General features: G+C 36.5%; 1 long non-coding RNA gene across 1 annotated transcript; it reads left to right on the top strand.

The window, feature by feature from the left end:
• The first annotated feature begins 66,018 nt into the window (after positions 1-66,018).
• On the top strand, positions 66,019-143,774 carry LOC138703258 (uncharacterized). Its single transcript, XR_011333015.1, has 3 exons — positions 66,019-67,000; positions 137,270-137,455; positions 142,922-143,774. It is a non-coding gene; the product is annotated as an uncharacterized lncRNA (long non-coding RNA).
• Positions 143,775-144,179: the final 405 nt, after the last annotated feature.

The following is a 144,179-nucleotide window of genomic DNA, read 5'->3' as shown; positions in this document are numbered from 1 at the left end:
CCCGGCCGCCAACCATATTATGTACAATTTTATTTTGTGATTCTTTAAGTTTGGTCTTTATGCAGAATAACAAAAATTGCATCACGTTGCCCCGTGTTATTTCCTCGACCAATGTGTAGTCTCACATGTTTACTTAATGATCTCGAAAGGTAAAACTGTCCATACTTGCCCCTTTTGATAAGATTTAGATAAATATATTTAATGGCGTATTTCAAATTAATCGTCTAAAATACGAATATTCTCAGTATTAGTTAATTTCTTCTCTAAAGCAAAACTATGTTCAATTTGGCTAGCAAATAGTTAGAAAAGTTAAAATTAACAAATTTTTCGTCATTTATTTTGGTTTCAGAATGGAGTACCGTTGCAAAAGAAAGGAATTGTTAGATGATTTATAGAAGGAAAAAAGCAGTAGTGAAAAACAGAAAGACGTAGTATTGCAGTTTCTTATTACAAAAATCGGTATAGAAAACTCCTACATTTTTCCCGTTTTTTCAGTAATTTGTTTTGCAGACTCGATAAATCGAACAGGATGAGTGATAGATTTTTTAAAAACAATGAGCAGTGGTTAGATTAAGAGTTTGTTTGTGGTTTAAATGTTGTGAAACCTACTCTACAGAAAAGAAGAAGACCACAGGCAGAGTTTGGAGGGAACAGTAGTAGGTCTAAGCGTAGAAAAATTGAAAATGTAAGAAAATCAGCAGAAAGTGCGGAAAGTTTAACATTGGCTGCAAAAATGAAGTATTGCGAGTCTGGCAGTGAAGACCATGCTAGGCTTTAAGAGGAGATGAATAAAACATCTACTAGAACTTTCAAAATTAGAAAAAGCTGGACGTTGGCATCAACTAGCAGCTCTGTTACAAGATACTATGATGAAGAAGAAGCGTGGGCGCTTTTCCTGGAGGCAGATTTTACAACACACCAGTACAATATGATGAGATGAGGTGCCAAAGATCGAAATGCAGATCTATATATATATCCATCGTATAAAAGGATTTTAAATGTAAAGAAAAGTTACCCTGAATCTGTAATGGTCACAGAATTCCTTACAGAAGTAAAACTTCAAGATCTATTGAATCATACTGCTAGCCGAATTCTGAGGTCACAAGAACCAGTAATTGAGAATACGAAAGACGAAAAACTATCATTATTTTCAAAGTGGGGCTGTGATGGCAGTAGGGGACATCCGCTCTACAAACAAAAGGCGGAGGGATTTTCTGACTCTGATATTTTCTTCACGTCTATGGTTCCATTGCAGCTTTATTCTTCAAACGAAAATGGAGAAAAAATGATTATTGATTGGCAAAATCGTCGACCGTCTTCTACATTGTACTGTCGCCACATATGGGTACAATTTCTAAAAAAGACTGCCAAACTTTCTAAGGAAGAAGTAGCTTACATTGAAGAACAGATATGTGCTCTCAGTTCCACTCACATTAATTTATTTGGAAAACAGCTAGAAATTAACCATGAAATTGTACTAACCATGATAGATGGCAAAATTTATAACGCTGTGATGTCAACTTTATCAATCCAAAGGTGTTACATCTGCAGGGCAACACCGAGAGAAATGAACCAGTTAAATGGCATAGGCAAGAAGACACATCTACTTTTAAATTTGGCTTGTCAACTTTGCATGGCTGGCATCTTTCCTACTGTTTAGCATTTCAAGTTTGGCAAATGAGAGGCAAGAAGCTGAAAGAAGGTGTGGCCACTTGCAAGAAAGAAATCCAAAGTAAATTCCGTTCTGAATTAGGGCTCTTGGTAGACCAACCCAAGACAGGAGGAAGCTGAAACATAAACGATGGCAACACTGCCAGACGATTTTTTGATAATGAAGGAGTAAGTGCACAAATAACTGGCATTGACATTGACGATGGCAACACTGCCAGACGATTTTTTGATAATGAAGGAGTAAGTGCACAAATAACTGGCATTGACAGGAATCTCATCCACAGATGTGTAATTATACTTAAAACTATATCCTGTGGATTTGAAATAAACACAAATGAATTTTAAAATATGCAAGGGAGACTGCCAGATTATTTGTCTCACTGTACTCTTGGTATGTCCCATGCCATGGCGTCGTGGTCTAAGGCATCCTGCCTAGGACCCAAATTATGGAATGCGCGCTGGTTCGAGTCCTCATGGGGGAAGAAATTTTCTCATGAAATTTCGGCCAGTGTATGGGACTAGTGCCCACCCAGCATCGTGATGTACGATAGGTAGCGAAATCCAGTTGCAAAAGCCAGCTATAACGGCTGGGGGGATCATCGTGCTAACCATCGTGCTAGGCCCTTCATGGGCTGTAGCACCACAGATTATTATTATTATTATTATTATAATTATTATTATTATTATTATAATTATTATTATTATTATTATTATTATTATTATTATTATTATTATTATTATTATTATTATGTACTTTTGGTATCCCATGCCTGTCACTGTACATAAAATACTCATTCATGGTTCTGTTATTATTTCCGAGGCATTACTTCCAATTGGACAAATGTCGGAAGAAGCCCAAGAAACAAGCAATAAACATCTTAAGCAATTTCGTGAACATCATGCCAGAAATATTTCAAGAGAGGCCACTAATCGGGATGTATTCAATCGACTCCTTGCCACCTCTGATCCTTTTATAACATCCCTCCACCAACAGTACCGAACAAAAGACAAAAAAAGGATCCTACCTGTGGAAGTCATAAACCTATTGAGTTCTGAAACAAACAAGGGATGCCTCATAAATAGGCCTACTACAAGCACAGTAACAAATTTCGGAGAGGAGGACAATACCAATACTAGTGACAGTGATCAATGAACATTCTTTATCCTATTAAAGTATTTCTAAAACTGCATTGTGTGCGTGCTCGCTTAGATTTCTTATTTATTAAGTGTCCATAATAAATATAATAAACAGTGAAGTTACTTTAATATGTGACAACCACTAAAAAGTTACAATTAAACAGTCATGGACATAATCATACAATGTTTCTAACACATAAGGCACATATTAACTCAATGAACACTAATAATTAGGGATCGGAAGTTTAGGAAAATGCCTATTTTGTTAATGTACGTTTTTTAAGGCTGTTAATTTACGCATACGAATCACGAAAAATTAAATCTTGTGGTGAAGTTTTATATTGCCTATATTTGCCTTTTTTTTTTTACAGTTTGTGCCTTTTTTGTTTTTATTTTTGTTCTTTTTTTTCCTTTTTCTGTATAGGGATATATAGTTAACAGCACTCATTATTAATTTTTTTCCATGAAACTGAAAAAACTGATAGTTCTTATAGTATACAAAGATTTGTAATGGAATTCTTAAGACCCTCTACCTAACTAGCCCCATCATTCATACCGACAGTCACTGTCTTGAGTTCAGATAACGGTTTACTTTATTATCTACCCTTCTCCTGCATAACATAGACGACGTATCTGCTTGAAGCACACAGTCTAGGATTATCTTTGTATTTAGAGAGAAGTTATCTGACACTCCCCTGCCCCCTGAGTCTATTGTTACGAAGTGAGGGACATGGTTGAGAGCAGTAAAATACTATGCTAATAACTTTGAACAAATAGCACTAATTGTTAAGGAATTTTCAGAGAATGATTCTCTGTCAATCAAAGAAGCTCAATGTGTGTTTCAAGAAAAAGGACTTAAAGAAGACTTAGCATATATCGATGCACATTTCACTTTTGTAGCAGATACCATTCAACAACTGTCATTTTGTGAATCCACGTCTCTGTTAGTGAATGCAAAGAAAGATTATGTGTAGCTCCTGGCAAGTATGCTGCTCAAATATATGAGAAGCTAAAAAGTTTTTTTTCAAGAAATCCTGGATATGAAACCATTAATTCTGTGTATAAAGTTCTAAGTTGGACCAGTGGTGAGCTTCCTGAGGGGTTTAATGTAGCCAGGATGGTACTGTATAAGCAAGTTCCAGTCACTTCAGTGCATGTTGAGAGATCCTTTTCGGCATATAAACAGATTTTGTCCAACAGACGTCACAAGAGCAAGTGTTTTAATCTTGAGAAGTTGTTTGTTGTGTACTGTCATTCAAATTATGAACATGAAGACGAATAAGTCCATACTAAATTAAACATTCTGTAGGACAAATACCACTTATCTAATTCTTTTAAGTGCTCATGCAGTGTTATGTTAATTTGCTGTGCATATCTACATGAAGAACGAAAAAGCGAATACTGCATTTAATTAAAACATCGAGTAAGGAAATAGACCAAATTAATTATTATGTGTGGAACAAATTTTTCAGTGGTTAATTTTCCCTAAATTTTTACTTTTAGTGCCTTTTAGGTGTCTGGAATACAATTTTTAGTGCCTTTTTAGAAGCCTAAAATACCATTTTCAGTGCTTTTTTAGGAACCTAAAACACCAATTTTTAGTGTCTTAACTTCCGATCCCTACTAATAATATATAAAGTGTTAAATTAAGCGCCTTTATTATGGACGAAGAAAACTAGGCCTACCACTTCACTGTTCAAGTATAGGCTACCCAGGGGGACGCGAGCCATCAGTTGAGAAACGCTGTCCCAAGGTAAGCAAGTTATATTGTTAATATGATATTATCTTTCACTGTGCACTGGGTGGAAACAAGGGACGGAGCATGAGATTCAGACATATTTTAGCACATAAAGAAAAAGGCCGCCAAACAAAAGGAAAGTTTTAATAGTTGGTAACATTAAGGACTGCACATAATGTAAAATTACTCTAACAGAATTGCTTAACTATGAACAAATGGTGAGGGAAACATAGGTAGGAACACGCAGAGCGCGATCTATCTGAAATGGCTCTTTAAGACATAAAATTGGTAACTACTTACGCCTAAAAAGACGACGACTCCCACGAAATACATTTCTTAAAGAGGGCCAGCGCCAACCCATCATTCTTCTTTCCCCATCTTCTTCATCTGCTGGTAGATGGGCTGGCACGGGGGCTGGCATTAGAGCAGGCATGGCAGCTCGTACGGCAGCTAGGATGGGGCCCGGCATGGGAGCTGGCATGAGAGCAGGCATGGGAGTTGGCACGGGAGCTGGCACGAGGGCTGGTGTGGGACCAGGCAGGGGGGCTGGCATTGGAGCGGGCATGGGGGCTGGCATAGGTGCTGGCGTGGTAGCTGGCATGGGGGTTAGGATCGAGGTTGGCATGTTAACTAGAACGGCAGCTGGTATGTCAACTGGCATGGCATCCAGCATTGCTGGTGTTATGTTTTCTGGCATGGGAGCTGACATAGGAGCTTGAATGGGGGCTGGCATGTCAGCTGGAATGGGAGCTGACATGGGACCTAGCATGACATCTAAGGCACCAATACAGGCACGTATCCTGGTACGAAGCAATGCAAATTGAATGGCCACTGGCAGGGTGGCTGGCATGGGACCTAGCAGGTGGGTTGGCATGGGATCTGGCAGAGGTGCTGCCATGGAGGCTGACATGGGAGCTGGAAGGGGTGCTCTCAAGGGAACTAGCATGACATCTAAGGCATTTATACAGGCACTTATCCTGGCACGAAGCATGGCAATTTGAATATCAACTGGCAAGGGGGTTGGCATGGGATCTGGCAATTGGGCTAGCATGGGAGCTGGCACTGGAGGTGCCATGTGTGCTGGCATGGGAGCTGGCATGACGGCTGGCATCGGAGCTGGCACGGCATCTAGGATCGAGGCTGGCATGTTAACTAGAACGGCAGCTGGTATATCAGCTGGCATGGCATCCAGCATTGCTGGGTGTGTGTTATCTGGCATGGGAGCTGACATAGGAGCTGGAATGGGAGTTGGCATGGTGGCTGGAATGTCAGCTGGAATGGGAGCTGACATGGTACCTAGCATGACATGTAAGGCACTTATACAGGCACTTATCCTGGCACGAAGCATGGCAATTAGAATGTCAAGTGGCAGGGGGGCTGGCATGGGATCTGACAATTGGGCTAGCATGGGAGCTGGAACTGGAGCTGCCATGGGTGCTGGCATGGGAGCTGGCATGACGGCTGGCATGGCATGTAGAATCGAGGCTGGCATGTTAACTAGAACGGCAGCTGGTATGTCAGCTGGCATGGCATCCAGCATTACTGGTGGTATGTCATCTGGCATGGGAGCTGACATAGTAGCTGGCATTGGGGCTGGCATGGAAGCTGGCATAAGGGCTGGCATGTGACCAAGCATGTCAGCTGGAATGCGAGCTGGCATGGGACCTAGCCTGACATCTAAGGCACCTATGGATTCACTTATCCTGGCACGAAGCATGGCAATTTGAATGTCAAGTGGTAGAATGGCTGGCATGGGACGTGACAGGGGGGCTGGCATGAGGAATGGCATGGGAACTGGCATGGGGGCTGGCGTGAGAGATGGCATGAGGGCTGGCATTGGGTCAGGCATGGGGGCTGGTGAGAGACCTGTCAGGGGGACTGGCATGGGAGCTGGCGTGGAAGCTGGCACGGCAGATAGGATCGAGGCGGGCATGTTCACTAGAACGGCAGCTGGTATGTCAGCTGGCATGGCATCCAGCATTGATGGTGGTATGTTATCTGGCATGGGAGCTGACATAGGAGCTGGAATGGGGGCTGGCATGGGACCTAGCATGACATCTAAGGCACCTACACATGTACGTATCCTGGCACGAAGCATGGCAAATTGAATGTCAAGTGACAGATTGGCTGGCATAGGACATGGCGGGGAAGCTGGCATGGGGGCTGGCGTGGGACTCGGCACGGGGGTTGCTATGGGAGCTGACATCTGGGCTGGCATTGGAGCTGGCATTGCAGGTGGTATGTCATCTGGCATGGGTGCTGATATAGTAGCTGGCAAGGGGGCTGGCATAAGGGCTGGCATGTGAGCTGGCATGTCAGCTTCAATGGGAGCTGACATGGTACCTAGCATAACATCTAAGGCTCTTATACAGGCACTTATCCTGGCACGAAGCATGGCAATTTGAATGTCAACTGGCAGGGGGGCTGGCATGGGATCTGGCAATTGGGCTAGCATGGGAGCTGGCACTGGAGGTGCCATGTGTGCTGGCATGGGAGCTGGCATGACGGCTGGCATCGGAGCTGGCACGGCATCTAGGATCGAGGCTGGCATGTTAACTAGAACGGCAGCTGGTATATCAGCTGGCATGGCATCCAGCATTGCTGGGTGTATGTTATCTGGCATGGGAGCTGACATAGGAGCTGGAATGGGAGTTGGCATGGTGGCTGGAATGTCAGCTGGAATGGGAGCTGACATGGGACCTAGCATGACATGTAAGGCACCTATACATGCACGTATCCTGGCACGAAGCATGGCCAAATGAATGTCAAATGGCAGGGTGGCTGGCATGAGACCTGGCAGGGGGGATGCCATGGGAGCTGGCTGGGGGACTGGCAGGGGACCTGGCATAAGGGCAGGCGTGGGAGCTGGCAAGGGGGCTGGTGTGGGACTTGACAGGGGGGCTGGCATGGGGGCTGGTGTGGGATCTGGCAGGGGGGCTGGCGTGGGAGCTGACATGGGGGCTAACTTGGGAGCTGGCACGGCAGCTAGGACAGAGGCTGGCATGTTAACTAGAACGGCAGCAGGTATGTCAGCTGGCATGGCACCCAGCATGGCTTGTGGTATGTTACCTAGCATGAGAGCTGGAATGGGAACTGACATGGGACCTAGCATTACATCTAAGGCACCTATACAGGGATTTATCCTGGCGTATAGCATGACAATTTGAATGTCAACTTGCAGTGGGGCTGGTATGGAAACTTGCATGGGATCTGGCATGGGGGCTGGAATGGGAGATGGCATTGGAGCTCGCATAGGGGTTGGAATGGGAGATGGCGTGAGGCCTGGCATGTCAGTTGGAATGCGACCTTGCATAGGACCTAGCCTGACATCTAAGGCACCTATGGATTCACTTATCCTGGCACCAAGCATGGCAATTTGAATATGAAGTGGCAGAATTGCTGGCATGGGACGTGACAGGAGGTCTGGCATGGGGGATGGTATTTGAGCTGGCATGGGGGCAGGCATGGGAACAGACGTGGGGGCTGGCATGGGGTCTGGAGTTTGACCTGGCATGGGGGCAGCCATGGGGTCTGGCATGGGGGCTGGTGTGGGACTTGTCAGGGGGGCTGGCGTGGAAGCTGGCACGGCAGCTAGGATCGAGGCGGGCATGTTAACTAGAACGGCAGCTGGTATGTCAGCTGACATGGCATCCAGCATTGCTGGTGTTATGTTATCCGGCATGGGTGCTGGAATGGGGGCTGGCATGGAAGCTGGCAATGGGTCTGGCACGTCAGCTGGAATGGGAGCTGACATGGGACCTAGCATGACATCTAAGGCACGTATACAGGCACGTATCCTGGCACGAAGCATGGCCAATGGAATGTCAAGTGGCAGATTGGCTGGCATGGGACGTGGCAGGAGGGCTGCTATGGGAGCTGGCATGTCAATTGGAATGAGAGCTGACATGGGACCTCGAATGACATCTAATGCACCTATACACGCACTTATCCTGGCACGAAGCATGGCAATTTGACTGCCAACTGGCAGAGGGGCTGGCATGGGATCTGGCAGGGAGGTTGGCATGGGAGCTGGAATTTGAGCTAGAATGTCAGCTCGAATGGGAGCTGGCATGGGACCTATCTGTGAGGCTGGCATGGGAGCTGGCATGGGGGCTGGTATGGGAGGTGGCAAGGCACATAGCATGTTAGCTGGAGTGGGGGCTGATATAGTAGCTGGCATGGGGGCTGGCATGGGAGCTGGTAGGGGGGCTGCCATGGGAGTTGGCATGGGGGCTGGTGTGGGAGCTGGCATGGGTGTTGGCAATGGGTCCGGCATGGGGTCTGGCGTGCGAGAAGGAATGGGAACTGGTATGGGGGCTGGTGTGAGACCTGGCAGGGGGGCTGGCATGAAAGCTGGCTTGGAAGCTCCCAAGGCAGCTAGGACCGAGGCAGGCATGTTAACTAGAACGGCAGCTGGTATGTCAGCTGGCATGGCATCCAGCATTGCTAGTGGTATGTTATCTGGTATGGGAGCAGACATAGGAGCTCGAATGGGGGCTGGCATGGAAGCTGGCATTGGGGCTGGAATGTCAGCTGGAATGGGAGCTGACATGGAACCTAGAATGACATCTGAGGCACCTACACAGGTACGCATCCTGGCACGAAGCATGGCAAATTGAATATCAACTGGCAGGGTGGCTGACATGGGACCTAGCAGGTGGGCTGGCATGGGACCTGGCAGGGGTGCTGCCATGGGGGCTGGCATGGGGACGGGCATGGGACCTGGCAGGGAGGCTGGCATGGGAGCTGGAAGGAGGGCTGGCATGGGACCTCGCATGACATCTAATGCACTAATACAGACACTTATCCTGGCACGAAGCATGGCAAATGGCAGATTGGCTGGAATTGGACGTGGCAGGGGGGCTGGCATAGGGGCTGGCGTGGGAGCTGGCATGGGTGCTAGCATGGGGGCAACCATGGCAGCTAGGATCGAGGCAAGTATGTTAACTAGAACGGCAGCTAGTATGTCAGCTGGCATGGCATCCAGCATGGCTGGTGGTATGTTATCTAGCATGATACCTAGTATGGCATGTGGCATGTCAGCTGGAATAGGAGATGGCATGGGACCTAGGATTACATCTAAGGCAGCTATACAGGGACTTATCATGGCATATAGCATGACAATTTGAATGTCAACTTGCAGTGGGGCTGGTATGGAAACTTGCATGGGATCTGGCATGGGGGCTGGAATGGGAGATGGCATTGGAGCTCGCATAGGGGTTGGAATGGGAGATGGCGTGAGGCCTGGCATATCAGTTGGAATGCGACCTTGCATGGGACCTAGCCTGACATCTAAGGCACCTATGGAGGCACTTATACTGGCACGAAGCATGGCAATATCAATGTCAACCCTCAGGCGGGTTGGCAAGGGACCTGGCATGGGGTCTGACATGAGGTGTAGTATGGTAGCTGACATGGAATCGCTGGCATGAGAGCTAGCCTGAGACCTTGCAAGGGATCTGGCATGGGTCCTCGCAATATATCTGGCATGGGAGCTGGTAATGGGACGTGGCATGAAATCAGGCATGGGAACTGCCATGGGATCACTGGCATGGGATAAGGCATGGGAACTGGCGAAGGGAGCTGGTATGGGATCTGACGTGGTAGCTGATAAGGGATCTACCTTGGGATCACTGGGAAGAGATCCGGAAATAAGTGCTTGCACGGGATCTTGCATTGTAGATTGCAAGGAATCTGACATGGGAGCTGGCACGGGTGTGCTGGCATGGCATCTGGCAAGGGATTTCGCGAAGGTAATTCGTGGGAGTGGTGTGACAGCTGGCATGGGTGGTATGGGAGCTGGCAAAGGTGGAATGGGAGCTGGCCTGGCTTCCGAGAGCTCTGCAACATAAAAACAAACTTGATCGTTAAGCATGTGTCATTGCATTCACTGGCTTTCAGTGATAACATTAATAGGGCCACGATTCGTATGCAATTGCATAGTTTTACTGTCCATTTGGAAGTCATACAAAGCCATTTTATACACATTTTGAACTACTGTAATGACGAATATTCCAAATTAATTGTGCATATTTTTGAATATTTCAGGCGTTCTTGTAGTTTCCCTGGAAAAGGATGAGACGATTGAATATTCCTAAGTCTCAGATGTAAGACACTGCGCATGATCGGAGACCAGAGCACCGATACACAAGATAACGAATATTGAGTTACTTAAATTCAGGCTATTAGGTTTGTTACTAGCATCCTTCCGGAATTCACTTCAAAAACTGCAAAAAATATGATAATATTACGTAAATAAAAAATAAATAAATACGTAAATCGTGTAGTTAAATCGACAATGGACCTTCATGACTAGATCGACACTCCGCACAGAAAGGAACGCTTTCAAGTCGTTTCAATAGCTCAGACGGTAAGACTTCTGCGTGTTGTGTAGAAGAGTGCGACTTCGATTCTTAGTCTACACAACGATTTTTTTTGTCTAAATAACGTTGAAATAGCTAAGTAACGTTGAAATAGAGATTTACAAAGTCCTGAGATTAAGTGTTAATGATCACAAACAATACAAAATTACAAGTTATAATATTATAAACGTTAATCTAATGAATGCATTTATACACACATATACAATGTAAATGCATATATATTAAAAACTAACAATTAAAATGAAATTAAAAAATATATGTATTAATAGACAAACTTTTACAAAGGTTTAGAGTCCTTAGGCTAATTCATTTGTTGAGTAATTATTACGATATTTTATTAATAGCTTTCCCATATGTGTAAGAAATGCACTCGCACAAAACAATTCTTGTTAAAAGTATGGCTTTGGATTATTTCATTCTCACCCCTTCAGTTGATTTTAACTATTTCATCTACGTGTTTGCAATAGTGTTTCATTTAATGTGCATTCAATTTTATTCATATTATGATTGAATGAAAAAGCACTGTTGCAGTTATTGACTAATTACATATATTAATACTAATTATTAAATGCATCTGTTAAGTAACCTATTGCAGTATCTTTTGCAAAATCTTGAATGTTTAAGTTGTCAATAATATTTCTGTACTATATACTATAATACGTTAAAAGAATTTGCAATAGATTTGGTTCCTCTACTTTATAATCATTGGTTTTAATGAAAAAATATTTTATTTCTTAGGATATCTACAAGTTTAAATTTAATAATATTCCGAATAGGTTTAATTGTATTATCTGAATTTTGTACTTTTGTATTCAAATATATTCTATGTCCCTCTTTCATAATTTTTGATAAATTACACTGTACTTTTTGCAGTATTTAAGAACATGAGGATCATTACATTGCAACAAATTACATATAGATTCTTCTTTTTAATACATGGGATTTTGAAGTCCCTGCGTTATCTACATGTTTTTACTTTTGAATTTTTTCACAACTTTGAGTGGAGAACATCCATTGAAGTGATTATGAAATTAAATGAAAAATTGAATACATTTACTCTTAATATCAGTAGTACCAGTAACATATACGTTTTTCCAAGATTCATTTTGTAGACATAAATGTGAATAATCACTAGATACAGCATTTACGATCCTTTCTTAGTTTTTAAATTAATATTTTGAAATTGTTCAGTAACATTGGAAACACTTAGGATTTGTTTATCATGATCAGACAAACCATTGATTATAGGTTCTGTCGAATAGGAATTCAGTCTAATTCTGTGTACAAAACATTTATCAATGGCTGTGCTACTTCAGCTTGTATGCTGTGGGAAAATGACTCTGCGACTAAGGTTTCCAGTTTCAAGGAGTGAATTGAATTTACTTTTACGGAAAAGTTCCGAGAGATAATCTATGTATATGTCACTACAGATCACAAATTCCATATGAGATTTCTAAAGTCTTTTCTTTACAAATTCAATGTTGGCTATAAATATTAATAAATAATCTAAGAAATATGAATGATTGTAGTTAGAAGTCTGATTTACATTATAAAAAGCAAGAAGTTACTTTCCTCGGCAAGATTCGAACTTTCGATGATGGTTTTGTCGTCCAACGCACAACTACGGACCTATTCAATGCTTATGTTAATAACCTACAATTTAGCTGTAGCAATGTGGTGTCATAACTTGGGGTTTGTTTCCCTAATGTAATTAGATTTAATTTCATTAGTTTCGCAACAATTGGACTTCCTGTTATATCCTGTTATTTAGATATTTAATTTAGGGTTGATTTATTAACTCTTACTATGCTTGATGCCTCTTATTTCAATAATTCTATATCACGTTAAATAGTCATTGTCTACACTAAAGTATTATCGTCATCCCTCATTTCTCATCGTAATGGCGAACCGACGTGACATGAGACAGTGCGAGTTATAGCTCTAGTTGAGGCTGGATATGGGGTTAGATCTGCTGGGCGTTTGGTCGGTGTTCCTGGAAATACAGCCGCGAGGTGGGTTCATCGTTACCAAAATTTAGGGGAGGTCGAAAATCGCCCTATTCCTGGGCGTTCGCAGATTTCTTCATTGGAAGAGGATGCTCTCTTATTCGAGACAGTTCGACAGGACCCCTTTCTGACTGCTAACGAAATAACAGCAGCATCTAACTTTCCCGGCTCTTCACAGACTGTGATCAGCAGGTTGAGGAACCGCGGTATTAGGAGCCGGAGGGCTGCGCAAATGGAAATATTGGGGGAAGTACAAGCTGTCGACCATCTTGCATTCGCTACCAATCGAGTGGATTTCGATTGGAGAAATTTAATTTTCTCCGACGAAACAACCATCTTGAGTGATTACGAAGGTCCTGTCCGTGTCTATCGTGAGGATGGTTTCTGATATGACCAGCGCTATGTGCACCGACGTGAAAGATCGGGGCGCTTTAGCATATCATGTTAGGGGTGGATGTCTTACGATGGACCTGGCGTTATAGAACGCATCGATGGCCGGTTTAATGCGGGAACTTACGAGCACATTCTGGAAAATATATTCCTTCCCTCCGCCCGAGAACGTTTGCTCGATGGAACATTGCTGTTCCAGCAGGATAACCATCCCGTGCACTATGCTGCAAGCATTCAAAGATGGTTTCAAAGGAGGCCCGAGATCGAAATTATTAATTGTCCTCCGAAGTCACCTGATTTGAATGTCATCGAAAATTTATGGGCAGAATTGCAAAAGAGAAGGATAGCCACCTATGCCCACCGACGCCCTCGAAATCGAGACGAATTGTGGGATCAAGTTGTTGACACCTGGGACGATCTCGCCGGGGATCAGAACTTATTCCACAATCTCGTGACATCCATGCCGGATCGACTTGGAGCTGTAATAGAAGCTGATGGCATGTGGACAAGATTTTAAGTTAACAGGTCTCTTTTTGTTTCTTATGATTTTTGTTTGAGGCAGAATACTTTTAACTTCCAAGTAAGATTTTTTTTGACGAGGTTCAGCCCACTTGTAAGTCCCAGAAATTTGGCATAAATTATTCCATATTTTTCGACAAATTAGACAGGCGAGGAACTCTGAACAAATTAATTACACCTCAATAAAAAAAGTTTTACCCGGGATCGAACACGAGACGTTTCGGTTATACAGTGGAACCGACACGCTACTATATGAGCTAACGAGACAAGACAGTGACAGCAGCAGTCCAGAATGTAGATCCCTTAGCAGGCATTTGCCATTCTGTACAGTGAAGCAATGATTTTTGTGACTCGAACTATGTTGTGAAATCCTGGCCTTAAATGGCAGTCTTCTTCGTGATCCTTATTCTGGTCCTTGTCCTTGTTGTGGTCCTTGTAACAATTCTTGTACTATTTGTCATGTTATGTATCGTTACATCGATATCGAGTGAACCGCACTGTAGAACTTTAACTTCCAATGACCAAGAATCGTCTCATTCTTTTTCAGGGTAACTGTACATAATAGACTAATGAGCAAGCAATAATTTTAGTATTTTGTGGCACAAAGCCCCAAATTCGCATATTTTGTAAAAAAGAATATTCTAAATTGTTTATCACATAATATTTTTATCTTAACTGTACTCGGTGGTGGGAAATTCCTTGAATATGCAATGTGGGTGTGGAAAAATCCAAACAACCACACTATGCTTTTGTTACTGCAGAACAAGAAGCATTCCCAAACACTACCTACCTGAATTAATCATCATCATCGTCATCAGCAGCTATACAAATAGCCTATTAGGCCATGTGTCCTATTACGATCTCACAATAAAGATGAATTCCCCCCCCCCTCTTTTTGGGTCGTCCCAGAGATCTCTTCCCATAGACTTGTAGTGAAGTATAGCTTTCGGGATTCTGTGGGATCTCATATGTCGCAAATGGCTCTTCCAATTGTTTTGATATTTCTGTATGAAATGGAATACTGATTCCAGATCAAGCTCTTTCATACTTCGTCGTTGTGTTTGTGGTTCCATTTTGTACAGCAAGCTGTTCTTCGCATAAATCTAATTTCGTTATGTTATTCTGCTTTCATCCACCCGCCTTACTGTTCATGCCTCACTACCATAACAGTGTACAAGGTTTATTAAAGGCGTGTTATAGGGACTTTCGTAAAATGGAAGGTAGCATTATCCTGTTGATTATTCCCATAATTTTTTAGTATTTTACAATTTTTCTCATATTCAAATCAAATATTAATTTCTAGTCAGGATATGTAAAATCATAAAGTCTTTCCAAAATTTTGCCTTCTAAACATTTTACGAGAGATTTGGTGCGACGAAAGTGTGAAAAAAATAAGAACAGAAGAAAGAACCTCCCTTTCCTGTTGCTTAGCAATAAAACTATGATTAATTCACAATATACAGCTCCAAATATTTCTAAGCATGATGTACTTGTTCGGAAACGAGAGAATTAAATGAAAATTACAAGCACATATGCTTAATTGTCGCCACATTGAGTGAAACGAAGGGACCGAGTGTGAGATTCAGATATATTTTTAGCACATAAAGAAAAAGAGCACCAAACAAAATGAAAGTTTTAATTGTTGGTAACTTTAAGGAGTGCACATAATGTAAGTACTATTACTGTAACAGAAACAAAGACGCCGAGGGCGATCAATCTGAAAATGGCTCTGAGACATAAAATTTATATTTACTTACGCCTAAAAGGACGACGTCTACGAAATACATTTCTTAAAAAGGACCAGCAGCCAATCTTCGTTATTCCTTCCTCAGCTTCTTCTTCTTCTTTTGCTAGTAGGTGTTCCAATGATGGTGCTGGCATGCGAGCTGCCATGACATTTGGCATGGATGGTATGGCCTTCAGGATGGGGATATTTCGATAGTCATCCGTAGCTTCCTTCACCTCTGCAAAAAGCAAAATAAACTTGATCGTTAAGCATGTGTCAATGTATTCACTGGCTTTCAGTGAATGGCTTATTAATAGGACGAGAATTCGTATGCAACTGCATATTTTTGCTGTTCATTTGGAAGTAATACAAAATCAATTTATACACATTTTGAACGATTGTAATGATGAATATTCCAAATTAATTGTACATATTTTTGCATATTTCAGGCGATCTTGTATATAATACACTAATGAGCATGCAATGTAAGTATTTTTAGATTTTTGTGGCATGAAGCCCCAAATTAGAATATTTTGTGAAAACAACAATATTCTAAATTATTTGTAATCACATAATATTTTTTCTCTTAACTGTACCCGATGGCGGGAAATTCCTTGCATATGCAATGTGGTTGTGGAAAAACCAAAACAACCACACTATGCTTTTGTTCCATTTAGTTACTGTACAACAAGAAACATTCCCACACACCACTACCTACCTGACTTCATCATCATATTCATCCAAACATTTAGCCTGTTAGGCCATGTGGCCTATTACGATCTCATAATAAAAAGGAATTTCCTCTTCAACTCTTTGGGACGTCTCAGAGATCTCTTCCCATGGGACTGATAGTGAAGTATAGTTTTTCGCATTCTGTGGATCTCATTCATCGCAAATGGCTCAACCAGCTCTGATATTTCTGTATGAAATGGAATACTGATTCCAGACCGAGTTATTCCATACTTCGTCGTTGCGTTTATGGTTCCATTTTGTATATCAGGCTGTTCTTCGCATAAGCCTCATTTAGTTACTGTTATTCTTTCAGCCACCCGCCTTAATACCCATGCCTCACTGCTATATCAGAGCACAAGGTTCATTAAAGGCGTATTCTCTTTATCAGTAGCTCGTGGATTTTTGTTCTGTGTCTGTTTTTATTGTCGTGGGTTATAGATGGCTTATGTTCATGTAACTGATTTACATATTGTTTTAATGTTTATAATATTAGTGATTAAGGAGATCATGAATCATGGCAGGCCTATGTAAATTTCCAATCTGGCATGTGCCTTCGTGACGGAGGGAAACCATGAAAAACGATTGACTGAGCACGGGATTTGAACCCGGGGCCTTCCGAATACTAGTTTCAAACACTACCGTTTGAGCCAAGTCGCTCAGTTTTCTTTATTTCTTATCCATTTCTTGTAATTTTATTGTTTGTTAGTTGCAATTATAACAATAAACGTTACACTAAAGTAGACTACTAAGACATGCTGTGTTGTGCAGTGTTGTTCAGTTGTGCAATTAAAAAAGTTCTTCGGAGAAAATTTTGTCACTATAACTCTTATAACTCTTTCATCCAATATTCACACGATGCATAACATGCGAAAATTTCGGGGCATTGTACTGGAATGTGACGCTTTTTAGATTTTAATAATGATGAGGGATATCTTGCTCCAAAACATGACGGCCTTTCTTCCAGAAATTGGTAAATTCCCATCTTCTCCTCAAGTCTTAGGCACGTGGCAGAAATGAAATATGACAATAACTTCAAGAATTGGCAACTGAGCTAAGTGTTTATCCCTTGCTCGTTCCTTAGGGCCCTTACACACGAGCGACTTTTAGCCGCCAAGGTCGACTGCAAAAAGCAGTCGGTTTGCCGCCGACATGAGCGGTTCTTTGACGGCAGATGCAGTTGACATAAGCAACTCTACAGTCGCTACGGGCGTTGTGTGTCGTCGGTTCCGGCAGCAGTCGAACTGCAAAAGGTGTGTCATTTTCACTCGCATTATAATAATGCACGTCGAGGAAGAACTACTTTTATTATTTCTTCTCCGTCCTAGAAAAATACGTGTTGAACATAGAAAATATCGGATACATCGGATTCTCGTTCAATGAGGCAGTATGGCCAATTTCACTGTATTGTTCACGAGCTTCGTGCCTATGGAGATAATTTTCTTCACTATTTCAGAATGTCAGGGTTATCATTCGATCATCTGTTGGAAAAAGTGACAGACGGTGCAGACCTAGGAAACCTTTTTCTGAAGCTTCTGAAAGGTCTGAGAGAAGGAAAGCTAGGAACATATTGCAGGCCACCGGCGTCAGTCGACTGAGGTGCTTGCCTGTTGATCTGGAGTTGCACTTGGGGCGTGGGTTCGAATTCCGCTTGGACTGATTACCTGGTTGGATTTTTTCCGAGATTTTTCAACCGTAAGGCGAATGTCAGGTAATCTATGGCGAATCTTCGGTCTCATCTCGTCAAATAACATCTCGCTACCACCAATCCCATCGACGCTAAATTACTTAGCATTTGATACAACGTCGTTAAATTACCACACACACTGCAGTCACAAAAAAGGAGTAACTTCTCTTTCTTACACAGATAAGCTTGCCAGATCAGGGAAAGAGAGATACTGCTAATTTTGTCAAGGAAATTACAATTACCACACCGAAACGTGCCACAAAATAAAAAAAGCGTACATGTCAGCTGCCATGAAGCCTATTCCACTAACTTTTGCCTCTTGTTACAAAATAAATATTTTACCTCTAACTACTGTACAAAGTTTGATCATAATCTGATAGAAGGAAACTTATTAAATTTATCTAATTTCACCCCTATAATGGGGTAGTTTGCTTTACACAAAACAAATGTGTTACCCTTAACTAACGTACAATTCGACGGTACCATCGAATAACATTGTAACTGACATTTTGAAGAATTTGAGTTTTAAGCGTAGACCTGAACTTCTTATAACAGACTATCTGTGGTAAAATTATGATTAAAATCGGTTGGATTGTTGGGCAGTAATCGCAATATTAAAATACTGTAACCAACAATTATATATTTTATACGTAGAGTAATATTGTATGTCACGAATTTTTCAAGTGTGTATTTTCGCAATAATGTTCTGTTAAAACTATTGTAAGTCCCATACCATAGTCTTCATTGTAGGAAATGAATGAACAGTTAAAGCAGTATATACAGTTTTAAAGCATTGTATCTGCATTCTACAACAACATGTAGTTGTGTTATTTTATTCTAAGTAAGTCAGCCTTGTTTAAACGAGAAATAACGATGGAAGAAACTGCAATGGAGCGAAGTAAGCGGATGTTACTTCTTGCGAAGGAGATGTATAAAGATGCAGATGAAAATTTTCCTGGTGAGTTTCATTTGCTATATTTTATTGTTACTTACTATATAATGTGTTCTTGAAAACTTTAGCTTAAGAATGAAATATCCATAATAACTATCATGTGGCCAGTGTAGGTTAATGAGGTTATGTACTTGTGCGTTCTGAAGTGGGGTGCCGCTATTTTCCTGTCAAGCATTATTACAGGCTTACCAGCATACAAACCTTTAAATCTTCATAATCATATTCATGGCTATACTCAAGACACTACATCATATCTTAGCTTTCAAGTTGCATTGTAAAATATGATTTAATTTAAGCCAGCATAGTAATGGGTAAGGAATTGAAGGTCGCAAATAGTTCTGACTCATATTATGATATGACTAGGAACACCTGTTTTCGCGAATGATTCTTTTCACGCATTTCTTCTAATTGATTCAAGAGCGTTAAAATTGTTATAGGTATGAAATGTCTTTGAATCAGCAGAAATTCGTGGAAAAAAATCATTCACAAAAATCAGGTGTCCATTAAATTTCATAAATAGCTCCATTCATAAATAAAAATTGAGAAATTTCCCTTGCACCAATACAGGGGGATATTTCAGTATATGGTTCTTGTGGCCCCGGTTTTTTTGTAATATTACAGCACAGTTAATATACACCTACCTAACTGTATTCTATAGTAGTTGTTCCTAATTCCAAGCTTGCACCTCAGTCTTGACATTTACGTTGAAGATCAGTTAGTTCAGTAATAGTTTTAAATTTTAATTAAATAAACTTTTAGAAATGTGTTATACATTTAAAATTTTTTTAGATGAAAAAAATGAGTCTTTAACATCCTCTCCAGCGGCTGAAATTTCCAGAGAATTACTAAACATTTGGCGAGACTTGGATCTAAGTGAGGGCGAAGATTCTGATTCAGATGATTCGTTGAGAGATCCAACGTTTACTCTCTCAAAAGAAACCGACAAAAGCTCATCTGATACAAATAGCGACACTATGGTAATTTAATTTAACCATCCCTATAACCTACATACTTCAGTTATAAAATGTAACATATTATGTTGACTTATAATTCAGAAAAAACAACTTGATTTTATATTACATTTCATATTTAAAAACCATGTAGCTTAGGAGGAAGAGATAATGTTGTATGTAACTCTTATCCTTTCTATTACAGGTTGGACCTAAAAAATTAAAAAAGACAAAAAATATACCATACACAAATCACGTACAATCAGATGTTGTTGATGTAGAAGATCGTCGTACTACCACATATGAAAGTCCAATTAAGGAAATTATTTTGCCAAAAATCACTAACCAAAGCTTCCCAAGAGACAATATTGCGGTATGTTATAATTATATTGCAAAGAATCCTACTAATAGACAAGCCTTAACTATATATGTCTATCTATTTTAATATTACTTCTACTGACATATTCATGATTCGCTTTTTCGATGTTACTAATTTCTTAAGAAAAAAATTATATACAATAATGGAATACAATATTTTATTTTGGATCCCAGGTTGATCTCCAACAAATGGAAATGGTACAAGAGCAAGATGCTTCTGATGATAACAGTAAACTACGTGTACAACACATTGTATTTGACAATTCTACTTATAATATGCCCGTTCAGGATTTGAGTGAAGTTGACACAAGCGCAGAACAGACATCGTTCGAAGACTCTGCGAATGCTGAAATTTCAAGCAAAATAAAAAGAAACACGCAGGAAAGAAAACTAGTCCTGGTAGAAAGTGTAAAAAAAAAATGAAAGTAATTGGACGATCAATATTAAAAAAAGGAAAAGGCATGAAGGATCAGAATACAGTTCATCTACAGGAAAAATAATACAAGCAAGACAAATGGGACCAGGTTGCGCCTTAACATGTAGATATGGTTGCAAAAACAAGGTCATTCGTGAAGACAGAGGAAAAGTTTTCAGTAGATTTTGGAGTCTTTCAGAAAACACTAGAAAATGGGATTACATTACAAACAACGTAAGAAGAATTGAAAGGAAAAGAACAACAACTGCTTCGCCTAAAGTCTCTAAAAGACAGTCCACTTTTATTTACACTTTACCTGTTGGCAATGAAGAAAATAGTGTGCAGGTCTGCAAAACGATGTTCCTGCATTCCCTCGGCATAAATGACATGTGGGTAATGACAGCTATGCAGAAACTTGATAAAGGAACAGGAATAGTTTCCCCAGATAAACGAGGAAAACACAGAAACCGTGGAAATGCTGTGTCGGAGAGTGTGAAGGATTCCACACGACAACATATTTGTTCTTTTCCAGCTGTAGACTCCCACTATATCAGAAAAGATTCTACACGAAAATTTTTGGATGGTGATTTATCCTTAGCAAAAATATATAGACTATACAAAGAAAGGATAAACGAAAATGGTGGAGTATGTGCCACAGAGAGACAATACAGAGAAGTGTTTGTTAAGGAATTCATCATAGCCTTCTTTTTACCAAAGAAAGACCAATGTGAAGAGTGTAATACTTACAGTATTGCAAGTGCAAATGTGAAGCTCAGTTTAGAAGATTCTCACGTTGGACATATAAAAAACAAAGATGTACGTGAAATGAAAGAACGTGATAAATTGAAAGCTCAGAATGGCAAAAGTGTATGTGCGGCAGTTTTTGATTTGCAAAAAGTTCTTCAAACCCCTCATTCCGATGTTAGCATCTTCTATTACTTAAGAAAATACACTACCTACAATTTTACAATCTATGATTTGGGAGAAAATAAAGGGTAATGCTTCATGTGGCATGAGTCCATTGCCAAAAGGGGCTGCAATGAAATTGGTAGTTGCCTACTGAAGTGGATAGAAAGAAAGAAGAAATAAAATGAAAATATAAAGGAATTCATATTTTTCTCAGGTAACTGTTCAGGACAGAACAGAAACAGGTATATTTTTGCTCTTTATTTATTTATAAGCGAGAAGTTCAATGTTAAAATTACACATATATTTCTGGAAAAAGGACACACACAAAATGAAGCAGATTCAATACATGCTTTAATTGAAAGAAGGAAAAAGGGACGAACAATATTTACACCTGAACAATGGATAATGCTAGTAAAAATGGCTAAAACAAGTGGAAACCCATATGACAAAACTGAAATGGCACAAAGTGATTTTAAAAACTTGAAGTCTTTAATCACTAACGAAAAGGGAAACTGGAATTTCACAAAAGAAAAAGAAAAAGTTGTCTGGTTGAAAGTTAAGTTAGAATTGTTCCAGAATTAGGAAAGAAGATATTCTTAAAATACAATCATTTTGATGAGCATGAACATAGTATTGACATACAGCACAAAATCAGAGGAAGACGCAAATCTTGGAAGGATATCAATCTCAAATGTGCTTACACTGCTCCACTTCTCATCTCCCAAGGTAAACTGAATGATCTGCTATTACTGTGTGATGAAAAACATCCCCACATTCCTGGCATTTATCATGGATTCTACAAGGGACTTAAAACCAGCGAAATTGCTGAAAATTGTGACAGTGATGAATAACTTTAAAATCAGTGGTATTGTGAAACATATTATTATATTTTTGTAAATGTTTATGTACATTTATGTTTATAGCAATGTAGTTACAAATTTTTTTTAATTGTAAACGGTGAAATTATTGTGCCTTCTTCCGCAAGCAACACTATTGTATGTCACATACAATATTCTTACAGGGAATTCGTGTTAAACTTTCAGTATTGTAAGTAACAATACGCATATAAGGAATGATGTCAGAGAAATGCTATCATTACAATAGAGTAGGACGTCCATTTCAATAACGAAAATGTAAACAAATGAGACCCAATTAAAAATCCTGATTTTTCACAACAATCCAAAGTTGTTTTTAATCCTACTGAAAAAGTTCATTTTGTCAGTTACTATGTTATTCGATGGTACCGTCGAATTTTGATGAAAATCTGTTTCGTATGAGAAAAGGTACTAATTTTATCTAAATTCACCCCTACAATGAGACAGTTTCTTTTACATAAGTATAGTTAGAGTTTGTATATAAAACAAATATACTGCCTATAACTACTGTGTAAATTTTAACGAAAATCTGTTAGATAGAAGAAAAGTTATTAATTTCCTCTAAATGCGCCCCTTATAAGGGGTAGTTTCCCTCAAACGTAAGAAGAGTTGCTGTACAAAACAAATATACTACCTGTAACTACTGTACAAAGTTTCATGAAAATCTGTTAAATTGGAGAAAAATTAATAATACGAGTAGTTGTTAACTTTTCTATAAATTCAGCCCCTATAAAGGGTAGTTTCCTTTATACAAGCGTAATCGGAGTTTGTATACAAAACCAATATACAACCTATAACTACTGTACAACTTTTCATGAAAATCTGTTAGATAGAAGAAAAGTTATTAATTTTTCTCTAAATACACCCCCTTCTATTAAAAAATGAAATTGATTCGATTCTGGAATGTAGACTATGATTAGATCGTAAAAAAGTCCGTTAAAAAGAAGAAAATGGCACTAATGCAACAAAAAGTATAATATTTCCTAAATATGGCCAGTAAACAAAAGACCAAATAATACAAATAAACGCAAGTAAAAGTAGAGTATATTGGTTTATGTTGACATGAAACGAGTTTATATTGTATCCTGTATTGTTTGTGATGTCTAAGAAAAAATATGATATTTCATAACTCCGAGGCTTATTCATCACTCATCAACTCACCACTATTTTCCCACCTCACTTCTGATATTCCCATCACATCCATTCTGATTCCTCTCACTGTTTCCAACTTACCTGATACAGGCGGAGTCTTCGGTCTTCTTGTCAATCTTCTTGTCCATCTTGTCAATCTTCTTGTCCATCTTCTTGTCCATCTTCTTTTCTTCTCTCCATTGGATTTCGTCGTGACATGTCCTTCCCCAGTATCCCCCACCCGGACATCCGATTGGGGGGATAGTTTACGTCCGGAATTTTTTACCAGGGAAAGACTCATCATGGCATTTATAACATATCATCTTCTTGGGATATATATAAATGCGGTAGCCTCCCATTGCTATCCGCACACCACTCTCTCTTTCGCATCTTAAAAGATCCCAGGGGGCCCCAGCGTGAAGGTGAGGAGAGTGGATTTGACTAATTAGGCCCTCCGGACTTCACCGAAATTTACCACAAGGGTTAAATATCAGTTCCATCAGGGTTTTTGACCCGATCAGAGACCAGGAAATCCCAATTAGCCTTTGCCCCCCATATTGAGTTTAAAGCGTTATAAAGGTCATCCATGCGAAAGAATAACTAAGATACTTATCGAACATAACACCAAGAAAGTTAGTCTTCCAGGATTTAAGATTAAAGTTACGTCATTGAAATACTAGATATGTAAAATTAACATTATTACAAGAATTAAGTATTAAATCTCAAATCTCTCCACAGTGCATATGAAGAGAAGGCATATGTCACTGTTGTTAGGGATTCCTCTGTTGGATAGGGGCGTTAAGCTTGACGGCCCCCTTAGTGCTATTCGACAGGAGTAGGCTACGTGCCGGCACCGGGGTTCTCCTTCTCTCTTTCTCATCTTCATCATCATCACTCATTCCATATACTATACTTACACATACACTCACCCTAGTACAAGACATAACTCTCCACAGATACACATCATGTACAGTGTGACCCGCCGAAGTGGTGTGCAACTAGAAAATGGGGCACAGTTCTGCCATCTATCCACAATATGCGAAACCCGAATCAAGTAAAGTGAAGTGGGTAGACATTAAATACATACATACTAAGAAATAAACGTGAAGTTCTGTCTACATTAATAAATAAGATTACTATAACGGTCGACCTGTGTGGCGCAGGCGGTATAGCGCTGGCCTTCTGTGCCCGAGGTTGCGGGTTCGATCCTGGCCCAGGTCGATGGCATTTAAGTGTGCTTAAATGCTACAGGCTCATGTCAGTAAATTTACTGGCATGTAAAAGAACTCCTGCGGGGCATAATTCCGGCACACCGGCGACGCTGATATAACCTCTGCAGGTGCGAGCGTCGTTAAATAAAACATAATTTATTTGTTATTAGAACGACACCATCTTTAAGTTCACAAATACTATTAATTAATTTTTAGTTTGCTCATTACCTAGATGCGAAGCACAAACAAGATGAAATCAAATGTCTATCAAGATTAAGCAAACTAACACTTCAATATTATTCATTTATGCAGTGATAAGAGAAGTTGTGAAACAAATGCAAAGGAAAAATCGTGAACTGAATACAGTTTATTAAATTAATAACTATAGGATTGATATAATTCTGAAAAAAAAAAAGTTTTAATTTTAATTTTTATATTCGTGTGGAGTGGGGGACACACAGGTATGCATGAGATAATTTTGATTATGCTACTAAAACCCCTTGAGTCTTGGTGTTGCCTAAACCCCAAAAGACCCCGCTATAAGGAAGAACATACTGTTTTATCGTTGTTGAAATCGACATGTTTTCACACGTTTGAACATAGAAGCTATCAAAAAATCTCTACAAACTAATTTCAAGAATTAAGAAGAATTACCCGTTCAATACGTTATGAACATGCAATAATTTAACGTGTATATTTCTCAAAGCAAAAGCCTTATATTTCTAGAGGTAAATAATCTTAAGCTACTGCTATTGCTACTGCAATGCGGACCAGGAATATTTCTTGAGTAATAGTTCATGCTAATTCAATTATTTGACGTAATAAAGAAGATGAAAGTCGCAAGGCCTTACCTTGTTGGCAAAACGTTTAGTCCACCATCATTAATTCCATTGTCTGTTATCCTGATGTTCGACAGGGTTAGTTAAAGGGTCCCACTCCATGAGCTGCATGTCACTGTCGGCGTCGATGCCTTCCCACTGCATGGGCTCCTGTTGTTCCTAGAAAATTTCAGAAATGTGGAATAATAAATGTTAAAATTTTAATCGACGATGGTGAAGTTTTAAAGACTATAAACGGCGTAATTTGTCTCACTTTAGAACAAAAGTAAAGTGATGTGTCCCATGATTTAGACTGATGCAATTACATTAGACTAGTCTTACCTAAATGAGAGGATTCTATGGAAGATTTAGAGTTCACTTTGTCTGAAAATGTTCTGTCGCAAGCAGATCTCTCTGTAAACCTACAATACTGCAAGTAACTTCGATAATAATCGAATCAGTGAATTACTTGAAAATTCCTGGAATTGTTTCGAAAGTTCTGAAAGACTTGTAAAAGCCGCCTAAAATTTTTAATTTAATTTAATACAGCTAGTGACAATCGGCATAGATGGACTAGGGAAAGAGACTCGTGTGTGCTGGGATGTGAGTTTGATTACAATCCGGCTGATTGATTATAATTATGTGCATAACCTATATTTTATTTCCACGCTCTCGGAGGCAGTGCCGAAAATGAAGTACAGACAGTGCAACTTTCTACATTCGAACGTGGAAAGATAAAATGTATCCACTTTTTTTTCTTTCCGGCAGCTTGTAAGTCTGTTATTTAACGAGGTCACTCAGCGTCAACTGAATTGGTGGAATGGAGGTGATATTAAGGCAAAATGAATCCATGGTGAGCTACGGGATTATGTGACCCAAACAATTGATCAGACCAAGTGGGCTGGAAGTAGTTATGAGATTCAATATATTTCAATTTCTGTCAATGTTGAGACCGCTTCGATAATAAAAGCACCAAAAAGGAAAGATGAGTTCGTGTCAATTTAGCCGTTATTAATTGAGGGGTCTATGATTAGTTCGTGGCCACCTGTAAGACCTCTGATATTGTGAGTTCGTAACGTTGGTTAAAAATTATAGATATTTCGAAGCAATTGTTCATTCGTACAATATATTTCTATTAAATTAGAGTCAGATGAAGATTTTCGTAACAGTTACTTGAATTTGAATTAGATTTAATAACAACTACGAGTATGAACATATTGTAATACATTATGCCAGTCTTTCTCAAACTTTTTTCCATTTCGGATCACTTTTAACGTAGTGTACAAACTTGGAATTCTTGTAGTCCATTTTTATTATTATTATTATTATTATTATTATTATTCATTTAATGAGGTGGGTGTAACTGTAGAATTGAAACTATGTTAATAATGCACATATACTCTCAAAAATTTGCATTTTCAATTCGGTTTAAAGTGCACATTCGCTATAATCAGTAGGCCTACTATGAACTTGTATAAGATTTTTGAAAGAGTAAAAAAATAATAACATAATAAAAAATTCCAGCACATTGTGGAGTCATGGGGAATGAAACCGCAGACACACTTGCCAAGAAAGGCACAACAATAAAACAAAAGTCTAAATTTAATTTCTCATATTCCTCAATAAAACGCTTGATCACTACAAAATTTTCTCATTCATACCTACAAGAAATAGAATCAAATGCTAAAGACAAAAAATGGATTACACTACTTTCCAACCCGGATATAACACCCCAGAGACCAAGGAAAACAGCAGTTGCAGCCTTCAGACTATTGACAAATCATGACTGTCTAGCAAGTCATCTCTACAGAATAGGTATCTCAGCTTCACCCATATTTGTCCTGTGTAACGATCCAGCAGAAATGAATGAAGACCACTTGAAGACCTGTGAAGCATTAAGATCAGAAGAAACTACAGTTCAAAAGTATTGGAAAGCACGACTGCTAATGGCTTCATTGCCAAATGCAAGGCACTAGACAACAACAACAACATAAAAAATAATCCTTAGTATACAAATGTTAATATATTTTAATAGTATTTAACAATAATTCACACACGTAATTATATAAAATCTAGTACTTAATTATTGTTCTGTTGAGTGGGATGAATATGTTACTTTTTAAAGGCATAATTATCTGGTTTTAGGGCGGAAAGCTGTAGACTATTTCTGTGATTTGTTTTCATGGATAAATACACAGAGAATCCAGATATGAAGTGATAAATATTATATTTCTTTTTAGATATTCAATAGTAATAATTATGAAATATAATACTGATTAATATTTTGGGGTCGGGTGCAGAAATTTGTTATCATTATTTTACACTAAACATTGTTTTTAAATTAAGACTAGTACACTGTCTGACATCATGTTTTTATTGATTCGTATTTTCGTGACTTCATATACGGTACCTACATTTTGCAGTAATCCCCAAATTTGAAATACATAAAATAAAGTGGGAAAATACTTCAATCCTACAAACTGAGCGTTCTCTGACTCAGAGGAAATACAAGGAGGAAATACATATGAGTTTTTCGGACAGTGCCATTAGTCAACCTAGTCTAATTCTTCCGGATATTTGGTTACCCATAGTTGAACAAGACATCAGAAATATTCAATACAAGAGGAAGAATGCTGTCACCTACACCACGTAGACCACCTCGGGTGGCAGTAGTAGTTTTTTATCTTGTCCTTTGTTACAAGTATCTTCCTTTTTATCTTTATATTATTTTATATCGCGGTATCATAACACTTGTTCATTTTTTCAGTTCCCCACCCCCTCCTTTTGTGTGTCTTTCATCAATTTTTTAGCCACTTCACGCCCATCTTCTTTATTCCGTTTGGTTTTAGTGCCAACATACTGCTAATGACTTCGGGTCTTTAATTATAATCTCCATTGAAGCCAGATATCGACGATCAGTCATACAGAATAGCTGTACGTAACGATCCCAACAATAGGTTTTATTCTCTTTCCACCTGAAGACGAAGGGAGAACCACCCTTCGAAACGTTGTGTCTTAATTTTTTGATTGTGACAACCAGCAATGGAAAAAGTCCAAACCCCTCTCCTAAACATTAACAATCAACAATTGCTTTCCAACCCCTCATTTAGATCAACATTGTCGTTTTCATCTTTTATATTTAAAACGATTATTTTGAAGTTTTTTTTTAAGAAATTGGTATAACGTACATTTTATGATGCAGTTATATTATTCCTGTTAGTTGATTTTTATCAGTATAAAAACCATGCATTATATTCCGAGAATATTAATTTCAAACCTCTTTTTCTTTGTGATCTTTTCCTCTTCTTTTATTAATTTTGTAGCTGAAACTTTATACTATGTAGGCTGTGTTTTCATAATAGTTAGGAGATGAACCTTCTCCTCGGACCCTGCGTAATCTATTGGTTACACAGGTTTCCAATTTTATATCTGGAGTACTATGAAATGTAGCTAGTTGCAAGTAGTTCCACGGCATTCTCAAGAGAGTGCACTAGCGGATGGTGCTTTGAATTTACAGTTTTGTGATCATCTTTGGTCACAGCTAGTTATTACAAAATGGCTGACAAGGACAAGAAGAAAGCTAAGCGCGGCAAAGAAAGTAAGTAGAGTTTTTAATAATAATATGAGTTCTTAATATTCTGAAAAAAATTACAATGAATCTCAAAGTATGTCACAACATTTATAACTAATTAGAATTTCTCAATCTTCATGACATGATGATTTATGGATCCCTCTTCTGTGATGTAACCTATTGGTTACAATGGATCTTGATTCAAATGATACTTTTTCATGTAATTTTTTGCCTGTTTTAGGAGTGGACATGAAAAATATTGAAAGTCTCATTTTTGGAGATGATTCTGATATATCAGACCTTTCTGACGAAGTTGAGCCAGAGAGAATTCTGATTCCCATGGTTTCTGTTCCAAGAGATTATGATGCAACTACTGAGGAGGCTGCAGCTACTGAAGAGGCTAATGATGAAGGCGAAAGAGAAAACACTGATGAATCTATACAGTATGAGGGTAACTGGAAGAGATCCGATATTTTTTAACCTCTCCCTCCGGCACCTACACCTGATTCAGCACAAGAAATAGAAATGCTTCCTTATGTTTAGAGATTCTATAGATATGTTGGAAATGATATATTTTCTACAATGGTGGAATTTACAAGTCGCAGATATCTACGTAACAGTGGTACTCCTCTGATGGTGACTGAAGAAGAAATGAAAATATTTTTTGCTGCCACAATAATTATGTCCAATCTCAGATATCCACGCATACGAATGTATTGGGCGAGAAAAACTCGTGTCCCACAGATTGCTGACAAAATATCTAGAAACAGATATTTCAAAATTCGAAACAATTTGAAACTAGTGGACGACACGGTGGTGACTGCAGAAGAGAAATCAAATGACAAATATTGGAAACTGAAACCTCTAATCAAAAATATACGTCAAGCATGTCTTGATAATCCAAGATGTGCAAAATTGTCAATAGACGAGCAAATAGTACCATTTTGGGGAAAGGTCGCTATGCGCCAATACATCAGGGGGAAACCAAATCCTTGTGGACTCAAAATTTTTGTATGTGCTGCTCCAGATAGCTTACCTGTGGACTTCTTCTTGTATGAAGGTAAGGGGCATTCAATTTTGGATGATGCTGCATTTCAATGCTTGGGTACTGGGGGGAAAAGTGGTTATTCGATTATCTAGAAACCTACCAGCTGGATCAATAGTGTACATGGATAGATATTTCACTTCTGTGCTGCTACTAGATCTTCTACATTCTGAATGTGAAATCCAAGGCACAGGAACACTGCAAGTAAGTAGAATTCCAACGGACGAGTTACGATCTGATTCAGAAATGAAGAAAGGAAGAAGAGGTGACCATGATATGGTGGTGAGAGATGATGGCCAACTTTGCATTGTAAAGTGGTACGACAACAAACCTGTTGTTTTAGCTTCGTCTGTCGAAGGTGCAGGACCTGTGGGACAGTGTAATCGCTGGTGCAAGAAAAGGAAGGAATATATTTTAGTTGATCGCCCTCATGTAGTTGAAGCCTACAATGAGAATATGGGTGGCGTGGACTTTTTGGACAGAGTTATTTCAATGTACCGCATTTCTGCTCGCACTAAAAAGTGGACAGTGCGACTGATTTTCCATCTGATAGATTTTGTCCTGGCTGCTTCATGGATAGAGCAAAGAAGAGCTGAAAAGGCAGATGCAACACCCAGCAGAGAAAAATAGGATTTCCGAATAGAGGTAGCACATTCGCTTCTGAACTCAGTGATTCTACCTGAATATGAAGATGCTGAAGATGATGAAGAGGATATAACCTCATTTGGGAAGCTGCCTCTCAAGAGAAAAGCCATTACTCCTCTGCCACATGATACTTTTTGTAAAAGAAAATCAGATCATATGCCTGAAATTCCAGTGAATGTGAAACCTTCTCGTTGTCGACTACCAAGTTGTGATAGTCCCAAATGTAGAATCATATGTTCCACTTGCAAGGTGTTCTTGTGCTTGAATGCTAACAGAAACTGTTTCAAAATATTCCATGATTTATAATTTGTGTAGAATCATGTGTTCAACTTGCAAGATGTTTTTCTGTTTCAATTGTAACAACTTTTTTATGATTTATAATTTGTACTGCCTCATTTTGATTATCACCTATAAAATTTATTTGAACGTATATGTATTGTGTGCATGTGTGTGTGTTTGGGTGATAAAAAATGATAATGACAAACTTGAACATATCTCCAAACTTTTCTGCATTTCAATTTTAATTTTCTTTATGTAATTAGTCCAATGTTCTTTTCATTAAAATCTAAGACCCGATGTAACCTATAAGTTACATACTTTTTTTATACAATAAATGTGAGTTAACCGAATGTGAAATTTTTTTTTATGAATCTTGTATTTTTTTGTTCCTAGAAAACCAAAAATTGGTTAAAAAGTCTATCATTCCCATCCTTGGGTCCGAGGAGGTTAATGTTACGACTGTGCATTTAAGAAAATATAGTTCTTCTCATGTGTTAATTTGTGTATTTGGTTTTTAAAAATTACATTTCTTCCATTTTCTCTGGAACAAGTGAAAGCAGACAGTTGAAATTTTACTGTTTTTTTATAATAGTCTACTACATTATGTTAATCATGTGGTAATTAAAGTACTAATTGAAAATGTAGACTAGAAACTTCTGCAGGAATCAAAACTTTTTCAAGTAATAATAATACAATAGAAATAGGTTAATTCGACATTGGATAATTAGAAAAAAAGTCTATTTCCCTAGCAATTACTTTTAAAACTAATGTTGATAATTAATATTGCATTCCAATTTTCGAAGCTTACTTTTAGAAAATTTGTTAATTTAAACGAAAATAGTGTCCATTCTGGAATCCTACAGGATGTTGATGAAATGCCATTATTTTTTTCTTCTATCTAGAAGACGTTCTAGTTTATTACAGTAATTCATTTCATTTTATAATGAAACAAAATAATGTAATTTTTATGTTATGGTAACTAAAAGCATCCAACTTTGCTCGAATTATCCGTTCTGCCTCTATTTTTTATTAAACTGGTTGTTAGACTTTTCAGAAATCTCGGAAACTCGACTATAGACAACCAAAACGAATTTTTTTACTAAGTTTTTCTCGTCCATAAAGATGAATCTTTACATAGCGTCATTTAGGTACATTAACTAATAAGCTTCTTAGCCAAATGTCTCCCAGGATTAACTCAATTTAAAACAGTTGTAGATCATGCACCGAAAAGAAAACATTTCATTGTGTTCCTTACGTTCATTTCTTACCTACTTACCTATCTATTTACTACATTGACAACATGATTACAGAGATAGAATTCCGCAATAACACATTTTTAGGCATGAACAACAATATTTTGAGAGACATACATTTTAGAATTAATGCAGTGTTATTTTCAGTGGCATACGTATGTTCACATACTACATTAGAAGCATGACAAAAGTATCATTGAATTGCTTTTCGATGTTCGTTAAATTCTTTGTTTTCCCCTCTATTGTATAAATATATAAATATAAAAGTTCACTCGAAAGCAATTACTAAATTGGTCTTTTTGAGAAACCCCTTAAGTTACGAAATACAAGCAAGGTTTATTTTTAACAAAATAATCTGTCCTCAATGAAGGTGACCATAAAGATCCAGAATAAATGCATTACAGAATTATTAAAAAGACAAATACAGGATTTGTTAAGTAAAAAAAAAAAAAAAAACCAGAGAAATGCAAAACCAATAGAACCATTAATGGCCAAAATATAAGTGGTAATGTAATATTTGAACTGAATCCTTAAGAATATTCAATAAAACATTTGTAAAAGCTGATAAGGGTAATTGCACTGTAATAATGAATGCTCAAGACATGAATGACAAAATAAACACATTTTTTCACGAAAATAACATCACAGAAATAAAAACAGATCCAACAACAAAATATCAAACAATAGTCAAAATACAATAAATCAAAACACACACATCATACCTAACAACAAAAAACAACAATTGAAACAAATTAAACCTCACGCACCTAAATTAAATGCATTACCAAAAATTCACAAACAAAATATACTAACCAGGCCTCTTATTAACTACAAGAATGCACCAGCATACAAATTAGCGAAATATATAGACAACATTATAAGAAATAGTATACAATTTGAAAACCCAACAACAATAATCAACACCATAGACCTAGTTAACAAAATAAAACACAAACACATTCCACACAACACAACATTAGCATCATTTTACATCGAAAATCTATATACAAACATACCAGTAACAGAAACACTTGAAATACTTCGAAAAATGCTTATCAAAAATAACATACCACAGACTCACATTCACGAAATTATACACATTACAGAGATTATTACTAAACAAAATTATTTCACATATCGTCGGTGAAGAAACAATACAGCGTAACTGACTTTTTGACGATTTTTTGTTTTTTGGTGGGTTGGCATCCCTGACACTGCGAGCACCATTTGATAGCGCGGGAAAGTGTAATTTCACCATGTAAATGTGAGAAAAAGGAGTTGAAACAATACCGCATATCTGAATTCCTGAAAATATTACTGAAATTCCGCGTAACTACACTACATGCAATACCGCCTAACTGCATTCAGGGTACATTTGTTGGAAATACCGCGTAACTGAATAAGAAACATTTCAACACGGAAGAATAAAATAATGCTGTAGGCTATTTTATGGACAAAGTGTGCGAGCTGTGTATCTCCAATTAGATATTTTCTTACAGTAATGCGTACGGCGGAAATTAGTTTAATATAACCAAATTGAATTAAAGGAGTTTTACATTTCTTTCAGTAACAAATTGAAATGTAATACATGCTCATTTAATATGGATGAGTTGATATGGGTCATCGAAGGAAAAGACTGAATTTAATATTTCTCAACAATACTACGGAAACACGCACGTCAATCTGTGTGCCGAAAAGCATCGTTTTTCCCGCCAATTCGAGCTGTATGCACTTATCTGACACATCAATACTTCTGTACCTATTAGTTACTGAGATTCGTTGTAATAAGTGTACACAATATTCTGTGAAAACTGCAAGAAAGGGAGAGCCTACGTTGGGTATAAAAGGCTGAAAACTGGAAAAGCAACACATGACACACATAGGGACGCAAGGAAACTAGGGGCATCATGTAATTCCAGAATGTTTCAAAAATCAAAATTCAGACAATGCAATGTAATTGGGAATGCTGAAAGACAAGAGATTTTTTATATATCTTGGAATAAAATGACCTGGGATCAGAGAAAACAATACATGAATGGTCTTGTGGATGTAATCCCGACAAAACGTCCTGGAAAGAGTACTAGTGAGTCAAGAAGAAAAGGTACTTTGTTGTATCATTTCCGTGTGGGCAAGAAACTGTTCTTGAATACTCTTGCAATAAATGATTGGAGTATCAGGTATTGGTTAGAAAATTCAAAGCATGGAATGTCTTCTTGTTCTACTATTTTCCACGCTCATGCCAAAAAGGAAGAAGGTACACAATTTCTCTGGACATTTTTTGACAGTCTCCCTAAACTACCTTCCCATTAATGTCGACAGTCATCAAGCAAACTTTATTTAGAGCCTACAGTTCATTCCAAAATTCAGTACATGATTTGTATAAACAGAGATGTGCACATGAAAATACTGACCCTCTGAGCAGAGATATTTCAACCTGCTTTTCCAGGAAAGTAAGATCAGCATTTATAGCCCGAAGAAAGATCAATGTGACATCTGTTGTAGTTACAAAATCGGAAAAAAAAAAAAGTGAAACTGTATGGCTGCAACATGATGGAAAGAAGAAGGAACCTCGAAAAGAAAAAGAAAAGGATAAAGAGGATGCTGAAATGGAACTGGGCAATGTATTCACCATGGATCTCCAGGCAGTCAAAATAGTTCTATACATACAGGCTAGTTCTGTGTATTATAAGACTAAGTTATGTGTGCATAACTTTACAATTTACAACTTGAAAAATCATGATGTCGTATGTTACTGGTTCGACGAAACGCAGGCAGAACTGGTGGCATTGGTTTTCGCCAGTTGTGTCACAGATGCATTGACTGACTGCATAAAAGAAAATCCTCTGCCAGTAATTTTGTACTCTGATGGATGTACATACCAAAATAGAAATGCAGTCATGTTTAATGCCCTCCTCGGTCTAGCAATTTCTGTGTTGATTACCCAAAAATATCTAGAGAAGGGTTGCACTCAGATGGAGTGTGACTCAGTTCACAGTGCAATTGAATACAAGTTAAAATGTTTCAATAACAAGAGAAGCAAGAAAGAAACCCACATCTTACTATGTTAAGCATTTAGATTATCTTTCTTCAGAAATTATGCTGACAAAATATTTTGGATTTATTATTCAATTCGCCCAGGAAGAGGAACTAATGAACCCACTGTAACTGATCCGAGGGCAATACAATATCGTCCTGATGGTACAATTTTTTTTTCAAGTTTAGTTTCACTTTAGACTGGCAAGTAATGCCAAGACGTCCCAGAAAACAAAGTACATAAGTGACTACAAGAAATTATATTCTCAACCACTGAGAATAAAAAAAGTCAAAGTGAAATCACTTGCAGCAACTAAAAAGTGTTTTGCCAAAGTACTGTCATGCAGTCTATGATAACATTGGTTATGTGTAATTTTGTTTATAGCAAGGTGTATTTCCTTATGTCATAAATAACAATCTTAAAAGCAACACTATAATTCATTAACACGTCTCACAAAATAATAAACATAATTATAATTACATCACATTGATCTTTTTCAAGGTGATTGTTTTACAGGAAACCTTTCCAAATATTGTTTAACAAGTAACTTACAATATTTTTCTGTAAAAAACTTAAGTAATATCAAAAATAAAATTAAGAGTACCAAAACATTGTTTACTTCTTTTAATTATAACATTTCTTCACCTTAAAAATGTTCTATCATTGAAAATTAAGTGAAAACTAATTTAGTGCAATACCACGTAACTGACATAAATATTCACAGCTAGCCTTCTAATACCACGTAACTAACATAAATAACTTAAAATTGGAATATAATTTCATTTTCGGATACCGTACACATTTCTAGTGTTATTTACTAATGCCATGCCGAATTTCACATTGCGGAAGTGATTAGTTTTTTTTTAAATTACGTTTTTTGTTTGCCCTGTAAAATTTGCATTTTGTTACTTACGCGGTATTGTTTCTTCACCGACGATATAACAATAAATATTATACACAAACTGAAGGATTACCAATGGGTTCACCTATATCAAGTATATTAGCTGAAATCTTCATTCATAATATAGAACAAACACACATACTAAACACCAACAACAACAAACACGCAGAGAAAATAATGTACTGGCATCGATATGTAGATGACATAATAGTCCTATATAATGGAAACAAAAGACAAATAGAAAACCTACATCAACAACTCAACAAAATACATCCCAAATTAAAGTATACAATAGAAACGAAACATAACCAAGCTATAAACTTCTTAGACATCACCATAACCAAAACAAATAACAGACACGAATTCAGAATATACAGGAAACCCACTACAACCACAGCATGTATACACAATTCATCAAATCATCCCATACAACATAAACATGCAGCTTTCCGTACAATGAACACAGATTAATTAATATACCAATGAACAATGACAACTACACTGAAGATCTAAACACAATAAAATATATAGCACAAGACAATGGATACAACCCTAACATAATAGACACACTAATAAAAAAGGCAAAACAAAAACAGAACAAACCAACACAAACACCACGCGAGAATAAATACATAACATTAACATATCACAATACCAATACTCAACAAAATTGCAACTTCATTCAGAAAACTAAAATACAAGATAGCATACAAAACAAATAATACAACACAGAAATATCTAAATAATCACATTAAACATTCAAATAAATATAATTCAACTGGAATATACAAATTAAAATGCAATAGTTGCCCACATTTTTACATAGGACAGACAGGAAGATCCTTTTACACAAGATACAATGAACATATTAAAGCTATAACCAAACCTTACATCACATCAAATTATGCAGACCACATTATCAACAATAATAATGACTACAATAATATAGAAACAGATGTGGAAATTTTACACATCACACCAAAAAGTTCACAGTTACTGTAAACATCCTAGAACAGTACGAAATATATAAGAATACAATGGCATACCCACAATATATACTTAACACACAATTGCAGTTCAATACACACACATTATTCGACGTCATAATACATCATAACACACAAACAGCCAGCCCCCACCATAGGAGCAACACACCCCCACCCCTACCATCGACAAATGCACATCGCAGAGTCAAGATCACCAGTGGTTCAAGAGACACTGAGGATGACGTGACATAGCGTCGAAACGGGCCGTCTGTCGAAGGTATATACCTTTTTTAACAATTTTAACACTTTTTAACGTATGACTAAGTAAATTTTATGTATTCAATAAAATGTTTTTCGCCCTTTAAAATTGTCCCTCTTCAGTCGTGTTCGAACCTGCGAATCTGGGATCCAATGGCTACAGTATAACGACCTTGGGAACTTGTGTCCACGGAGTGGTGGGCTACATAGCAGTACTCAGCTGTCTGACCTGGAACTGCGATTCAGCGGCAAGAATGTAGTCTAGCAGCGGTGGACGCAGGATTTTTTTTCGGGGAGGGATTTGAGGAGATAGTAAAAACGGAGTAATGAGAAATAAGTTTATATACTCACAATTTGTTTCCGGGTCACAAAATTTACAAGTTAGCCTGAGTAGCGTGGTCAGTATAGCCTTCTGCGCTCGAAGTTGCGGGTTCTACCTCAACCCAGCTCGATGGCATTTAAGTGTGTTTAAATGCGACAGGCCTCATATCAGTCGATTTACTGGCATGTAAAAGAAGTCCTGAGGGAAAAAATTCCGGCACACCGGCGACGCTGATATAACCTCGGCAATTGCGAGCGTTGTTAAATAAAGCATAATTTTTTAATTCTAACATTTACAATGACTGCAATACAAAAACAATGACAGAATGACATTTACAGAAGAAGGCGACGAGGCTTCTTAGACATTTCATTCCAGTACTTCATGAGCTTTTACTTCTACATTTTTATATATATATACATCAAGGCCAGTTCATTTAATCTGTCTGCTCCCATCGTTCTCCTCAAGTAAGTCTTCAAATACTGCAATGTTGAGAGCGACCGTTCTGGTGTTGCTGTAGTTGCAGGGAACGTGCAGAAAAGTTTCAGCGCCTTGTGAGTGCAGGGAAAAATAATTTCATTGCACCTGTTCAAAGATGATATAAAATCAGTAGGTATTAAAAATGACCAAAAAATGCCGAAAAAAAACATAAAAATGACCTGTTAGTTAAAAATGTAAAAAAAATGTAATATAAGAAATTACTTTTTTACGTTGATATTAACATAGTAAGGATTTCTATATTAATAGGCATCATCCTAATGTGAAAATGAGAAGATGACTTTTCATCAACATCCGCCCGCCAATAATAATAATAATAATAATAATAATAATAATAATAATAATAATAATAACAATAATAATAATAATAACAATAATAACAATAATAATAATAATAATAATAATAATAATTTTAAACTTACATTAGACATTCACAAATAGAGCCACTTCCTGATGAGGATTGAACCTGTGTCTGTTAGACTTTAGTGAACATACTGTCAATTGAATCATGGCAGAAGAATTCTAATGTGATAGAAGTTCACACTTGACTAAAGACTCGCGTTAAGCAAATGACTGACATCGACTTCCCAAGTCGTCGGAAAGATGAGTTCGTCATACAGCAATAAACCAAAGACGTAGTTATATATCATAAACTAAGATTCGGCACTTACGACTATTGTATGTGAACAGATAAGCTATTCTTCTTGCGAGATGGACAGTCATGCTCCACTCCCTGCAGAGATTTTCCACGGAACGTGCCATCCGGAACGACTTAGGAATTCTAACGGATCAAGAGACGTGTTTTTCAAGAATGGCGGCGCATCGTGGAGTGAAATTGATCGTGCTGTCCACTAAACGGCTAAAGGTGGAGGACTCGTCTTCGGTCCGGCACTAGACTACAGGGGCGGATGCAAGGGGGAGGATTAAGGGTCTATATACCCTCCCGAAATTTTGAGAAAGATACGAAACAAGGAACAAAAATAATATTAATTTTAATTCGTGAATGTACATAGGAATTAGATAGTTTTCCACGTAAATTCTCTTTGCTAAAATGTTAAATTCCAAGAACTGCAGGAAGACAAACACAGCGTTCTTACTTCCAGACGGAGAGTCATGAAGAGTATTTTAGGCTTTTAATTTTCCTTCTCTTCTTAGACTATTTCATTAGTCAGCTCAAGGACAGGTTTTTAAATCATAAGGGAATCCTAAAGTCCGTACAAACTTTTCTGCCTAAAAACATAGTGCGAGCATCAGATGAAGATTTAGAAACTGCTGTTGAGGCTATAGTGATCAGTGGCCCAATGATGTTGATGCATCACCAGAGTCTTTCTTCAATGAATTGAAGATGTGGAGAACAAATTTCCTTGATCAGAAAAAATTGAGATAATTTGGAATGCATTTTACTTTCTTCTTTACCGATAGGTCTGTTATATCATTTTCTAATCAAATAGATCAGTAGCAATTACCTACTGAATAAGTGAATAATAATGGAGTTTGAGTTTTATAGTTTGGAACAGACTCTAAAGTCCATCCCTCATTCCACTGAAGGCTTCACCTCACACCACGGAAGTAATATCAAATGCTTGATAGCACCTTAGTTTAAGTGAGGACTTTGACAGCTACTGTTCTTTTGTCGGTACGAGGGTGTCTTTAGAATTTATGTTTGGAACGGGGGAAACTTTCACCATGTCCTGAACAAGACGTTGTGTCCTCAACATGGTTCGGAAGGGATGTCTACTGTAGTAGACAGTATTTTTAAAACAAAGATTGCAAGAATGCACGCTGCGCCACAATTTGTTTCGTCATTCACACTCCCCCATCTGGAAGATCTGGTAACAAAAGTGAAGTGCGGAAGGAGGAGACAGAATGAAGGCACTGACATGGACCACCCCTGATTGAAACACAGTGTAAACCCTCATTAAAATCTATAGTTTTCCCTTGAAACCTTCATTTTGTTGCATGATCTTTTCCTTTATCTTAGCCAAATTGCAGGAAGTTGCCTCCTCTCTCCGAGATTTTCAGGGCAGTCATTGAAACAAGGTGACTAATTTTTAAGAAGTTGTGGTGTGAGTACGGTGAATAATATTTAAATGTCATTTTCTTTTCATTTTATGTCATTTTTCCATTAGTTGAAGGGCATTTTAATGATCATTTTATGTAAATTTTGAGGTCATCAACATCCGCCCCCTAATTATTATTATTATTATTATTACGCCGAGCAAAGTCCTTTTGTTGCTTTGAATGCGGGACTAATGAAAATTTAAAGAAAACAATAATAAAGTAATTCTTAAACAAGTACTTGTGGCTTAAAGAATCCTTGTGCAGTTTTCGCTTTTAAGTGACAGAGCTATTCAGTACGTTCTAGTTTTTTCAAGTGGATCCGAATGATATGAACCGCGCTGATAGTAGATTCAACAATATTTTGACGAGAAAATCTCACAATACAAGTAACCTAAGAAAAACAGGTTTTAATTCAATTCTAATGCTGTTTGTAGTTCTTTAATCCCCCCCAACTTTTAAAGTTCTATCAATTTTCGTATATGGAAGCTCTAAAATATATATCGATATCGAGTTTCGAGAAATTGTGGTGCCAACCCATCTCTAATAATAATAATAATAATAATAATAATAATAATAATAATAATAATAATAATAATAATAATAATACTGTAATAAGCCTCACCCTGTATAGGGCAGAGAGCTGGACGATGCTGAAGAAATATTTTGATGAGTCAATTACGGTTGAAATGGACTTCTGGAGAAAATCAGCAGGAAACCACTGCTAAAAATACATCAGGAATACTGAGATAAGGAGAAATATGAAAATGAAGAGGATATAATGGTGGAAATTGAAAGAGGACGATTTAAGTGGTAGGTATGGACATTTATGCAGAATGGATGAGACATGTACTCCTAAGATGGTATATGAATGGAAGTTGGAGGGAAGAAGAAGACAACGACCACAGACTTACTGGAAACAGAATATGCAGCAACCTATGAGGAATATTGAGATCACAGAGGATGATGATAAAGATAGAGATCGATGGAGGCAGTTAATAAATGGAAAAAAGAGTGAAGCTTGTGTGGCTGTAATGTCATACTGTTCTGGCAGGAGAAGAACCTCTGTAGTGAGGAATATTCTCAATGCTTGCTCACTCGCTCGTTCGTTGGTTCCTTGGTTCGTTCGTTCATCTGTTTTATTTACTTATTCACTTATTTTTATTTACTTATTTACTTACTTACTTATTTATTTATTTATTTACTTATTTATATTTATGTGCTGGTCAACACCCGTTGGCCAATTAAAATACAGTATATAGGTAATAATAATAATAATAATAATAATAATAATAATAATAATAATAGATTAATAATGAAATTATCAAAAAACGAGAGTTTTTCAAACCAGAACACTCAAACTACAACTGTGGAACATACGAGAATATTTTCTAAGATCATAAAATTCAGTACTTATATCGAGAAATAATGCAGTTAAATTACAAACAACTGCTTCATCAAAGGGATGCCATTAAATGTTGCTGCACAAACAGTATAGGCTTTCCAATTCTGTTAGGCCAGTGGTCGTCAGCACTCGCTGAAATGGGTAGAGTACATGGAGGGTAAGGAACTCTGCTCTGCTCTGCAGCGATGATTGCACGCTAGGGCTGTGTCTGTCCGCGGGTAAGAGACGCTAGCCCGAGAGTGCAGTGTTCTGATGATCGCTGTGTTAGGCTATGTACTAGGGCTATAGGTTGACGCGTTAAAGTAATTTAATCAAGTAATTGCCTTGGAAGAGGGCAATTCAATGCAGATATTGCAAATCTCATATTATGTGGGGTTGGAGCAGTGCCAATCCGATATTGTAAGAAAGTAATGCAATCTGACATAACTGGGTTACAAAATCATATTAACAATGTGTGAAAGAACAACCTTCCTGATTCGTTTTCTTTATATCGTCGGTTTAGAAGCAAAACACATTAAGTAAAAAATATAACTTCTGAGAAAAAGGCGTATATAATGTGCACAATGCAGTCTATGTGTATAAACTTAGAATTGAACAATCATATACACATAAAGAGAACAACTTACTAAAAATAATACTTTGAGGATTCAGTTTTTCCAAGAACATACAAACGTCGTTTCTCAAAATTAATTAATATTTTTTACTTAAATTGTTTTGCTTGTAAACCGACATTATCAAAGATTTATCCTAAATTACCCTATATTAAAAGAAATACATGAATATTAAAACAAGAGAATAATTTCATCTTAGTTTCACACTTATCGGTATTTGCATGATGTCAAATTACAAAATACTTTCAATGAATTGAGGCAACATAGCCTTATTGATCCTAAATCTTTAGGTTTAAACCCTGATATAAGTGTTTTAGATTATTGGAAAATGTTTTTTTTTTCTCTGAAAAATGCTGCAGACCATCAGGTGTTCCCGAATCTGAAGACTATTTTCTGTCTGCCATCGTCAAATGCATCAGTAGAGAGAGTTTTTAGCCAGCTAAAGCTAATAAAAACTCGTCACAGAAATAAGCTAAAAACATACACGATGAGTGAAATTATGTGTACCAAAAATGGTGTTCAGGACTGTGTTAAATTTGAACCCGCAAAAAACTGTTATAGTAGAATTGGAAATAAGACTGATATAGTTCAATATTAATAGTAAAATAATGCTTTAATAAGCAATTTCTTTTTCCATATCAAAGCTTCCAGTTTTTTCATTATTACCCTAAAATTACCCTAAGAGTAACATTACCTTAGAATTACACTATGTAGTACAGAATTACCCTAAAAGTGGCAATACTGCTGTATTTATAGTATTTAAATCTAATTCCATCTAATAAAATACATATTTCGCATACATGGAATGAATTATACCATTATACAGGGTGGAAGGGAACCTATTGCACTAAATCACAGTGGTAATAGATGAAGTCAATGCAAACCAGTTTTGTCAAATAAGTTTTTGATACGTCCAATAGTTTTGAGAATAAGAAATGTAAGATGCTGCAACGCTCCTTGAGGTCATTGCTACTCAGTATGGGTGGGTGAGTGTAACTGCAATCATCCACTCCGCAAGACTTGCGAGAGGAGAATGTAAACAAAAACGTCTCATCAGATACATTTCAATAAAATTACTGTAGATGAAAATAAAGTATTGAATCAATTAATTACGCAAATTGTTTGGTTTTTAGCATTCTTTATTACATGATGAAGGATGGATAGAACAGAGAAAAATTCTCAAATTTTTCTCTGTTCTATCCATACTTAATCACATGGTAACGCAGAATTCCTGCACGGAAATATCATTATGTACTTCAGTACATCATAATAATATGATATGCGTAAGTAATCACTTAGTGATTTAAGATGGCGTTCATCCTATCGGATTCCGGCCACTTTGTCACTCGTAATGAGTGCACCTCTGTACACAGTGCGTTGGACATTATGCCAATGTCACATATTCTGTGACACAGTACATGAGGGTAGGCCACCAAAGGAAAACTGAGAGGTAGAACTTAACTGAGACGGATTCGATCAGGCATCGGAACTATAATCCGGTGTGGCTTAGTAGATAAAGCGTCAGCACATAGAACTGAAAACGCAGATTCGAGTCCTGGTGCAGATTCGAGAATTTTTCTCTGTTCTATCCGTCCTTTATCATGTGGTAACGCAGAATTTCTGCACGGAAATATCATACTGTTAGTGACTGGTAAATCCGACCCTAGAACTTGGAGAAGTTAGGGGTGAAAATTGCTCCCCACCCACCACACGCTTCAGTAGCAAGAGTTTGTCTGTCAGTTTATGGTTGTCAGGTGGTCAGGTCCTCAGTCTTGCCTGCCTGTGTGCTGTACGTGTTGAAAACATTTGGTTTGATGATCTTTCGCTTTCGCGTTCTGTAATATATTACTAGCTCTTTAGTTTTTGTTATAACAATTTAGTTTAGTTAGTGTGTTCTTCTTTATAATTGTTTCAAGTTTTTAGTTATAATAAATGTCGCCTTGGACTTACTCATTCGGTGTTAACATCCGACTCCCTTTGCCTAGTTTGAAAGCGGGAATCTGATTTCAATGCCAAGCCTGATTTGATAATTACTCATGATGATGGGTAATGAACTTCTTCGTTACTTTAGCCCTTTGTCCATTTCTTAATGATTCAAGGGAGTCTCGCTATCCTTCGGCAGGCCTTTGTACATAACTTCTTTCTTTGTCTTGTTTTATCTCCGCCTTAACCGACTCAACAAGCCAACGAGATGTAGGGGATGGCATATCTCTCACAATACAGGACCATTGTGGAGACGTTACAGGACAAGTGCAAGACCTACCGAGTCCTGTGGCATAGAGATAAATTTCACCCCACGTCAGGAATGGAACCACGGACTGCCTAGTTGTGAAGCACACGCTGTAGTAACTGCGGATCCTACACTTCTTTCCTGTGAAAATTTATTGCTAGCTACTTTCACAACGCGACTTCTTAAAAGCATTATTTTATTCTATTTTTACAGCAAAGTGCTGGCTGGCACTTTCTCTTAATTTGCAGTTAGCTTATCGAAACAATTTTGAAATTACTGATGAGTGTGATTAACTCGCAATTTATTACAGGAGTATGTTAATTCATTTACAGCTGTTGAAAGGACTGCGACTGGATAGGCAAACCGTTTTCCCATTACTAATTAAACTACATAATAGCGAACTAGTATTTACTATTTAGATGTAGTTATAGTCATTTTCAGAATACCCTCAGAGCGCTTTAATGTGTATTTGCTATTTGATGTATTACATTTAGGACACTGCAGTCCTAAGTTTCCAATAATGTTTTAATTACCATTGGTCACAAATGTTTGATGAAATAGTTAATTTCGGCGAACTAATGCACGTAGTAATTTACCAGAAATCTTTTCAAACTTATTTTCCTTCTGATTTTGTTGTCAGAAATATGCAATGTGAATTCGTCTCTTTCTTGCAATATGTCATTTTGATTAATGTTTGAATTTCGGCATTTCTCGTGTGATTTATCTATTAAGTGTATCCAACCGTTCATATAGTGCTGTTTTTTTTAAACAGCGCCCTTTTTTGTAACAGAAAATAAGCAAGTAATATGTAATAGTAAATAAAATATTTAAACAGGTGAATATGTTCAGTTTAATAGTATGGCTGTTATCAAATACAGCTAAAACGGTTTCTGAGGCTAATGTAATTGAAGCAACACCATTATGATTCACCGGTGAGTAATATGTTTTCTTTATCAATAGTAGCAGTAGCAGGGCAGTCTCTTCTCTACCCTCTACCTCGGTTTGTCACGTGTTTGTTGACAGCTTGCGGACTGTTAGAAGTGGAGTGGGTGAAATTCGTTACAGGGCCGGATTTACCAGTCACCAACAGTGCGTACTTCGGTACATCAAAATAATATTCTTTATGACGCTATAACCATTTTAACTTTAAGTTTAGTGCCATGAAACTTAATTTAACATTCACTGTATCTATTTCCATTAAAGATTCCTTTGCATTAGATGTAAACTCAAAATAACATTATTACGAATACACATCCTATAACGAAATCTTCATTCAAGTTATTATCTTTGAAGGAATTAAAAATAAATTAATTTAGAAAAGAAATTAAGTTTACAGTATTGTTAAATAATGTGTTAAGTGTTACGATAGTACAGTAATTTGATCGAAACGTATGTGATGAGACGTTTTTGTTTACATTCTCCTCTCGCAAGTCTTGCAGTTACACTCGTCCCTACTGCGGAGCAATGACCTCAAGGAGCGTTGAAACACGTTATGTTTCGTACTCCCAAAACTATTGACGTATCAACAAAGTTATCTGTCAAAACTGGTTCGCATGACTTGATCTATTATCTCTGTGAATATTGTAATAGGTTCCCTATGTATCTAGTTTCTTCTCATACATAGCACACAATTATTCTCCTTATAAGAAGAGCATGTAGAAATTATCGTGAAAAATTAATTTACCAAAATTTTATTTAAAGAGTTACTTTTAGTTACTTCGTCAAATATTTAAAAAGAAAGTACATACTATTTCACACATTCTTATTTATTTAACCGCAATTTTCTGCCATAAGCAATGTTTGTAGGAAAGCCTGTAGCATTTCCCACGTATCAGGCCAATTAACTCTAAGTACTGAATAGAGGCACCAGCACTGCTACTATCCGTGTGAAAGTCTCTTGTCCGTACCACGAAACTTTGAGGAAATGCATTAGGTTTTATGAACATCACATTCGTGTATATTTCATAACGTGAAAACTAGGAAACTTGGGAAGTTTAAAGTCGCCAATGGAGCGACTGCAAGCTTCTCCTGTACAGCAACTCAGCGGAGCGCACAGCTGAATGAAATAACGAAATAGGTTTTTGATTCATTCATAAAACATCAGAGTGGACGCAAAACTGAATGGCACGCAGCATCCAATCGGAACAAATCTGTCACTCGGTAAATAATTTGTACATATTAAAGTAAAAGCTGCTGTCAGGAAGTCAAAAGGAGGATAGCAATGGTCAAGGAAGCTTTTAATAGAAAAAGGAGCATCTTCTGCGGACCTCTGGAAAACGAACTAAGGAAGAGACCAGTGAAGTGCTTTGTGTGGAGTGTAGCATTGTTTGACGGAAGAAACATAGACGTTACGACGAAGTGAAGAGAAGTGAATAGAAGCATTTGAAATGTGGATATGGAAAAGAATGGAAGGTTGAAGTGGCCAGACAGAATAAGAAATGAAGCTGTGTTGGAAAGAGTGGGTGAAGAAAGAATGATGCTGAAACTGATCAGGAAGAGGAAAAGCAATTGGTTGGGTCACTTGCTAAGAAGAAACTGCCTACTGGAGGATACATTGGAATGAATGGTAAACGAGAAAAGAGTCTGGGACAGAAGAAGATATCAGATGATTAAGATATATGGACATATGTGGAAACAAAGAGAAGGCAGAAAATAGAAAAGGTTAGAGAAAGCTGAGTCTGCAGTGAAAGACCTGTCCTTGGACAGAACACTATGAATGAATGAATGAAAGTACAATTTGAATATCGTAATTTTGTGATAGGCTATATTGTTGTAGTCATCTCTTGTCCCCAAGGTATCACATTTGCCATCTTCAAAATAGTGTAAAATCTTCAATGCTTTGTGCAACGTAACACAATGCAGACCTTACTGATGAGCCCTACACCTCTTAGCTGAGAAAAGTAATTATCTCCACCTCGTACAAGTGCACGTATATATTTACTGGATGTACCTGCTCTACAAACTTACATATTTAAATTGATTTTTTAAATTTTTAGTAGGTTATTTTACGACGTTTTATCGACATCTTAGGTTATTTAGCTTCTGAATGAGATGAAAGTGATAATGCCGGTGAATTGAGTCCGGGGTCCAGCACCGATGGTCACCCAGCAAATGGTCATATTGGGTTGAGGGAAAATCCTGGATAAAACCTCAATCAGGTAACTTGCCCCAACCAGGAATCGAACCCGGGCCAACTGGTTTCACGGCCAGATGCGCTAACCGTTACTCCATATCGTTATATGGACACTGACACCGTTTATGAAAGAAATGTCCTGTAAATGATGTTTTTACACGATAGTGTGTTTTTTCGTCATTACTGCAAATGGCCGCATTTTCTTTTTATGAGAAGTTTTTGATTATTTCCATCTAATTTTCTTCTAATTTCATTCAAAATTTCTCAAAATCCCCTTTTAGTCATCCATAATCTCTCCAATAAAGCAACACTCTTTCTGAAAATGATTAATGTAACCAAAACCGCTTCCATTTTACCTTACTTACTTACTTACTTACTGGCTTTTAAGGAACCTGGAAGTTCACTGCCACCCTCACATAAGCCCGCCATTGGTCCCTATCCTGAGCAAGATTAATCCAGTCTCTATAATCATATCCCACCTCCCTCAAATTCATTTTAATATTATCTTCCCACCTACTTCTCGGCCTCCCTAAAGGTCTTTTTCCCTCCGGCCTCCCAACTAACACTCTATATGCATTTCTGGATTCGCCCATACGTGCTACATGCCCTGCCCATCTCAAACGTCTGGATTTAATGTTCCTAATTATGTCAGGTGAAGAATACAATGCGTGCAGTTCTGTGTTGTGTAACTTTCTCCATTCTCCTGTAACTTCATCCCTCTTAGCCCCAAATATTTTCCTAAGCACCTTATTCTCAAACACCCTTAACCTATGTTCTTCTCTCAAAGTGAGAGTCCAAGTTTTACAACCATATAGAACAACAGGTAAGATAACTGTTTTATAAATTCTAACTTTCACATTTTTTGATAGCACACTGGATGATAAAAGTTTCTCAACCGAATAATAACAGGCATTTCCCATATTTATTCTGTGTTTAATTTCTTCCCGAGTATCATTTATATTTGTTACTGTTGCTCCCAGATATTTGAATTTTTCCACCTCTTCAAAAGATTAATTTCCAATTTTTATATTTCCATTTCGTACAATATTCTCGTCACGAGACATAATCATATACTTTGTCTTTTCGGGATTTACTTCCAAACCTATCTCTTTACTTGCTTCCAGTAAAATTTCCGTGTTTTCCCTAATCTTTTGTGGATTTTCTCCTAACATATTCACGTCATCCACATAGACAAGCAGCTGATGTAACCCGTTCAATTCCAAACCCTCTCTGTTATCTTGGACTTTCCTAATGGCATACTCTAGAGCAAAGTTAAAAAGTAAAGGTGATAATGCATCTCCTTGCTTGAGCCCACAGTGAATTGGAAACGCATCTGACAGAAACTGACCTATACGAACTCTGCTGTACGTTTCACTGAGACACATTTTAATTAATCGAACTAGTTTCTTGGGAATACCAATTTCAATAAGAATATCATATAAAACTTCTCTCTTAACCGATTGTATATCCTTATGGGGGAATGTTGTACTTTTAACAATTAAATTTTTTGATGTGGCAAAGTTGACTAACCTAACTCCATTGTCATTACTAGATATGTGTAGGCTCTCTTTTCCAATAGTCGGTTTAAAAATATCCTCGCGTCCTACTTTAGCATTGAAATCCCCCAATAAAATTTTTATGTGATATCTAGGTAACTGATCAAAAGTCTGTTCTAATTCCTCATAGAAACTATCCTTTATATGGTCGTCTTTCTCTTCTGTAGGGGCATGAGCATTTATAACTACGATATCGCACCATCTACCCTTAAGTACTAAATACGATAGCCTATCACTGATAAATTCGACCTTTTTACTGCTGATTTTATTCTTTTATGAATAAAGAATCCTGTTCCTAATTGGTGATCATCGTTTCCTTCCCCATAATACAACAAATAATCTCCAAGTACCAAATCTCAAAACCTTATTCCTTTGCTGTGGTCGTGCCAGAGAATCAGTCCCATTCTGAGGCTTATTTGAAATATTCGTAACAAGCTGTTTTTTACGGTGATGGGTTCTTAGCCCTTCGCCCAATCCCCAAGCTGGAGGACCACCCCTCATTGGCTGTCCTCGACTGCTTATTCAATATATTCGCAGCTACCCTCCATATCTGGAGGCCGTCTCCTCGATCCGCAACCTGAGGACGTGCCATGCCGTGGTGATAGAGACCCACAATACATTTTACCTATACTTTGAAAAGCTAAAAACCCAACAAAACAAATTTACAATTCTTGAACCAGGTGACAACCACGTAGATAAAGTGCATTGTTTTTTGTAGGATTGCTTTTCAAGTACCGAAAGTCAAGAGTTGGTTTGTTTCTTCTCCTCAAATATTGTTACACAGCATTTATCTCTTACACATCACCTGCCGCTTGAAGGTACCTCTGCCTATCTGTCCGATAGGGCTGTGTAAGGTAGACAAATATTCTTTTAGATATGTCAATTCTGCTTTATAGCACTAATATCATGTTAATTCAATATAGCATACTGCGCATCGGATAGCTCAGTGTAAAACAAAAAGTACATTAGCATATTAAAACATGATATCGTTCATATAAGGAGATTCCCTCAGATATAGAAAAATTGAACCAAGTTCAATTCTCAAAATTTCCTAATTCTATAACTTACAGAAAATCTTATTATAACCAAAATATAAATAGACTAAATTAGGATATTTTTAAACACTTCCGTACAAATTTTTCTAGTTTTATGAGAGGAATATTGGTAAAGATTTCTTACTGAAATGAAACAAATATACAAAATATTTTAACTACTTATTGCACTATTTTTTTATTTAGGATCTTCATGAAAACTCTTCCTTGCGGGACACTAGGACTGAATTTTTGGCCGAAATAGTAAAAATAAACATTTTTGTTTCTTTCCATAAATAATTATCTTATACAATAAAATTGTTTATATCCTCTGATTGAAGTTCTGGCTGATATGTATAGCCTATCTATTATCAGGCAGTACATCTCACTTGACGATATGTGTCAGAGGAAAAATAATTGTTTGTATGCATCTGAAGTCTGACTAGTGTAATATGCAGCTAGTCGGCGATGTATGCAATGGAGGGGAAAAGTAACTGACCACCCTACCCCATTATCTCCTGGTCTAATTGCCTCAGTGCTTTGTTGGTGTCACTTGTGAGGTTCAAACCTGTCTTCGAACAGTTGACTAAACAACAACATAATTTGTTTAACATTCTATCCTATATTTAAGCCCCACCTACAAATTTTAAAGCTCTGGCGACCATTTTTAAGATGCTATGCGCAGCTCTCTTAAACCTACCACACCCACTAAAAATAAAGTTTTCTCAAAACTAGGGCTTTGGTCAACATAGAACGGCTATTATTTCAGGAGTTGCATAACTTAATGCGATCATTTATGTTGAAGGCTTCCGTTTGCTCCAATTTACATGAAACTTTGCAATAATACTCAGCTTAGTCCAATACACAAAGCTGTGTATGGAATAAGTTCTTTACCGAAAACTTTTCATGACATGAATTTTTAACTTTAAAAAAATTAAAGAAAATTATTAAGCAAAAATTATTATTTGTAAGAAAATGTTTATCTCGTGCACCAATTCTCAAATTTAAAAATCCATACACAGTTTTCTTTATCATGGAATGTAAGTCTCTCACAGAAAATGTTTAAAAGCAAAAACAATTCTGAAGCCGTCAGCTAGGACTATATTTTGAATTTACGCATAATTTAAAATTACTTACTTATTTACAAATGGCTTTTAAGGAACCCGCAGGTTCATTGCCGCCCTCACATAAGCCCGCCATCGGTCTTTATTCTGTGCAAGATTAAGCCAGTCTCTATCTTCATATCCCACCTCCATCAAATCCATTTTTATATTATCCTTCCATCTACGTCTCTGCCTCCCCAAAAGTCTTATTCCCTCTGGCCTACTAAATAACACTCTATATGCATTTCTGGATTCGCTCACACATGCTAAATGCTCTGCCCATCCCAAACATTTGGATTTAATATTCCTAAATACGTCAGGTGAAGAATACAATGCGTGCAGTTCTGTGTTGTGTAACTTTCTCCATTTTCCTGTAACTTCATTCCTCTTAGCCTCAAATATTTTCCTAAGAACCTTGTTCTCAAACACCCTTAATCTCTATTCCTCTCTCAAAGTGAGAGTCCAAGTTTCACAACCATACAGAACAACCGGTATTATAAATTCTAACTTTCTGATTTTTTGACAGCAGACTAGATGACAAAAGCTTTTCAACCGAATAATAACAGGCATTTCCCATATTTATTCTGCGTTTAATTTCCTCCCAAGTATCATTTATATTTGTTACTGTTGCTTCAAGATATTTGAATTTTTCCACCTCCAATTTTTATATTTCCATTTTGTACATAATCATATACTTTTTTTTTCTGAATTTACTTCCAAGCCTATCTCTTTACTTTCTCAAGTAAAATTTCCGTGTTTTCCCTAATAGTTTCTGGATTTTATCCTAACATATTCATGTCATCCGCATAGACAAGAAGCTGATGTATCCCGTTCAATTCCAAACCCTCTCTGTTATCCTGAATTTTTCTAATGGCATATTCTAGAGTGAAGTTAAAAAGTAAAGGTGACAGTGCTTTAGCCCGCAATGAATTGGAAAAGCATCGGACAGAAGCTGGCCTATACGGACTCTGCCGTAAGTTTCACTGAAGCACATTTTAATTAATCGAACTAGTTTCTTGGGAATACCAAATTCAATAAGAATATCATATAAAATTTCTCTCTTAACCGAGTCATATTTAATATTAATTTAATATTATTAAAATAAATGAAAATTAATGTCTATGGGCCATATTCATAGACATTCTTAGAGCGGACTTCCGGTGTATGATCAGCGAACTAACGTTTTTCGTATTCATAAACCAGTGTTAGCAATATGATATGATATGAATCCTGTACAAGTAATCAGTCGATAGCCGGGGCTAGTTTAGCACGTTCGTAGCGCGGGCTAGCAAAATGTCTATGCATAGCACCCTTAGTAACTAATGAATAAAACTTGATGAAATTTGGTACTGTTATTTAAATGTACAGACACAACAAACCTGCCGAATTTGAAATAAATTAATCAAAAACATTAAAAGCTTCAAAACTCAGTCCCAGTGTCCCTCAAACCTCCGTATTACTGCAGAACCTCTGAACAAAAACTCCAATTTTATTTTGACTGCATGAAATCATGTAAAATAGCGCAAGATTTTAAAGTTGAGGCTGATAAATAGAAAACAGATTTTTGAATAGATATGTGTCATCCTAATATCGCATTGGCGCACAGTTACACAGCACCCCCCCCCCCAAATAATCGATTCGTGGTGCGAGCAGCTGCAGTGCCGTGATAACTCGAGACTGCAGCACTGCAGCGGAATAAAGCCAGTTCTGTGCAGTCGTCGACCGCCCGCCTCCCCCTTTCCTTCGCCGCGTTGGGAAGTTGTAAGAAATGTCGACACAAATGTATTTTCCACCCGAGAGTGCACGTCGTTGCACTACCGTCAATGTAAAACAGCATTACTCGGGTTTAAATGTAAACTAGTGGCTTGTGCAGCAAATGCTGCTGCAAACTAAGTTCGTGAGATGTTCAAATAAAATTTTTTCAGATTTATTTTCAGTGAAGAATACTTGACATTTTGAAAGTTATTTGCTTCCATAATAGTGAAACATTCTCCCTCTGAATGTTTCTTTTTATACCAAATACTTTTTCTTGAACTTATCCGTCTCCAGTTCTTGAGTTTCAATGCGAAATCGCAAGTAACAATGTCAGGACGATCAGCGAGTTTTTCATGTGGGAGTAATGAAGTAGCTAATTCAGATCATTGCGGATTGGAGGTGAAACTTAAGAAAATGTAAGGTTTGTCATGCTTTGAACAAAAGACTTAGCATCTTGGTATAGCTGCTGCATGTTTCGTGAACTACCCTGAAATGTAAAGGGCAGAATCACTTTTTCCCACTAAGAGATCTTGCTGAGGTGATCAAGAGACTATAAAATCTTGTAGGCCTCTTATTTTACCAGTAAGTAATACCTTTTGGTCTTTTCTTAGGAATTGTAATTTTTGCGCTTCCTCCAGACAATACTGATCTACCAAATACTGCTGGATTAATTTGTGTAACAATGAATGTTATCCCATATATTTTCTGTAATATAGGCTGTTGTGAGGAATCTATTGCTGAGATGCGGAAAATGAGGCGAATGATATGTCAGAGTTGTAGAATCTTATATGCGCCCTAAATAAAATTGTCCATCGTAAATCGTTAGCAGTTTCAGTGTTTCATTCGTTGCTGGTTGCAGGAAATAAACTTACTCATCACGGTAGCAAGAAGTGAAATGGCATTCTATTTTCCCTACAACAAAATATGCTTGGCAGCGATCACAAATCTAATCTATTGAACCAAAGCAATATTAAATTAATTTTTATGCAGTTTAAAGATGCAGCTAAAATAGGAAGCATGACTCAATTACTACCAAGGAAAATTAGAGAATCAGACATCATAATTATACATATCTATACCACACTGCCATTAAATACTGTATATGAAAAAGACTCACACTACTTGATTAATAACTATAAAAAAGTATTTCATTTTTAATGACAATATAGTTACCTTACGTAAGTTTTATAGTTTTCAGTAACATATATAGCCGTTACTCTGTAAATTATAAAAATGAAGATCTAATATAAAATATTCTCTCTGCGTCTACTTAGTTAAAGCCCCAAAAGGATTCACTTTCATATCATCAGTATATCATTATGTGTTGCATTAACTATAATAATATTTCATTTTAATGGTAATAATGTCATAAAACATTCTTAAGTTTTGTAGTTCTTAATATCCAATACACAGCTGTACTCAGAAAACTACAGACTAAGACTAGAGAATCAGACCTGTAAATGATTTTTTATAGGTTATCAAAAAATTACACAAATAAAGATAGACATATTGAATTATGATGTGAAATAATCTGAGCCATCTGAACTCTATGTCAGCAATCCTGTAGGTCATGGCCTCCGTGTAATAGTCTATTGTTTATTGTAGTGTGTTTTGTTTTATTCTGATATGCAATTAATTAGTTCTCAAAACTGACGAAAGATGGATTTTGGAAAATAGGAAAATGATGTAGGAAAATTGAAATTTCACTGAAAACTACTATTTTTCTGAAAAACTTTGGGTTCCAAGCTTCAAAATGAGGGGTCATTTATTAAAATCCGTTCAGCCGCTTTCCCATAATTTCCATTACCAGTTCAAATTATATATATAGATATATCATCTCCCTGTGCCTGATTGTTATACTACAATTTAAATTTTCTTCCTGCATTCAATTTACCTTCCCAGTCACCATCCTGTAATCCTCTCGCTTCCATTACGCTAATAAACACTCTTTAATCAAAGCTTGATTAACTTTGTGGTTCCGATAGCTTAAATAATTTTACTTACAAGTTTTTATTTCCTTCATAACTTATGTTTAATACAAATTTATATTTGAACTAACATTTTCACTGATGTGATTATTATCAGGTCCTAACAGAGACGTACACAAAGAGTGGAGGGGGTTCGAACCCCCTTTAAACTAAAAAGACATATTTAGATCTGAGTATTTTTAATCCATAATTGTTTTCCCTCTAATTTTTCACGTCAGAGTAACAAAAACTACGTCGACATAAGGTATAGTCCTTCTACCCTTCCTTCAATATAATCCCTGTGCTTGATGCTTCGGCACGTTCGAATTATAACAATGATATATTTATTATACCACCTAGTACCGACCTTGTAATAAAATGAATCTGACACAATATGAAATTTAACTCGTTAAACATACTGAAAAGGTTGTTTTGCCAGTTCTGCAGTGCAGACGTTAAATATTGTGCATTGTCGATTTTAAAATCATTTTCAGAGCGGTATTCATCAGTTCCTTAGTTATTATGAAAAGTTCGTTTAACATTTTGTACATTTGACAGTTCATATCTTGAATACTGTATAAACTTCTTATGTAAGTATAATAATGATACAAGTATTTTTATTATACAAAATTAAACAGAAGTTAAAATTTGTTAACAATTGACTATGAAAAAATCACGTTACAGAGATATTATAAAGATATTCATGAATATGTTCTATTAGAGTAGTACAATATTAATAAATAATACCCAACATAATAATAATAATAATAATAACAATAAAACACAAAATTTAAAATATCGATGAAGAAAAATAAAAAAGGTAAACTTTCAAATTCTAAATAAGGCAGTACAGTAAGTGAACAGCTTCAAATACTTGGAGTGTACTATAAGCAATAACATGAACTGCTGCCACGAGGTCAAAAGAAGGATAATAATGGCTCAGGAAACTTTTAATAGAAAAAGGAGCATCTTCTGCGGATCCCTGGAAAAATAACTAAGGAAGAGACTAGTGAAATGCTTTATATGGAGATGGCATTGTACGAGGCAGAAACATGGACATTACGACGAAGTGAAGAGAAGTGAATAGAACCATTTCAAATGTGGATATGCAGAAGAATGGAGTGTGTGAAGTGGACAAACAGTATAAGAAATGAAGTTGTGTTGGAAAGAGTGGGTGAAGGAAGAATGATGCTGAAACTGATCAGGAAGAGGAGAAGGAATTAGTTGGGTCACTGGCTGAGAACAAACTGTCTGCTAAAGGATGTACTGGAAGGAATAGTGAACAGGAGAAGAGTTCGGGACAGAAGAAGATATCAGATGATAGACGACATTAAGATATGTGGATCATATGTGGAGACTAAGAGTAAGGCAGAAAATAGGAACGATTGGAGAAAGCTGGGTTTGCAGTGAAAGATCTGCCCTTGGACAGAACAATGAATGAATCAATGAATGAGTCATAGTTTGATGACATTGTGGTTCCGATAACTTAAATAATCTTACTTACAAGTTTTTATTTCCGTCAATAACTCATGTTTAATACAATTTTATATAATTTGAACTAACGTCTTCACTTATGTCAGGTCCTAACACGGCCGTACGTAAGAGGGGGTTACGGGATTTTAACCCCCCCCCTTGAACTTAAAAAAAATTGCATATTTAGATTTGAGTATTTTTTGTATCCATAATCGTTTTCTTTTGTCTAATTTTTCACTGCCAGAGTAACAAAATCTACATCGACATAAGACATAGCCCTCCTAACCCTTGTTCAATATAATCACTGTGTTTGATGCCGCGGCACGTATGAATTATAATAATGCTATCTTTTTTATAAAGAGACCTACAGCCTAATAAAATAAAGCCAACACAATATGAAATCTAACTTCTTGTGAAACATATTGAAAAGCTTGTTTTGTCAGTTTTACAGTGCAGATGTTAAATATTGTGCATTGCCGATTTTAAATTAATCTTAAGAGTGGTATTCACCCGTTCGTTAGTTAGAGTTCTGACTTTATTGTGAAACGTTCGTTTAACGTTTTGTGCATTTGACAGTTCATATCTTTAATTTAAACTTTTTATGTAAGTGTAATAATAACACAAGTATTTTTTATTATACAAAATTAAACAGAAGTTGAAATTCGTTAAAAATTAGATAACTGTGAAAAAATTACGATTCAAATATTTTATAAGGATATTGAAGAATATGTTCTATTAAAACAGTACAATATTAATAAATAAATACCTTACTTACTTATGACTTTTAAAGAACCCGGAGGTTCATTGCCGCCTTCGCATAAGCCCGCCATCGATCCCTATCCAGAGCAAGATTAATCCAGTCTCTACCATCGTATCCCATCTCCCTCAAATTCATCCCGTCTACGTCTCGGCCTCCCCAAAGGTCTTATTCCTTCCGCTTTCCCAACTAACACACTATATGCATTTCTGGATTCGGCCATAAGTGCTACATAATAAAAATAAATAATACTGTAACATAATAATAATAATAATAATAATAATACATAACATTTAAAATAACGATAATGTAAATTATAAACAATTTTCATAATGACCGTTATAAACATCTGTTTGTGACAAATCGTTGCCTTGGAATAAAATAGTCACAACTCAAAAATCATCATTTTTTATTTTCCCATAATTTTAATTTTATGTGGAAAACCGTCACAAATTAAATTCTTTTACTTTCTGAAAAAAATAAAATAATTACACTCTAATAAAATGAAAGCTTTGCCTTTAATTCACCTAAAATGATCTCCCAATTACTGGGGAAAGACCGTCATATTACGAGTATAAAAGGGTTTAATAAAAGAGATTTATTATTATCATAATACTCAGAGATTAAAGTCTAATGTAGCACATAGTATCTTCATTTTCCACATAAAACAGTTTTATTGTCGGTTAATTTTCGGATTCATATCAGGGTTTATGTAACGCCTAATTTTTTTAATGTTTCTCCTGAAAAGAATTTTAATAGTTTGTTACTAGATGTAATTTTAGTCAGTTTGTAAAATATTTTTGGTCCAGGGAAAATATACATCTTTTTATGAATATACAACAATGGCTGACTTAATGGCTTATGCAACGAGAACCGGGTACTAGGAAACTTCCGAAATTAGTAATAAGTATACATATTGTTACTTCAATTTCAATCCCATATCCCAAAGAAAACACAGCCACACCATCAGTTCATTATTAAGCTTGCATATTAATTCTTAATGTCCAGCTTACGTAAGGCAGAATCAAGAGATGCGAAAATGAAAAGGGAGAATTTTGATATAGAAAATATTTTGAGCTTTTCAGTTATATATTTATATACATCATTTTAGAATCAACATTACATAAAAATCCGGACTCTACTCGTAAGTGATATTAATCTTTAAGTTTCTATTTAAACTGAAGCATTAAGTTTCATTCTTTCACCAACTGGTCTCTGCATTCAAAACAATAAGAGCCCTCCACTGCTACTGCAGTTAATATTAGTACGCAACAGCCCATCAGAACTTACACATTTCATTATAAAATGTACCTTTAACGATCGACAAACAAGAAAATACATTCAAATATGTTATAGGCCTATTATCACCTGTCCTACAGCATACAATAGTCACTTGTCTCGTTCCGGACGTATATTTTCTGCACAGTAACCAAAAATCCCCGTTATTTATCCTCTAACCTAGATAGGAAATGAATTAACGGCATCGTTAGTATTCTGCGTGTAAAGCCCGGACCTACATCTCTGGAGATGGCTTGCCTGGTCATTCATCCCACAACAGCCTATCTTATGTTTCATTCCATGTTCGGTTAGCGCTAGTATTCGTCCCCTTTTCAAGCTCTTCTTTATTCTGTAAAAGGTGCAGTTAGTACCTTGTTCTTATTTTGTGTTTGCATTACTTATAGCAGTGGTGGCGAAAATGTAATCGTGCGCCGAACCACTGTGTAACTTGCAACGTGCATAGCACCTATGGAAGGAGGCGGACACCCGAAGGGAAAGTGAAGCAACTGTCTAACTTATTAACGGATTTTCATTTTCCTTACATCAAGCACTTAAATATAATTTTATACAGTACAAGACTACAAACTAATGTTTAGTACGTGTAACAAGAAAGAAATGAACAATAAATGAACACTATCACTTACTTACATACTTATTGGCTTTCAAGGAACCCGGAGGTTCATTGCCGCCCTCACATAAGCCCTCTATTGATCCCTATCCTGAACAAGATTAATCCAGTCTCTACCATCATATCCCACCTCCCTCAAATCCATTTTAATATTATCTTCCCATCTACGTCTCGTCCTCCCCAAAGGTCATTTTCCCGCCTGCCTCCCAACTAACACTCTATATGCATTTCTGGATTCGCCCATACGTGCTACATGCCCTGCCCATCTCAAGCGTCTGGATTTAATGTTCCTAATTATGTCAGGTGAAGAATACAATGCGTGCAGTATACTAGCATGAATAAATTGAACCGAAATATCGAGAAACCCCACATGTCTAGGAAACTAAACTTTTCGTTGAGAGACATCCAACTCTTCCTATTCCTTATTAAATTAAAAATATTTTCATTACCTTACTTTAAATGTATAGAATCTTTATAACTCATGTGCTTGTGAGGACCTCGGAAAAATCATGTATTTATCTCCAAGAAAAAAGCTGGTTATATCCCACTTCTGAAAACCAAATTTGTCGTGCTCTCCTTGTCTATTATTCCACAAGGATGGCAGGTGGGTTCGAGTTGAGAATTATTTACGTTCATCACCTCCTTATTATTCTACTATGTTACACTATCAGGATTCTGACACCACTATTGTAGAACAGTAGGACTACAAGGAACTTCATACAGAATTCCTACTTGGAAATAACTTGTGGGTATTCGTAAATTATTAGAAATTTGCACTTCTAGTAACTGAAGTCTAGTTCACAACACAACAAGGTTTATTAAGACTGTAAGTTGGAAGAACCTTAAAGGATACATATTGTTGACTTGTTGCCTCTACGTATTGGTGATGGGTCTTCCTCTTCTGATGCCATGGTGCCATCAGATGCAAAGTCTAAACTTCTTCCTCACAGAAGGATAAAGCCTTCTTGTCGACTTCATGATGTCTTGCTAGCAATGGTTCAACTACTGACTGTCTAACTCGAGGTGACACAACACTAAGCTGTGAATGAACACACGCAAATTGATGAAGTGTTACGAAACCGGCAAAGATGACGTTAAGCCAGTCTTGCTCTAATAAAAGGTCTCAGAAATCTTTCTGACAATAGTGTGCAAATGGACACTTTGAAAGGACAACTGTCTTAAGGGTTACAAACAAGACTTGATCATGCGATGACGTATGTTAATGTGTTTTTACTTTAGCCAAATAGATTCGTACAACGTACATTAACACTCAGTGGAAATACATGCAGCTTCTCACGGCGAAGCAGCACTAGAGTGCTTAGACAGCTTATCTTACGGTGTCTCAGGTTGGGATTTCCTATCACCTTCTCTGATAATTGGCTTTGAAACAACTTGTCATTCTAGCTGCAAAAAACAGTTAATGGTTCTGAATACAATTGAATTAAATAAATTTCTTGCCTGTGCTCTTTGTCCAAGAGTCATGATTTTGAAAGGTGCTGCTGCGGCCCAAGACTGTCTATACATCATAATCCCATTTTCTTTAATAAATCGAAACCATTTCACATTTTTCCACATAAACTTTTCGCCGTTACCATTCCTCTTCTTCTTCATTTGCAAGGCATCTTTGAAGAAATCAGAACACTGGTAATAATTTGCTTCATTTTTATCACTTTAATTGGTTTCTTTCTCCCTGTTCCTCTGACAAGTTGCATCCAATCATGTGGATGATGGATGGACATTCCACTTACTTTCTTTCTTTTTTCTGTCCGAGCTTGATCTGATTTTAAAATCTATTTTTTCTCATTTATTTCAGTTCAATATTGCTTACAATATATATACTATCACTTACCTCTTGATGAAGAATTGGCAAGACGCATAGAACAGAGTGCTGTGATATTTCACGTCCTTTGCGAAATCTTAATTCACAACTCACAAAAATTTTACTACTATTTAGGAAGTGCCAACACAACATACTTATGAGCTCTAATTTAGAAATTATACAAACTTTCAAATTGCAGAATGAGAAGAGGGAAATAAGTTCTGTATTTAATGTCACCAAACTGTGCTTAAGGAAATAAGTTTACATATTTCCTTTTACCCAAACCAAATCATTACATTAAAGTTCTGTGTTGTTTTTACACACGTGGATTTAACAATTTCTAATAGAGATATCTCTTGTTTCCCTTTACCCAACTAAAGAACGTGCTTTCAGGATTATAACAGTATATATAACTCATTTTGGCCAAATTTTGACATATTTCTCTTTACCTGAAGACCACAGGTTTTATCCATTACTAGTGTCTAAGTTTAATTTTAAATTGTAGGCCTTTTCTTTGTAATGTGTTGTTTGTGAAGAAGTTAACTTCACCCCAGTTTATTTATCGACATCCTGCCAGTCTGCACACAACTGATATTAACGTCCTTGCGCTTCTTTATCACTTATAGTGCATTTATTTTCTTGTACGGAGAATCTGTAAACGTACCAACTTGAAAATTTGTTAAAGCTCCATTTTAAAATTACAGAGATGTCTATAAATGAATGAATGTATGGATTTTATTGCTGTGCTAATGTTGTCAAGGAGAGAGTGATTTAAAAACTTTTATTCACTGCTGTGAATGAAGTAATTGTTTAGGTTGCTAAGGACGGTGAAATAAAGACCAGGTTAGATACGAGTAATGGATAAAATCAATTAAAATTTGTCCAAGTTATTACTTCCATGTGAATAGATAGCATACCAGGATATTCAAATAAACAATTCATTTCTTTATATAAAAGAAAATAGCTCCATGCCTTCATGACTCGGCACTATAACGAAGTTGTGTGGTTGGCACCATGCTCAAACCGCCTTTATCCCCAGGAAGGATCTGTTACTCAGTTTGATAGGAGGTTGAGTACATCTTGGGGCCATTCTGAAAGTTTTGACAACGAGAAAAATCCCATCACCACTCACGACCCAATTGAGTCTGTAGCCATTCCCAACTGAACTACTAGACATTATATTCGTTTTTCCGCACTGAAATGATTTTTTATTCCACACAAAACCAACCCTCTGTTACAATAAAATATACTGTGTACTAATCACTACATTGAGCACCAATATGCCTGGGTTAATTCCCAAATCTCTCTGCAGTGCATATGCCACTGTTGATAGTGATGCATCCATTGGATTGGGACGTTAAGCCTGGCGGGCCCCTTGGTGTTATTCGATAGAAGTAGGCTACAAGCCAGCACCAGGTTTCCCCTTCTCCCTTCCTCACTCATTCTCTACAATACACTTACACGCACACTCACCTAAAAACACGACATAACTCTTCACAGATACACATCATGCATAACGTGGTCTGCCGAAGTGGTGTGCAACTTGAAAAAAAAAATGGGTCACAGTCCTGCCATCTATCCGCAGTATGTGGAACCCGAATCACGTTAAGTGAAGAGGGTAGGCATTAGACACACACGTACACACAATGTATACCAGAAAATGTATGTGTACCTAATGCCTACCCACTTCACTTGCGTGATTCGCGTTCCGCATATTGCGGATAGATGGCAAGACTGTGACCCATTTTCAAGTTGCACACCACTTCGGCGGGCCACGTTGTGCATGATGTGTATCTGTGAAGAGTTATGTTATGTATTATGGTGAGTGTATGTGTAAATGTAGTGTAGGGTATGGGTGATGATGATGATGATGATGGTGAGGAAAGGAGAAGGGGAAACCCGGTGCCAGCACATAGCCCACTCCTATTGAATAGCACCAAGGGGACCGCCAGTCTTTACATCCTCATCCTATGGACGAATTACAATCAACAGTGACATATGCACTGCGGAGAGATTTGGGATTTAACCCATGTATATTGATGCACAATTTAGTGATTAGAAATTGTGCACCGCCATCTCTCCTAGACCCGAGGGTGAAATTTTACATGAAAACTTAGAAGAAAATGTAAACTACTTTTTATTGAGGTTTCTTTATTCGTTTGTTCATGTTCATATTTCATTTTTACACTGCATGTAAAATTACTTAAACTGGAATGTTTACCTAATTACACTAGCATTCTACCGGTCATTCTTTATTAATATTATGCATCTGTGCACTGAGGGATACTTCCAGCTCACTTTTACAATTTAAAAAAAAAGTATTTACATTTTTTTCTTCAAAATTCAAAATGGTGGCAGTTCACTGTGCAAGGATGAAGCATTTCCCTCATAACTCAAAAACTATCCAACATTCTGTGATGAAATGTTTTGTATGTATTTATGCATGTCATATCTTGCGACGGTGGGCTGTCGTTGAGGCGCCGAATTATGTATCGGTTGGCCTTCGTTGTTGGTCGGCATGTCTGCGACGGTCGTCTGTCGTCGTCGTCGTTGCCCACGACGCCTTTCCTTGCCCTCGGCTGCCAGCTCAGTCGTATATGGAAAGTATCTCGAGGATGCACGTCGATGTCAATAATTAACTACGTACACTGATTAATTTTGGGCGCCAGCCTCCTCGAGATTACTCCGGTAGAGGTATGAGGTTCCCAGGTCAGCTGCAAAACGGTCGGGACATGGGGTTTGGGAGACGTGCTCGTAGGTTGTAATGATGTAGGCGCACACCAGAAGTTGTTGGTAAGAACTATGAAAACGTTTATTATTATTAAGTATTCGTTTCAGATTAGCAGAAATGCGCGTCCAAGTGTATAATATCTCGCTCTCACTTCCCGCAAGTTTACTAATACTAATTTCTGAGTTCACGTAATTATATCTTTTGTACTATAAAACACCAGTAATATAACGGACAGTTGATAACGTGATGAGAGGAAAGAATTCAGACTTATAATAATAATGCAACACACGACTTCTTACTACACCCACTAAAAAATTCTAAGTCCGTAAATTGTTATACTTCCGAGTTAGGTTTGCCGAGAATATGTGGAGTGCAACTTCTCCGTACGCGTTCTATATGCCTTCTCTCTATCTGCCAAATCTATCCTCTACTTTCAACCACCAAACATAGAATTTCACCCTCCTATCTATATATCACGTGTCTCTATTAAGAATCCTGATTGGCCATGATTACACTTACGTCACTTAAGACGCGTTCTTCAAAAATTGTTCGTTAACTAGAACATCCCCCTACTTCCGGCGTCCTGACAATTCTCTGACATATACCAGATCATCTCTTTTGGAACCTGGCTTGGCGTCATCTTACTGACCACCCGCAGGCAAAGTCCATACATTCCCTCATCAGTCAACTCCACGCCTGGACACATGTTTCCTGTCCCCCTAGCTTGGGTTCGGCCTTCCTGTCCACCTGTTACTTCCGTCTCAGATTTTGAAACTAACTTACACGTCCGCGCATCCTATCCATATAAGAATATTAACACGAAATACTAATCTAATGAAAATCTCCTCATCCTATACGAGGAACCGTCTCAATCTACAATATGATGCAGAATCACTTCTCTACCTTTGATAGATTGTATGATAAAAAATAAATTCATTTAAAATATGGTCAAATATCAGTATTTTCTTCTAACACAAAATAAAAAAAAAATATGATTTATTAAGGACTGTAGTTGAAAGAGCATGATATTGTAAACATGAGTTTCAGCAATAAAATAAAAGGGAGAGAACATGATAAAGTTAACAAGTTTATGAGTTATGAGGGAAATGCTTCATCACTGTACAGTGAATTGCCACCATTTTGAATTTTGAAGAAAAAAATAATTTTTTTAAATCGTAAAAATATTTTTTTTTCATATAGCAGAAGGACAGTGTTTTACATATCCCAATTTTCATTATTCTACAAGATACAGTAATGGAGGAAAAAAATTAATATTTTCAAACATTTTTACTCCTGTAAGCTGTACCTAACTCCTTAAGTACTGCATATTAGCTTTGTTGAAACAGCAGCAGCTCTGTTACAATGCATGCACACTCGCACACACAAATACACACACACAGATAATAGCTGAGCATTGTCCCAAATCAAGGGCATCTACCATGGTGATACAAATTGTTACTAAATATATTTTACTGGTCTTAAAAATGACTAATAATTTTCGACAGAAGGCGTGAAAGTGAAGGCCAACATGGGTTAATAAGCTAAGGATGCAATAACTTCAACAAAAATAAAAAGAACTGGGAAGAATCGTCAAGATACAAGGTGAGCAACTGGAAACACAGTTGAGACTGTACTGTAGGAAAACAGCAAACCAAAAGATATGTCCAGAAGTCTGCTCAGACCAAGGGCGCACCCACGGGGGGGGTCCATCGGGTCCGGACCCCCCCCCCCCCCAAAGTTGTAACATTTTTACTGAATTTTTAAGCGTTGAAAGCATATAATTCCGTTTACTCTAATTTCACCGAAATGATTCACGTCCATGTACAGTATGTAACACTTCTGATTTTTCCTGCTAGCCAAGTCCATCTAATGGCATCCTACTATAATCGTTGGTAGCTAGAGCGCTCTGCTGCTGAAAACGTAGCTGAGTGCCATCAGCCAACAAAGAATGCACAATTCTGTACTCGCTGTGTTTCAACGATCACGTTGTCATCACTGCTTAGCAGATTGAGTTCAGTGTTGCCAAAGTATCTATCATTGATTATAATAAGTACTGGCGGTATTTGACTGGTCTGTGTTTGTTTTTCCAAGTATTTGTGTCTTGAAGAATTATTAATGTGAAGTTGTGAAAACTGTTATGTGATATATTAACTTAATAGTATTAGCACAAGTGCCCACAATGCAAAAACATAAAATTACCAGTTTTTTCAGCTCGGTTCCATCAAAGGTGGCTAAGTGCAATATTGAGACTGTACCTAACCTACAACATGATGCCAATATAGGTATTCTTGAACCGTCTGCATCGTCATCATCAACCCCAACATCGGTATTCCAACCTCTTGAGGTGCAAACAAAACACAGTATTTACAAAATGCACCGTTTTGTTTGTCTGAATAAGCTAACCACTTCCATCGTTGGAGCCATCTCTTTTGGAAACTGAGGTTTTTTCTTTCTTTCCAACTGGTTTTACTGGGAACTTGAAATTCTCATTCGGCACCCAAATGGAATTTAGTGTCTCAAATTTCTCCCTTGATGAAAGTGCTCTGTTAACAAAAGAACTTATATCTTTACCACTAGAGTCCACATTCAGTAATACCGATGTTTTTTTGTGTCTGATCAAGGAAGATGGGGTTGCTAGTGATTTTATAGTTCTGGCCAAGTTTTATTCTCAAGTAGATACTAATTTTTGTGTCCAAGATGAGGAACTGGTATGTGAATTTGAACTCTGAAACACATTTTGTGAAGGAAAACAGTACAAGTCAGTGTGGGAAATGTATATTGCATGTGAATATGATTTCTATCCTCATGTGAAAGAGCTGTTGAAGATTTTATTAACATTGCCAGTGTCCACAAGTACAAGTGAAAGGTCGTTTTCGACTCTTAAGAGATTAAATTCATACCTGAGAAACACCATGGGAAATGATCGTCTAAATGGTCTTGCTTTGCTAAACATCCATCGTGATATCACAGTTTCTCCACAAGATGTTGTTACTGCACTAAAGATAAAGCCAAGAAGACTGGATTTTGTTTTGTAAAAAGAAATTGAAAGAGGTAAGTTTGTGTGTATGTGTGTGCATGCGTGCATTTATGTAACTTGACGTTCTTTTATTGGACCCCCCCCAAGAGAAATTCCTGGGTGCGCCCCTGGCTCAGACAATTGTAGAAGTACCAATACCTTTTTCGCTCATTATCAGACTTGGAGGGTTACAATCTCCTCGACCATGTTATAGGAAACTACATGGACTCTGTAACTGAAGTGGACACCACCATCATTGAACTGTGATTGTAACCTCTGAGAAGTGCATAATTTTGAAATGCACATCAATAGCTGTGACTTGCTGACTACTAGAAATGGGGTACACATCCCTTTCCTTAGATAATGCAAGTCATCGCCTACTGCTGTCAATGAGAATGCCCATGAGTGCTGTTGTGTGTAAAACTAGTCTATTCAAAGCTAATATTTCATTCAGAAAATGTCTGGGGGCAAACATGGCAACTATTTAATTTATTTCATCTCATGCAAGAAGAAAATAAAAATGGAGTCAATTTCGTGTTGACTGCCTATTTTTTCCATTATTTATTTCAAATAAATACATATTAGTTTCTTTGCTAAAATGATTGTAATTCACGTGCATCATTCTAAGATAAACTGATTTGTGAATACTGAATATGAACAAAATCCGTCAAATAGTTTATACTTTATAAGACTTCCTTGGTGCCGATAATATTAATAATGATCTAATTAAATGTGCTTGCAACTAATTAAAGTAGGCCTACTGCACATTAAATCTATTAAACACATCTTAAAATTCGATCATATACCTAACTGAAAAAAAGGCACAGAAATAAATATAACTACAGAGGAATCAGCATTTTGTATATAATATTGTGACAGCCCGTCGAGACTCGATCACGCGTCCCACAGAGGGCAGGGTGCGCGTGGAAGGTTCGGGTGACGTGGAGAAGGAAGCTGCAGCCACGCAAACTAGAGGGGCGCGACGTAAGAGGAAGGACAGCAAGCTGAGAGGGGAAGAAAGCCAACGGCAGCGCGGAGTGAAGGGGAAGAATAGCAGCGTGACAGGTTATTCTCGAATTGTCCAGTAACGGAAACGTCGGGAAGGCCCGCGAAGCGTTGACTAGCAAATAAAAAGGAAGCCAGCCTCCGAGAAGAGAGCAGATTTGGACGGTAAGCGAGTTAGTCTTGTGTAGCAGTGAAGCCAGACCAGAGTGCGACTTGAGTTGTATCCGTAACTGTGGAGCCTGAAGCCTGGAGTTCGAGTGCAGTGGACCGCAATTGGGGGACCTGAGTTCGAAGTTCAGCGGATCGTCCCTGAAGGTCTGTGGTTCGAGATACTGTGAACTTGAGTGACTGAGCTAGAAGAACTGTGAACTGAGAACTGACAGTTCTGATTTGTAAATAGTGCTTTGTAAATATTAGTTAAGATTAACAGTTCATTGTTGTTCGTAATAGTCCAAGTAAATTGTCATTGTCGTCTGTGGAGTGCACTAACGAATACTGTGTTACTGTGTGGAGAGCAAATCCTATTGTTGAGATAATAAAGTTACATTGTTGTTTAGTTTAAAAAGTTACAATATGTTGTGTTATGAAACATATGCGACAATAATAAAATAAACTAGTTCGAAATAATAATAGATATTAATATACAGTAGAACCTCTATTATCCGTGGTAATAAAAGGGATGGAATGAACGGTTAATCGAAAACATCGGATAATCCGTACCACAAAATATTTTCGTAAATTAAGTGAACAATACTTGAACTTCAGGAATTTCCTCCGTGGTCTTGTATTTAACACGCCAGGTAGTGAATCAGAAGTTCATTAATTTAAGTTCAGTTGTCAACGACGTGTTTTTAAGGGGCAATGAAAGTCCTTGTAATGGCTTTCAGCAGAAAGATGGGAATACTAGGGGTCTCATGTTATAGATTTACACACTTTATACACACTTTATCCTTGATACTTATTAAATCGAGCACAGTTGTAACATCAGTTTCGTATTCTGATGCGAGATGAGCCAGTTTCTCTTTCCCCAAACCACTAAAGTATTTGCCTTTTTTTTTTTCGACATTTAGCACCAACACATTTTCTTTTGACACGAAATACATTTTGTCTTGAAATCGTACAGTACAACTTAACAGTAGACCAAACTGTGTAAATGTAAAGACTTGTAATGACACTCTAGATAAAATACGTACTAATATAACGTACAGTAGTACTTCATATGTAGCAAAAAAAGAAAAAGAAAAAAGGAGCGAGAAAAAGACACTCGGATAATCCGCTAATCGGTTAATAGGGAGACGGATAATCGGGGTTCTACTGTACTACTTTAGAAGTTCAAGATAGATTCTGAAAATGCAGAGTTTATGCAGAATGCATATTCACAATCAAGTAATTAAAATCCGAGTTTAACATAACATGTACGGTTTTTATGAATTTTAAAGAAGCTTTCAATAATTTCAATAACCATATTATGGATTATAATAAAACAAAAAGGTATAACGCAACATTTAACAGTAGTGATGATGATGATGATGATAATAATAATAATAATAATAATAATAATAATAACAACAACAACAATAATAAATTTGTAAAAATTTAATTGACGACAGATTAAAAAGAGTGAGAAGAAAAGATGTACAGACTGATTATTTAGTCCTGACAGCTCGACGACGCGAAAGAGTAGTGGGGAGAGCTCTGGAGTAGAGATAAGAGTAAGCTGTCAGTAAAGGAATGCAGTACAGCTTAATTGTACTAGAAACATACTGCTCTACCGCAAGCAACTGACTAACCCAAGCACCCCTGGCATAACTAAATGGTCTCGCACACACTGCTGGTGACTGTCAGGACTAAATAATCGTCCTGTAAGATAAAGGTGTCATTTTCACCACCATAAGAGCCATACAAGGAAGACATTATAAATACATTTATCGTATTTTCTCGAATACTTCAAATCCTCGCATAAGCTGCACACCCCACTTTTGAAAGGCAAAAAATATAAATAAAACAAACAAAATTACAAAAATGAAACTTCGGAAAAAATGTATTCACTACAAATTAAAACACAGATACAGTTCAGTTAATAAATAAATAAGTACATTTTATACTGGAATAAGATGCATTTATTATGCACACGTCAGCTGTCGTCTTAATCTTCACATGATATCCTGAAACATTATTAGCATGCATCACGATTTCCATGTTCCTCCGGATCTTTGATCATTTTAAGATTTTTGCTGTAAGTAAAGGATCACAATCTCATACTTTAGTGGTACTGATTTTCTTCTTAATTCAGCTATCCACTCTTCAGCGGTTGCTTCTAATTCCTGTCCACCATAAGGATCTACCATTCCACTGTCCATCTTCTAAGTCGAATTTAATCATAACTTTTTTCACACTACCACACCAACTTAAACGAGTCCTTCCTCTTTTCCTTCTGTCCTTGTGGGGGACCAATGAATTATCCGTCTGGACCATCCCTCCTCCTCCACTCTTTGTACAGCTGTCAAAAGAAAAAGTGGCCGCTCTCCTGGAACAAAGTTCCCTTCGGGTATCTTCGCTACAATTCGGAGACAGGCAATGTTACATGTTGTTGGACCACGTTGCCTGATATCTACAGTTATAATTGAAGTATTCTGTGTGTTATCGATAGCATAATGGTAGCGTTCAGGCCTCTTATGCATGAGGTCCTGCGTTCGATTACAACCACGTGCTTTTTATGTTCTTTTTTGTTCTGTTTTTGAGAGAGACAAACTATACATAATGGCTCCTTTCTCTTTTACGATTATTTTAGTAATTAACATCAGGTTCATTAATATATTATGCCATGACTTTATCATTATGATATTGTGTCTGCAAATGGAAAGAAAAAAGATTTTATTCTCAATAAAAATATCTTTCGTGGCATAAACAAACAAAATTTACTGGCATCGGCCTTAAAACATTCAAACAATTAAGCGTTCAAAAAACAAAACAAAAAGCCACAATTCAATATTTAGTATATCTTCCTCTTATCTCGATCATCTTGCAGTCGAGTGGGCATGGAATTGACTAGTCTACGCAAATAGCGACTGTTTTTAGACACGATATTCCAGGCATTCTGAACATACATACATAAGTGTTCTGTCCATGGGCAGGTCTTTCATTGCAAACCCAGCAATCTCCAATCTTTCCTATTTTCTGCCTTCCTCTTAGTCTCCGCATATGATCCACATATCCTAATGTCGTCTATTATTCTTTTCAACCAGAGACCCAACCAGTTACTTTTTATCTTTCTAATCAGTTTCAGCATCATTATTTCCTCACTCACTTTTTCAAACACAATTTTATTTCTTATTCTATCTGTCCACTTCACACGCACCGTTCTTCTCCACATCCACATTTAAAATGCTTCAATTCGTTTATCTTCATTTCGTCGTAATGTCCATGTTCCTTCCCCATACAATGCCACACTCCACACAAAGCACTTCACTAGTCTCTTCCTTAGTTCTTTTCCCAGAAGTCCGCAGAAGATCCTTCTTCTTCTATTTAAAGCTTCCTTTGTTCATGTTTGCAGTTTTTCTTGGGAAGGATAGGCCTAAATGCGGTAACATCCCGTTGCTTTCCGCACACCACTATCTCTTTCGCATCTTATTAAATTCCAGGGGGCCCAAGCGTGGAGATGAGGAGAGTGGATTTGACTAATTGGGCCCTCCGGACTTCACCGAAAGTCACGGCAAGGGTTAAATATTAATTCTATCAGGATGTTTGACCCTATCAGAGATCGGGAAATCTCAATTAGCCTTTGCCCCCCGCATCCTGGACTAGCTTCTACGAATCATCAGAAAATCTTAGAGTGTGATGAGGCCAATTTTTCCGAAAATGTTTCCACACTTTTGCCCTCGTAGCTCAGCGGACGAACGTCGGAATTTAGATGTTAACGTCTCAGGTTCAATTCCTCGTTACTCCTTTTCATTTTATTGTGGTTCAAGGTAGTATAATGTAATAATACAAGAAGAAAAACTAATAGCAGTATTATGCAACTGGATTTTTCCAAACCTAATATTAAATTTATGTTATTTATATCGCTAAAGAACGATTACAATATAAATAACTTAAATATTATTTATACAGTATCACTAAAGAACGATAACACAATATAAATGATAAATATCGGTTTGTTTAATTAATATAAGATATTATATAATACGTATTTAATTATCTAAATAAAATAACCTATTTTACAATGAAAGATGTTTATTTGTGTTATAATAATTACCTACATAAAATACAGATTATTTATATTGCGAAAGAACAATAACAATATAAATAACTTGAATATTATTTTATAATGCTAATGAAGGAAAACAATATAAATGATAACTTGAATATTATTTATATCGCTAAAGAACGATAACAATATTAAAAACGTGAATATTATTCATGTCAGAATTTCACAGATTTATTACAGATGTATTTAAGAAATTGTAGAAGAATAGTAATTAGTAACAGGGTCCTATTTATTCTTCTTGGAGCCAATTTTGTAACTTTTAAAGGTGTGGTTACTATGTTGAAGTGTATGTGTTGCAACGGATGCTTGATTTGTTATGTATGTGAGTCAGTTATGGGATGCTTGATGTCGTCGCAATATCGTAATTATAGTTTGATTGTGTTTGTGTGACTATTGTGTATTAATTTATGATGTATGGTACGGAAAGCTGCATATTTGTGTTATAGAAGTGTTACGTATGTGTGTTGTTAATGTTTTTGTATGTTTCAAATTGATAACTGATATTTGTTTTGCAATCGCAATGCCTAATTTACGGATTGTTTATGTTTTGTTTACATCGCGTAAGCTAATTTAATTTTCTTTTCCATTTCTCTTTATGCTTATTTTTTTGTGTATAAAACTATAGCCCTAACATACATATGTAAAATAGGGCTAACCCCCATTGGAAATACTGTAGCTACAATAGTAATAATTATTATTCATATCGTTATAAAACGATAACAGAATACAAATGATGACTTGAATTTTATTCATATCTCTAAAGAACGATAACAAAATATAAATAACGTGATATCCATCAAGAACGATAACTGGATATAAATGATAATTTGAATATCATTTACATCGTTAAAGAACGATTAAAAAATAAAATGAAAACTTGAAGAAGGCGCGAACCCAGAACCTTTGAATCATTAAACAAGCACTCTACAGCTGGTCTGCGAGGAGCAGATATGGAATATTTTCATAGTTCCGGAACTGCTTGTACAAGCACATGCATCGTGTAACATCGCTGCGACCCGAAGTGGACATTGAAAATATTCGCTATTCACGAGTGTGGCCACTTTTTTTTTTGACAGCTGTACATGTCCATACCACTGCAGTATCCGATTTCAGTCCTGTTTACTACAATTTCTTCTGCTTCCATCTCTGCTCTAATAAAATGATTTCTTACATGCTGCAACCGAGACACTCTCATACTTCGACGTAACCTATCCATCTCAGTGCTCTCCAACTTTTTCCTCCATCTATCATTCAAAGTCCAAAACTCTGACCCACATATAAGGACACTCTCTACCGCTGTTTTCAAGACATGTTTTTAGTTGCTTTTGTCATTTCTCTGTTCCAAAGGATATCATTCAAGGATCTAGTTATTTTTCTCTTTTCTACTTATTATCCTTTTCACAAGTACCAGAACTATATATAATTGATCCTGAATATTTAAACTGGCTGACATTCTTAATTGTTACACCATTTACAACCAAATCCTCTCCTTTCCCTCCAACAACCATATATTCTGTCTTCTTTCAATCCGTGTAGACTTACAAGCTTGCGGAACATATACTTAATAGGGTGTATCGAAAAAAAACTTTTCTTGAAAAATGAAGGTGGCTAGTGCGGAAAAATTGCTATTTGTGGCAGAAAGAAAGAAAATAGTAATTCGACAATATCCTGTGTCTCCGCATCAGCCCTAAAGTTTTGCGAGCTTAATGCTTTATGTCTGTTTTCAAATTTTATCTCGTAGTGCAACTCTTCTACTATTTTTTTAAAATTCACACTCAAAAATAAACCAGGGCTCACTACGAGGAGGTGGTTGCACTTCCAGCCCCATCCCTCCACCCACCCTTAGTAGTATACTCCGGTGTCAAATGTTGATTTACGCTGCATATTCAGACTTCATTTCGAAGCATGACATTTCTCAGCTATGCACTAAATTATGTGAAGGGTTACTACAATTCACATACAAGTGGCGAATCCTGTAAGCAGTTGTAAGACTTCGAGATTGAACAACTGGCCCTGGTTTCTTCCTTCAAGCTCTATCGCACAATGGCCAGAATGAACGACTTGGTAGATCCCCAGAAGATACTCCTGGTCAGTAGGCCTACTAAGATCGGAGATACGTTCCACGTTAATTTTGTGGATCCAGGATACTTCAATAACTTTGAAATTCGCCATGATTTGTCTCACAATGGAGTAACTCTTCTCCGATATGTCCAGAACGTGTTTCTGGACCAGTAGTGATACCAGCAAGATGTTTCACGAGATAGCGGTGTCGAAGTTCATTTACATGGAGAAGACAAATTATTCGTTGTAGTGGCCTGCCGATTTCCTTTTCGATGCACACCATCGATCCGTTCTTTCTTCCTGTATTTGTAGAGGCTCCATCATAACCAAGTGCTGCTAGGGGCGATACATCTGATTTACTTGCCTTTAAAAATTGAAGCACGGCTCTTCAAATCTGATGTCCATGTCCAGAGAAAGGGGAGACATGTCGAATATACTTTGAATGTGGTTCTTCTAATAAAGTTATAATTATGCTCCTCTTCTTTTTCTTGGCGATATAATCAGTTGTCCTTTTTCTCCTGTGTTAGTGCCCTGTCCTTACAACCATCAAAATATACTGTTCGAATGAACTTATTATTAGGTGTTTCTTCTTTCTGAATTTTATCTCCAATCTTCAGTTCTCTCGTGACCATCTAGTATAAGACCCTTATTCCTAGTAGATATTATTCTCGCGCTTGTAGCATAGCTGTCTTCGAGGTGCCTATCTGAAGGCTGCTGAAGATAATTTTGTCGAGGCAAGCGAGCCTGAGCACCAGAAGGCTTCGATTCGAAGTCAGAATACACACTCCTTCACTGCTGTTCCGAGTGGTGCGAAGGCAAGACTCAGAGCTTGTAACTGATGTCAATTTTTCTGTTCCTCTGAATTCAAGTCACACTTCTTCAGATCGATGGCGAATGGGCCTCTTTGTATTCCTCTCTTCACTCTTAAATAGTGTCTTCGTCATCACAATGTCGATATTATCAATAATCATATTTCGTTAATTTTTCTGATCCATTAGAAAGGATACTCCTACCAATGGAACTTTCCTACTTAACTCACATTCACAGAGACTTTCCAGGTCTGGGCACTTACAAGTGCATATATCAAAAAATTTTCGACCTTTATTAATAAAAGCTTATTCATGTGCCCTTGAGGTTAGCCCACTTCGTTAATGCGATTTCAGAATATTCTGATATTTACTATGATACTATTTCATCTTTTCCACTACTCTACGATTGCTGATGGTAGGAAGGCTTGCTGTTTTTCAAACCTCGATAAGTCTGTCGGCAGTAACATGAGCGATGTCTTTTACTGAATGGTGTTTTTCACTTAATTCGTTTGTCTTTAAATCTCTGATCCAAAGAAAATGTGTTATGACATCTTTATAGGTTGGAAGTTGCGACTCTCTTATCGGTCCTGGTATATCGAACAAAGGCAGTACGAAACTATTTTTTCCACTCATGACAACACGATGCATAAGAACTATTGCATGTACCACTAAACCAATGATATGATACACTACTTCACAGAAACAACAGCGATACAAACCTAGCCAACGTAGTCTACGAAATAAGACTGCTGGGCAGATTCTACTCTGAATGCCAGCATCTCTCTCTTCTCTCAATCCACAAGAAGATACTGGTGCAAGATACTTCTCTTCTTGTACTATCTTTGCTAACTTCTAAAAGATCTGGTTAACGAGGGGTAGCTGTATGGGTATGCAGACTGTCGTTATAATAATTTTTATAAGATGCTTTATAAATTCGAATCTTCAGTATTGATGCGGAGACACAAGATATTAATTAAATTTAATTTTCTTTCTCCTGCAGTCTTTCTGCCACAAGTCGCAACTTTTCCGCACTAGCCACCTTCATTTTTCAAAAAAAAATTTTTTTTTCGATACACCCTAATACTCAATATCTTACTGATCTTGTTCTACTATTACCTGGTCATCGGCAAATAGCAAGGTATGCAACATATGGTTATTAATATTTATGCCCATACCTCTGCATGAGTCATTCCATTTCTTCGAGGCATTCTCTAGGAAGATTGGTAACATTCCACGCCTTTGCCTCAAACCTTTTGTAGTACAAGATTCTGCTGATAGATTTTCCCCCATTTTGACACATGCTATACACTTATACATTCTCCTTATGAGGTCTATGAGACGAGTTGGGACTCCAGTTTTTTGTAGGGTAGTCCAAAGTCGATTAACTGGTACTGTGTCATATGCCTTTTCTAGATCAATGAAGATAAAATGTATCTCTTTTCCTTTGGTTAACATTCTTTCCATCATCTGTCTAATTGTAAATATATGGTCTACACAGGATTTGTCTGTTGTAAATCCAGCTTACTCTTCGGATATCTTATTTTGTATTAAAGACTCCAATCGTATCTTGATTATTTTACTGAGTATCCTACTCACTGATGCCAAGACATTGATACCTCGATAATTCATTGGGTTCCTCTTTGTATATTGTACTTATATATAAGGTCCATTCTGGTGGAATAGTATCACCCTCTATGATCTGGTTGAAGAGTTTGGTTAAGATGGTACTGATTTGAGAAATGAAAATATAAGACGCACAAACTATACATTTATCACACTTGAACTTGATTCTGACACCTGTACTGCTAATTCAAATGCCAATTAACAATGTTAACAATATTGACATACTCACGTGGAAAGTTAGTAGTAAGTACTATCACCTTAGGACTTGCGCAGGAGGAAAATTGGGCAATGTTGCCAACTTTACTTAGAATAAGCCACGTACCCGTATTTTTTACTTGTATATTTCGGAAAGAAAAGTGCGTAGGGTATTCGAAAAATGACATTTAATTATGTGTGCGGCACAATAAAAAGATAACTTAAGAATACTGGAAAGGAAACTAGACTAAAACTGTATGAACTAATGGCAGTTAAAGTGAAGTTCAGAATTATGGAATTAAGCAAGAATAAGGAAAGAAAAATTGAGGCCGAAGAAATTAGATTTTTAAGAAATGTTGCTGGATATACTCTACTAGACAAGAACAGGAACAAGAATATCAGGAGAGAACTCAATATCTGCAAATCAACAAAAAAAATATACACCAATACAGAAATGCCGGAAGGAATATGGAGGTCAGATACAGGAACACCACATTATGAAATTAACATTAAATTATAAGGATAGAAGATGTGTTGGCCGACTGAAGAAGAGGTGGTACAACAATTCTAATTCATGAAATTTGGAACTGGCCTTGCAAGGCTTAATCCCTGAAAATGATGATGACGACGAGGATGATGACAATTAAATTAGTTTCCACACATTCAGCAATATCGCAGAAATTATGAAAGGTATAAAAAATATACCATTACCCTTTTTTACTCTCTACAAAAAAGTTTATTAGGACAATTGTTGTAGAACCGACCTGAGACAAGTTACAGAGAAGAAAAGAGATAAGCGTCTGTTACTTCATACATCTTGAAATGGCGACTTTGCACAGGCTCTTTGCCACAGATTCAGACAAAACACCTCTCACTCATAAGCTGTACATGCTCAGTAGTCATGCTATTCCTTCATTTAAAAATTTTACGGACTAGGATATATGAACATATACCCCTCCACTATACTGGGTGTACATGCTACAAGGCTCGGTGGTAGGTAGGTGCGTACTACGTGATCATATTTTGTTAATAAACTCATGTCTGGAAACACTTTGTTTACATGCTAGCGTCTCTGAAATGTGGAGGAGAATATAGGCAGTACGGATCACAAAAACTAGGAAAGAAGTACAGTAAAAAAGACAATTGAAATTAAAATTGCACCCATGTCCAGAGACCCATGCCCAAAAGTCTGGCCCCCTCGCTCACCTGACCTGACACCATTGGATTTCTTTATACATGGAAACCGAGACTCCCATGGAGACACAACGAGATCTTGTGGCACGAATTCAGGTAGCAGCTGGAGTCATCCGAGATATGCCAAGAATATTTCCAAGAGTTCGACATGACATAACCAGGCGATGCGCAAAATGTATCGAAGTTGGTGGCAGCCTTTAGAGCATCTTCTGTAAATAACGTTTACTTACAGTATTTCAATTGCCTTTTCAACTTCTTTAGTAGTTTTTGTGATCCGTACTGGCTATGTCTTCCTCCACATTTCAGAGATTGTACCAATTCACAAAAAAGGGAAACCTGCTCATGATGTTAATAGTTATCGACCAATAGCACTATTAAGCATGATAGCAAAAACCATGGAGTCCACGATCTCCTACAGATTAACTTGGTATTTAGAATCCCAAAATCTTTTATCACCAAGACAAGCCGGCTTTCGACAACTACACTCTACCAATGAACAAGTCATACGCCTCGGCCAAGAAATAAAAGACAGTTTTAACAAGAAAGAAGATACCTTGGCAATATTTATTGACTTTCAGTTAGCATATGACTCTGTTTGGAGAAATAAATTATTACTAAAACTCCAGAAATTAGGTATCTTCAGCAATATGTTCAGATGGATATCAGAATTCCTTAGTCAAAGATTCATTTCCACTAAATTCAATAACTCACTTTCTAGTTACAGACAAACATATCGAGGTCTACCTCAGGGCGCTGTCCTCAGCACAACTTTATTCAATATTTATATAAATAACTTACCCTCCCTATTAGAGGAATCAAACATGAAAACAGCACTATTTGCAGATGATATAGTTTTGTGGACTTCCGATCTTACAGACATAGAGACAAAATTCAAAATTCTGCTCTTAAAGCTCTAAATCAACTACATGAATGGAATACATCAAATTTGATGACACTCAATTTAAGCAAAAGTAACTACCAAATATTTTCACTCGGTAAAAAAGAAAGAGAATTCAATATCCAATACAATGGCCAGCACCTTCCTAGGACTTATGAATCCAAATATCTTGGAGTTATTTTCGATAGTAAGTTAACATGGAGCAACCATTTGAAATACATTTCTGAAAAAGCTCGTAAAAGATTCTCCCTTCTAAAAAGACTAGCAGGAAAGAAATGGGGATGCTCTAGGAATACTTTGAACACTACATACAAAATGTTTATACAGCCAGTGCTGACATACTGCGGAGAAATTTTAATTACTTCACCTTTCATAAACGACATAGAATATGTTCAAAACCAAGCTCTCAGACTCATTACTGGTGGAATCAAAACAACGCCAATAGATTCTATGAGATTCCTCACTAATATTAACAGCATCAAAATGACAATAGAAGAAAAAGCACTGATTCCATATGAAAAACTTATCAGATTACCAGGAAACAATTGGCATTCATACAGTCCTCTATGTAGATTGAAAACTCAAAAAAGTTTCATATCCATTGTTCAAGAATTAAAACAGAAAATCAATATCCCGAATTTAAAAGAAAACTTACAAATTAAACCAAACCCTATAACTCTATTAAATATAGAATATAATCTAAATTTAACAGAAGAAATACTGAAATCAGAAGTCAACACTGAAATACTGAAACAATTGTCTTTAGAGACAATTAATATTAGTATCCTCCACAAAACTGGCTTCATTTATACACTGACGGATCCTTGATCTCCAGAGAACAAGGTGCCAGTGCAGGTGTTACGTGCTGTCTCTTCTCACTTTATAGATCTCTTGGATATGGTACAACAAGTTTTGATGGTGAAATCATTGCAATAAGTGAAAGTCTCAGGAATCTTCTATGCCACATCAATAAATTTAGGAATGCAGTTATATTGTCAGACTCCAAAGCAGCTATTCTATCAACAGCCTCTAAACACACACCTTCATCTCAAACAGCAGAAATAACTGAAATGCTCTCTCAATTAATATCACTCAATAAAAGAATTGTATTCCAATGGATACCATCCCATTGTGGAGTCCTGGGAAACGAGAATGCGGATGCTTTAGCAAAGAAGGGCAGCACTGCTACTTACAGACCTGTTACTAAATCTACTCTGTGAAAAGATTTATTAAATCTACATACTTAAACTACAACAAACAAAATTTGATAACACAATCCCAAGGGAAAAAATGGAACTCTCTGCATCAAAATCCACAGTTAATTCCCGATTTACCACGAAAATCGTCTGTAGCTGCATTTAGATTGGCAACAGGCCATGACTGTTTGGCGAAACACCTACATAGAATTGGAATATATCAGTCCCCTAACTGCCCATTATGCAACTCAAACGAAGAAATGGATTCGGAACACCTCAAAATCTGTGCTTCAGTGGCTGGTCATGATAATATCTTTGAAAAATATTGGAGTGCAAGAGGTCAAATGACTTTATTGTCAAATGCCTGGCATTAGAAAACAACAACAACAACAACATTTCAGAGATGCTAGCATGTAAACAAAGTGTTTCTGGACATGGGTTTATTTAACAAAATATGATCACATGGTACTCATCTACCTACCACCAAGGCTTGTAACTTTCTTTTTACATCCTTTATATGTTGTTAAAAACTTGCTACACTACATCATTTAATACAGTTGGTATTAGCATTGTGCATTACAGGCGCTATGTTTGTTCCATCTTGTTAAAAAATATTCTCTGTTCTCCCCTCCCCACCCATTCATGTTTTAACTGCTTAAGCATTTTAGCACAGATCTTGCGATCAGTTTTTCAAATGAAATAAGGCGAAATTTTTAATGTCTTGTTGTCTCTCTCATGTTCAAACAATGCAGACACTAACTGGTACAACTTTTACAAACTGAAGCACCACAAAAGCAGTATGATTGTCGCACGTGATTTGAGAACAATGCTCAACTATGATATGATTCCAATTTTAAATCTTGTTCACATTTTTGTAAATAATTCATAAATAACACCTGAACCACATTACTGCGAATGGGTATCTAGCATTCAAACACTAAAACAAAAATTATATCAACACATTAATTGTTCATATATGATTAATTAAACAGTGACTATATATACACAATTCAGATCTAACAAATATTTAAATATATTAATTTAAAAAAGTCAAATATTCCTAACTTAAATATATTAAGCTCTTCATCAAACTATTCCCTCATTTACCTATCACAGCAGCCATAATATATCTCCAGAAATTTGTCTTGTATTTCTTTAGCTCCACCTTGATGTGATGAATATTCGTCAGCTGCGCATGAGCATTTGGTGTTAATAATTTTTGGAAACGGTGATAATACTGTACCAACTGGGTGAGAGCCAACTGCAGAAGTGAGGAACCAGTCACCAAATTGGGAAATGAAGACATGATCTCTCGATTCAACTCCTCCAAAGATCATTTCCATCCCGCAGAGAAAGACTGAACAAGTGCCAATGCTTTTTCTGGAAAGAAGAGATAAACTTTTAACCTTTCAGATAATTTTGCAAAATATACAGTCATTAGGACTGGCTATGTTTACTAAATTTTGAGCTCTCAAGTTCCAGTCATCACTCATCAGGAAAAATGAGAGAATTCAGAAATAGGTGGCATACCTCTTGTTGTATAGGTCTATGCTTTGTGTCACCAAATCCTATCATCGGAATTTCAATTCCCTCATTTTCTGTTAACATTTGAAGGGTACACAGGAATAACGATCAAGGTCCATTTTAGAAAGTTTCGAAAAAAACGAATTTTAAACTTTTAGTACTTAGTTATATGTGTATTTAATAGAAATTGACGTGGTGGAATATAAAGAACGATTCTTTTTTATTACTTATACAATGCCATTTTGTTCTAAATTTGGATGGCAACAATGGAAAATGCAATATAAACAAACAATGTGTAAACTTCCAAAATAAGAACGATCAACTTCCAAATACGAATCTTCGAGATACATGGGATACAGCGTGCATTATAGTGAAACACCACTTCTACCTCAGACATTTAATTTGCTTTTGATCGTTTTATATATAATTTCAAAATATAATTCTCGTTTTCCTTTCATTGGTCTTGTACTGCAGGACTGCAGAAATGCTTCTTTATTTTAAAGTCATTGAATGTTGCCGTTTTCAAATCTAATAATCCTTGGCGCTACAGCTCATGAAAGGCCCAGACCGACCAGCCAGTTGCTGGCCTCACGTCCACATGCCGAAACACAGGTGGACGATCATCCAATCAGAATGGAGGTACTGTGTGGTTAGCACGATGATCCCCCAGCCATTATAGCTGGCTTTTGCAACCAGATTTCGCTACCTATCATAGCTCCCCAAGTGCATCATGATACTGGGTGGGCACTGGTCCCATACACTGGCCGAAATTTCATGAGAAAATTCTTTCCCCATGAGGACTCAAACCAGCACGCATTCCGTAATGCGAGTCTTAGGCAGAACGTCTAAGACCACGACGTCACAGTGCAGGACTTGAAATATGTCATCATATAAAGCAGTTGAAGATTTTCAACTCTTTCACATTATTCTTCTTCTGATTTCTTTTTAGTGGCTTCAAATATAATTAAAATAATGTTAGAAAATGACTATTATAGACTAATTTGGATGTTTAATAGCATTTGAAATTAAAATGCGATAAATAAAATTAAAGATAAAATAATTTTGACAAATAAAATAGAAACTCACTATATAGCTTTCATATTGTCCGCTTGATAATAATCAGGAACACATTTTTAGTACGGTATCTTATTTTACATTGTAGATTGCAATGGACCTCTAGGCGAAAGGGCTTTCTTTTCGCAGTAGCTATTCAGAAATTCTCCATATCCATAAAGTACTTCTTCTATCTTGTAATCAACTATGAAGAATGGTTCAGGTTCCTTCCTAGGATTAGCAATCTCATGTCACTAGTCATCAGGAAACTCACATCTTATCTTCTGGTTTATAAATTCTACATTATTATTGCACTTGAGGTACGAATGGCCTCTTTTTGGAAATGTTGCCAACAAACAAAATTTCTTCATTATATGCACTAAGAAATGGAAAAATCGAATCACAATAAAATTTGTTATTTTGTCATCAGCAGGATTCACAGAACATATTGAATTCACGCATAGTCAGTCAAAATTTCAAAACAGGAATACCACAACATTAAGCATACTTCATCATGCGCTTTGTTCGAAACCGTTTCATCATGTGTACAAAATACAGATTTCCAGTAGAAAGTGTATGGACTTAGCACTTAAAGACTATAGTTGCCTGGAGTAATATGCTTCACTTGTTGAAAGTTTAAGAATTGAAAGATTCTTCCGGTAATCCATAGAAATTGCTTCCTTAATCATAGACTTTCTGGACTTGAAAGGTATCCAAACATTCAGAACACTTTACCTCATACAAAGTATCTCTTTTCCTCTTATGTAGTTCATATTGAGTCGCTGTCGTTTTCGCCTATTCAAATTGTGTACCTGAGTTTCATCTTTATTGTTGTTTATTTCTAATTCAAGTTGAGATATATTGGTTCTAAATGTATCGCAAATACATGCGTCACTTCTGAAATACCCAAAACTTATGCTGTACTAATTTAAAAAAATCAATTAATATTTCTTGTAGGACCTCACAGTATTTACAATGATGTCCTGTCAGGTGAGCATTCTATGTAGCACAGGAAGCCATTAGATTTCATTCGCTCATTAATTTACTCCTTTCTATAAGTAAAATATTCTGAGAACATCTCAATCCTCAACACTTAAACAAGCATCTTCTATAATTTATTTGACTCATGATCTGTATTCTTTTCGATGAGTTAGAAGTACATCAAAAAATTTTATTTTCTTTGTACTAGCATTCTGCATAGCTATATTCTCTGTTATTTCTGATACCTCCATGTCACTTATAACTTAATTTTAAGACAACATCTGGAACAACTAACACAAGCCTGAAAGAATGTCCATGAAACAAGCTGCAAATAAGACCTTGTTTACTTTAGTGCAAAAAATAATCATTGCATTCTTACTCAACAGTGCAAAAAGTAATGAAATTGTCGTCAGTGGCGCAGCCAATGGGTGGGCCAGGTGGGCCTGGGCCCAAAAAAGTTTGTGAATTTTTAGTTTTTTTTACGAAAAACACTCAACATCAAAAATAAACCATGGATCCAGAGCAATAATTAAGATAAGAAGTCAAAAATGCGTTCATTGACACCTTATTTTATTTGGTTTATTTAGACCATGTTCTTGCTCTTGCAAATTCATTATCGGAAGCACCTCAGTCTTCAAAAATGGATATTAGTAAATGTTCGTCTCTCATTAAGGCAATGATAGAAAACTTTTCAAAGCTCCGAAACGAAGAAAAATTCGAAGAATTTTATTCTAGTGCTGTTTGTATGACAGAAGTTTTCGGAATCAGTGTCTCTGCACAAGAAAAAAGAAATCATTGATCACCTCAAATGCCACAGCCTCATGTCAGTAGATTTACTGGCATGTAAAAGAACAGGACAAAATTCTGGCACACCAGCGATGCTGATATAACCTCTGCAGTTGTGAGCGCCGTTAAATAAGCCATAATTAAATTAAATCAATCACCTCAGTCTCTGGTAAGAGACTATTTGGTTACTGATGATGGTGACGCTACGCTGAAGAGTTCCGATTCAGAACAACAAGACAAGATTTTACTGACAGCAAGTTTATATAATATACTTGATAATGTCATATCAGAAATGAAAAGATGGTTTGAAGAAAATTCTGTTTTCTGCGAAGCAGTATCAGTTTGTGATCCAAAGTCTTCTGATTTCATGAACTTCAAGACGCTGCCAGAACTGGCTGACTTGTATGGATCTTCAAATTTTGTGTTAAACATAAACAAGGAACTTCTAGAGAAAGTGTTCCCTGTGAATATTAAATCAAAACATGTGTGTGACCTATATTCTAAACTACAGAACATAAGCATGGGTTTGGCATTCCAGGAACTACTCCAAGTTTTACAAATTATAGGCCTACTGATCTATCCCATCATGACTGCATCCGCAGAAAGGAATTTTTCTGCATCACGATGAATAAAAACTTACACCAGGACAGCCATGTCAAGCACAAGGCTTTGTAATCTAGCAATTTTATCCATCAAGAGGGAGAAAAGTTGGAATTTGTTGAAGGACCCATCATCAGTGGTCAACAGATTCGTGCTAGGAAATCTCGACAGCTCCAGATCAACTTATGAAGCGTTTGTATGACTCGCATGATTGTTTATCATAATTTTGCATGTTATTAAATAAGACTTCCGAGAATGAGTTTCAAAAGAGTTGACGACAGTGCCACTGTCAGGTACTTTATAAGATCTTGTCTTGTAAACACAGTATCAATCTAAGATAATAGCTCGACCATTACCTTTCTGATTACACAAGTAGAGCCACAATAATTTTGGTGTCAGAACTGATCATAACAAAACTGATGAACGGTAGAACAAGCCATAACAACATGTTGGAAATATCTAATATCTATAGTGGCAGTAACAAAATTAAATGATGTGCAACAATGATACTCACTTTCATGATTTTTCAGTTCATCTGCTTGTCCCTTGTCAACCAGCACTTCACCTTCCTGCAATATGCCACCAAAGTGAGGTGACAAGATTTCTTCCACATATTCTGCACTGCGAGTATTGAACTGTTCACGGAAGCCTTCTGCCTCTTTAGAATTGTCCCGAGTGCGTTCCTTAATGCAAACATCAATATTTTACTTTACATTTGTTTGTTTATCAACTGTCCGAAGACAGGTCTGAACCTCATTAGTGACATCAATAAAGGTGCGTACACACATAGGGAACATAGTGAAGCGAACTTTCACTGTTTGGAGCAACATACAAATAATCAGCAAATGGTCAGGGAACATTCGTGTTTGCTGGTTATTCGCAATAATGGTAGACGATTTATTATAGTAAGTGCAGCAGTTATTATGGGCTGTCTAACAAAAATAAAGTTGAAAAATAAAGGGTGATTGTGACAGATTCCACTATATAAAAGTCGCAATTGCTATAGAATAGAAGCATTGACTTGTTTAATTACTTACGTTAAATTTAGTGGGATAGTTTTAAAACTTTGTCGAATTTCAGCAACAGACTTTGAAATGTTACTATGCAAAATTGGCAAGAAAGACAGACTGGTGAGAAGCAATACCTGTTCATGAAAGATTAGCACTAACACTTCAATATCTGGCAACAGAGGATTCGTATACAAGTTTTATGTATTTATTCGAAGTTTCCAAACAGCCGAGTTCCATGATTTTTCCAAAAATTTCCTGGTCCCGATCTAATTCAATAAGGTTTGATGCAGACTGTATTCATAATTTCTGCCACCTCAGGCAACTAAAGAAATGTTGCCCCCTCTACATAAATAATGATATAGGCCTATGAAAATTAGTCAAAATGAAAACAGAGAATCGAATAATCAATATTCAAATAGAATTAATTAGTAAAAAGGAGAAAATAATACAAAAGAAATAAAATTAAATATAACTTTAAATGTCAGTAATGTATTACAGTACATTCAGCAATCACCACCCTGGATCTGAAGTCTTCTAGAGGGGCCTATTGTTTCACTCCTTGACTGGTGAAATAAAATTAAATATAACTTTAAATGTCAGTAATGTATTACAGTACATTCAGCAATCACCGCCCTGGATCTGAAATCTTCTAGAGGGGCCTATTGTTTCACTCCTTGACTGGTGAAATAAAATTAAATATAACTTTAAATGTCAGTAATGTATTACAGTACATTCAGCAATCACCGCCCTGGATCTGAAATCTTCTAGAGGGGCCTATTGTTTCACTCCTTGACTGGTGAAATAAAATTAAATATAACTTTAAATGTCAGTAATGTATTACAGTACATTCAGCAATCACCGCCCTGGATCTGAAATCTTCTAGAGGCGCCTATTGTTTCACTCCTTGACTGGTGAAATAAAATTAAATATAACTTCAAATGTCAGTAATGTATTACAGTACATTCAGCAATCACCGCCCTGGATCTGACCTTGTAGAGGGGCCTGTTGTTTCACTCCTTGACTGGTGAAATAGTTACTTCATTCATTGCTCAGAATGCTGGATCTAATTTTACTTAGGTATTTCATTTCCATACTCATCAGTCATTATTTTAATTACATGGGTGCTGATCAATACTGCCATTCATTTCACTTTCATTATCGTACTTATTGTTAGTTTAGAAGATGTATCACATAACAGTGACGATGTACTCACGTCAGTTTTTGAAAGAATACCTCAGTTTCATTTTGAACAACTCAATTTTGTGTGTCTTACTACATAAGCACTTTTTGTTTCTTTTCTAATTATTTTAAGTTTTCACTGTTTTCTATATTCAGCCTCAATTCTTTTCGTATCCAAACTTGATAATACTAATAACTTAAAACTTCATAATTTAACAACTGCAGACAGTCATTTTAAACCTGTAACTTGTGTACTAGTTCATTTCAACTGATAATAATAATGATAACAATAATAATAATAATAATAATAATAATAATAATAATAATAATAATAATAATAATAATAATAAAAATAAAATTTCAGGTATTTAACCAATAAGTTACCAATTTTTGCATAGAACAAGTATTATTTTGCTTTGAGATGTTATGAGCTGCCATGTAAAATTAAGTACGGTAACTTACAAGCTTTAGTTATGTGATGCACATGTGAAATAAAGCTGACTGGTATATTATAATCAGACAACCTTACTACCTTTCACTAATTAGTTAATTAATTACATCCTGTTTGCTTGTTCGGATATATAAAAATTAATGTAAAATGTTTGTCATAAATGGACATGTGTATAAAATTTCTCAAATTTTCACAGCTTGAGTATGGTAATAATCCCAAAAATTTGCCATCCAGTGCCATGGCTCATGTTGGTCCATGCGTAAATATGGCCCTTTGTTGATGACATCTTCTTCAATCAATTCCAGTTTTGATATACTACTACTGGTTTGTGAAATTAGGTATATTAACCACTGCGGTCTGCTGCTACAACAAACTACGAAAAAGTGACAAATCCCATCCACAGCGAATACCAATTTCCTTTGATGTACTGACAAGCACGAAGCAAACCAAATGACTGGTTTACCTTCGCTGTACCATCCACATGTTCCGAATTCAGTCAGCAAATGCATTTGTTCATTGTTCGGTCGCTATATGGGCTTAAAACTAGTGTTGTGGGATTTAATCGATTACTCTAATCGATTAATTGATCAATTTCTGTTGTAAGATTAATCGATCAAAAATATTTAATCGATATTCCTCTCTCGGAAATTGCTTACTTAAAAAGCACAATAATACTGTTATTTTTTTTATTGCAAAGCAGGTAGCATAGGGAAAATCTTTGCACAAACACTTCAGAAAGAGATGGAAATATGAGGACAGTGACCTAGTCTATCTCTATTGAAAGTTGAAACACAATGCGAAACCCTTATTAAGTTTTATGGTTTTCCAAGAAAACTTCCACCTTGTTGTCAGCTCATCTTCCTAGCATATGAAATACATACTTTTTTGGGCTTGTCTCCCTCATCCATTTCAAAATAGCCATGTCTATACTGTGTGCAAGTGAGAGCATAACTACCTTCTTCTCTTTTTAAACTCTGGTAATTCAATTACAACAGGGGCCAGTCTTCTGTTTCGACCGCTGTAATTTTGCAGTTGCAGTTTCTGTACTGAGTTGGTATATGAAGGTTGTGTTTAGTTTTATAAAGAAAAAAAAAATCAGTTTTCTGTGGTTTGTGAAAAGTGTAAACTCCATTATGTCATATGAGAATTTGAGAGGTAAACTTGGTGAAATGTTAGGATTTAAATTAAACGATCGTGGAGAAATGCTTGACAGAAAAAAAGTTTTTTCGTGTTTAGTGATGCAGGAAACATTGTTACTAAACATAGAGCGGCACTTAATTCAGAGCATGTGAATGCACTCACATGTTTAAAACTATGGATGAAGCAGTATTAACTAGGTGAGTCTTCATACTTTTTGTTATTTATGTTTGTCTCAAAAATTCCCAGAGAAATTGACACAATAAATTATAAGCCTCGTAATAAATATGTTAATAAGTAATTAACATAGTTGTTCTGTAATATAACGATGCAATATAGACAGATATACAACATTTAATACTTATGCTAATCACCTAACACAAGTTGAGTGGCTCAGTGCCAGACTTGCCTAAACCACAATTACACTGAAAAGAGTTATTCAAGTCTAAATTTGGACGTCATTTTTTTTAAATAATCACATGTCAAAAGAAAATTATTTCTCTTTTACCGTAATCTAGTATGTATCTAGTCCATGTGAAAAAGTAAGTTGAAAAATATCATTAACCCAGAAATGTGTTAACTGTAAAACGAATGATAGGCAAGTTTAGCCCTAAAACAAATTATATTTCAAGCCCATGTGGCTTAGGCAATGTTAGGCAAGTTTGGCCCCCATAAAAAAAATTTTAAACCCAAATAAGTGGGATATGCAAGTTAGGTTCAAAAGTATAAGACATTAAAATCATTCCAGGTCAGCGGTATGATGACCGATTTATTGGACTAATTAACAAAGTTACGAACTATAAATCTTTGGAACACAAAGAAAAATATGGAACTCTTTATTCATGATCCCCGTCAGTTGCTTCCATGTCTGGATTGTTGAAACCTTCTCCTCCTACTTTCAGATTTCGGTAATAATGGTGGTAAATTGGAGGAATATATTTGAGTAGTGACATTAAATCTTTCTTCTTCTCTTTCGTGATTGGCCGACCTCTGGGATACAGGAGGTTCAATTTCTGAGAAAAGTTTCGTGATGGGCGTCCTCAGAGCCCTTTCCGTGCTATATCAACCACATCAAAATCTATGCAGTCAGACACATTGTATGTTTTGTAGAAAAGTTTCTTGGGTTCATCTTTCCGAAACTGTAACCATCGAATCTTGAGCCATTCCACTTTTTGTTTATTTTCTGATATCTTTCTGTTTGTTATTTAATTTATTTCATTTTCTAAAGTATCTGAACTATAGAATAGTTCGCTAGTCATACGATGGACCTGAAATTTTGGATATCTTTTCTTCGCATCAGCTATTACTCTTTCCCATTTTTCAGGAACATATACTTCTTCGTGATAGCATTTAGACCTCTTGATGACTCCAAAGTCTATGTCACAGATATCAAAACTGTGGCCAGGAATGAAAAATTTTTGATTGATCACTTGAAGGGTTGGATGGTTTTGGCAATATGTAAGATAAGAAGAGAGCTGTTTTACTATTATGATTCTCTCCTCCACAGCTGTCACTATAGAGTGTAAGAACTTTGGTTATCTGTGGGAGAAAATTGTTGATATGATTGAGAAGGCATGCCATTTCGAACTCCATAGTCATCTAAAATGACAAAATAAAATGGTACATGTGGTGACATAAGCTGTAAATTTTAGCCAAACAACAACAATTATTCGTACTTAGCACTAAGCTTGCCAAACCAACCTCATCAAGGGATTTTTATAGATTTGATTTCGTAAAATACTACCTTAATTATGTTTCATATGCATGCAAATAGAGCTAAACTTGCTTACATTATAAAATATTAACTGAAAATATCCACCAAAAATAGTGCCTAACCCTCTGCATTTCTTATGGGTTTTGAAAAAATGTAAGAGACAAACTTGCCTAAGCATCACATTATATCAACTTTGCAAAAAATACAATTAAAAATAAGAAATCATCCATTAAAATATACTTATTACAAAAATTACTTACCTGATGAAGTCAGATCACCATAATTGGGTTGATAATCTTTGTCAGCATCACTGTTATCTTCAAACATGTGAGGATAAAGAATTACTCAAGAAACAATCTATAATCATGCTACAAATTTGGATATGGTGGACTACGTGTTCGAATACGTACGAAAGTAATCATTACTCAACTCTTAATAGAACAGTGTTGAGCTGAATTCCAAGAGAAAAATATCTTCAAATGTATGCAACAATCACATATATCACAATGGAATCCCAGCAATAAAGAACATAGAATTCAGTCTAGGATTTACTTTGAACAATCTCCTTATAAATACACATAAAAATGTATATAAATGATTAAATAGGTTAATAACGACTTCCACATTACAATTTTATGGAAAAAAATATACAGGGTGAATCAAAAGTCTAGGATCATATAAATATCTTCTATATGCTTGATTTTCGATTACTATAGGTGTTGTCAGTATTTGTAAGACCAAATGCTCTACCAGTGACACATTCGATTCTAGCTCTCAGCTATTTCAAAAGCCGCCATTTTGAATGCAACTTTGAAATTTTAAATGGAAAGGGGGTCATGTAGGTACTCAAAATCATGTGAAATTTTCTGAGAAAAACAATGGTGCAGTCCGTTTTGAGATATCTCTAATCGTTTTCAAGTTATTTAAAGATAACTGTAATAATGACACAAACATTAGTTACTACATCTATAGATATTCTGTAACATGGTACGGTACTATGGAGGCTTTGGAAAAGGTGCTTTTATGCAATTCCGGTAAATAACTTTTCCTGCTTTACTGTTCGGTTAATCTGTGATAGTTTCAGTGCATTGTTGTGATTATTTGAAGCTTTCCTGTAAGAAATTTCTTGATGGCATTAACGAAAGAGGAAAGAATTGATATCATTCTTCGTTCTGGTGGGTTAAAGCCACAGAAATGTTGCAGCAGACTGAACGAACAGTTCCTTAGACATTAAATTGGTCGACGTGGACCAGTAGAATGGCTGGCCATGTCTCCAGATTTAACACCTCTTGATTTTTTTCTTTTGGGATTACATAAAGAGCTTGGTAGGATGAAGAGAAAATTGAGAATGTGGAACATTTAATGAAATGTATCATTGAAGCCTGTGCTAAAATCATCCTAGGAATGCTACAAAATGTTCTATCCATATTCTCAATTTTCTCTTCATATATCAAGCTCTTTATGTAACCCCAAAAGAAAAAATCAAGAGGTGTTAAATCTGGAGACCTGGTCGACCATTCTACTGGTCCACGCCGACCGATCCAATGTCCAGAGAACTGTTCGTTCAGTCTGCTGCAACATTTCTGTGGCTTAACCCACCAGAATGAAGAATGATATCAATATTCTTTCCACTTTCGATAATGCCATCACGAAAATCAAGAAATTTGTTACAGGAAAGCTTCAAATAATCACAACAATGCATTGAAACTGTCACAGGTTAACCAAACAGTAAAGCAGGAAAAGTTAATTACCAGAATTGCATAAAAACACCTTTTCCAAAGCCACTTTAGTACTGTACCATGTTACAAAATATCTGTAGATGCAGTAACTAATGTTTGTGTCATAACTTGAAAACTATTAGATATATCTCAAAAAGGATTGCACCATTTTCTCAGAAAATTTCACATGATTTTGAATACCTACATGACCCCCTTTCCCTCATGGTATGTGTAGAAAACAGACGTGTTGTTAGAAAGATTATGAATACAGATTATGTACATCCAAAGCTTGCGAAGATAAAACATCATTCTCCTGTACAGGAATAAAGGGAAGTGACAAGTTCTGCATGTAGTCGAATAATAGCCCAACAACATTTTCCCTTTGTTTACATGTTATCAGTTACTTCATGTAGCTTATTATTAGTTTATTATAAAACTTTTTTTCAATATTAGCTGTAATAGAACAGCCGAGTCAGCCCTGGCACAATCTTGAGTGGAAAAAGGGAACTACTACAGAAGTTATTTCCTTCTTCCACTCAACATAGAACAGACATGAGATTTTACCCGGGTATGAATGCTAGTAATATTCCCTTTTTCAGTTCATCCATTGGATCTATCATTGAGGAAAAAAATGACTATCTCAATTCAATTTAGCAAAAAAAAATGTAGTTATTCCCTTTTTCCACTCACCGGTTCAATTAAAAGATATAATTAGCCACCTGCCCATTATCTCCTGGCTTAGTTGCTTCATAGGTGGTGCCTTGTCGGTATCACTTGTGACCTGTCTTCGGATAGTTGACTAAACAACAACAAAACAAGGGATCAAGATGTAAAAACAAGGGATATAAAATTATGCCTTTACTGAAATCAGACGTTTTCCCTAGGACTGGTATTTAATTTTGATATTAGGATAAATTACTATCTTGGAAATTTCAAGCTCATAGGGAACTTGCACTCTAAATATCATGCAGTCGAATACAGGGGCGTTTTAAATGAAAATAATACTAATTGATCTTATTTCTCATTACGAATGTCATAACAATAGAAACTTGTTAAAACTAGGGTTGCCATAATGAAGAAACAAAGAAACCAGTACATGATTCACAAGTCAATTTGATCGACAGGAAAAAACGTATGAATTTATAAGAAACTTGTATATATAATTTATTTTTAACATTAATATCACTTGTTTACTTAATGTGGATGAGACTGGCCACTTCAGTGATACACTTTACCTTATCTAGCACACTATTTGGCATGCAATTTACATCATTACCATTTATTTTAGCACCACACCATTCATGTCACAGAACCTCTCATACTTCTCAGAACTGTGAAGAGAAGGAAGGATGAGCTGTGAAGCTAACTGCAATTTACATTTACCATATTATACTCTATCTGCAGATGCGTTTACTAACTTAAGTGATAATTTGTTTCTTTCTTGTATCCACTGACCATTCATCAAAGAAAATTATCTTTGAACGTTGGTATTATATCCACGTAGAGAGAAATAATTCTACCATTTGCAGCAGTTCTAAGTACTGCACCACGGAAATACAACTGCGACAAAAATTTACCGAGATTTCGTGTGAAATCATATTTTTAGAAATTTCCTCTTTGTTGTGCAGTAGGAAAAAATTAAATTTTATCACCTAGTCAGACAGAAGGCTCTTACTGAGTTCGTAAGATGTATTATCTTGCACCCATTTGAGTATCATTTGAACACTATCTTACAAATTACTGCATTTTTCCAGATTTCTGTCCGACTTCATTCAAAATCGTGGACATCAGTCTTTTCTCCCTACACTATAAAGCCATGGACTGTCCGCGGCCCTTTGTTAAAGCCCAATGCATTTTCTCAATTCTCTTCATCAGATCATTTTGAAGGGATATGTGTTTACATTCACAAAAAATATACAAGTAAGCTCTTGAAGGATGTTTAATTTACATTCAAACAATATAATTTATTGTAAACAATAAATGCATAATATTCTAAATTGTAAAACTTTAATTAATAATATAATTTGTTTATATCTACATTTTATACAGTTATATTACTGAATCATCAATCAATGCAGAGAACTTAAATTGTACAACGAGAGAGTGAACTGGGCATCAGCAGAAATATTTAAATGTTCCTTATTAATGTTTGAATATGTCTTGAAATGTTTGTGAGATGCCACAGAAACTAGTGAAATGTCATAAGTATGCCTCAAAATTGATGTTTCTATTTCGATAAATAAGATAAATTGATGAAATCAAGAAACTGCTGTAATGGAATTGAAAACTGGCAAAGCTATAGGAAGTTTAACAGGTTTTCCCGATTGCAGGATGCTCTATACGCAAGGTCATGGGGATTGTGTCAGTCTTCAGTCTGGGCATTGCACACACGTATCTTTGTGGTTACTCCGTGCCAAAGGTGAGTGTAAGCTCACGTCTATCACGTGTGTTGTGGGGGAAAGGCGTCATATGACACAGCTTCTCTCTGACGGTGCTGACCAGCCTGTACAGCTACCACAATGTCCCTGATATACGGGACAACCCCCAGCCAGAGTGAGGATTTTGATTACTTAAAAAATTATCTATAAAAGACCCAAAAAGTTATATTATAATGACTAGAACCCGGAATTTTAGGTGCTAAAAGTTAATATTGTTCCTCACTATAGTTGAATATAAAAGCCATGCCTCCACTTTATTGAAATGCAATTCTTGTCATTCAGTATTTTCCCTTTGGTACTGCTAAAGGTCTCTAATCCTCTTAACCACCATTTACAAACTAGTGCACGATTTACAAGATCATTGCCATGCCTCCACTTTATTGAAATGCAATTCTTGTCATTCAGTATTTTCCCTTTGGTACTGCTAAAGGTCTCTAATCCTCTTAACCACCATTTACAAACTAGTGCATGATTTACAAGATCATTGCCATGCCTCCACTTTATTGAAATGCAATTCTTGTCATTCAGTATTTTCCCTTTGGTACTGCTAAAGGTCTCTAATCCTCTTAACCACCATTTACAAACTAGTGCATGATATACAAGATCATTGCCATGCCTCCACTTTATTGAAATGCAATTCTTGTCATTCAGTATTTTCCCTTCGGTACTGCTAAAGGTCTCTAATCCTCTTAACCACCATTTACAAACTAGCGCATGATTTACAAGATCATTGCCATGCCTCCACTTCATTGAAATGCCATTCCTGTCATTCAGTATTTTCCCTTTGGTATCGTTAAAGGTCTTTAATCCTCTTAACCTCACTTACAAATTAGCACACGGTTTAAAAGATCCATTGCTCAGTCCTTCTGACTCTGTTGTCTATTATTACATATCGGAATCTTGTGAACTAAGCTTAAAACTGTCCTCACGGGCACTAGGCCTATTTCTATTCATCTACACTCAGTGACATTCTTAACTTTTAGCACATAAAATTCTGGGCTCTAATAATGACCTAAAATGCTGAAAAAACAGACCTAAAAACAAACAATCCTATACATAAGTAGTCAAAATACTACCTTAAATTAACAGCTCTTCAGACTGTCTACTATGGTATTCCCATATAAAAGAATAAAAATTTCCCACACGAACACAAATTTTCCCACAACCCACAGTGTGAGCTACAATAAAATAATTAATTAGGCCTAGGTCATAATTAAACGTTCAGCTACAATAAAAGAGAAGGGTGGATGTACCAACCACCAAATCTCCTCCACATCTAGCACAGTGTATCCCAAAAGCGGAAACTAAAATGGATGCTGGTGACTTCAAAGGTGCTCTAGTTCAATTCTTTTATTTGGAAGCAAAGCGTACAACTCAGCTGAGAGCTTCATGTGCTATTCTATTCTCTTCTTCCTTTTGACATGACTATCGAAAAAAATCCTTCCAAGTTCTGCATTTGAATGAGGTAGAGTCAGTACTAATTTTGCGAGTTTTCCTATATTGGGAAATTTTACTTCGTCATTGAAGACTAGCTTAAATTACTAAAAAGAAATTACACGACTACTATGAAGTAGCCAATGTGTGTTATTACCATTTAATTCGAGAAAAATTCGTTCCGGCACTGGGAATCGAACCCGGGACCTCTCAGCTCTATGCGCTGAGTGCTCTTTCCAACTGAGCTATGCCAGGACACGATCCACGGTGCCGGCCGAACTCCTCTCGTAATGTTTTACGGCCTTACTACCTGCACTTTAGACAATGTAAGTCATACTTGCAGGAGAGCATATTTAAATGACTTTATGGTCATATTCAACATCAGTATTACAATGTTTTTGAAAGAGGCTTATGCTATCTTTCGAGAGGAACAGTTCAGGCTTTTCAAAGTTTTGCAGTTTGAAACTCAAAAATGTCCTCTTATTGAAGGATATACCATGTGATCAATGCAGATGTCATTTACATGAACACTTCATTTTTAAATTGAAAGCACTAAAAATAATTTATTCTGAAGAATTCTGGAAATTTACGCTAAGTAATGTTTCATTAAATTCTGCATGTTGGTAGAACTCTTGCTGGAAGGTCTGGGAAAAAGATTCAGAGGCAGACTGACTTTGTTTTTGAAGGAAGGCTTTGTTGATGAACTTCGAGATATTGTAATTAACTATTTTCCAGAAATGATGTGACATGTCAATCTGAAGAGAATTCAAACCATGGTATTTGAAAATGACAAATTGTATTATAATATTTGTATATTACACGTGGACTTCTCAGTGTCATTCAGTTGTGAATACCAGGATGAAATACAAAGTGCTTTATGCATAGGCGGAGTTATGGGAGAGGGGGAAACGGGGGGCGGGGCACTGCCCCCCCAAACTTGTCTGAACTCTTTTTTTTCCAGTTAACGATAGAAAGTATTGAATTCAAAAGATCTAAATTTAGATCTTATTTGCTTTTGTTTATGATTAAGTATCTGTGCTTAAATTGACGAATTAATGTCTTCAGATCGTGTGTCTGCACTATAATTTTATTTTAAATTTCTGAATGTATAAGAATTTCTATAGTCCTACCTCATTTGAGGAATGTTTCTTTTGTAACTGCCTGTGTTAGAAGTCTGCAGGTGTTCAGACCGCTACTTGGAGATGATGAATAACATACTGCACAACAATGCAGAAAAAAGAAAAGTGATCCCGGTATAATGTTTAAACTTAAATACGAGATTAAATAAAATAATTAGAGTTTACATTTCATATGATATCTTCAGGAAGGTAAGCTTCATATAAGGAAGTTTCTGTTAGCACTGTTACGTAGTTTTATTGATGCATGCTTGTGTTTCTGTATGATAGAGAAAAAGAGGGAGATTGTTTTAAGTTATGCCCTGTTAGACCTATAATATGTAGTAGACCTACAGTTTAAGCTCTATACAACTCGGTCCGAACTATCGCAGATATGGATGTAACACTGTAAGAAACATGTCCTCCCAAAAATACTTTTATTAAATTTTATCATATACCGATATCTGATCAGAAAGAGAAAAATGAATTGGTTGGGTAACTGGTTGAGAAGAAACTGCCTACTGAAGCTACGTAAAGATTTTTTTGTCCTACAGAATAACCATTAATAACCAATAATATCCATTAATAACCATTGCCTACTGAAGAATGCACTAGAAGGAATGGTGAACGGGAGAAGAGTTAGGGACAGAAGAAGATATGAGATGATAGACGATATTAAGATATGTGGATCATAGGCGGAAGTTAAGAGGAAGGCAGGAAATAGGAAAGATTGGAGAATGCTGGGTTTGCAGTGAAAGACCTGACCATCAGCAGAACACTTATGTATGTATGTATGTATGTATGTATGTATGTATTCCGATACTGTACCACAGTCAAGCTGTAACAGGGGGAGGAAGTAAATGATGTCCCTCATAACCCCATTATATGGGAATTCTGTGGTTTTGCTTTGTCCCAGCCAAGGAAACGGTTCTCTCTCCACCTATGGCTTTATGGTCTAGGAGAAGCATCCTTTTGTTTACAGCTGCTACATTTTTCATGGATAAATGCAAGATGTTTCAAGTCTGTTCTAGTACTGCACACAAGGATAAAGATATTATATTTGTCATGATCAACTTTGTAACAGAATATTTATGTTGGAAAGGGATTCACAACAGCCTGCTGAAGAAGCAATTTGGAGTGATGAACCAGCTTCTGAATTTAAGAATAAGTACATTGTTAGGCTGATGCAGTTCCTCTCTGATAACACAAGAAACAATTCAGTTGAAAATACTTCGTTATGTCTCACAGGAAAGATGTGATAGATGATGTGGGCAGTAATGTGAAACGCTTAGTGAGGCAAAAAATTATAAATAAAAGAAATTCCAACTTTGTGCAGTGTGCAAAATATTTTCCTGCTTTGGCAACACAGCTATACTGTAAACTGGTATTTTCCACATTAATAAAGACGATATCAGAACTGAAATAGAAAAGGCAATCCATGGAACACAGTGGTCATGGTTCCAGGCATTTCTACTTTTCATGTCATGACATAAATGTAAGTTGCAAAGTACACGCCCTGTCAGAAGAAACTCGAGCAAGAAGTAGGAGAATGGGTAACTGTTACATATGAAGAGCAAGTATACCCAGACCAGGTCAAAAAGAATAATTCAGGTAATGTCAGTTATGCACGAGTTTTGCATTGGGAGCACAAATGTCCAAAGGATCCAGACTGCATCATCTATGATCTGGGGGACATTGAAAAAATGATCACCCAAACAGGTGAACAAGAAGGAAGTTTCAATTTTGAGAATCTCTAATATTTCATGCTAATGTTGTCGTACTGTTGTTTGTTATAGCCTATGTTAAATGTGTTGCTGTCTAACTAAATGCTTTGAGAATGCCAAGAAACCATTTCATCTTTCATAGTTCAGTGCACAAGTCCCATACGTGACAACATAGTTAAAGATAAATTCTACTCTGTTGAAGAGCAAGAAGTTAATCTGAATGGTCTAGTCGATAAGCAAATTTCACAATGAAAACGTAAACAATTTGTCAAATTTTTAACATTGATAGTTTAGCTGAATTTTGACAGTAGTCTTACAAAAGCAATATGATGGTGGACTTCAAGTGTCCCGTACGTGACAATAACATCTTAATTAAGTAACCCGAGTAATAGGGCTTGCACTAAGAATCTAAATGCACTCTGAATCTCCTGAAGTGTCCTGCTAAGTCTCATAACAAGCTAAATTTTTTACTAGCTGTTAGAGTAATTATTTCAAAATAAAATGTGCTTTTTTACCTTAAGAGATATCCCACCTTTGCCACAGCCTTTACAGAGTACATTATTTTGCAGTACACTAGATAATATGCGAACATCTATAACCTCATTGGTATCACTAACACTGTGTTCTTGTTTCAGAGTTTCATTTTAGAATCTTCAAGTTTCTTTCCTGATGCAAAGCCACTTTTACAGATTCACTATGACCACATGCTAGGGGGTTGTAGGTTAGAATTCACATTACTAACAGTTTTCTTACGTTTACCAACATTTCTTTTCTTCTTAAATACGAAATGGCGTGCCCAAGCTTCACAATTAATTTAAATACTTTCAAACTACTTCTATAACCCATATTGTAAGAACATATCACAAAATGCACATCTATAATTCAACTCAACTGTATCGTACAGCACGTGTATAACGTCACAATCATTGTAAACAAACCGTTGCTACGAAACAAAGCACATGACGCTAAACCAGGTCTGCCAATACATATAAATTCCCTACAATGAAAAAATTTCGCATATAAGGCGCAAAATTTGAAACATAGTAGAATGCCAGACGAACAGGAGATACGCCCACTTTAAATGTTGGTGTCCATTTAAACCGAAAAAAAAACATACTTAGGAATAAGATACACACTTAAATCAAGGCTCATCTGAAAGATAAAGCTTCATAGATCAATAAAACACGAAAAAAATGAAAAATTCAAGATTTTCTGGCTTACTGGGTCCCTTAAGTTTTTTATCTCTATAGCAAAAACCATGGAATCCATGATCTCCAACAGATTAACTTGGTATTTAGAATCCCAAAATCTTTTATCACCAAGACAAGCCGGCTTTCGACAGCTACACTCTACCAATGAACAAGTCATATGCCTCGGCCAATAAATAAAAGATAGTTTTAACAAGAAAGAAGATACCTTGGCAATATTTATTGACTTTCAGTTAGCATATGACTCTGTTTGGAGAAATAAATTATTACTAAAACTCCAGAAATTAGGTATCTTCAGCAATATGTTCAGATGGATATCAGAATTCCTTAGTCAAAGGTTCATTGCCACTAAATTCAATAACTCACTTTCTAGTTACAAACAAACATATCGAGGTCTACCTCAGGGTGCTGTCCTCAGCACAACTTTATTCAATGTTTATATAAATGACTTACCCTCCCTATTAGAGGAATCAAACATGAAAACAGCACTATTTGCAGATGATATAGTTTTGTGAACTTCCGATCTTACAGACATAGAGACAAAATTCAAAATTCTGCTCTTAAAGCTCTAAATCAACTACATGAATGGAATACATCAAATTTGATGACACTCAATTTAAGCAAAAGTAACTACCAGATATTTTCACTTCGTAAAAAAGAAAGAGAATTCAATATCCAATACAATGGCCAACACCTTCCTAGGACTTATGAATCCAAATATCTTGGAGTTATTTTCGATAGTAAGTTAACATGGAGCAACCATTTGAAATACATTTCTGAAAAAGCTCGTAAAAGATTCTCCCTTCTAAAAAGACTAGCAGCAAAGAAATGGGGATATTCTAGGAATACTTTGAACACTACATACAAAATGTTTATACAGCCAGTGCTGACATACTGCGGAGAAATTTTAATTATTTCACCTTTCATAAACGAAATAGAATATGTTCAAAACCAAGCTCTCAGACTCATTACTGGTGGAATCAAAACAACACCAATAGATTCTATGAGATTCCTCACTAATATTAACAGCATCAAAATGACAATAGAAGAAAAAGCACTGATTCAATATGAAAAACTTATTAGATTACCAGGAAACAATTGGCATTCATACAGTCCTCTCTGTAGATTGAAAACTCAAAAAAGTTTCATATCCAATGTTCAAGAATTAAAATATAAAATCAATATCCCGAATTTAAAAGAAATCCTACAAATTAAACCAAACCCTATAACTCCATTAAATATAAAATATAATCTAAATTTAACAGAAGAAATACTAAAATCAGAAGTAAACAGTGAAATACTGAAACAATTGTCTTTAGAGACAATTAATATTAGGTACCCTCCACAAAACTGGCTTCATTTATACACTGACGGATCCTTGATCTCCACAGAACAAGGTGCCGGTGCAGGTGTTACATGCTGTCTCTTCTCACTTTATAGATCTCTTGGGTATGAAACAACAACTTTTGATGGAGAAATCATTGCAATAAGAGAAAGTCTCAGGAATCTTCTATGCCACATCAATAAATTTTAAAATGCAGTTATATTGTCAGACTCCAAAGCAGCTATTCTATCAATAGTCTCTAAACACACACCTTCGTCTCAAACAGCAGAAATAACTAAAATGCTCTCTCAATTAATATCACTCAATAAAAGAATTGTATTCCAATGGATACCATCCCATTGTGGAATCCTGGGAAACGAGAATGCGGATGCTTTAGCAAAGAAGGGCAGCACTGCTACTTACAGACCTGTTTCTAAATCTACGTATTACTCTGTGAAAAGATTTATTAAATCTACATACTTAGACTACCTACCTACCTACCTACCTACCTACCTACCTACCTACCTACCTACCTACCTACCTACCTACCTACCTACCTATCTATCTATCTATCTATCTATCTATCTATCTATCTATCTATCTATCTATCTATCTATCTATCTATCTATCTATCTATCTATCTATCTATCTATCTATCTATCTATCTAATAGTTTTATTTTGACAAGGTTATTCAAGTCAGGTGTTATGCATTTTATTACTTTAGTTTTATCAAGTGAGATTTCATTATTAAAATATATCCCTAGATATTTAATATGTTCGTTTTTTGAGGTAATTGAAGCAATAATTGATCCTTCTAGAGTGGTGATATTTCCTTTTCGTAAGACAATAGATTTACTTTTTAGAGGATTGAGATTTAATCCTCTTTCTGAAAGGCTGGTGTCGGTAATGTTCTGTTCTTCTTATTGTTAAGTGACAGAATTTTGAAGTAAAATTGGACAATACTCATTTTGTACATTTATACTGCAAGAATGTGTAGTATGTATCTTACATTTTACATTGCAATAAACCACAAAATTGGCTTTGCACTGAATATTTTCGTACTGGTTTCATCATCTTTTTTTTATAGAAACAACAATCTCAACTTTATTACCCCATCTTGTGATAATATGTGTTGCATTGGTTGCATGTAAGGAAAAAGTTGCTTGAGATCCTTCAATTTGGCTTCTGTGATTTTTCTTATTTTTGGATATAAAGTAGCCAACTGGGCCCACCCCTCTCTTCCCAATGAAGGGCGACCTTTCTTTCACCACACTCTTTCAGACCTCAATGTTACCCACTTGTATTTGAATTTCATTATAATTGGTTGACTACTCTATTATTCTATACGTAGACATTGAGTTTGTAACCATTCTTCTTGGTATACAGTATATGTATATACAACATCTTTCACCCAATCAGCAAGACACAAAACCATTTTTCTGCAGTCTTATAAAGACCCATAAATTCTTTCTTCTTTGTCTTTTGTAATATCTTCAATCAGTGCTAGTAGATTGTGATTTACAGATTTACATTTTTCATATGCAGTTTGCGAAGGAGGGATTATTTGATCAATTCCTTTCATAATCATTTTTTATCCAAAAATTTGTCATAGATGCTCTAGTGGAATGATACGTCTTCTATTCTGTTGGCTTTAGTTGTAATTATTTTTGTATGTTTCCATTTTTTGACAATATTCCAACCTGATTACTGTATTAAACAGCTTAGTGATGTGGTATAGGTACTGTCTTACGGGACATTATTTTCAAAGCAAGATTATTTATTTTGTCAGATCCCAGAGCTTTGGCCGATTTTAGAGTTTTAATTACCAGTATCTTTTTTTTTCTGACGGAGTAGTGTAATGTGTGTAATGAAGACTCAATTGGCTAATTATTTTGAAGGAAATGACTTATTGTGTCATACGCAGTTTGGTTTTCGTAAAGGTAGAACAACAGTTGATGCTATCTTATCACTGCTGGAATCAGCATACAATGGTTTTGAAGATAAAATGTACTCTGAGATCACGTTATGCGACCTAACAAAAGCTTTTGACTGCGTTTCACATGACATTTTAAGACTTAAGCTACAATACTATGGTATAAATGGAAGGGAGTTGGATCTCCTCTCATCATATCTGTCTGGCAGAAAACAAATAGTAGAAATTCAAGGGATCAGGTCTTTTGAAGGAGAAGTGCAACATGGTGTCCCACAGGGTTCCATCTTAGGACCTTTCTTATTCCTAATTATTGTAAATGATTTAAGTTATAACGCTATGGCCAAATCAACATTATATGCAGATGACACTTCTTTTATAACATGTTCGACTAGTGCAGCAGAACTGCGTCAGCTAACCTCAAATACAGTTTTGGAAGCAGCAGAATGGTTCAGAGCAAATAAGTTAATTTTAAACGAGGAGAAGACTCAAAAATTAATTTTGTCATTGAAAAAAGAAGAAGGGTCTGAAGAAAAGGCAGTAAAGTTACTTGGTATCCATCTTGATACAAAACTAACCTGGGATTGCCACATTGAATACATCTCTCGGAGACTGTCCAGAGTCCTGTATCTCTTAAGAGGAATTAGAGATAAAATACCCGGGCAGTACCTAAGAAGTGTTTATTTTGCTTTTTTTCATAGCATATTGAAGTATGGAATCCTGGTGTGGGGAAACAGCAATAAACTTATTGAAGTCCTGCTCATTCAGAAGAAAGCAATAAGAATTATCACACAAGAACCAAGCAAAGCACATTGTAAACCACTGTTCATACAGGAGTCCATCTTAACAGTTGTTAATGAATATATTCTGGAACTCCTTCTTTACATCAAGAAAAATCTTTATGGCTTCACCAGTAGGATGGATAAACATGAGTATAATACTCGGAATAAAGAAAAACTGGACATACCATTTTGCAGACTATCCAAAGTTAAAAGTAGTCCTAACATGTTGGGCTGTAGAATGTTCAACATGTTTCCACAGGAAGCACAGGAAGTGTCACTTGACATATTCAAAGTCAAAGTGAAAACGTGGCTTCTTAGAAACCCATTCTATTCTGTACAAGAATATTTTGAATCAGAAAAGCAAGCTGTTGATATTTTTTAGGTTTCTTTCTCTGAATTGTATTATTATTCTGTAATATATTAGGAAATTCTCATAAATTGTTAATCAAATCAATATCTGTGATCAGTGTGTTACAATTTTCATCTAGATATTAGCCTAATTTTGATAATCTTGACTCTCAATTGTAAACTCTAAGGAGTATTTGTGATCATTTTGTTTTATGTTTAGTGTTGTAATAGAATAATTTTCATTTTTGCACTATAATTTCACACGTGTAATTTGACAATGTCATTAGCTTTTGCTATAACGACAGCTAATAAATACTATACTATACTATACTAAGGTAGGCCTATACTTATATTTTCTATGAAATAATTTATTCATTAATGTTCAATTCATGAATAGAGGGTTCTCTAAATAGTCCCTTAAGACTTTCCATGAGCTTCGGTTTTGTTCATAAGTTGACAGTAGATATTCCAATGAATTCTGAAGATATATTATTTTATACTTGGTTTACTAAGATGTTTTGTGATACACCAAATATTACTAGAGGGTCCGGCATATCGAATATGAGCCTCAAATTTGTTTATTTTTATCTCATTTGTTTTCCCATAGTCTGTTTTTGAGATTACCATATAGCCTACATTTCTGTCAGCCTCAGATTTAGTTCTTTGCCACTATTTCTGGCTTTTGATTTTTGTAGGCATAAATACTTAATTCCTGGATTTGTTTAGAATGAATAGTCGTATCATTTTGTTGCTATTTTGACTGCAAATTTAATAGTTGATATATAAGTACATATCCATTGCAATATTCAAATCTTCAATTCACGTAGGATTTATAATTCCAGGAATGGAAATGACTTTGTAAGTTTTACAATCATTGTCAGCACCACTGTTAACTTTTATTGCTGTTGAGGCTGAAGAATAGTGCAAGATAAGAATTACAGGGTTATGATCAGAAGTTAGAGCTACTATTGATTCTACATAAAGTAATATCATACCGTAACTGTATGAATTACTGCAATATCCAATAAGTCAGGTCGATGACTGATGTATGGAAAACGTGTAGGTTGAGATATAATATTGCAATGATGTTGAGTTGAATGATCAACAACTATTTCTTCACTGAAAGTTGTGATTGATGAATTCTAACTTATATTCTTGTCCCGCGCCGTGGTGTCGCGGTCTAAGGCATCCCGCCTAGAACTCGCGTTACGGAATGCACGCTGGTTCGAGTCCTCATGGGGGAAAAAATTTTCTCATGAAATTTCGGCCAGTGTATGGGACCGGTGCTCAACCAGCATCGTGATGCACTTGGGGAGCTACGGTAGGTAGTGAAATCCAGTTGCGAAACCAGCTATAACGGCTGGGGGGATCATCGTGCTAACCACACGATACCTCCAATCTGGTTGGATGATCGTCCACCTCTGCTTCGGCATGTGGGCGTGAGGCCAGCAGCCAGCTGGTCGGTCTAGGCCCTTCACGGGCTGTAGTGCCATGGATTTTTTTTTAAACTTATATTCTTAGTATTAAAATCCCCAACGTGCATATAGGCCTAAATATTTGAAAGAAAGCAAAGTAAATAGAGATATGATTTTAATAATGTCAAATTCGGGGAACAGTAAATGTTTCCAATTTGCAGGTTTGTGTTCTTTATAGGAATTTCTATAAAGGAAGCTTCTAGATTGATGAATTAAGACGTTGGGAATGGCCTTTAATGAAATGAAGATTTCACTGCTATAGCAATGGCACTCTGTGGTGTTCTTGGTCCGTCATTTCGATATATAACATAATTTCTTATTGTCAACCATCTAATTGCAGTAAGATGCATTTCATTTATGAGAGATATGTTAGTATAGTTTCCTTCACGAAAATCTGTTAATATAAGCTTTTTCAAAAGTAAGAGGTTATTTTAATTGTTCATATGTCACTGAAGAACTGTTAAGTTATTCAAATAGAATACTTCACTGTATTACTATTAAACTACGTATTTCTGCCTTTCTTGGCTAGTTTCGATGTGAATAATTTCACAGGGAGCATTACCTGAAAAACTAAACTGGCATAATACGAGGCATGTTCTTAAAGTAAGTTCCGTTTTCAATTATAGCCGTCGCATCGCTGCAATCGTTATTTTGTGCATGTGTGTTTTCTCCTTCAGTCCTCAGGCAAGCTGTGCATGCAGTTTCAGAGCTTCAGTCCATGTGTGTGGTTAGTTGTGATCAATTGAAATGTTTAAAGTGATCAAGTACCTTGCCGACTGTGAGATGCGGTCTGTTATCCATTTCTTGAATGTGAGAAACATTAAACTAGCTGACATTCATCGTCAACTTTGTGAGGTGTATGGTGATGATTTAGTGATGGAATGGTCAGGAGATGGGTTAGGAAGTTCCGAGGGCCGCGTCTCTGAGCATGACGAGCAGCGTACCGGTCGGCCATCTTTGATCAATGATGATTTGGTGTGTGCTGTCGATGAAAAAATTCATGAGGACAGGAGGTTCACAATTTCTTTGCTTTCCATGAATTTTCCACAAATGTCGCGGAGTGTTCTCTTCAAAATTGTGACAGATCGATTACGATATCGAAAATTGTGCTCATGATGAGTTCCCAAGGTGCTCACCGAGGAACACAAAACCAAACAAGCTTCCAGTGCATTGAGCTTTCTCACACGTTACAGTGAGCAAGGTGATGAGTTTCTTGACCATATCGTGACAGGTGACGAGACTTGGGTGTCTCACATGACACCTGAATCGAAGCAGCAGTCCATGGAATGGAGGCACACTGCATCGCCAAGGAAAAAGAAATTCAAACAAACCATGTCAACACGCAAGATCATGTGCACTGTTTTTTGGGACAGAAAAGGAGTCCTACTCATTGAATTCTTGCCTCGGGTGAAACCATTAATAGAGAAACCTACTGTCAGACCTTGAAGAAGCTCCATCGCGGAATTCAGAACAAGAGACGTGGGATGCTGTCCGACGGAGTTGTGTTGCTTCATGACAAAGCTCGGCAACACACAGCTCGTGACACCCAAAATCTCATCTCGAAATTTGGCTGGGAACAAACTGACCATCCCCTCTACAGCCCGGATTTGGCTCCGAGTGACTTTCATCTCTTCCTGCACCTCAAGAAGTTCCTCGGTGGTCAACGTTTTGATGGCGACAATGAAGTGAAAACAGCAGTGTGGGAGTGGTTCGCATCGCAGGCAGGCGAATTCTACATTGAGGGGATAGAAAGACTTGTGCCACGACTCGATAAATGCCTGACTATTGGTGGAGATTATGTTGAGAAGTAATTGAAGTGTGGGGAATATAATGCAACAAAAATGGTTTGTAAATATCTTCCCGTTTACTTATTACACCCTTTTGGAACTTACTTTAAGAACACGCCTCGTATATACGTTATTCTAGGTACGCTAACACAATTTCAAGTCACACAGAATTTGTGTGCACTCAATGTGGGTCTCTGGCATCTTATCAGCCCTGTCGAGTTGTGTGCATATAAGGAGAAAAATTGAGACGGTGTCGGATGGAGTTCCTGGGTAGCTCAGTTGGTAGAGCACTGGTACGTTCAACCAGAGGTTCCGGGATCGATATCCGGCCCTAGAACAATTTTTTCCTTGAAATTATTCAGTCTGCGTCACAAGGAGCTTTACCTGAAAAACTAGACTTTCATAGTTTCGATGTGATGTGCACTATCTTCTGAATTCAAGTGAGGTCTCGCGCAATCTGTTATTCTTGGTGGTGTATGTTCCCGATTAGTAGCGGGTGTGTGTGCTGAGTATTCAGTATGTGTAATGGGTATGGTTTTGTGTGTCTATAAATTTCGTAGTCCTGTAGAGCAGGGATGGACATAACAATATTTCTTGGCTTTTCTTCTGCTTAGGGATATACAAAATTAATGTGGCAAACAGTTACACTGAACATGTAATATACTCATTATAAATAATCACTTACAAGTTAGATCGCCTATACTGTTTGGTCAGGATGAGTCTGTCTATATTAGGATGAATACTATTACTACATAAACGTAGAGCAGTTACGAGATGATAGGTTTTTAGATGTGTACAAGCAATATTTTTCATCAGATTCACTTTAGAAAAAAGAAATGTTTTCAGACATAAGGGGATTCAGAGATTGCCAGCATCTTAGTTGCGAAATTACGTAAGTTAGGAGACCTGTTATTACGTAATAATTCATACAATTCCTTGCTGGTTTTACCTGACATTTGAAAAAGGGGATTGTTCTCTATGACCGGCTTACGTGATTGAAATGCAATAAATTGATCGAACTGCATTTTCAATTAGTAATCTAGCGATTATGGGTTGGCTTTTCCATTAAAAAATTATTCTTATGGATTTTTTAAAACTTTCTTACTATTTCAACTTGCACAACAAATTACTTAAAATAACACACTGCTTCATTGCATGTAACAACTATTTCATTAATGTAAACCATTTTTAACAATCCCATTTTAAACTTTTATGTATAAATAAATGATGATAAAAGAACCTTCATTTGACTGTCTATTTATTATGAATAAGTTTATGTTCGCCAAAATCCTGATGTTCAAGATTGAAGTGGTGTCTGATATTATAACATTTTACATAAATCTCAACTGAACAGTTGAGACATTGAATTTTCCTTTATTCATAATAACAAAACAGTCTTGTTCCCTCGTTTCTTGGAAATTAAAACGAAACCTACAATTTATTCGTCATATTCAGACTTTACACACCCCTAATCAGAACAGTATGGTACCGACGTCAACCTATGATTACTGTATCAGCTTTTTTTCTCAAAAACAATATGATACTGGTTGTTCATATAACAATTTTGATAACTCTAGCTCCATCTCACTTACTGAATACCTCCAGACACGCAGCATCTCTGCTGAATTAGCCGTGAAGAAGAAAGTCAATAAATATGCTCATCTTTTAGACAATTATATCTTTGTCCCATTTGCTGTGGAGACTTTCGGTCCTTGGAGTCATGACGCTAAAGTTTTGGTATCTCAAATCAGCCAATTTTTGATCTCCATTACTGGTGATTGCCGTTGCACTCCTTATTTGCGTCAACACTTAAGTATTGCTATTCAACGCGGAAATGCAATGAGCGTTTTGGGTACTCTTCCAGAGTCCAGCCCTTTGGACGAACTTTTTCTCCTGTAAAATTTTTTATCTCTATTTAAATGTTTATATTTAGTTTTTATATATGTGTAATTGTAACGGTGAAAATATTATACATCAAATAATTTTTTATTTATTTATTATTTTTTTTTTTTCATAAGTGTATATTATTTTTGGGAGTGTTTTTTGTAAGTAAAACCTAAGCAAAGATTCCATTGGTGGTAGTAGATACCATTTCCCATAACAAACCGGAAGTAGAGGTATCTGTGGTCAACTTCGAAATTTCAAATGAAAACATAGGTCATTGAAGGTACCACAGGATACCACTTTTGAAAAGAAACAACTTTTACTCAAACATTTTTTTTTCTAGGTTTTTATTGTTTATTCACAAAGCAACAGAAATTGTCTTCTGAAAAATGCTGTATGTTGTTTATGTACTTACTGTACCTGTAGTAGGTACAGCTATTGTAAACAATGCAGGTTTTGAAACCAAGTCACTTTTCACTGTCTTTTATTTTACATAGCCATAGTGCATTTTGTTCATTCATCCATATCACAGCGTCTTCCTTTGGGTTTGCTATTTGGAAAATGCCATTCACAAACGAAGAAGCATTTAACATGTTCATGATACTTGGAATAGAGTCGGGCAGACTGCCTCATATTATCGCCCGTTCTCGGTTGCGTAATCACCGCAGTCTCGCCCAGTGCGCGAGTACCTAACGTAGCCAAATGACTCATTGATAGAGAACACGAGATTCTCTTGCTCCCGAGATTACCGATACTAGATCACTCCCGACAGTCTCGGACGTCTATGCGGGACTGTTGTACTGATAAGCAAGCAATATAGCTCGGGCCGTGCTCCTATAGGAAGCATTGGCTTATGCATTTCCCGGTTCTTTAAATATATATCATGTCGTAGCTCCTATAATACTTAATCAATCGCGCTGTAATTTTTTGGATTGACAGCTCAATGTCTAAGGAAAACATAGGAAAAAAATCGAACTGAAAATATTTTTTGGAAAGTGAGAAAAAAAATATTAACTTCGATGGAGATTGATGTGTTCAGAATAGACATTTGCAACTTCACCTTTCACCTTTGAAAACTTTTTTGTTTTTCACGTTAGATGGGGGGTCAAAGCGAGAGAAATGTTGAGAAAGGATGGAAATTACTTTTAAAAGTGATGGCCACTCAAAATTTTTACTGGTTCTCGAATAACTGCGAGTTAACCTGTTAGCGCAGGACTCATGACTCAAACGTTTGTTCCGTAAAATTTGTACGGAACCTTTCAACGCATGAAAACTCGTTATTGGACGGATAGTATTAATTGATATTTTAATAAAGATAGTTGAAAATGAGGCTATATAGTCCAAGATGGTTTACACTTTATAGTAATTAGGCTATCTTTTATAGCAACTAAATAAAAAAATTGTTTGTAACACAATGATATGAAACATGAAAATATTAAAAGCTGGTTCACAATAAACCGAGAACGGAAACGGCAACGAGAACTAGAACGGAAATATTTTTAAAATAAATGTATTTAAAGGTAAGCATTCACAATTAACAATTCTGAATGCTCACATTTAATACTGTACATTTATTTTAACATTATTTCCGTTCTCGTTTCCGTTCCCGGTTTATTCTGAACCAGCCTATACTATAGAAAACTACACTTTCTATTGGTGTGCACGTTATAAATTATTGTTACAGAACAATCATTATCGTATTCTAGCCATGTTACAATATAAAATTATATAGGCCTATATGATTTACAATAATTATCCTATGTTATAGGAACGAGAATAACAAATTAAGAATTAATCAGATTTCTAATACTTGTACCTAATGATAACTTACAAGACAGTAATAAATAATAACCATCATAATAATCCTGATAATCATAATCTTAATCATCCTAATGATTACGATAATGATGATAACGGTAATACTACTAATAATAATGATATAATGATAATAATAATAATAATAATAATAATAATAATAATAATAATCGCTGTAGAGTAAACGGTTAGCACACCTGACTGTGAAACGATCGGCTTCCGGTTCGAATCTTGGTTGGGACAAGTTAAGACTGGTTCACAATAAACCGAGAACGGAAACGACAACGATAACGGAAATATTGTTAAAATAAATACATTTGAATGTGAGCATTCACAATTAACTTTCACGTTCCCGTTAATCTTCTCGTTAATTGTGAATGTTCACATTTAAATACATTTATTTTAACACTAGCTGTACCCGTGCGCTCCGCTGCACTTATTAGAAATAAATATAAAGTAATTACATAATTAAAATAGAACATTGGGTCCAGGGAACATTCGTGTTTGATAGAAGAATAAATCGTTTAATATGTTACTTAATTTAAATTGTATTTAAATAATTAAAATGCTATCATTTTGATCCAGAGACCACTCATTTGGTGCAAATATAACTCGTTTAACATTTTTCTAAATTAGTCTTGAATGCATCCTTTAATAAATCACTCCAAATTAATAGAGTTGATTGTGTAAAAATGTAAAAATTCACGATCTTCTATGCACTACTGCCATAGAACGAATAAATTTGTTTTTCTTCCTACTAAAAAATTTAATAGTTTGCACATAGCAGTTACGGAACAACGACGCTACAATCTGAGGCGGCGGTGGAAATGTATTGTTATTTTAAAACTCTTTTATATCCTTAAATATCAGAGCTATCAAAATTTTGCCTGGAATAAAACTTATCGAAAATCATTTTTGAAGAACCTTCTGTTATGTAACATTTTTCACAAAAATCAATAATAAGCGAGATATTTTGGTTTATTTAATTCAGGCCCCCTTACAACCGCCCTTTTAAATAAAGTATTTTGAATGCTACATAGCCTAAAATCTAAGTTACAACGAACTTAATTTATATTCAAATTTTCACTGAAATCCGTTCAGACATTATCGCCTGAAAAGGTAACTAACATCCAGACAGACAGACTTAAATATCAGTCCTATCAAAATTTTGCCTGGAATAAAACTTATCGGAAATCATTTTTAAAGAAATTTTTGTTATGTAACATTTTTCACAAAAATCAATAATAAGCGAGATATTTCGGTTTATTTACTTCAGGCCCCCTTATAACCCCCCCTTTTAAATAAAGTATTTTGAATGCCATATGGCCTAAAATCTAAGTTACAACGAACTTAATTTATGTTCCAATTTTCATCGAAATCCGTTCAGCCATTATCGCGTGAAAAGGTAACAAACATCCAGACAGACAGACAGACATACACACAAAAATTTCAAAAAAGCGATTTTCGGTTTCAGGATAATTAATTAATTATATATGTTAGGACCAATTATTTTTGGAAAAGCGAAAATTACCAGAAAAATTTCGCTTACTGATTTATTATTAGTATAGATTATTTCTCGTTGTCGTTTCCGTTCCCGGTTTATTGTGAACCAGCCTTTACCTGGCTGAGGTTCCTCGCCTCAACCCATTGAGAGCAAATTCTGGGTAACTTTCGGCACTGGACCCTGGACTCATTTCGCTGGCATTATCATCTCATTCAGACGCTAGATAGCTATAGCAGTTGATAAAGCGTCGTAAAGTAACTAATTTAATAATAATAATAATAATAATAATAATAATAATAACCCTCATTTATTCTCTGTTGTTATGATAAAGCAAATATAAATTACACTCAGGAGGAAACGCAGAATAAATATGGGGGGAAATGCCTGTTATTATTCGGTTGAGAAGCTTTTGTCACCCAGCCTGCTCTCAAAAAACTTGAAAGTTAGAATTTATAAAACAGTTACATTACCGGTTGTTCTGTATGGTGGTGAAATTTGGACTCTCACTTTGAGGAACAGAGGTTAAGGGTGTTCGAGAATAAGATTCTTAGGAAGATATTTGGGGCTAAGAGGGATGGAGAATGGAGGAAGTTGCACAACGTAGAACTGCACGCATTGTACTACACCTGACATAATTAGGAATATTAAATTCAGAGGTTTGAAATGGGCAGAACATCTAGCATGTATGGGCGAATCCAGAAATGGATATAGAGTGTTAGTTGGATGGCCGGAGGGAAAGGACGTTTGGAGATGCAGAGACGTAGATGGGAAGATAATATAAAAATGGATATGATGGTAGAGACTGAATTAATCTTGCTCAGGTTAGAGACAGATGGGGGGCTTATGTGAGAGCGGCAATGAACCTCCGGGTTCCTTAAAATGCATTTGTAAGTAATTATGATCAATTTGTGAAAGGATCTACTCTATTTCGTAATTCTGTCCTTCCTCTTGCAAAAGTGTTTCCATTTCACATGCAGAATTTTATCAGTTGGGAAACAAAAATATCTTTTGTCAGAGTCTTTGGTCCTTTATAATATAAATAAGTATTAATTATTTTATTTCGTCCTTACACAGCACAATAATTACCCATGCTGATGAAGATGCCGTTGCATAACAACGAAACATCCAGATGTGAACGCGCAATATAATAATACAGTCGTGTGTTATCCATTACTATAGCGTATACAAAACACTATCGAATGATTAAATATGCAATGTCAACGAAATGCTGATAGCGAGAAAGTATATCATAGCTCCAACCATAACGTGTTATTGTTTTAGACTAGCTTAGGATTAGGTAACGACTGAAAGTGCTGCATTATTTTGCTTCTCCAGAAAGGCAATAAGTAGTTCATTAAAATAGTGTGACTTCTGTAAGAATGTCGACAATCATAATGTGCTGTATTATTGCATACCACACTGCTGTGCCTTCTTAAATTACTTTATGAACATTAATATTTCAGAAAGAGTCACGAATTTCAGTGATGAGCGGCAATTAAGCCGGCAGTCAGTGTACGCATTTCGTAACGATAAGTCGGCCGTGCGATAACAGGCCGGGACCCGGTATTCCTCGTTCCCGAGAGTGCCAATCTCGAGATTACGATTCTCGGAACTGGCGTTATCGGCCAGCCAGTCTCGCCTACGAGACGAGCGGGAGTAAGAGGCTGTTTGCCCGACTCTAACTTGGAAGAATGCCATTGGAATTGCAGAGAAGCAGCACATGTTTATGCAGAGAAATATCCATTGTGAGGCCATCATTCGTACAATGTTTTGCATATAAACAGCATGGTGCAACTGAAACACAATTAAGGTGAGCGTATCAGACGACCTGTGAGCTGCCGATGTCCTCACTGCAGTGATAGTTATCTTCATGACTCCACAAGAAGGAATTACACATAGTACAGTATTTAGAATTCTCCAAGACAAATTTCATCCATACCATATTCATCTCCATCAGGAACTTGGGGGACATGACTTCCAAACTCGTGTTGATTTCTGCAACTAGTTTCTAAACATGGACTATGATTTCGAGCTCAAAATTCTGTTGACTGGTGAGGCAACTTTCAAAAGTAATGGTCAGGTGAATCTCTACAATGTCCATTATTGGTCTCAGGTTATACAAACCGGGGAAATTCCAAGGCCGAGTACACACTAGCATTCCTCTAGTGGGAAGAGGTGCGAAATCAGTCAATGCCTACTACCTACATGACCAGATTAGATTCAAGTTTCGAACTGTGAACATTAGTACTGTTATTGCAATATATCTTGAACCTTACATCCCCTAAGTCTGTCTTTCGAACTGCTCGGTACAGCATGTACTCATCAAAGTAACGGCACGGCAAGGATGCCCTCCCTCGAGTAACGTCACTCTTTTCAGAAAACGTTGGTTCTTTCACTTTACGGCTCTCTACTGTAAAAGAACTTGGTTCAATACAGACATCATCATCTCACAACACTCCGGTTTTGAGAGGAGAACATGTTTTTGTAGCAGGTTTTAATTAACTTGTAATGAGTAGGTATTTAAATATAATCGTGCGTACACTCCTCCTCTCTCATGTGAGCTGGAGACCGGTAATGGCGGAGTTACTACAGTTATTTCTATACATTATATAGACCTACATGACTTACACCTACAGCTGATATGAACATGTTCTTATAACAATATTTTACAGGCTTATTATTTGAATTTATATTAATTTACAATTATACACAATCCATATCACTATCATTGCTGCCATCATCATCATCATCATCGTCTTCATCGCTTGGTCCAAAATTAATTATTATTTCGTCAATGGCATCATCCATTCGGAATTATCTTCTTAATTGTAGGTACTACTTTCTGAACAAGATAGAATTCTGCGATTGTATCCCGAATGACATATTGATCGAAATCGTCCACTTCAACTTTACACAAGTCCTAATTCTGGAATAAAATAATATGTTTTGTAGAACTATAACAAAATAATAACTTACAACAGTAATTCATTATGTCACTCACAGTACACACACTATTGTACGTAACTATTATAGCAATAATTTCTAAACATTACATACCTATTCTTTTCCGGAGTAGTGTGAGGTTCATTTGGTTGTAATTCAATATTATTCTTAATTCTCTTCAAGGAACTAATACTTTTGCCAGAGTATGTAGCCACTGATAATTTCTCTTTCTCCACTGTGGATAACAGCATTACTTTTTCTCTGCAGTGATGTGATTTCACCATAATTATTACCCTGTAGTTGCTGCTCCATGTTAACACTACTAGTACGCAGTGAAAGATATAATTCTATGTTTCTTGACAAGAGATTATGATGTGGAGCATGCGCAAACAACTCAGTTGGCTCCACCCATGTTATGTGCTTCCTTCCCTCTGCCCCTCTGTCCTCGCTCAGGAAGTTCAAGAAAACTTGCAATAACAGTACTGATATTGAACGTGGTGTATGTACAGCAATGTCAGTAGTATAAAAACAGACACTTCGGTTTTAGTGAACCTCGGATATAGTGAACGAAATATGCTGGTCCGCAGAGGTTCACTATAACCGAAGTTGACTGTATATACTGGGGGGGGGGGCGGCATTTCGAATCTACTATAACGGGCAATTTAATCGGCATTTTAAACCACTATTCAGCTTTTTTTTACAATAGAGTAAGTTGGAAAGGAATGAGTTATCCCTTATTAGTGCATATCTAGATTTAAATTATTGACATAATCCTTTAAAAATATATTATCTTGTGAACTCAGCTGGGCCTTTTCCATGCATGCTCAAATCTGTTTTTTTGAGACTTACAAACCTCCAGCCAGCCATTTTTTTTTTGGGACCACTGTACGAGAATGACTGCCAGCCGTATGCTCTCCAACATCCTTTTACTCGACTTTCTATTTCCTGATCATAGTAAGTTGTGAGGTTCTGTTGACAAAATGATGTCATACTTCTATTCAAATACAACAAGCTATAAATTACCAACACTCACTCCATTTGAAATTAAGTTAAGCAACAGGTCTTACAACATATGCAATGATGATAAGACACCAAATTTCTAATTATGTTGTACAGTAAAAAAAAAAGTTGTTCAAAATACAGCATAAAATTGGTTATTGGCAGAAATTAAATTACAGTAGCGTGCAAATTAATCCGAACACGACATATTTTTACATTTTCTGTCATTGTTGGCCTCACAGCTGCTCATACCGCTTTAATTGACATTTGTAGTACGTGTAATTCCATTGTTGAAGGTCTGTCATTATTTTTTTATAATATGTGACACTTTGCCTGTCGTTTTGTACTTATAAGCATTTCAGTTGTGTTGAAGACTTAATACTGCAATCCTGTGTACATTCTGTCGTCTTCACAAATGGATACAACTCCACGAAAATGGTCTAAAATTATAACATTAGCAGAGCATTCTTTTATGACACAGAGGCAAATTGCTGCAGAATGTCACATCGGATTAGGCTACTGTTAATTCGATCATAAAACGATACAGGGAGACTGGATCCATCACACCCCAGAAAAAAGGAAACTGTGGCCGGAAAAGAAAGACTTCACCTGCAGATGATCGTTTAATTGTCAGGAAAAGTAAATTAAATCCTAGACTAACTGCTGTCGACTTAACCCGCGAGTTAATGGCTACCACTGGGACGAATATTCACGTCACAACAGTGCGGCGTAGGCTTTTGGAAGCTGGACGAAGGGCTCGTAAGCCTATTAAGAAGCAATTGCTAACCCCTGTTATATGCAAAAAAAACGCTTAATGTGGGCAAAATTACATCAACACTGGACAGTGAATGACTGGAAGAATGTACTTTTTTCCGATGAGCCTCATTTCGAGGTCCACGGCCACCGTGTTTCTTATGTATGGAAAGGATCCGAAAAAGTAACAGCAGCTCATCTCCAACAAGCACCCAAATACCCCCCTAAAGTAATGTTTTGGGGTTGTTTTACACATGAAAGGCCTGGAGCATTAATACCTATCAAGAGAATGATGAATTCTGACAAATATATTCACTTATTGGAAACCAGAATCGTACCCCAGCTGCAAAAATCATTTCCGGATGGCAGAGGTGTGTTCCAACAAGACCTGGCACCATGCCATACATCTCGAAAAACTACAGAATTCTTCAACAAGAAGAAAAAATTCAGGTACTCCCCTGGCCAGGCAACTCACCCGACATCAACCCCATTGAGAACTTGTGGTCAATTTGCAAAAGAAGAATGCAAAAAATGGATTGTTCTACAAAGGAGAAGATGATTTCTGCCCTCATTGGTGTATGGTTTCGCGATGAAGAAATGAAGAATATTTGTGGGAAATTAGTGGAATCCATGCCAAATCATCTCAGAGCTGTTATTAGGAACAAGGGAGGCCACATAGATTACCGAGGTATGTCTTAGATCCTTTTTTTATCCCGTTTGAGTGTTTTTGCATAAGTAATTACGTTGTTCGGATTAATTTGCACGCTACTGCATACAATAGTACTATCATTATGGTACGTGGTACATTGTGTCATATGATGGTACAGTTGGCATCACTGAGACTGACAGCAAACGAGTATTCTCTACAGTGCTTACAAAGAGAGAACTCAAATTTATGGAAAATTGTGATCTCATGGGGAACTGCAGATAGTACTGAAACTTCAATATAGAATTAATTTGACTCTTCATACAAATGTTAATCACAACAGTTCAAACAATGGAAAGATTTAAATAATACACAGAAATTGTTGTTGTTATTGTTGTTTTCTAATGTCAGGCGTTTGACAATAAAGTCATTTGACCTCTTGCACTCCAATATTTTTCAAAGATATTATCATGGTCAGCCACTGAAGCACAGATTTTGAGGTGTTCCGGATCCATTTCTTGGTTTGAGTTGCACAATGGGCAATACTCATTTCATATAATACACAGAAATTGAATTTGTCTTTACAGTATTGACTATGACATATTACTGGATACGTGGTCGATTGAAACTAATAACTTTGAGAAAACAATTAGGTATGATGATTGCTCAACAATTCCAACACAGCCTAGAACATTACACCACTATCAACAACAAACCAACAACAGTAATATATACAGATGGATCCAAAACTAAGCAGGGGACAGCAGCCGCCTTTGTCAACCAGCCAACAATTTAATGTTCAGGATAATTGGTCTGTTTAATCCACTGAAATCCTCGCAATAACCACAATATTATTACTTGTTCCGATTCGATCAATATAGACAACATTCACAACTCTACAAGAACAGGATGGTTGAAAATTAACTGCCAATATCTATTACACAAACGAGGAAAATAACAATAACATCGATCTATTATGGAACCTCAGAAATGTCAAAATCCCAGGCAACGAACAGGCAGATCAACTTGCAAAATCAGCAACGTTGTTTATATCCACTTCCTATCCCATGACATTATATCAAAATTAATTAGGAACTTAAACAATAATCAGAGAATGGGACTCAACCTGACCCAAAATGGGATGCAAAGAAATGCAAACTGTGGCCTTATGCTCTGAGGTATTCTACATAGGTCATTCAGTGGCAACATTTGAATTAACAACAAAGAAAATATTTTTGGAACAGTCACATTGTTGCAGTGCTCAGAAGCAATCTCCTTCAACATCAAGAACCCACCTCAGGGAGACGACGGATGCCATCCAGAACTAATCTTCGAACAGACTGCGCTAGCCCTACTGCTGCTGTATTGCCTGTCTGGTTCTAAAGCAAACCTCTAAGTGGGAATTTCATTTTCGCGAAAAGTTCAAAATTACATGGGCTCATATCTGGGGAGTATGGAGGATGCTCCAGAATTTCGCAGTTCCATCTGCGAAGTAAATTAACCACATGGGCAGCTATGTGAGAGCAAGCACCATCATGTAGCACAATAGGATGAGAATTCAGGAGATTTGGACGTTTACGGTGGACCACTGGTTGTAAATGGTGTTCCAGAAAGTAACTGTACTATGCACCATTCACACGATGACACAAACTGAATGAATGAGAAAGATTCTGACAAAATCATAACCAACAACGGTGTTCTTCCAGCATTCACTTGCCAATTACAGTCTGCCAGTCCACGTTTTTGATGAACATCTTCCCTCCTGCTGCGAAATGCATGCGCCCACCTAGCCAGGTTACGATATGGTGAAGTCTCTCTACCACAAGCTTCCAGTAATGCTGTATGGCATTGTCGAGCATTCCTGCCTCTTGCAATCTGAATTTCAATGAAGCATCTTTGTTCATATTTGCTAAATATTTTAGAGCGCTACATATAACAGTCTACAAATTAAACTCACTACAAATAACTCATAAATGAGATTATTGTCTTCAAACTCGCAGATAACACACATCAGATGTTTCTCTTTCACATTGTTATCAGCTTACATTATTTACCGCTGATAGTGCCACATACAAACATTGTTGCCACTAATTTTTTAATGACCCTGTAGAAAGCAAACAGTAACATATCACAACTTAAAACTAAAGCAAGCTCAGACCTTGAAATATAGAATTGGAGTGACAGACACGGCAAACTGTATAACAATATGAAGTTTGAGTAAAAGTTGTTTCTTTTTAAAAGTAATTTCCAATAGTACCTTCAATGAACCATGTTCTCATTTGAAATTTTGAAGTTGACTGCAGGTAGCCCTACTTCCGTTTGTTACAGTTACAGGAAATGGTACTACCACCAATCGATTCTTTACATAGCTTTTGGTTATCAAAATATTGTTATATGAACAAACAGTATCATATAGTTTTCGAGAAGAAAGGCTGATACAGGTGGTCTGAAACACCCAGTATATACACACAGACAGATAAAATATTTGTGGAGAGAGAAATGATGAATGTACACAGTGTCCGTATGGGAAAACAGTGCCCATCCCTTTTGTATAGTTTTGGTTGAATGTCGGTTTCTATATTGTATGTATGTATGTATGTATGTATGTATGTATGTATGTATGTATGTATGTATGTATGTATGTATGTATGTATGTACGTATGTATGTAATGCTCAACCAGATTGATTCAACATCATTTGGTTTCTGGCAGACCAGTACAAAATTCCCATAGAGGATTTAAAATGTACAAGTTTTTTACAAACATTTCAATGTTCCCAATTCATAATAGAATTTTCCTCATTACAAATGGCACACTGAGGTGATGGTAAAATACCCAGTTTATATAAATATTCTGCCAGGCAGTTGTGTCCTGTGGCAGCTACAGTCTCTCTAGTATCTCTGACTTGTCAACAAGACCAGCCCATTTCTTGCCATCATTCTTTATTTGAAGATCTGAGGGAAACTCATTCCTAAATGAGCGGTTAACTAATCATTTCAAGTTGTGATACAAAAGTTGGGAGGTCGTCCATAACAATATTTCAGTCCCTTCTTGTTTCTGTATTGTTGTTGTTGTTGTTGTAGTTGGGGTTTGTTATGTATTCTGCATAGGTCACATTGTAACTAATCAATTAAGGCAAAAATACATATTTAATATCAATACAGTGAAGTAGTTCTTTATTTAAAAAAGAACTTAACAGTTCTTCAGTAATATATAAACGTTAAAAGAGCGGACAATAGAAAAGAATGGAGAATACTGGTCTTGCAGTGAAAGACCTGCCCTTGGGCAGAACACTATGAATGGATGAAAAGAATAATACCTAATCAAGAATAAAAATTTTGGCATTGGCATATTACACAAGAAATAGGATTTTTCGCATCACCACCCATCGTAATAATTTAATCATAGTTGTTGTGTGTTCACTATGTTGTTCTTGTACAAGTAACAGCCCCTCTTCAATGTTTTACACAGCAGGCTGAGTTCGTGTTCTGGAATATCTGCCACGGTGTGTACGATGAAATCCAACTCATCAATTGTCGTATGTTTCCTCAAGAACACCCTTCCCTTCAGATAGCCAAAAAATCAATAATCTGCTGGGTTAATATCTACTGATGACAGTATTACCAGAACAATCACAAAACAAATAAATCATACATGGGCAGAATTTTCAGTTGCGTGAGGCACAATATTACGCAATGCTTTGTTTACTAGGAGGGCAGAGTAGGAAGGACGATTCAAACTGTGACCAGTGTCCACTTATCTTTTTTTTTTTCATTAGGTTATTTTAAGATGCTTTATCATCATCTTAGGTTATTTAGCGTCTGAATGAGGTGAAGGTGATAATGCCAGTGAAATGAGTCTGGGTCCAGCACCAAAAGTTACCCAGCACTTGCCCATATTGGGTTGAGGGGAAACCCTGGAAAAAACCTCAACCAGATAACTTGCCCTGACCAGGAATCGAACCTGGGCCACCTGATTTCGCGGCCAGACGCACTAACTATTACTCCACAGGTGTGGACTCGTCCACTTATCTTAATTGCTAGGACGATCAGTGGTGGATTGTTAGTAACCATTAACAAAGCATGCTATACACAGGAAAAGACTTAAAAATGTTATAATTGAATCAGTCAGTGGAATAAGGACTGAAGTCCAGAGAAGTAAATTTTTCAGGAGACGAAAAAAACATCACATCTCCTAAATCATTAAACCAACACTAACAAAAATTTGCATAGTTGCAGGTCATAATGCACCACTCTGACTGATAATGAACACTCACGTCTGAATTTAATAGTGTGGGTAATAAACAGGATGATAAGTGATGGACTTCGGTCCTTATTACATTGTTTTACTACGCAAGTGTAAAAGACATGCACAATAATCTGAAACAGTGAATTTTATTTATTGAGTAAATTGTATTTTTAGAATACACAAATCACTTAAGCTAACTGACTAGAAAAAATAGGATATGACACCAATATGATTAATAATAATAATACAGTGGCGGCTCGTGAATTATTAAATTCGGGGTTCACAATAGTATATGGATAACAAAAGAGACTATTGATTAAATGTTGTCCTTTTCTTAAGTGTCTTTAATTGCCAATAATATAAGACAAATATTTTTAAATAGGTACTGGAAGAGAAATTCATTTTGACAAGGTCTGAAACTAAATTTAACAATAAGCTTAATTAATATGAAGATTAAAATTCAAGTTCATATCTAAAATTGTCAAAGTAAAAGCATTTAATATCTTGGTTTTACTATTTGTTTCTACAATAAACATTTCCTTTTACTAAAACAATTCGACAGTTTAATATCTTGGTTTTACTATTTGTTTCTACAATAAACATTTCCTTTTACTAAAACAATTCGATAGTTTGTACTTAAAAAAAAAATAAAGTGTATTATCTTAAAAGTACCCATTAGGAATATGCATCTTTCAGTTTTTGTATCACGGCTGGACTTCGATTTTTCTTCTATCCTTTATACATGTATAAGCTAAATATAAACAAAAGATCTGATACACAATGATACTGTATGTTAAATTTGACACAAAATTAGAAAATATCTAAATATTTCACACATAATAAGACATCCTAAAGATCGGATATAAAATAAAACAATATTTGTACATTTGACACAAAAATAAGATAGAACAACATCTAAATATTTTACACACAGTAGGAAAATATATAAAGATCTGACACACAATAAACACAAATATCTAAAGATCTAACAAGCTGTAGGGTAATATAACACATACGTATGAAGCTTTGACATAAAATAAGACACATAGGCTTAATGATCAGTTACAAAATAAGATAGGCCTAATATTTATAGATCTGACACAAAATAAGAAAGTGTCTAAATATTTTTACAGTAGGAACCAAAGCTCGGAACTTGGGGACTTGTGTCTTTGCACGTGACTAAGAGACCGGACTTCAATGTCAACATACTCCCGCTTCCAGCACGGAGGTACTGTCAGGTCTGCTACAAAAGTGGTTTCTGGCTCCGACAACATATTGATAATATTATGGTAGGTTGAAACACGTAATTTCATAGCATATATATAATAAAAATAAACATGAAAAATATATCAAATTTACACGTAATTTCATAGCATATATATATAATAAAAATAAACATGAATAATATATCAATTTACTGTTCTGCTGTGTACATTTTATTACAGTGTATGACTACCTACATTCGAAGATTTTTCGGTATTAGACTTAAAATACTGAATTATTTCACTGTTACCGTTTTCTGTTCTATTTTCAGCAGTTGCTAGCTGATCTCGTATCTGAGAAAGATAAGTATATCCTAAATTTTTCTCGAAAATAGTTTTCATTTTGTGTGTCACTACTAGGGCAGGTCCCTCTACGTCTCGATCCATGGCTATGAACAGATTTTTCACCAATTTGAGGGACTGCAATGTCTTTCAATGAATTCCGTTTCCAGCCTCTAGTTTGTGTGTGGCACAACTTACAAAATATAAACTCTCCATTCGAAAAAAATAATGTATCTCCTCCGAATTCTCCACGAAATTCTGTATCTTAAATTTAAAACATAATGTATTTTCAAACTTCTATAATACCCATTCGAAATAACTCTTATTTTCTATTTCTTCAAACAGACCGTTTACCTTTAATTCTCTGAATGTCATTGGGTTCGACATAACAGTTTCTTCGTCCGTCATCCTGTCATTAGTTGTGGCCACTTTCTTAGTACATACGACTGTCCCTGAGCACTTGCAGCGTGAGCTTTGTGTACGTTGTACTTGTAACCTTACTCATGCACAAGACACAAGTCCCCAAGTTCCGAGCTTTGGTAGGAACATATCTCAAAGTTTTACACACAATAACACAAATACTGTATATTTCTGCAGATAAGACGACAATTGAATTATAAAAATATCCAAAAGACGAGGGTAGTCTCATCTGGCAGATACAAAAAGGAGGACATCTTAAAATTCTACACTAAAACCATTACAAAATACAACAAATCACTTACTTGTATATTTAAAATCCTGCGAAATCATAATTTTCGTCGTCAAAGGCAAAGAACTGGTCAAGCACGTCCTCACTTTCAGTGTTAACAGCGTCATCATATGGTCCCATTCTGAAAGTGGTGACTCAGTTCTACTTCATCAGTATTCCATAACAAATCATCCTCTGGACATCCATAGCGTTAGAAATTCCGCACTTTTTTTTAAAGGATTTTATCACTGTTTCCACTTGCACTTTTTTCCATGATTTCAGCGCGAACTCATAAGTGACGCAGCACACATGTTCATAGTTTGGGGTTCGTCTTGAAGGACAGATATAAGCTACAGTAAAACCATAATACTGTGCTCGAAATTTATACCTCGTCTTATCTGTGGAAATATACGCCCTCTAAAAATTTAACACATGATAGAACAACATCTAAAGCTTTACATACAGTAGGACAATATAATACAAGCATAAAAAGATTTGACACAAAATAAGACAATATTTAAGAATTTGGCACACAGTGAAATAATGTTCATGTACAGTTTTGGTATAGAAAGTCGATCCTTCTTTCTTTCTTCGAAGCAAACAAATCAATCACAGTTTCATTAAAATTAGCAATGTTGCTAATCATGCTTTTTTCAATAGAAAGCATTGCTAATGCACTTAACTTTCCTTCGGTCACGGTACTTCTTAGAAAGGTCTTTATCATTTTTAAGGTTGAGAAGCATCTCTCGGCCTCAGAAGTTGTCATAGAAATTGTAATAACAATGAGCAATAGCTTGTAAGTCTCTGAAAATGTATATTGTAAGTTATTTTCTATGACAAATTGCAAAAGACTGACAGCGCCACTCATATTCCTAAAATCCGATCTTCTGTAGATAATCTGCAATTCTGTTTTAAGGCGATCCTTTTCCAGAAGTTCATAAACATCTATTATTTCTTCAATTAGTTCATAAGGGAAGTGTTTCTCATATTGTTGAAATTTTTTGGCATCAAAGAGACACAAGGCAGAAAAGTGAGCAGTTAAAGAAAATCTTCTTTTTGCCTGATTTGCGATGTTGTCGCAGACTTCCTTAGCTGCCACAGTCTTATTAATGTAAGTAGACCTATTTTCTTCTTTTTTTTTTTTGTTGGCACCTCCACATTCTCAACTTCCATGGTTACTGCCTCCATTCCCTCTCTTACCTTCTGCATTGCAACATCATATACTGGCACAGATACGTAGATGACATACTAAATCTATACAAAGGAAACAAAAGACAGATTGAAAACCTACACAAACACATAAACAAAATACACCCGAAACTACACTACACACTAGAAACAGAGAACAACAAATCCATAAATTTCTGAGACATCGCAATAACAAATACAGACAACAAACACAAGTTCAAAATATACAGGAAACCCACTACCATGGTAACACACATACACAACACCTCCAATCATCCCACACAATACAAACACGCAGCATTCCGATCCATGATACACAGACTCATCAACATTCCTATGAACTAGCAGGACTATAAGTAAGAAATACACACTATCAAATACGTAGCATAGGAAAATGGATACAACCCGAACATAACAGACAACATCACAAGAAAGACTAAATACAAACAACACTAACATGTCAAAACATGAACACATACAAAACTGCATCATCATTCAAGGAACTAGAATACAATATAGAACACAGAACACACTACAAAAACATCTTAACACACAGACAAGACATCACAAATAAATACAACTTAACAAGAGTTTACAAACTATCATGCAACAGCAGCAACAACTTCTACATTGGACAGACTGGAAGATCATTTCAAACACGTTACAAAGAACATATCACAGCCTTACCAAACTACACAACAATTCAATCTACGCTGAAAACATCACAAACTCCAACCACAGCTACAGCAACATAGACAAAGACATGAAAATACTACACATCCAGCCAGAAACTTGACGTCCACACCTATGGAGTAATGGTCAGCGCGTCTGGCCGCGAAACCAGGTGGTCCGGGTTCGAATCCCAGTCGGGGCAAGTTACCTGGTTGAGGTTTTTTTCCGGGGTTTTCCCTCAACCCAATACGAGTAAATGCTGGGTAACTTTCGGTGCTGGACCCCGGACTCATTTCACCGGCATTATCACCTTCATTTCATTCAGACGCTAAATAACCTAGATGTTGATACAGTGTCGTAAAATAACCGAATTAAAAAAAAAAAAAAAGAAACTTGACACCCTAGAACAATATGAAATTTATAAGCATACAAAAACAGACCCACAGCACATCCTGAACACTCAACTCAATTTCAAAACACACACAATCCTGAACATATCCCACCACAATACGAAACCAGAAGATAGCACAGGATTTTCACTAGACTTTGGACAATGAAGCACAAGACTTCGAAACTAGTCACGCAAGGTAAATCCTAAAGATTAACACAGTAAGGAAGTTGGAAATTTAATCAATGACATATGAGACTTATGTGAAACCAGTTTTAATATATGGCAGTGAAGTTCTTATATCTACACAACCTAATGAAACAGAACCAAGCTAAGAGGAGAATTATATGTAGTGTTAAATCTGCCCCCATGCAAATAAGTACTAACAATATACGTACAATAAGGTTAAAAAAGAATGGGCCGATGACACACGTCTGAGTTCCAGGAACAGAACAGTGCGCATGCCGGCTCCAGTCCATGTAAGTGTGCTGCATTTTGTTCTAAAACAACTGAAGAGTGAAATGGCAATAAAATTGATAAATACTAAATCTATCAAAATGGGGTACAAAATGTACCAAAACGAAGATGAATGAGAAAGCTATGTAATACGCCAGATTAAAGTATGAGCCATTGTAGCATAGGTGGCTTAAACATGGGTCTAAACGAGATAGCATTGGTTGTAGGAGGTTCGAACTCGGTTAGTCTTAGTGTTTTACATTACAAAATTACCATGTCGATTGAATATTTAGTACATAGCACAACCCGTCCCCTGTGCAACACTACTGTCTTCATAAAACCGTCTGCATTTGAATATTTAGTACATAGCACAACCCGTCCCCTGTGCAACACTACTGTCTTCATAAAACCGTCTGCATTTATATCTCATTTATAGCTTTTAAAAATATGTTTAACTACAACATTAAAACATGTTACCATTGTAAACATTAATTTTGTTCTATTTCTTTTAATAATGGCAATACTCAAGTGATACTGTCTACCATTCTTCAGTTTAGCTTTGTTTTGTTTACCTATACTCTTCACAGGGAGTGTTGACAACGTTTGAAAGCCAATTTTCATAAATAATGAAACAACATTTGAAATAATAATAAAAAGTAGAGTGATATAATAATATATAACATATTGAATGATCGCCCACCTCTGCTTCAGCATGTGGACGTGAGGCCAGCAGCCGGCTGGTCGGTCTTGGTCCTTCATGGGCTGTAGTGCAATGGATTTACTTTTCTTAATATATAACATATTATATTCTTCATCAGTCATACGTCAGCCGATACCTGCAGCCGTTTAGGTTCTTGAAGCCTCTTTTTGGGCCAGACATGATATTGCAAACATTAATTAGGGCCTACATATCGAATTAAACCGTAAAATTTTGCATGGGGACTAGAGAAGGATAGTTCGTCTTTTTATTTAGATACATATTAAAATTATTTTACTTTAATATGTGTTTTGAATATTAACTCCAGAAATAAATTATATTTTCGTCTAAAAACACCTGTGACACGAAATTTTTACAACTCTCATAATGTTGGATCATTCACGTCTTACAAATGTGTTATGACAAGGGAAGAGAATTCTATTGCAATGAGACAGTCTTCACTCAGCGATTATGTGGCTTGGTCTGCGACATTTCTCAACAAACAAGTAGAAATAATGTCATTATCAACATCGTCATATTTTACGACACGGATTAAGTCAAATTATTTCAGTTTCAAAGTGGTTTAATATTTGTCTGATCAGCGTTTTCTTGGACGCCTTATGTTTCTTCTTTCAACTGGTTTGTAATAAAGCAGTTTACTGTATATGGTATTCCAGGATTCTATTCATTCTACGTGTTGTCTCCATTTATTGTTGCAATCTTCTGTTTATTGAGATATAATTATAATTTCCCCGTGTAGCATGGCTCTACTTATATAATTAATATCACATAAAATTATTAATTTCTGCAAAGTATAAGAGTCTGGGAAATTATTATTATTATTATTATTATTATTATTATTATTATTATTATTGTTATTATCGCTATTATCACAGTTGTCATTAACATCGTTATCATTATTACTATTATTATTATTATTATTATTATTATTATTATTATTATTATTACTATTACTATTATTATTATTATTATTAAGGTGATATGGTGAACACATGAAACTGACTATAAATGTTGTTTACTCATATTTGATGTGCTTCTGATTTTCAAAAAAGCAAATAAACTATTAATTTTGTATACAGGCTAGGTCGTGTCTAATAATAGCCCACAATGATACTTGCATAACTAAGTTTATTAACAAATTCCACTAACATTTGTCATTAAAAATATAAGATAATACAATAAGAGAAAATCAACTCTACCAGGAAGCAAACTTACACCTCTGGTTTCGAAATCAGAAACATTACCCCAATGCCACACCACCTCGCTGTCATTGCAGATGGATCGCTGTCAAAGACTCAACAACACAGTACTGCCTTCGAACACAATGAGTTTGCTTGTGTGAGCCTGACTTAAAAACTTTACATTTAAACTGCCAATTGTACCTATTAAATACGAAATTGAGAAACGAAGTCTTATTTTGTTTGAGAAATTAAAACGAATTCCAAAGAATGCTTACTAGGAGGAACTACAAAAATTCTGAAGGAAACTCAAAACACAATCTGGCTTCTTCCAGGATATTTAAAAATTACAAAGTAAATACAATGTACAAACAACTGAAAATATAGAAAAACTTCTACTCCCAGAAATTAAATGTGAAAATGAACTGATACAACACATCACTGCAAAACGTGACATTGACCAATCAGTATTAAGATCATTAGCTATTGAAACCATATGTACAAGATATCCAAAATCTGAATGGCTTCATATTTATACAGATGGATCTCTGCTTGACAAACACAGTAACGCTGGAGCAGGAATCTAAGTGACTTTTTTAGCTTTTACATATCTCTTGGAACAATGTCCACTAATTATGATGGTGAATTAGAAGCAATCAATACAGCTTTCCATCACATACATAAATTTAACAAAGCAGTTATACTTAGTGATTGTAAATCTGAACTCCAAGCACGAACATCGAGTCCTCCAGAAAACAGACTTACTTACTTACAAATGGCTTTTAAGGAACCCGAAGGTTCATTGCCGCCCTCACATAAGCCCGCCATCGATCCCTATCCTGTGCAAGATTAATCCAGTCCCTATCATCATATCCCACCTCCCTCATATTCATTTTAATATTATCCTCCCATCTACATCTCGGCCTCCCCAAAGGTCTTTTTCCCTCCGGTCTCCCAATAACACTCTATATGCATTCCTGGATTCGCCCATACGTGCTACATGCCCTGCCCATTGCAAACGTCTGGATTTAATGTTCCTAATTATGTCAGGTGAAGAATACAATGCGTGCAGTTCTGCATTGTGTAACTTTCTCCATTCTCCTGTAACTTCATCCCTCTTAGCCCCAAATATTTTCCTAAGCACCTTATTCTCAAACAGACTAGTAAGAGAAATTCTTTCTGCTCTTAAAATGCTACAAGGGCTTCGTAAAGAGGTAGTTTTTCAATCAATACCCTCACACTGTGGAACAGTAGCTAATGAGAAGGCTGACTTCCTAGCCAAAAAAGGAACAAACATCAGACAAACTCGAAATAATACGAGTACAATCTCCTTTCATACCTCAAAAGTCAGGATCAAACACACAGTCCAGTCCTTTTGTAAACAGGAATCCCTGAAGAAAAGCGAAGGCAAACCTTGGAATATTCTGCTAGACAGTAATAACATCCCAGATTTGTCACGATAAAAAGGGCTATAGTTATATTTCGCTTAATCACCTCTCATTTGCATTGGATTAATATTTACCAGCATTCACAGTGTACACTGCACCCTCTGTAGAAATCAAAACTCCATCATGGAATAAACAACATTTGCTACAATGCCCAGCAATAAAGAAAATAAATGCTGATTTATCACCACAGCCCACCATATATTATTGGGAGAATCAGAGAAATCCAAGATCCTTAGCACTGGTCAACAACAATAACAGTATTCAGTATTCATATTGTAAATTTGTGTACGTTACACTGTTTAACATGAAAGCTGGAATAATCTTACTCTTGTGCATTCCAGAAAAAGCACAGTTAAAGTTACGGCACTTTTCATTTCCAGGTATGATCCATTAAAGTTACACGAAAATGCTAAGCAGGCTGAACAAAGAGTGCACAGCCCATCTCAACAATATCGTAATAAAAATACGCGCATTCTCATTCTTCCCAAAATCTTTCTTGGAGAGAGTCGTGTTGGGAGTCCACCTGTATGTAGCCAACAATTTCGCACGACTGTCCACAAGTAGCATATATACAGGGGCTCTTGTTTACTGCACATGTTCAGTGTGCTGTAAGCAAAACTTATACAATAAGAGAGTTCCAAATTTGTTTTTCGTATCTGTACATACTCGTAGATCTGTGGTTGACACTTTTGTACGTGGTTTGTAACACCTGGGGCTAATCCACAAAGATATGGTGTTGTACATTACAAATTACTGATGAAAGATGTTGTAAAGTATGGAGTTGTATCTTTCTGTTCCACGAAAGAATTAAAGTGTATTGTACATTACCAATGAACAGCTACTAATGACGTCATATCAATAAACATACTATGTCATAACATGAAGCAACTGGTGATCTTCGTATTTCATTAATCGAATTCAGTTATGTTTGCCTCTTTAATTGTAATGTATTTTAAGGTTGGTTATAGAGCAAAGATTCATTGATTCTATGAATTTCGTAACACTGCAATGTTATTTATTTTAGTTTACTTCTTTAATAATGAAAAATTTACTTCCTTATTATCATCATGTTCTTCTGTGATCCCCACATAATGCTCCTTGATAGTTCGATAGTTTCCCATATTAGCACTATACTAGGGACAGAAGAAATAGGCGGGAATGGCGAACCCCTCAGAACCTGCTTGGTGTATGGTCCTGTGCCAAATAACTTACTCCTCCATTCACACTTTTTGCACTACAGGAAAACTTAAAAGAACAAATAAAATAATAACGTGATTTCTAGTAATTACAAATACCTGATTTACTGAATATTGTTGTTTTGTTTAGTCAACTGTCCAAACACAGGTCTCAAACTCATAAGTGACAACAATGAGGCATCACTAATGAGGTAACTAAGCCAGGAGATAATGGGTTATGGTGGCCAGTTCCTCCTTTGCATACGTCGCTGAATAGTAACATATTACACTAATCAGACTTTAGATTATATTATCATTTATAATATTTTGCAAGTTAGCCATTTCACAAATGTAATAATTATCATCATGTAATGTGAACGTAATACGAGAAATCAAATATTTAGCATTACACACAATTATTAGTATTTTGTTTTTATGTGCTTTCAGAATATTGTATTGAAATAGTAACTACTAAATAAAGTTTATACAGTTGTCAACTTTGTGAATCATGAGGAAATTAAGAATTAAAGTACAAAAAAGTAATATATTTTTCTGTGTGTAAAAAATATACACGTTATTGTAACATTAACGAGTATCATAATAAAAAATACTTATGTATTAGAAGTACACGAATGGCTTAGCTTAACAAAAGAAATAACACAATAAATATGACTAAAAATTGTTTTGCACAGATTCTCTTAACCGATGTAGAGATACACCACACTCCTTCGCAATGGCTGTCTGTGTTGACACTTTTAATGTCGTCACAAACTTTAAGTTCTTTCAAGAAACAACAAACTTGATAAATAACGCCTTTAGCATGACTTCTGATATCAGGGCTCCACTGAGACATGACAGTGATTGCCTGGATAATTAGTATTTCAAAATACTGTTTACTGTGTTATTATGATATATTTTTTTGAACAAGCTCTAACATAGTAATATCACAGGCGAGCACTTGTCAACAGTTAGCATTCGAACAGGAAGGTCTCTTTGTTCAGGTCATAAACTGCTGGGGAAAGTGTGGAGTGAGTAGTTTCCGCACAAGACCAAAAACCCGCCTATTTCTTCTGCCTTTACTATAATAACGATCTTCACCCTCAAACTTAATTGTTGCGAAATTACAAACACTGCAAAGTTATTGAAATGGCGTCAAAGGAGATGAAATTGTTTCTTTTGAAGGAAATAGGAGCAAGAAAAGAAGATATTCTATAGCACATATTTATCAAAATATATCTTAATATTATGAAATAAATATAATTAAATCGCATTAGTACATGTATGTATTAGTCTCCTAATACTTGACAATTCACTAGTAAGTTAATATACTAGTACTTTTGTGGAACACAATCAGGAAACTTCATTGGTAATTTGTAAGTATGGAGTGGTAAAATACTGCTGTAGAGGAGTCTTTTGTGGAATAGAAATCTAGTATGTTCACTACTTACTAGAGAATTTATTTGTAATGTACAACACCATACCTGGCCCCTGGTGTTGCTGAAACTCCAAAAGACACAAAACCCTATAAGGAAGAACTTAGGCTATTGTTTTATCGTCGTTAAAAGCTACATATTTTCACACATTCGAAAATGCAAGTTATCAAAAATCTCTACAACTAACTTCAAGAATTAAGGAGAAATGCCCGTTGAAGACATTAGAAAATGCAATAATTTAACATGATCTCCCTATAGACCTAAAATATTGCAAGAAACTTCGATGATCGAATGAGTGAATTACATGTAGATTCATGGAATTGTTTCGAAAGTTCTGAAAGACTTGTAAAAGCCGTCTATAAAATTTTCGGAAAGCTTGGAATTTAATTTAACACAGCTAGTGATAACAGGCATAGATAGAATAGGGAAAGGGACTTGTGTGCTGGGGAAGTGAGTTTGATTACACTCCGGCTCACTGATTACATTAGCATATATTTTTTCTTTCAACGCTCTTGGAAGCAGTGCTGAAAATGCAGTACACAGTGTAACTTTCCACATTTGAACGAGGAAAGATAAACTGTAGGCCTATGCACTTTTTTTTCTTTCCAGCAACTTATATGTCTGTTATTTAACGAGGTCACTCATCGACTGAATTAGGGTTATGTGACCCAAACAAGTGATCAGACCAAGTGGGATACAAGCAGTTGTGGAATTCAATATATTTCAATTGCTGTCAATGTTGAGACCACTTCGATAATAGTAGCTCCAAAGAAGAAAGATGAGTTCATGTCAATTTAGTTGTTATTAAGGGACCTGTGATCAAATCGTGGCCACCTTTAAGGCCTTTGATATTGTGAGTTCATAACGTGGGTGAAAAATTACAAACATTTCGTAGCAGTTGTTCATTCGCACAATATATTCCTGTTAAATTAGAGATAGGTGAAGATATTCATAACAGTTACTTGAATTTTAATTAATTTTAATAATAACTGTAAACATATTGTAATGCATTATGCCTGTGTTACTCAAACTTTTTCCATTGCCGATCACTTTTAACATATTGTACAAACTTAGAATTCTTGTAGTCCACTTTTATTATTATTATTATTATTATTATTATTATTAATCATTGACACTTCTTCTTCACCACACTCAGGAGGGAAAACATACTTAAATCATTGAAAATAACTTCAAAATTGTAACATACCATTCTAGAGACACGATGTCTTCACTGACAAGGTTATATTAGTAGGTAACAGTTGGGCTGGGGGGTCCCTGGCGAGATATTAACTATCCACAAATCCCTAAAAGCCCAACCTTGAGTGGGTACCGGATGTGCCAGCAGGTGGTGGATAGCCGAGGACCTGCACTGGGAATAGTGCGAAATCACTAGGCCTGGTCAGGCCTGTCTCTGAATATCAAATAACAGACTGTGAACCAACTCCTTAACCCTAAATTGTTATGCGTTTCCGTGCCGATGGGGTGCATGGCACATGGGATGTGTTACTAATTAATGGAGTCTCCGAGAAACTGGCGACCTCTCAGAGTAAATACAGTAGCGTGCAAATTAATCCGAACAACGTAATTACTTATGCAAAAACACTCAAATGGGATAAAAAAAGGATCTAAGACATACCTCAGTAATCTATGTGGCCTCCCTTGTTCCTAATAACAGCTCTGAGACGATTTGGCATGGATTCCACTAATTTCCCACAAATATTCTTCATTTCTTCATCGCGAAACCATACACCAATGAGGGCAGAAATCATCTTCTCCTTTGTAGAACAATCCATTTTTTGCATTCTTCTTTTGCAAATTGACCACAAGTTCTCAATGGGGTTGATGTCGGGTGAGTTGCCTGGCCAGGAGAGTACCTGAATATTCTTCTTGTTGAAGAATTCTGTAGTTTTTCGAGACGTATGGCATGGTGCCAGGTCTTGTTGGAACACACCTCTGCTATCCAGAAATGATTTTTGCAGCTGGGATACGATTCTGGTTTCCAATAAGTGAATATATTTGTCAGAATTCATCATTCCCTTGATAGGTATTAATGCTCCAGGCCTTTCATGTGTAAAACAACCCCAAAACATTACTTTAGGGGGGTATTTGGGTGCTTGTTGGAGATGAGCTGCTGTTACTTTTTCGGATCCTTTCCGTACGTAAGAAACACGGTGGCCGTGGACCTCGAAATGAGACTCATCAGAAAAAAGTACATTCTTCCAGTCATTCACTGTCCAGTGTTGATGTAATTTTGCCCACATTAAGCGTTTTTTGCACATAATACGGGTTAGCAGTTGCTTCTTAATAGGCTTACGAGCCCTTCGTCCAGCTTCCAAATGCCTACGCCGCACTGTTGTGACGTGAATATTCGCCCCAGTGGTAGCCATTAACTCACGGGTTAAGTCGACAGCAGTTAGTCTAGGATTTAATTTACTTTTCCTGACAATTAAACGATCATCTGCAGGTGAAGTCTTTCTTTTCCGGCCACAGTTTCCTTTTTTCTGGGGTGTGATGGATCCAGTCTCCCTGTATCGTTTTATGATCGAATTAACAGTAGCCAAACCGATGTGACATTCTGCAGCAATTTGCCTCTGTGTCATAGAAGAATGCTCTGCTAATGTTATAATTTTAGACCGCTTTCGTGGATTGTATCCATTTGTGAAGACGACAGATTGTACACAGGATTGCAGTATTAAGTCTTCAACACAACTGAAATGCTTATAAGTACAAAACGACAGGCAAAATGTCACATATTATAAAAAAAATAGTAACGACAGACCTTCAACAATGGAATTACACGTACTACAGATGTCAATTAAAGTGGTATGAGCAGCTGTGAGACGAACAATGACAGAAAATGTAAAAATATGTCGTGTTCGGATTAATTTGCATGCTACTGTAGCCTTGCACTGGCAAAGAGGGCTCTGCCAGTGTGGACTGTTTAATTCCCCCACACTTGTGGGATCTAAACGAACACAAGTACAGAAATCAAACTAACTGAAACTGACTAAGGAGCCACTTCGGCAGAGGAAGCCACTACTGGAGAAGGAACACCACTGCAAAACTCCAAATTTGTACAGGCAATCCTATGGATAACCTGTGCAAATGAGGGTACGGTAGTAAAGACTGGCTTGGGAGGGGGCGGAGCTGAAAGTTGTCAGTTTCAAACAACCCAAGGTGCTCGTCTGGATACCAGAAACTGTTGAACTATCAACAGTTAAAAACAGACTCAGGATACAAAATCCTGAGTTCAAAACTGAAGACTGGCTCCTTATGAGTCGGAAGGTGGGAGAGAAGGAGCAAATGCTGGCCTTATCAGTTGACTTCCACTCGTACAAGGAACTGGAAAAAAGAGATTTCAAGGCCTTTTGGGGCCTTGGGAGGATCACCTTTAAAAAAATTGGACTGGGAGGCTGGTGATGAGGGTATTGCAGGTATTAAATCTACATCACAATAGGGCACCATTGTCTGCCCTATGTATAAAGATGTCCTGCGATGTAGCACTCATCCAGGAACCCCGGTGCTACAATGCTATAATCAGCGGTCTCAAGGAGGCTGGTGAGGAATTGATATACAATAGAACCACCAAGACTCCAAGAACCTGCATTATAATTAAAAATAATACGAAAATACTACCGTTAATAAACCTTTGTTCTAGGGACCTTACGGCAGTAAAAATAAAATCATCAAGTAAGGAGGGACCGAGGGAGATAGTTCTTGATCGACTCGCCTCGTCCACCAGAGATGTGGAGAAGCTGTCAGAAAGAGGGCTTACATCTGGTCATCGGTTGTGATGCAAACTCCCATCACACTGCGTGGGGGAGTTCAAACACCAACAACAGAGGTGAGTCTCTGTACAATTTTATTGTATCTAATAACTTCGATACAGCCAGTATTGGTAACAAACCTACCTTTGTTACCTCTAGAAGGCAGGAAGTTATCGATATAACTCTGGCCACCAATTATCTGGTACAGTTATTAAAAACTGGTATGTATCTGAGGATGTAAGTTATTTGGACCACAGATACATCCAATTTGAAATATTATGTAATTTTAAACAGGAAGAATCTTATCGGGATCCAAAAAAGACAGACTGGGGCTCCTACAAGGAAGATCTAACCAGGTATCTAAAGAAGATGGACGATAAGATTAATGATTTCTCTGACTTAGAAATTGCTGCAGGGCAATTGCAAGATGCAATTATCTCTGCATACAATGACAACTGTCCTCTTAAAACAAGGAACCTGGACCTTGCTAATAAGAGGAAGGAGACGAGAAGGCTATTTAATGTAGCAAAGATAACAGGACAATGGACTGAATATAATAAAGCCCTGAGAGAAGCTAAAAGAGCCTCCTGGAGAAGACACTGTGAGGAGATAGAACAGGCACCAGAATGTGCCAGACTCCAGAAGTGTCTTAGTAAAGACTCTCGGTGTGCTATTGGCAATCTCCAATTAGAAAACGGAGAATTTACTAAAACAGAGAAGGAAACATTGGAGGAACTCCTCCTTGTCCACTTCTCTGGTTCACAAATCATACAAGAGTCCCTTGGTGGCTGAATTTCCAAATTACCGGGGTTTAAGAGAAAACTGGGCACTGCCAAAAGTACCGTATTATTAGTTATGACAAGTTGAAATGGGCCGTGTTCTCATTCCAACCATACAAATCCCCAGGATATGGCGAAATTATGCCCATCATGCTCCAGCAAGGATTAGAACCAATGTCCAAACAACTGATACTTATTTTAAGGGCTAGTTTGGCATTAGGACACATACCAATAAACTGGAGGCATAGGTACAAGGGTAGTATTTATACCAAAACCAGGGAAATCTTTGATCCTGGCGAAGTCCCTAAGACATATCAGTTTAATGTCATTTATACTCAAAACTCTTGAGAAATTGGTAAAGGACGATGATTTGAACACCTTTTCTTTGCACAAGAACCAACATGCCCATCAGGAAGGCAGATCAATAGACACTGCACTTTTTCAGGTTTCACGAAAACTGGAAAAGACAATTAAAGCAAAGGAGGTGGCACTAGGTGCCTTCATTGATACTGAAGGCGCCTTTGACATTACCTCCTTTAAAGCTTTTACTACAGCTGCAAAGAAACATGGTATAGATGAAACCTGTATCAGATGGATTGAGTCCATCTTGAAAGGCAGAGTGGTACATACAACCCTCATGGGCAGCAATTTAGCTGCAAAGGTCATGAGTGGATGTCCACAGGGAGGTGTATTATCACCTATCCTGTGAAATTTAGTTGCAAATGGATTACTGGATGAAGTCAGTAATCTAGGATTTGATATTATGGACTATGCTGATGATATAGCCATCATAGTTCGGGGAAAATTCACGAATACCATTAGGGAACTTATGCAAGTGGCCCTAAATAAGGTAACAACATGGGCTGAGAGAGAAGGTCTTAAGATCAGTCTTCATAAAACAGCCTTAGTACCTTTCACCAGATAAAGAAATTTGAAGGGATTAGGACCATTATTTCTTAAAGGTGAAAAACTCAAAATGGTTGAGGAAGTCAAGTACTTAGGGGTGATTTTTGACTCTAAGGTAGACTGGAATCAACATTTAAAAAGAATAACACAACGAGCAAATACATTTTTTCAAACTGTTAGACGCACATACGGAAAAAAATTGGGACTAAGGCCTAGTATGATTCGCTGGATCTATACTAGAATAATCAGACCATCTATAACCTATGAGCTCTCGTTTGGTGGAAAGAAGTTCTTCAAAACAACTCCAAAATCAAGCTATGCAGAATTCAAAGAACAGCCTGTATGGCAGTGGCGGCTCGTGAACTTGTGGATTGGGAGAGCTGCAGTAGATTTCGGTACATACAAATTTCACTTCTTGATACCATTACTAATAAGTATAGGACAAAAATAAATGCACTACATATCGAAAAACCAAAACTTCCTGACTTAGTTGGGAGATGTCTGTGAGAACATTTGCCAATCCCTAGGAAAAACTAATACCATGGATTTCAGTCTGAATTTCAGATCGGCAGACACTCAACTTACAATCTAGCAGTTCATTCTGAATTGTCTTAGAATAACCTTAAACAGTGGCATGTTCCAAATGATTTTTGAGAGGCTCGTTTAGATTACTCACGAACTGTAGCAACCCACGAAACACATCAGGGTTCTTCGAATCGTTTTTTCATTATGTCCCCTAAGGGGAAGTTCATATTGGCCACAAAATTTGATACAATCAATATTTTTTTTTAAATAATTTCACGATTTTTTCTCACTTATTGATTATGTTTGAGAATGTTTGTTCTGTTCGTTTCTCTTAATTGCACAGCAGTATGAGTTGCGTAACACAGCCAATGAAACAACATTTTTCAGGTGAGACTGCGAAGATTCGTGCATTTTGCTATTAGGGGCAAATGTCCTAAATCTGTCACATCACTCCTAGTCCATGCAGCATCACCACCAAAGAGGAGGCAAGGAAAACAAAATACAGATTTTTTTTTGTTCACATCCACGTAACCACAAATGCTTAGCATAAATTTCATTGTTATACTTCCTTACATATATGCACTATTTCGGCTGGATGAAGCTTGAGTAAGATTTAAGTCGGGTAACGGACGACCCTGTAATTTCACTTCATTACATCAATCTTCTCCGCGAGGGAAAGTTGAGAAAAATAAAATTAATATTCTGTAATTCACACACACTCATGCTTGCACATTTGCACTGGTTAAGTTACGGTACTAAGATGTCACACCAAAGCAACACTCTGATATGCTGATGGTCAACAATTTTCTAAAACTGGAAAAGAAGTCTCTTTCGTATTTTACGTGCTATATCAAAAGGATTCTACTCGTGCAATCATTTTGAGTTAAGGCAAATATTAGGTTCTGCTGGAGGGTGGGTATATACGTAATAATAAGGCAAAAGAGAATATTAATTTCGTTACATTAACTCGATAAGATTCTGCAACAATAAGTAGTGAAAAGAAAATAAAAATTTTGTCATTAAGTTTCAAGGGAATAGAGAATCCATTTGACGCAGCATTACAATAGCGGTGTGAGAGGAGAGGAAAGATCCCTTGTGGCCTGGCTCTGCAAGCCACTGCAGCGAGATATGGGTTTTAAACAGCGGCAGTTTCCCTCTGCCTCCCTTCACCTCTCTACCCCCTGACCATGCAAGAGACACTCTCTACGAGCTGACCACCCTGCAGATCCCAGGACGACTTTGAATGCAGTGTCAATTCCAGTACAGTCGACGCGCAAAAAGATTATGCATAAGATAATAGTACATATTCCTGGCCAGTTGAAATATAAAGCATTTTACCAATAAAAGCTGTAACAATTCTTCTACAAATTAAAATAAATATTATTTTTATTTTCCTGTCAAAGCAGGGAGTGCTGCAGCTCCGCAGCTCTTATGGACGAGCCGCCCCTGCTGTATGGCTATAATGGGAGCTATGAAAACGACTCCCACTGCAGCTATGGAAGCACTCTTAAACTTGACTGCATTAGACACAGTAGGAATGGAAGAAGCGAAACTGCAACATTCTGGGCAACTGATATTCTCAGATGTAGAGTTGGGTTTGCTGGAATTCAAGAGATTTATGGCAGATGACATACTGTGCATGGAATCAGACCATATTAATCCTGTTCGACATTATACAAAGAATTTCAGTCATCATTGACTCTGAACTTTGGAAAAACAAAACTCCAAAATTTCCTGAGAAGTCTCTGATGAGGTACACAGACTCAGGAACTGGATCAGGAGTCTATGGCATCAGACCAATGGTTAGCTTAAGCTTCCCCTTGGGTAAATATGCCACTGTTTTTCAAACACAGATATACGCCATTATGCAATGCATTCTTGAAAATATAAGAAGAGCTTATATAGGAAAGCAGATTCTTATATTCTCGGATAGCCAGGCTGCCCTTATGGCTTTAAATACCATACTGTTACTTCAGGACTGGTTCTTAACTGCCTCAATATAATTTCGATCCTGGCAGAACAGAATGAGGTTAAACTCATCTGGGTACCAGGGAAACGAAAAAGCTGACGAAATGCAAGACAAGGAGTGGCTTCAAAATATATTGTAACAGAATACCTAGTTGTTCTGTCAGAGAAGCAATTAAAAAATGGTCCAAGGTTCAACACTATAAAACCTGGATTAAGACACCAGGTATCAATCATGGGAAACAATTTATTATTAGACCAAGCAACAAAAGAGCTGAAATATTACTACAATGTAACAGATTTCAGCTGAAAACAGTCACAGCTTTTCTCACAGGTCATGCACCTGTGAAAAAGCATCTTAATTTAATGGGCCTACTTCAAGGTAACCTACACTGTAGATTCTGTGGGAAGGAGGCTAAAACAGCCCAGAACATTACTTGCTTCTGCGACGCATTGGCTCACAGAAGATACCATACCTTATCTTTGGGAAAGATTCTCTAGAATCAAAAGATTTTGAACCGAGTTCTATATCTGAACTGTATACCTTAATCAAGTTAACAGGGCTGATGAATCGGTATTATATTATAAAACATAGGTAGCACAATAAGCTTAAGGCTGCGGTGCGTCCAGAGCAATGATGGGCCTAAATGTTGGAAAAAAAAAAATACAACGCAAATCAGATAACAGTCTCATGTGTGGAATGGGAGGATTTCGAAGTTTCATTATTATTAGAATAATAATAATAATAATAATAATAATAATAATAATAATAATAATAATAATAATAATTATTATTATTATTATTATTATTATTACACATTTATTGACGTGGGTGTAACTATAGAATTGAAACTAATTATGTTAATAATGCACATTATATTGTCTAAAAATTTGCATTTTCAGTTTACTCGAACAAAATAATCATTACGATGCAAATGTACCACGATTTGCATGGTAAATCGGGAATCAACTGTGGATTATGATGCAGAGACTTCCATTTTTTCCCTTGAGATTGTGTTATCAAATTTTGTTTGTTGAAGTCTAAGTATGTAGATTTAATAAATCTTTTCACAGAAGAATACGTAGATTTAGTAACAGGTCTGTAATTAGCAGTGCTGCCCTTCTTTGCTAAAGCATCCGCATTCTCGTTTCCCAGGATTCCACAATGGGATGGTATCCATTGGAATACAATTCTTTTATTGAGTGTTATTAGTTGAGAGAGCATTTTATTTATTTCTGCTATTTGAGATGAAGGTGTGTGTCTAGAGACTAATGATAGAATAGCTGCTTTGGAGTCTGACAATATAACTGCATTTTTAAATTTATTGATGTGGCAGAGAAGATTCCTGAGACTTTCACTTATTGCAGTGATTTCTCCATCAAAACTTGTTGTTCCATATGCAAGAGATCTATAAAGTGAGAAGAGACAGCACGTAACACCTGTGCCTGTACCTTGTTCCCTGGAGATCAAGGATCCATCGGTGTATAAATGAAGCCAATTTTGTGGAGGGTACCTAATATTAATTGTCTCTAAAGACAATTGTTTCATTATTTCAGTGTTTACTTCTGATTTCAGTATTTCTTGTGTTAAATTTAGATTATACTCTATATTTAATAGTGTTAAAGGGTTTGGTTTAATTTGTAAGTTTTCTTTTAAATTCAGGACGTTGATTTTCTGTTTTAATTCTTGAACCATGGATATGAAACTTTTTTGAGAGGACTGTATGAATGCCAATTGTTTCCTGGTAATCTGATAAAAAAAGAAAATGTAAATTAATGTTAAAAAAATACATAATAAAATTTAAAAAAAGAATATTCTGCGACAAGATGTGGTAGCTATCAAAACGATAAAAATTTATTGAAAATAAATAATATACATTGAATATTATAAAGATGAATAGAGATGGTAATTGATGATGTTCAATAAAGATTTTAAAATGGTTGATGCAATTGTCTGAAGAGTCTTTTCAGGAACCTTTAATTTTCTGAGGATCTCCAATGTAAATTTGGGAATTGTTCCTCGCCCACCAAACATAAGTCCAATGACATTCCAATCTTGAATATTATATTTATGACTGAGATCATCACAGCATGAAAGGTAAATAGCGCGTTTCTCTTCATGTACCTGCTTTGGTTGATCTTCATTAATTTCGAACCTTACAGTGGGGTCAAGAATGAGACCAGTTTTTTTTATCACGGTCAATTATTTTGATGTCAGCACACCGTGTAGATCCTTTCGTAGAAAGACATTGAACTTCCTCATATACTTCGTATTCACCATGTTCTCTTTATCTGTTAGCAATTATTGAGCAGACTGTGTTATGTCTGTCAATTCGCAGTAATTCACCCTGAGGGCAGAAACCTAACACGTGGGGTAACGTTTCATGCTCATTGCATCTCCTGCAATGGGTATTGCTAAGGCTTCTACCGGGAAGAGATCTAACTGCAATGACATTGGTGCTCATTTTAATGGCCTCGGTCCATTGGCCACAAGATAGACCTTTCTTATTGCTAATTCAGGTGTTACCTTTTTTTCAGTGAGAGTAGAATGTAATTCCTTTACCTTTCCCAGGTAATCCACTCCACTTATTATAAGAAGTGACACGAAGTTGTTTACGATGTTACG

The sequence above is a fragment of the Periplaneta americana genome, chromosome 7 (genome assembly GCF_040183065.1).
Source record: "Periplaneta americana isolate PAMFEO1 chromosome 7, P.americana_PAMFEO1_priV1, whole genome shotgun sequence".
Taxonomy (NCBI): domain Eukaryota; kingdom Metazoa; phylum Arthropoda; class Insecta; order Blattodea; family Blattidae; genus Periplaneta; species Periplaneta americana.
This window is presented reverse-complemented; position numbering and strand designations above follow the sequence as displayed.